Source organism: Lissotriton helveticus, chromosome 2_2 (genome assembly GCF_964261635.1).
Source record: "Lissotriton helveticus chromosome 2_2, aLisHel1.1, whole genome shotgun sequence".
NCBI classification, from domain to species: domain Eukaryota; kingdom Metazoa; phylum Chordata; class Amphibia; order Caudata; family Salamandridae; genus Lissotriton; species Lissotriton helveticus.
Window position 1 is genome coordinate 500590847 of NC_136060.1, and position 130126 is coordinate 500720972.

Here is a 130126-nt window from a genome sequence, read left to right on the forward strand (position 1 = left end):
CTGTTGCCCCTCCTTCTTGCTGTGCACTGGCCTCACTGCTGTTTTCCCCTGCTCTGGCCTGACGCCCACTCTGGCGCCTTTCAGCAGGAATTGGAGGAGTTGGGGTGCTCCTGCTGGACTGGCCATCAGTGTGCAAGCTGCCTGGTGTCCCAATGCCACCGGTGAATACAGCACGCAGTTGATCAAGCGCATGCATTACCTGCACCAGACCCCTAGCCACATCCTGGCAGCAGTGTGCCATTTCACGTTGCATGCTAACGCATCTTTGAGATAGCATGGAGATTGCGGTAGATTGGAGGGTCACAGCCTTAGTGAAGAGGTCCAGGCGGGTGTTTAGGCAATGTTGTTGCCTGCGCCTGGCCAGCCTGTCTCTTCTGTTCTCCCTTACATGAGCCTCCAAAGCTGTAGACATGGTAGTCACACCAAGCCTCAACTCTGACATGTGGCGGTTAAGTGTGGCTAGTTGGAGCTGAATTGACAAAATTCCTTTGCCTGGCAGGCACTGTGCACACAACATGCTGCCCTCCAGGCCTGCAAACACCAAGTCTGTTTCCGAGGAGGCATTGCTAGTGGTGGCCTGTGCCCTGTGTCTTGCACCACTGCCGTTTGTGGTTTGTGCGCTGGAATGGGGTGTGTTCTGCCTTAGGACTTGGGTTGGACCTGCCTGGGAGTCCTCATCGGCATCCGTTGACTCTGATGCCATCGGTTGCAGTGGTGGAACAATTTTGCGCGGTTTGGGTAGTGCTGGTTGTGTTTCCCTTGTTGCACCCTGCTCCTCCTGCCCTGTCACGTCCACATCTGTAGCTGTCTCCACCCCTTCAGCCACATTATCCTGTGTTGTTAGTTGTGCTGTAAAATTAAATGCACACATTAGTTGTGTGTCATGTTTATTTTTTTCCAGCATTAAAGTTCTTTATAGAACTAATAACATGACTACTACTTGTCTATTTTGCACATTGCAAGTATGACTCTTCCCTATGTACCCTTTGTATGTGTCACAGGACCAAATATCAGTGCATGGGACTACATTTCCCATAATGCAATTTTAGATGGGCTTGTACACATGTACTGGATTTCTAATCAGGCATGGGTGTTTGGGGCTGTGAGTGGGATGGGTATGTTTTGGGGATATTGGCATGCATCTTACCTTGTCTGGTGTCTGTATTTTCTGAGCTGTCCAGATCAGCCACGCCCGTCACAGACTCAGGCATGAGTGTGCACTCCACCAACTCCTCCAGGGGCGTCGGCTCTGGTGCAGTTGAGGTCCCACCTCCAGTCGCTTTTGCCTCTGCTAATCTGATGACCACCCTCTCCTTGGATCTTTGCCTCATATCATACCACCGCTTGCATAAGTCCTCAATTGAGCGGTGGGTTACGCCAATCACATTTACTTTTTCTTGTATGTCATTCCAGATTTTCCTCTTCCTGGCCTCTGGAACACAGAGTGAGCTCTTACCAAACAGGAGGTCATGTTGCCTCACAACCTCCTCTGTCAGCACCTCATGCTCCCTCTCAGAGAACTTTTGTTTTCTCTTTCTGCTGTGTTCCTCTGGCTGCTTGTCACCCCCTGGGGGGGAGGGGGAGCAAGCAATTCAATTCCAATTCCAATTCCAATTCCAATTCAGCTCCTTGGAGAAGCAGAGTCAAAAGCACACTCCCTCCTCACAGTCTCTCGGGCAGCAAATGAGTCAGAAACAGGTGCAGGCAATCAGGTGCAGCATGGGCAGTCACACTTCCTGGCTGTGATGTCATCATTCTACACCTGAATTGCTATTTTCCGTTTTTGCGATTCCTTATTAGCGATTTTGCTATTAAGAAATCGCTGTTTGAGTAATCGCTTTTTAATTCTGTGAATTTTTGGTAATCGCTATTTTTTAGCGATTTTTTACCTACATCGCGTTTTGCGATTCAGAAATTGCGATCCGCAGGAAATAGCATTTTCAGAATCGCAAAACTGATTTTACCTACATATGCCCCATGGTGGCCATGGCAAAGAGCAGATAGTCTTTGGGTCAAATATTTATGCAATGCCAAAACAATAATATAAAACACCAGGCAACAAAAATCCAAAACTGAATTACACATATAGAGAACATTTTGATGAACAAAATGACATAAAAACAACAATATTCCAAAAAAGGAAGCTGGAGATATGATTTTTTAAAGTTTGGGGTAGAAATATCACCTAAATGTAGAAGGGACCGAGATATGGTTAGAGGCTGACCACATAGGAGCACAAGCCGAATACTACAATTGGATTGGTCTCTGAAGCAAAAGTTTCAAATAGTTTCCAATCTTTTTCATTGTACCCAAGCAGACATAGGAGTACGCTTCTCCACCCAGGACCGCAGGGGTGGTGGCATTTAGACATTTCTTGGTGCCAAGCAGACACAACCATCAAAGCCACCGGTCATCTGGGAATTGTAGGGAAAAAAGTCTCTTGCAGCTTGTACCCAGGATAAGAAGTGGACACCAAGGGTCAGATGGCTGACTTACTGGGTGGCTCCAGAGAAACAAACAACTCTGATTTTCATGTCAGAGATTAAGTCAAAAGGTAAAATCTTTACCCAGTAAGAATCTGCTTTGTGTTTGCGAACTGTGCTCCATCATGTTCATCCTAAAATTATGCAAAGTTTCTCCTCAACTACGACAAATGATTTCTGATTGGCCTTGACGTATTCTTGTTGCTTTTGGTTCCCCATATTAGATTATTGTTATTTTGGGAGTCATTTTACTCATTGAATGTTCCTCTATTTTTTTAAGTTGGTTGTGAGATTTTTCTTTTGCAGTGTTTTGACTTTTTATTTACTTTGTTACTCCTAAATACTATAGTAGTATCCTGAATTGAGCTTGTCTGCTCTGTGCAATAGCTGCCAGAAGGTTGGAGTCAGGTTATAATGATTGAAACTGTGTTTTACCTTGACAGGTTTATGACCACATTCCTTGTAATAGATGCCTATTCACACCAATTCATAATCCACTTTTGCACATATAAAACATTAAGGATGACTCGCATGAATATTTCTTCACAAAATTTCAATCCAAGGCTATTTGGCTATCATTAAAAAACATAAAATAACTTTAAGTAATAAATAAACAAGGAGGGCCCAGGAGCAAAAAAGGACAAGCGCACGTGCCCCAAGATATACACTGTGAAACAAGAGCTGTGCTGTGCCCAAAGAGGAAAAGGAGGGGAGGTCCTAACAGGGGGGTGTGCTCCCATAAGGAGCAAGGCCTTCACACACCCCAAGGGATGTTGTGATTCATCATCGGGCAGCTCCTTGTTGGGCCGGCGCTGCAATGCCCAACGGGCCCTACAGGGGGAGTCTTTGCCGGAGATCTTTTACCTGTGATCTTGGCTGATGATGAAGTAGGTGTGTGTGGTCTGTGAGGTGTATATACAAAGGTGAGTAGAGTGTGGGGAGGATGTGAGTTAAAAATAGCTTTGAAAACCAGCTGAACCAACTTTAGTTAGCGGGTTCTATGTCATGATTAAAAACTTACAATATTTGCTAGAGGAGGATCTAGTAATCTTATCAAGCATTAAGTAAGGATGTGGGTCAACAGGTTTCATGCCCTCTAGTGCCTGTAAGATTGTGGCATTTCTTCAGGACCTAAAAACCCTGCTAACTACTAACTGAGGATCAGTTCATATCTGTGTGTAGAATTCAGTAACCATACCCTCACCAAATTACACCAACCATAACGGTGTCCTGCAGGGTAAGGACCTAAACGAGAATGGGGTCAAAAATGGGAGTTGAGGGGGATAAAATGATACGATCAAGAAAAGCATAAAAAACCAACGTCATTCCATGTTGGTGGTTGAGGTGTCTAGACACACCGTCATCTTAGTCCAGCTGTGCACTTGTCACTTGGTGCACAGTGAAATACGTAAAAAAACATCTATGTTGTGGTGAGGGTAAACAAGTAACTCAATATTCATCCTCATCAACCGTGCTTCATAGAGAGTGTGGTATACAGGTGACTGACAAAAACACAGTAGCCCCAAGAATTGGAAACAGCTACTCATGTTGCCCCCCCCCCCCCATGTGGTCAGCTGTCCCCCGCAACGGCATAGACTATTGTCAAGGATGCATCATTGGGTAATTTCCAGGACAGAACTAGCAGAAGGTTTTTTTTGTGGTGACTGAAAAGAATTGGTGTGATTAAAGTCACTGGCCCAAGTGGTACAATCCCAGAGGGGTGATGGAGAAAGGTAACCTACCCGAAATAGGCGGGGACACGGAGCCAAACACTCCGGTATGGCGTTGTGTCCGACTCCTAAAAAATCAAAGGAGAAGGAGCAGTGAGATTGCTGCGCGGCAGTTAACAAAAACAGAGGGATGATGGGGCGAGTACTTACATATGTCAGTTGTGCAAGTAGCAACTGACCTACCCTCCATGCAATCCGGAGCGTAGGAGGAACCGCTAAGGCCAGATGGATAAATCTGCCTGTTCCGGAAAGGTTCCGGGTTGAAGTGTGTCACTGGATGTGTGTTAGAGCGTCTGCTAGCGAGGACATGGTCCCTGGCCTGGGGGAGCGCGGACACCATCTTGGAGGGGAGGCAAGACTAAAAAAGGCTAAGACAGGGGCTCCTGAGAGGTGGTATAAGAAAAGAACCACACACAATGTAAGGCGATGAGATAATGCAGCCAAAGTGCAGCCAACTCGTTTCGCCCTGAATAGGGCTTCCTCAGGGCTGCAAGCATAACATAAGTACAATCAATCATTTGGTAACAAGATATACACATGTCGTAGACATTAACAGAAACAATTTTTTTTGAAACATGCCATGATTCTCATTGTTACCAAAAGTGGAATTCCTGTCTCCATGTAAAAAATTAAACAGTGATTTTTGAGTATGCCTGTAGCGTACTCTAGCCTAGATGCAATACTCAAATTTGTCTATAAGTGACAAGAGCGGGAAGGAAAAAGGAGAAGGTTCACAGATGCCCAGTGAAGTCTTGAAAGAATTCAAGATAAAAGCCCGACAAAAAAAACAGTGTCATACAAGATCCTCAATTCAAACCCTCTAATAAAGATCAGAAATGAAACACACAAATTAGGTGTAAATATAAAAGAGATAAAAGAGATGGAAACAAGTACGCATACAGATGTTGTGCATCCACTACTGTCCACCAATTAAATCAGAAACCACAACTCAGAATAATCCTCACCAGTAGTCAAAGTACTCAAATCTAGAAGGTTATCGGGAATGTACCCAGATTGTTAAAACTTACATTTGTGTGTGTTAATTTCTGATCTATATTAGATGGTTTGACGGAGAAGTGTGGCTCACTGGTTAGAAGCGGCAGACCCTGAAGCAGAGGTTGGCCCAGGACCAGGGTTCAATTCCCGACGCGGCAGGGTCTTGGGTCAATGTCCGCGGACTGAATAATTCTCACCGAGGAGCCTACGCTAACCATGGGTCCCACTCTGCAACTCTGGGCAACAGCTTGCTTAATCTCCACAACGGCCCCATGAACGCCGGGGATGCCTGGCTTCACCTTGTGGGTGCCCAGGAGGGACCATCTCACAGGGAAAGCCAGGACGGGTTCACCAGCGGTATACACCGCCAGGACACCCTGAGATGGGTTAACAGTGCGCTTTACAAGTATACTTACTTTACTTTACTTGTATGACCAGTGTAATAGAAGAACCTCAATTGAAACCATCTAATAAAGATCGGATATTAACACACACGAATTAGGTGTTAATATAAAAGAGATAAAAAAGATGGACACAAATATGTATACGGATGTTGTGCATCCACTAGTCCACCAATTAAATCAGAAACCACAACTGGATCTGGAACCTTGAGGGAGGCACTATTGATGGAGCAAGGATTCGCATGTAATGCAACTTGCTTGTACTCAACCCTCTCAACATAACGTTAATATATTAATCAACATGTTCGTATTACTAATATTGCATTACACTACATTTTGGGTATCTAAATGAAGCTTGCATATGTGCTTTTACTAACCGTAATCCACTTGCATTAATATGGCCGCTGCTCCACGCTATTTTCCACTGCGCATGCGTCAGTCATACTCACGTGACATGACGTACTCTTTGCTTTGGAGGGAATCTTTTGCTTCTGCACACTAGAATTAACATTGCTGCTATGTGTTACAGCATGCATGAAGCTTGCACTGCTGCTTTTGCTAAGCTGTTCGTTCTGCTTAACCTTAACACAATAGTTAAAAATAAATAAATGGGAATAGAGTAGAGATAAGTGGTATACAGTGCATTCATATATTCTGTGTTCTCAAACTGTTTCTTTTCTATTTTTTATATGAATGAGTTTTGGGCCTGACACTTGTCGCTGAACTCCATATTGAAACCTTTGAGCCTGTGCACAAGACACTGAAAATTCATCGAGTCATGGCATTGAATGAGTGCCAGGGACAGTCTTGACCAAGATGCGCCTGAAAACCTCACCTCCTGAACTTTACAGGGGAAACAAAATTCTAATATGAACAAAAATGTAACAAATGATAGAACATTCATTGTTGGGTGGAATAAAGATGTCATGAGAAAATAAAATTGATGGGTGGGGATGAAAATTTAAATATGAGATGCAGAAAGTGTCATTTTGGTATGGTTTGACGACCTCTCCTCATTCCTTGTCCAATCAAAATTGGGGATCCTTACACTTGCAACATTTGAGGGTGGTACACTGACCTGAAAAATAGTATAACTAGCGTAGGTTTAGCTAGAGAAATTGTCCGACTCGTCCGAATAGCTGACCTGTCACTGACCCAACGCACTCAATAGGTGATCAAGAGCAGAGGGCTGAGGAGCACTCTGTCAGAAGAATCGATAACCCAATCGGGGTTCTGGGAAGCTGAAGTGCTGGCGAAGCACTTTGTCGAGGAAATCGATAACCCAGTTGGGGTTCTGGCTGTTAGCTGCAGAGTTGGAGTAGCGCAGGCGTTGCAACTTAACTGCGGGTGACAGTCTTAACCTTTGGTGGTCTTGTCCTGATCCAATTTGGCTTTACCTGTCCTGATTCTAATCTGCACCTGCTAGCCTACTGGCGACAGCAACTTTCGGGGTTCTGTCCTTCAAACTGACCCGTGGCCAGGGTTAGTTCTTCACACCATTCCTAGGTAAATATAAATTTATGTGGGTTTGTCATCAACTTGTTTCATTCGCTTCCACTCCTTAAATGTTACATATATGATAATAGTGCTTGCATATGGATGTTCCTTTTCTCTTTACCCTTCCTACTGTTAAAATTTGACATGTTCCCTTTTTTACCCTCCCTTTTGTTAAATGCTTAAACGTTTTGATCGTATTTTATGTTCCCTTTCTTTACCTTCCCTATTGCTAAATGATCGAAATTAGTTTAATACATTTTCTGCATAGTTACATTGTGATTCTGAAATAAATAATTGAAAGTCTTTTGGTGTTTAATCTTTGGATCGTGACCATTTAAGAATCTTAGATAAAGAATGTAAAACTTCCCGAGTTTGTGGTTATTATATGAGTGCAAATGTTATTATTCCTATTATGCTAACACCTTTGATCCCTTAGGACTTTAGGTACCGGTGACGTGGATTGGTCAGTCAAGGTGTAGATAGGTCAAAAGTCCCAATGAATATAATACACTGGTAGTAGAGCGAAGGTTACCTGCATAATTTGTGAGATTTTATTTGATGATGGGCCCAGGCGAATATTGATAAAAGACTAGTCGGGTGAGCTGCGCGCTCTATCAGTATATTCTTTTGGTAGCCGCAGTATAGTTAGGGTTTAGTTAAGATATGTAGGTAGTTAGTTGGTTAAGAAAAATATTTTTGCATATTCAAAATGTATTATTGATTGTGTTGATTTTATGAATTAACCAAAATTGTTCGTACCTGTTATATGTTTTGTCTAGAATCCCCGGGGGCAGAATAGCGGGTGGTAAATGGAAGCCACACTGCAGTGAGGTCACTTACCTGTAGGAAATTAGTGCATGGTTAGGTAGAACCGGAAGCACTATTTAGGGATTTTTCTGTATGAATGTATGAATAAATGATAGCAAAGAGTTCGCTGGCAAAACTTTTGGTGTGATATCACCTAGAAAGGGTCACGCTTGAGTGATAGACAAGGGGTTTGTTGGTGAAACTTTGGTCTTAGTATATTCCAGTAAGGGATGAGTCTAAAGAAGTAGCAGGTTCTCCAATGCTTGTGTGAAAGGTAGACGGAAGGGATCTACTCGTAGTATATGAAGAGTAAGTGGAAGGGATTTACTCGCAGTGAAATATATCTTTCCTTTTTAGTCACTCAGGTACAGTGGCAAATGTTTTTATATTGTTAATTAATAAAATTTGCACTTTAAAATAAAAAGAATTAGGCTTTTGTATTACCTTGCGAAGGAGGGAGTCAGTTGCGGAGCTGCGCTGACGTCACTCAGACCCGCGCTGGTATCGGTTGAAACAGCGGGTGTGTAGCTGAGGTAATAATTGTAAAGGAGGGGTGAGTACAGGAGCGTGAGAACTAGTCTCGCGAAGAGAAGCCGCGCAACTTTGGGTTGGATTTATTTGAATTCAAAAATTTGATTGGTCACTGGAAAATAAAAGAGGCACTGGTATTGGAAGCATTTTTGTAAAGAAAATCGAGTGTTAAGGTACAGGTTTAAATTTCCAAAATATATGTGGTATTTAAATCCAGGAATTACAGAAAACCGACCTGATAGAAGATACTTAGGTTTTGCTGTAGAACAGATGATAAGGGGCAGACCTTACATTATGTACGGAGGTGAAAGAAAAATGTAATTCGTTAAGAGAGTTAAACATTTCTTTAAGAAATATAAACCGATTAAAACCAGAGAAGGAATTATTATTCCACCACCAAATACGCCTGGAGAAACAATGGAGACAGACCATGATGGTGGAAGGATTGTATCCTGTATTTACACAAAGAAAAACCGTCAGGAAGTAAAAAAATACAGACAAGACAGGAAACCCAATGATTAATGATAACCCAGAAGATGATTATTTGGAGGATTTGTTAATGAGAAATCCACCACTGTATAATGATGAGCCAAGCACGAGTAATCCTAGTGCTCCGTTTCTGAAACAACCTCTGATTCCTCAAGTGGTACATGAGACTTCGTTAGAAAAAGTACTGCAAGACAGGGAAAGAGAAGCATTAAATAAACAAAGAAGTGAGTTGATTCAGAAAATTTCCCAATTGAATACAAGTCCTAAAGCCCTAACAATTCCGGTGACTATTGGCCCAGTTGTTCCTTTGTACGGAGATAAGCAAGCTAGTCCTAAAACTCCTGTTATGACTATACCTGTAGTTCAGCCAAGAAAAGAACCTTTAATAGTTGATGATCAGGCAGGTGAATGTGAATCAGTGATTTCCCTATTGGGCTTACCAATAAGGGAACCAGTGAGTGACTCGGCTAGGAAAACTACCCCTATAAATTCTAGAGAGGTACAAATTGAGACATCCTCAGGTACAAGAAGTGCCACAGTAGTAACTCCAGAAGAAATAGAGAGATGGTCACGAGAAATAGAGAAACCCAAGTCACAGCCAAAAGTATTGGATATATATAAACTAAGGATCGAATTAGAAGAATTGATAGCTGGGAATGTGGTTAAATACACTCAGTGAAGACGAATTGTTATTCATATGTAAGAGCATTACTAGAAATACCAGAGTGTTGCACGAAAAACTAACAGATATGGCTGCTAGTATGGGAATTGACATTGGCAAGTGTGAAGTGTTACAGAAACCATATTGAGCTGAATTTTCTGATAAAGATTTGGAAAACATGAATGTGTCAGGAAGAAAGGTACAAATTAGGGAACTGTTGACCTTATTGCAAAAATGGGGTGATATAGAAAAATGGAGAACTAGATGGGCAAAGAAAAAAGAAGAGGCTCGATCAAAAGTTGCATCTGAATATGTTTTAAAAGAAAACAGAAAAGGTGGAAAGGTTGTGTCCCATGAGAGAATAACCAGGTGGAGGCTATGTACATGTCCCATGGTCCCGACAGGAAATGTTGTCATTTACCAATGATTTTCCAAAACTTAGAGAAAAACCTGTAGAATGGTACAGACAAGTCGAGAGATTTGTGAAGGTTTCAAAATGTCTATTGAAGGACTTAGATGGATTATTTGACATTGTAGTACCCGTAGATCTGTGGACAGAATGCAAAATAGCTATTGATTGGCCTAGTGATGAATACCCTAGAGACCCAAAGACAGGGCGCCATCTGATGAGGTTATGAAGAAGCATAACCAAGTTATACTCTACCTCAAAGGGAAGGTGCCTGCTAAGGAAACTGACTGGACTAGAATAGATAGAACCATTCAGAATAAAGATGAATCCGTACATGCGTATTATGAATGTTTATTACAGGTTTTTTAAGCAGTACAGTGGATTGGACATGAAGGATATGACGCATTTTATCTATCGGTTGGTGACAGGTTTAAGGCCAGACATCTCACAATGGATAAAGGACCATAAGATTTGCTGGCAGGCCAAACCGATCAATTAAATCCTTAAATACGCAAAGTATTGTGAGGACAAACTTGACAATAAACGAAAAGAGCTAAAAGAAAAAGTAATGTGGGCACAAGTGAAATTAGCAGAGCAACAAGAGCTTCAATTGAGTCAAATAAACAATAATCAGAATCAAAGTGATGGAAGTGGGGGTAAGACCAGGGGAAAATTCAATAGAGAGGAAGCAAAAAAGAAGTTTCCTTGTCATGGGTGTGTAGTTTGGAAAGGCCTATAACTAGACATACAAATCAGTTAGGTATATATATATCTAATAGCCCACTACGCACAGACTGTCACCAACTACATAAGTAAATATTTTTTCAGAATTTATTTTTTTGACAAATATAATTTTTGGGGTTATTATAAATAGATATTTTTTAGATACATTTCAATACTTTTCATGATAAATTGATATTATTTTTGGAGTTTCTCATTCAAATATACAAAGACATACACATAATTAAATATAAAAAAAGAGAGAGAGAGACATGATGCAGGCAAAGCGGTAGATGAACTACGAGCGTTTCGGCTTGGGAGCCTTCGTCAGGTGACCCGTCTTTGACACTATAATTTAAAACATAAATGACAGTCAAATATACAAAAATGGGAAACAATTGAGCAATAGTGGGCACATATATATATCCTTATTACAGTTGATATTTTTTTGAAAAAGAACATTCTATTCTCTTTTGTTTATATACAATTAAAAATTACTACTATATTCTGTACATGTCCTAACATTTCATTATCTTACGTATAGCCACATCTGGGTGCTGTACATTTCATAAAGTTGATAATATTTACCTCCATACATGGATGTTATGGCCTATATAGACAGATCATAGATATATTCATCTTCTTATCACAGAGAGATAAGTATATAGAATTTCAGTTATATATCTTGAGCCTTGGTAGAGTAATACATGTATTATACAGAATGTCTTAGATTTAATAGCTTTGAACAGTAATTAAAAAACATTATATCAGTAATGGCCATTGAATGTTATATTGAGAAAGCCAGAACAAATAGTTATGAGCATTTCAAACAGATAAAGGCACATAAACACCATCAGGTTCTATATATTAAATCTAGTTGTTGAGGTTCTATATATACATAGGGATTTCTCGGTACTTACTAAAGCAGCTCAAGATGTGGAGATGCTGATTAAAAACATACATATGAAGTCCTTCAGTCCCTTGTGTACCTGGGTACGATAAGAAATGGATAAGTGTTGTGGAGAACGGCGAACTCTACATAAGAGATAGGTAGAGTGTTAGATACTGAAATAAGATTGGGTGACTCATCCTATTAGTTTAGATCAGCCAATAACTAGTGACTAGTCGAATATAGTGAAAGGCATAGCCATAAACTGTATCGACCAAAAGGTGCATAAGATAGAGAAGCCATAGTGATGGTTCTAAGATGGTACTTACAGAGCTTACCAAACGTCGTTATAATTTATGAATAGATTCAAATTTTGATAGAAATTTAGTGCCCTAAAAAAGCAAAGAAATAACAATATGGATGTATACTTAATAACGCTACATGTTCCTCAAGGTAGCTATAATTATCTAAAATACTGATGTACCTTCAACACCATAGATGGTGAGCGGAAAATGCTTCTGAATAGTAGGGTTGGATATATCTGGTAATGATAGTCGGATAACCACAGGAATATCAGCGATATGAACAATTACTCTAAAATATAAAGAGCATGGTTTATAATCGCCTACTAATATATGTCCAAAAAGAGATGAGAAATAGTACATAGCCAGAGAAAGTAAGTACCTGAGGGTAAGAGCATCTGAGGATGTTTAAGGGCCAGAATGTTGTTCACAAGGATTTTTGCGATAGTTCTGAAAATATGAATATATACATAAATGTATAGCTAGAGATTGATACATGTAGAGTTATGTAGGCAGGATTTGGCAATACTGCGAAGCAATTACCCTGCAACAGCAGAACTGTGGTATTGGTTTTAGCTAACATAATATTGGTTCGCGCCAACGATCGCTTCTATTTACATATTGATATTTTAATGTGAGACAGTTTAATCATAATCTCATTAGGCATTAGCATGTGTCTATATGGTGCCCATAGATCGGATAAGTTTAAGATAAACCGTGAGATCTTAGATAAAATTGTTATACAAGAACCGGCGTCTCGATGCAAGACCTTCTAGATTGACTATCTCAAATGAAGCTTCCGTATTCAGGGATGTTACGATACATCAAGCATTTACTAATGCGGTCTACATCATGCTAGAATAAGCACGAACTATCTAGCCAACTTGCCTGATTAGGTTCAGCCTCTGGTAGCGTCTGGCCCTTCCGGCGTCTGGTGTAACCGACATCTCGTGTCAGAAAACAACAACGAGTGTAGAAAGGCGCCATATTTAAAGGGGCGTCCTTGTTAATTTTGTTTGCCAAAATGAAAGGCGGACTAGTATTGTGTGATACGGGTCACAAAAACAAAAAACGGACAACAACGGTATCACAAATGAGAATTCGAGTCCAGATAGTAAACAACACATATATCGATTTGATATTCTAGATGAAATGGGAAGTTAAATTGCCGTTTTCTTCATACACACGCAAGGAGCATGTATCTAAGGGTACCATTTGTGTTATATAAGATGTACACGGAAATTTATATAATTCACCATATATGAACTATGAGGCACGAATAGCGAAGAGTGATATAGGATGAATAAATGTGACAGACTTAAGGAATAAGGAAGACAAAGGGTAATTCCCAGATACAAATAATAAAGGGTATATAACTAAAAATTACTAAGTAATATAAAAGATCGTGTATAACTTTCCAATCGCATATATTACCTATAATATGACTTATATGCAGATATGCATAACCAATATAGGCACATATGATCATATGCTTACTCTAAATAAGACGACATGAAAAAATCAAGCAAAGATACATATTCCTAAAATTATCGTAACACGCCTAAATACGGAAGCTTCATTTGAGATAGTCAATCTAGAAGGTCTTGCATCGAGACGCCGTTCTTGTATAACAATTTTATCTAAGATCTCACGGTTTATCTTAAACTTATCCGATCTATGGGCACCATATAGACACATGCTAATGCCTAATGAGATTATGATTATACTGTCTCACATTAAAATATCAATATGTAAATAGAAGCGATCGTTGGCGCGAGCCAGTATTATGTTAGCTAAAACCAATACCACAGCTCTGCTGTTGCAGGGTAATTGCTTCGCCGTATTGCCAAATCCTGCCTACATAACTCTATATGTATCAATCTCTAGCTATAAATTTATGTATATATTCATATTTTCAGAACTATCGCAACAATCCTTGTGAACAACATTCTGGCCCTTAATCATCCTCAGGCGCTCTTAACCTCAGGTACTTACTTTCTCTGGCTATGTACTATTTCTCATCTCTTTTTGGACATATATTAGTAGGCGATTATAAACCATGCTCTTTATATTTTAGAGTAATTGTTCATATCGCTGATATTCCTGTGGTTATCCGACTATCATTAACAGATATATCCAACCCTACTATTCAGAAGCATTTTCGGCTCACCATCTATGGTGTTGAAGGTACATCAGTATTTTAGATAATTATAGCTACCTTGAGGAACATGTAGCATTATTAAGTATACATCCATATTGTTATTTCTTTGTTTTTTAGGGCACTAAATTTCTATCAAAATTTGAATCTATTCATAAATTATAACGACGTTTGGTAAGCTCTCTAAGTACCATCTTAGAACCATCACTATGGCTTCTCTATCTTATGCACCTTTCGGTCTATACAGTTTATGGCTATGCCTTTCACTATATTCGACTAGTCACTAGTTATTGGCTTTTCTAAACTAATAGGATGAGTCACCCAATCTTATTTCAGTATCTAACACTCTACTTATCTCTTATGTGGAGTTCGCCGTTCTCCACAACACTTATCCATTTCTTATAGTACCCAGGTACACAAGGGACTGAAGGACTTCATATGTATGTTTTTTAATCAGCATCTCCACATCTTGAGCTGCTTTAGTAAGTACCGAGAAATACCTATGTATATATAGAACTTCAACAACTAGATTTAATATATAGAACCTGATGGTGTTTATGTGCCTTTATCTGTTTGAAATGCTCATAACTATTTGTTCTGGCTTTCTCTATATAACATTCAATGGCCATTACTGATATAATGTTTTTTAATTACTGTTCAAAGCTATTAAATCTAAGACATTCTGTATAATACATGTATTACTCTACCAAGGCTCAAGATATATAACTGAAATTCTATATACTTGTCTCTCTGTGATAAGAAGATGAATATATCTATGATCTGTCTATATAGGCCATAACATCCATGTATGGAGGTAAAAATTATCAACTTTATGAAATGTACAGCACCCAGATGTGGCTATACGTAAGATAATGAAATGTTAAGACACGTACAGAATATAGTAGTAATTTTTAATTGTATATAAACAAAAGAGAATAGAATGATCTTTTTCAAAAAAATATCAACATATATTTTATTTATTTATTTATTATTTATTTATTTTATTTTAAAACTTTTATAGCGCGCTCTATTACCACAGGGTATCCTGGCGCGGTGAGTAGTGAGACCTCATGAGTGAACAAATCTGAATCAAGTCTGTTATAGCGGGGCATTAAAAAGATGGGTCTTGAGATCTTTCTTGAAGACAGTGATGGTTGGAGAAGCTCTAAGGTGGAGAGGAAGGGCATTCCAAGCATGAGCTGCCTTAACTGAGATAGATTGGCCTACCAGGCGAACATATCTATATCTGGGAACAATCAGTTGGCATTGGTTGGCCGAACGCAGAGCACGATTGGGGATATAAAATGAGAATCGTCTCTGCAAATACATCGGACCTTGACCATGAGCTGCTCTAAAGGCCAGCACAAGAATTTTAAACAAAATGCGGTGAGGTACCGGGAGCCAATGCAGGCTGCGCAAGTGGCTCCGCACGCTCGTCCTCCTAGGGAGCGAGAAAAGCAGACGTACTGCAGCATTTTGTATCACCTGAAGGCGATGAATCATATACCCAGGCAGGCCGCTAAATAGGGCGTTAGCATAATCGAGCCGAGACAAAATCAGGGCTCGAAGAACAGTTTCCTTAGCAGCCCTGGGAAGGAGAGGGAAAAATCTTCTCAGGGCTTTCAAGGTGCCAAAGCAGATGCCGGTTAATTTTTTTACATGGTCCGAAAACTTCAGGTCCTGGCCGAACCAGACCCCCAAGTTCTTAGCCGGGCCTCCCATTGCACTAGGGCAGGGTAGGTCAGGGGGCCAGATCTGATCCTTGAAGTTAACAGGGAAAGTGCCAAAGAACAAAACCTCCGACTTGTCTTCATTGCACTTAAGCTGGACTTGTGCAAGCCACCGAAAGACTTCTGACAAACAAAGCTGGATAGCTGATGGATCCAACACACCCTTAGGCCAGGTGAAAAGTAGCTGTGTGTCGTCAGCATAGGCCATTATTTTGGCTCCCAGCTGTTCCGCCAAAAAAAGTAGGGGGGTCATATAAACGTTAAACAATAAAGGGCTCAACGTAGACCCCTGCGGGACTCCAGTTGTCAGTCTCTTTGGGGCTGAAGAATGAGGAGGCATCCAGACCTGCTGAGTTCTATCGCTCAAAAACGATATAAGCCAATCGAGGGCCAGTCCAGAAATGCCGACGGCTCCCAGTCTCGCAATAAGCAAGGCATGGGGCACCGTATCGAAGGCAGCAGAGAGGTCCAGTAAAATCAGGACCGCTCTGCCGCCCCCGTCCAAGCACTCCCGAACTGCCTCTGAGACCTCGACCAGTGCCGTCTCGGTACTGTAAGCTTCCCTGAACCCCGACTGAGCAGGATGTAGGGCATGAGAGGACTCGATAAAACTATCCAACTGTTTGAAAGCCACCTTCTCACATACTTTAGCCAAAGCAGGCAGCAGTGAGATAGGCCGGTAGCTCGATGGAGTTGGTGGGTCTAAACCAGCCTTTTTTAACAGCGGGAGCAGCTTTGCCTCCTTCCAGCTTCGCGGAATCAAGGCAGTGGAAAGGGAGAGGTTGACAATCTGGGTCACCTCTTGAGCAATGGTATCCACTATCCCTCCCAAAATCCTGGCAGGACAGGGGTCCGAGGGAGATCCGGACTTTAAAGCCACCAGGATTTGCCGTATGTCAGATTCCGATGCTAGCTGGAAGGCAGCAAACTGGGCCTCTGTACATCGTCTATCAGGTGGAGGGGAAGCAGACGAGGTCAAAAAGGTCTTTTGAGCCGCTTCCAGGTCCAGCTGAATTTTTTTTATTTTGTCCGTAAAATAACAGGACAGTTCTTCACACCAAGGTGCAGATGAAGGAAGCAGAGATTGGGCGGCGCAAGGCGATAAAAAATTTTGGACAATCGAGAAGATCTCTTTACTGTTGTTATCCGCCTTCTCGATTCTGTCCGAGTAATACCTACTTTTAGCCGCCTTAATCACAGCATAATAGTCCTTTTGTGCTACCCGTAAAGTCTTCTTATCGGCCGGCAAATAGGCATGTCTCCATGCTCTCTCTAGTTTCTTACAGACCGACTTCTGTTCCCGCAGAGCATGTGTGAACCACGGCTGAGAGGGTCTTGATCGCATCCGACATTAGTGGAGGCTGCGGAGCCGTTCGCAATCCAAAGATTGAATCCGTCAACCGCCGCCTCTATTTCCGTAGTCGGATCCGGGCGGGTGCGAGAGAGGGACTCAGTTAGTGACCCCAAGTTAATTCGTGGCCTATGTACCAGAGAAGGAGTTTTTTTCAAGTCCTTATCTAGCTGCCAAGTGAACTTAATCAAACAATGATCGGACCACGGCATATATATGTGCCCACTATTGCTCAATTGTTTCCCATTTTTGTTTATTTGACTGTCATTTATGTTTTAAATTATAGTGTCAAAGACGGGTCACCTGATGAAGGCTCCCAAGCCGAAATGCGCGTAGTGCATCTACCGCTTTGCCTGCATCATGTCTCTCTCGCTCTTTTTTTATATTTAATTATGTGTATGTCTTTGTATATTTGAATGAGAAACTCCAAAAATAATACAAATTTATCATGAAAAGTATTGAAATGTATCTAAAAAATATCTATTTATAATAACCCAAAAAATTATATTTTTCAACAAAAAAGAATTCTGAAAAAATATGTACTTGTGTAGTTGTTGACAGTCTGTGCGTAGTGGGCTATTAGATATATATATATATATACCTAACTGATTTGTATGTCTAGTTATAGGCCTTTCCAAACTAGATTCTTTTCCCTATGTATAACTAGCAATTGTTTCTATATAGGGGTACCCCACTTTCTAAATCACTTGTCATGGGTGTGGCAAGTTGGGGCACTGGAAGAACGAGTGTAAGGCTGTGCAAAATAGTAATATGCAAACTAATGATTTTAATCCACAGACGCAGAATGAGGTGCCACGGAGCCACAGCAGCAGGTAATACAAAACCAGTTACCCCTAGCACCTATGCCAAATTATAGGAGCAAAGCACAACAGAGTGTAGACACCACAAATTGGGAGGGAAGTGAAAAGAGAGACATAGCGACAGAAACCGGTCCAGGGAAGGCGTGGGTTGGCAGTTCGGGCTGGACTGTTCCCATGATTTGCATATGGCCATGTCTGAATTGGGGTGGCAGAGTGGGCTAATGAACGGTGATGGTTTAAACCCAGATCTGTTGACTGAGTGTGAGTGTTTGATTGGTTCAGATGCTCCGTCCATCACCACCCCCTTTTGTATCGTTTGTTCGCCATAAGTTGGCAGGGTATGCACAGACGTGAGTCCCTTGCTCACTTTGCCACTGCATTCAAGCAAAGCCTGGCTGAAGACTGCTATAATGCCAGAAACTGGTCCTAGGAAGTTGGTTTCCGGTCCAGGGATGGCATGGCTTGGCAGTTCGGGGTGGACTGTTCCCATGAGGCACAGGGTCAGACTGATTTGCATATGGCCATGTCTGAACTGGGGTGGCAGAGTGGGCTAAAGAACGGTGATGGATTAAACCCAGATCTGTTGACTGGGTGTGAGTGTTTGATTGGTTCAGATGCTCCGTCCATCACCACCCCCTTTTGTACTGCTTTGTTTGCCATAAGTTCCCAGGGTATGTTCAGACGTGAGTCCCTAGCTCACTTTGCCACTGGATTCAAGCAAGCTTGGCTGAAGATGGCTGTAATGCCAGAAACCGGTCCTAGGAAGCTTGTTTCCGGTCCAGGGAAGGCATGGCTTGGCAGTTCGGGCTGGACTGTTCCCATGAGGCACAGGGTCAGACTGATTTGCATATCGCCATGTCTGAACTGGGGTGGCAGAGTGGGCTAAAGAACGGTGATGGATTAAACCCAGATCTGTTGACTGGGTGTGAGTGTTTGATTGGTTCAGATGCTCCGTCCATCACCACCCCCTTTTGTACCGCTTTGTTCGCCATAACTTGGCAGGGTATGCTCAGACATGAGTCCCTTGCTCACTTTGCCACTGGATTCAAGCAAGCCGGGCTGAAGACGGCTGAAATGCCAGAAACCGGTCCTCGGAAGTTTGTTTCCGGTCCAGGGAAGGCGTGGCTTGGCAGTTCGGGCTGGACTGTTCCTATGAGGCACAGGGTCAGAATGATTTGCATATGGCCATGTCTGAACTGGGGTGGCAGAGTGGGCTAAAGAACGGTGATGGATTAAACCCAGATCTGTTGACTAGGTGTGAGTGTTTGATTGGTTCAGATGCTCCGTCCATCACCACCCCCTTTTGTACTGCTATATAATATTTGAGGCAGGGGCATGTGATCATAGATATACATTTCTTTGTACTGGGGCTCAACTGAATTTCTTTGGAAGGTTTTGTCATGTGGCACACACTACATGACCCACACGGAAAGTGTACCTTGACAGGAGGTTGCGCCCAGAGAGTATTGTGGGATGCCCTGTTGAGGTTTTTAGCTCTGGTGTGCACAATGTTGTCTCTGAGGTTAGTGGTGTACTTGGAGGCAAAGCATGGCACTGCCGGAGATAAACTACCTGTGTGTAGTATGGACCAGTGTTTTTTTTAATGTTTCGTTTAATCTAGGTGGAGATAGGAGTGAAGGATGGGACACATGTCAGAACTTTATTCTCTGGGTGGTTCCTGGTCTCTAGGCGGCCCTTCCTATTGGTATTTCTGGCTCCTTTGCACGCCAACTCAACCACCTTGGTTTCCGACTGAACAAGTTAGTGGTGAGGGTTGCTGCCTGTTCTGTGTAATCTTGGATGTTGCTACAGTTACAGCAGAGCTGTTAAACTGTCCAAACAGTAGGTTTTCCCTGAGATGTTTTGGATGGTGTCTATCGTATCTCAGTAAACTGTTGCAGTTGTGCAGTTTTCTGTTTGTGGTAGTGTGTGGTCTCCCATCCTTTGGTGATAGTTGGTGAATCTCAGATATGGATTGGGTGTTTTTACCAAATCACAGAATCTTTAGCACGTGTCCAAAGCGCCTCGCCGCAGAATGAGAATATCATCAATGTAGCGTTGCCAAATAATGATGTTGGCAGAGAACGCATTGTCATCTGTCGGATGTAGAGTATCTCAAAATTCCCAAATATACACAGGCCAGACTCGGGACAAAGGTGCTGCACATTGATGTGCCCTGGTTTTGGTGGTACAGTTGTTCTTGAAATTGAAAAAAGCTTTCTTTCAGTGCTAGGGTAGCATATTCCATGATGAAACTGACGGGGCTTAGGGACGTCCAAGTCTCTAATAACAGTGTCCATTCAGTTCCATCTACGGTCACGTCTTTAGGGATGTTGGTGTGGAGGGCTTCTACGTCTAGGGTGACTAGTAGGTCAATAGATACATCCAGCTCAAGGTTCTCTATCAAGTTTAATACATCTTTTGTGTCTTGCAGAAAACTGTGATGGGGTTCTAGCAGAGAGCCTATTCCTGATACTATAAGACTACAAGGTGGAGGCGATGTCCCTTCGTGTATTTATGCCAGTGTGTAGAAATATGGGATATTAGTGTGTTCTTTGACCAAGAACTCCGACTGCTTTTTACTAATCCAACCCTGAGTCTCCGCAGAGACGACCAAGGATCCTATATAGGTCTTCAGCTTCTTGAGGTCAGCTGTGATGGGTGTATAGTATGAGGTATTGGCTCGTTGATGTAAGCATTTTGTTACGTAATCCTCAGCATTCATGATAACAATTGCTCCTCCCTTGTCTGCCGGTTTTGAGGTGATGGAGGTGTTGTTTCCCAGGGTTTTCATGTCCATGGACTCAAGTTTGGACATGTTGTTGAAGTGTGTTTTGTTAGGGGAGTTGTTGATGTCCTTCAAGACTGCTTGTTCGAAAGTGACCACTTCATGGGGGACCATTCCTGATGTCGGTGTGAATGTGGACAGGTTGTGTAAACCTGAGTCCAGCATGCGCATGTCTGGTTTGCCCTGAAAAAACACATGCAGACGTATCTTCCGGAAGAAGCTGTGCAATTCTTGTGTGGTGCAGAATAGGTCGTCTCTGTGGGTTGGAATAAAGCCTAACCCTTTCTCTATGACTTTGATTACTGTTGAGGTTAATGTTCTCTTTGAAAGATTAACTATTAGTCTTTCTTGGTCTGACTCCGTGTTTGTCGTGATGTTTCTGCTGTTGTTTCCTGCCACTTCACATGTTTGTTTTGGTGACTTCTTCTTCTTTTTCCCACCTTGCCGCCAAAACCTAGAACACCCTGCCCACCCCCCTTCGGCAGACTCAAGACCTGCTGACCTTCAGAAGACTCCTGAAGACCTGGCTCTTCGAGCAGTAGCAGCACCCCCACCCCCAGCGCCTTGAGAACCTCATGGGTATGTAGTGCGCTTTACAAATGATATGATTGATTGATTGATTGATTGATTTATCCTCCTCTCGCAAATATTGTAGGTTTTTAATCATGACATAGAACCTGCTAATTAAAGTTGGTTCAGCTGGTTCTCATAGTTATTTTTAACATACATCCTCCCCACACTCTACCCACCTTTGTATATACACCTCACAGACCACACATACCCACTTCAGCATCGGCCAAGATCACAGGTAAAAGATCTCCGGCTAAGAGCCCCCCTGCAGCACCGACTCAACCAGGAGCTGCCCGATGATGAAGCATGACATCCCTTGGGGTGTGTGACGGCCTCGCTCCTTATAGGAGCACACCCCGAGTTCGGACCCCACCTCCTTTTCCTCTTTAGGAGCAGCACACCTCTTGCTTTCACAATAACTTTGAGTAATCAGAAATCAATTTATGAAAACATTTTCTTTTTCAGAAGCCGCCTCAGTAGCATTATTTAAAAAATACAGATTCTTGGAAGGAAGAAGACAACGTCTTAAGATGCGAAGAAGTCAGAGAATGTATGGTTGCCACTGATGCTTAACTGTTTCCTGTTTTCAAAAAATTCCCAGAAATTATTTCTGTCCATAAAGATATTTAAATATCGGGAAAGACACTAGTCTGCGGAATTGAAGATATGTCAGGAACATGATGGGTTGTACTCACCTGTATACTTGTGAAGCCCCTCTGATTTCAGGAATTCTGGAGTTCGTGCTGTTGCAGGGCTCGAATTCCTTAATAAAAACAGAAGACAAGAGGCGTTTGGTAAAACAGGAACAGTTTGTTTAAATAACAGTTCAGCCAGGTGAAGAGTTACAGGCACAAGGTCTGATGCCTGTCTCAATTTACATTGGGTCTTTGTTCTCTTAATTAATAAAAAATTACAACAAGCAATAAAAGTTTCCAGCGTACCAAATATGGCAAGGAATGTTTGTTGCTGCTTGAGAGTCATAAATTGACTCAACCTTGCGTGGACACGGTGTCACCAGTGGTGAATGTGTCCAGATGGCGAGCGCATGATCACTACGTGTACCAGGTCCTGATTGTTTATGTGTTCCTAACTCATGTGGTATCTGACTTTTATGGTGTTTTAGGAGCAGGTGTTCCTCTCCCGGCATGTGTGCTTTATTGAGGCAATCTTCTTTGACTATTGTAGTGTCGATGCGCTGATCCGTCGGATTGATTAAAGAGTTTCCTGCCCGAGCGTTTGCCTGCGAGCTGCGCACCCTCCCACTCGTGGCACATCAATCAGTAATCCTGGGCCTAGTTTGCAGGGCCTGCCTGACCACATACTTGCGTGTTGAGGTAGATGTGGAGTTCAGAACAGGTGATTCCATTAAAAAGGACGATAGTTCATTTATATCAATAAATGAATGGATATCCATTTTACAGTGCTATCTGTGGATTGTGTCCAGTGTCACAGGGACACAGTCATATTTCTCGGACTTCATGATAGAAACTTGCTATCGGCTGGACCTGAAGACTGTTGCGAGTGGCGACTGGGCATGCGAAGGAGAGTGAAGTCACAGGGTAACATAATCAGCACTTCTGGAAAGACCCAGAACATTCTGAAGACCTGGAACATTTTGGAAAAGCCAGAACATTCTGGAAAGAGCCAGAGGATTCCAGACACTTCCGGGTCAGTTAGAGCTGAGAGGATCTAGGTACTAGTTACAGTACTACACTTTTAATGCAAAGAGAGTACAAAGTTCCCCGGGAAGAGTGTAGGAGTAGAGGTGTGTGTGCTAGGAAGTGGGGGGAATCCCCTAGTTGGGACTAGAACCCTCACACACCCAGCAAGCTAGGTGTCATGCTTCATCATATGGGTTCTGCTCCTCGTCAGACTGGCGCTGCAATGTCTGACGGGCTCCTGAAACCGGGGCTCTTTATCGGAGATCTTTTGTCCCGGCCATATGGTGCATGCGTGTGAGAGGGTGGGGGAGTATGGTCGTGAAGTGAATGGTAAAGTTAAAAAAGGTAAATCAGTCCACAACCTATTTTATTCTTGTGGTAGATTTCCTTGGTTAAAAGGGGGTGGGAAGGGAGCTAAATGCCCTGGAGCTATCCTAGCAAGTTAGCTACTACCCTCTTGTATGGTCGGCATGTTTCTTGCCGTAATGGCAATTCCTCAGGACCTCGGTGTAGTGTACCACACAGTGAAAAGATATTAATTAAAGAAGTGATAAAAGTTGGAAACTTGCAATATGGTATACAACCTTCTGTGGGCGGTAATACCGAAGTGAAGTCCGATTGGTCCTGCTCAAGTTTCTAGACCCCAGGAGGTTCCCTGAAGTGCTTCTCAATCTGCTTCTGATGAACCGGTGGGAAAAAGGGTATGGTACCTTCTGCGGCCCACGGTCCAAGCCGTTGCACCTACCCCCCAGACAGCGTCTCGATCGAGGCGATCAGCAGCCGGTTCATCGGAATTGCCATTACGGCAAGAAACATGTCGACCATATAAGAGGGTAGGGAGGGGGGCGGGGCTAGGGAGAACATGGCGGCTAGCTAGAGAGACTGGTCGGGAGTGCCGGTCTTAGGCGGCGTGCTACAGCGGGTGAAAGACTGGTATAGCGGCGGAATACCGAGCAATGGCGATGGGCTGCGGTGGTTTTTAAGTACGCTAACTCGCGTAAGTTAAAGTGTGCAAAGGTGCGAAGGTTTTTGAGAGCAGCGCCGGCATAGCGACGCCGTGGGGCTTGAGTTGTGAGAGGAGCAAGAGGAGTAAGAGGCCGGCAAGTGGAGATTGCAGCGGCGGTGGCGGCGGTCTATGGAGAACGCGGAAAGGGGCAGTACAAGCTGCACTGCACTAGTGGCAGTGGACACAGCTGAGAAGGGAGCTGAGAAGGGAGCAGCAGGAACACTGACGGAGTTGCCCTCGCCGAAGGGTTTTGAGCGCTGGAGCTGCGCAGCTCTAGAGAGAGGCAGAGGTAGGCGGGCGGCTGCAAGGCTTCAGTTCTCCGCAGGTGGGGCTGTGGGGAGAGGGACAGCACAGGAGGGGAGTCATTCTCAGGTAAATCCTTCCTCACCCCTAAAAAACAGGGACCACCCCCGCTCTGTAAATACATCACAGGATTCAGCTGGGGGATTAAAACATTGTAAGGGGAAGGATACACGGCCGAAGGAGAAAGGAAAAAGCCCACAAAAATTTAGTTCAGGTTACGCATTGAGGAGCACTGGGAAGCCTGCAGGGGGGGTTGGACCCCTCATAACACACAGCAGAAGAGTAAGACTTCCTTCAAGCTGAACGTAAATTTAAAAAAAACGCAAACAAGCAGGCCAGGAATCCTTGGGAAGAAAATCTCCATTAATCCATCTTTAAACTCTTACTTTAAACCCGTTCCAAAGACATTGGTTCTCGCTAGAGGATGCAAGCAAGGAGATTTAATAACTGAGGACTGGGCGGAACACTTGAGTCCAAATCGCTACAAAATTTTGGAGGTGGAGGAGGCTGCTGACGTAGTAGCAGGAGAGATGGAGCCCGAGGTTGGCAGTTTGCCAGAAACTCTAGTAGAAGGGGGCCCATTTAAAAGCCCGATAGAATCAGGAAATTATATGGAAGTGAGAGCAAATGAGAACGAGGGTGAGATTGATGGGGTTGAAGAGGAGGGTGCTGCAGCAGGAGATGGAGTGATACACTCAGATAGTATGGTTATTGCCCTCTTGCGAAAATTAGATTTAGATGTTCATCGGGGGTTTGAGGAATCTAAAAGCAAGCAGGATGGTATCAGGGAGGCAGTGGGCTTACTGGAGGCTACGTTCGACGAGTTAAATACACGGACAGGGAAACTTGAACAGGAGGTCAAGGAGATGCAGGCGGCAGTAGAAGACAATTGTAAGGAGCTTGATGAGGTTAGAAGCAGAGAGAGGGCCTACGAGGAGCGGTTAGAGAGGTTGGAAAACATGCAGCGAAGAAATAATCTGAAAGTTTTGAAGCTGCCAGAGGGAAAGGAGGGAGAGGATTTAAAAGGTTTTGTAGTCCATTTATTAAAATCTGAGCTGCAGATAGAAGAGTCTGAAGAGGAGATTGCTGCTGACATACAGAGGATTCATCGCGATCCCTTCAGACTGAAGCCAAATCGGTCCAAGCCTAGAAGGGTCTTGATTAACTTTCTCACATACAGCCTAAAAGAAAAGATCCTTGCTATGGCATTGAAGAAGGGCTCCCTTATGGTGGGGGAAGTAAAAGTCGAGATCAGATCCGACCTCTCGGTAGTTACCGCAAACAGGCAGTGGGAGCTGGGGAAGCGAATTGAGCCCCTAAGGAAACTGGGGGCGACGTTGCAGTTAAAATTCCCAGCTTTCTTAAAAGTGATGTGGAACAATAAAATGTACTCCTTTAGATTTGTGGATGATGTGGACAGCTTTTTGGAGCACTGCCAAGGTGGTGGTGCATAGTTAACTGATGTAGTTCGAACTTACGGGTTGCGTAATTTGTAAATAGAATAAAAAAATAAATAAAAAAAACAGGTTATGTATAGAAGCTAGGGTAGCACGTCTGTTGGTGACCGGCACTCAAAGGGCCTAGGCTTGGACCTTAGGAAATGGAAGGGTTTTCCCAGGGAGGGAGAGGGGAATGGGGAGGGGGGAGATGGTTAGGGTATAGATGTGGGGGGGGGGTGGGATAGGTAGAGGGGGGGTGAAAAACAAAAATTTTCTCATGTGCTAGGGACCACCTTGAGGATAAGAATTTTGATACTAGTACATGATGGTGGAGGATAAGAGTACGAGGGGAAAAACACAAATGGTAAGATGGGTGTCATGGAATGTTAATGGTAGGATTTTAAAGTACTTAAGAGATACTTCAGCTAACATAATGATCCTTCAAGAGACTCACTTAACCGAGGAGGAATGTAACCAATTCCTGGGTCGACTTCGGTGGATAAGGCATTTCTATAGTTCACCACAAACAAGGGTTACTAGAGGAATACTGGTGATAATCAGAAATGGGTTAGACTGCCAGGTAGAGAATAGTATAGCGGATGAGAAAGGCCGGTGGTTGATTGTGACCTTAAAGATAGTGGGAATACTATACAATATCATTGGCTATTACGGCCCTAATCAGGACGATGTCACCCCGTTGCTAGAGCTAACACAAGAGATGACTGGGTTGTCAGGTTACTTAGTTCTTGCAGGGGACTTTAATACCGTACTAGATGTCAAGCTTGATAGATCCGCGAATAGTAGAGCTTTGGGAAACTGTAAAATGGCGGCCAGTGTCAAAAACTTAATAGAGCAGTTTGGTCTTTGTGATATTTGGAGGAGGATCGCCGGGACTGGGCTTGGATATACATACTACAACAAAAAATATAGTCACAGGTCTAGAATAGACTTCTTTTTATTAGATGTAAGATTAATGGATAAAGTGAAAGAGGTTGCACATGTAGGGGTTCATTTGTCAGACCATTCGGCGGTCTCCCTAGAACTGAAAATTGGGTCCTGCGTCGTGGATTCAGTCTGGAGGCTAGACCGTACAGTTCTGTATGATCAGGAAGCAATGCAGTCCCTTCAACAGGAGCTTGAGGTTTTTATCGAACAGAATATAGGATCGACTAGATTAGATATTGTTTGGGAGGCCACAAAGGCTTTCCTCCGAGGGCGACTGGGAACCCTGGCGGCTAAGAGAAGGAGAGCATATTACCAGGAAGTACGGAGTTTGGAACAGGATATCCGAAATTGTGAAAATATTATTATAAATTCTGGGGGAGATCCTGGGGAGGAGACTCTTCAAGAGCTGGAAGGGATAAAGGAACAACTCACTGCCGTGATTAACAAAAGGGTGAAAGAGAGATGGGTGGCCTCTAGGCAGGATCATTTCGAATACGGGGAAAATTCGGGCAAACTTCTAGCATGGAAGGTTAGGAAAGACCGGGTTAGAAACATGATAAAAGAGATAAAGGTTGGTGTAGAAGAAAAATCAGCCTCAAACACAAATGAGATTGTGGAAGCATTCTATAACTATTTTTTGGAAGTGTATAGTGAAGAAATACATCCAGACAAGCAGGAGATGGAGGAGTGGGTCAGAGTTCTAAAGCCCTCTACGGAAGAACACCGAAGAGTTTTGAATAGAGAGATCAGGCAGGAAGAGGTAGAGGAAGGTATTAGGAAGGCAAAAAAAGGTAAAGCACCTGGCCCTGATGGCCTTCCTGTAGAAGTTTATAAGAGCTTGATGCAGGGGCTGGCACCATTACTAACAAAGGTGTTAAATGAGGTGTTTTCTGGAAATATGGAGATTCCGGCATCATGGGACCAGGCAAATATAATCATCATACATAAAGCTGGTAAATCTCCGAAACATATGGATTCATACAGACCCATTTCACTTTTAAATTGTGATTACAAGTTGTTCGCCAAGATTTTGGCAGATAGGCTGGGCAAAGTGATTCCGTATTTTATTCACGAAGACCAAAAGGGATTTGTGAAAGGCAGGCACCTAAACGAATTAACGTTTTCCCTGATAGGCAGCATAGATGTTGCTGTTGAGCAAAAGCTTCCCCTGGCGGTGGTGGCTCTAGATGCTGCCAAAGCTTTTGACCGTGTAAATTCGGAGTTTTTGAAAATTTTATTAGAGCATCTTCAGCTAGGGGAAAACTTTCTTCAAGGGGTGTCACAATTATATCATACGCCAAACTCTAAGGTTTTGGTTAATGGAGTTCTCACAAAATCTATCAGGATTATGCGAGGAACCAGGCAGGGGTGCCCCCTGTCCCCGCTCCTATTTGACCTTTTTATTGAACCATTGGCCTGCAAAATAAGAGAGACAGAGAATATTTCTGCTTTCACGTTTCAAGGTTGGTCAAGGAAGATAGGGCTTTACGCGGACGACATTGTGGTTTTAACATCGAACTTGACAAAATCACTGGTTGAAATTGAAAGTATTACAAAGAAGTTTGGCGAAGTCTCAGGATATCGATTAAATTCTGATAAAACTGAAATTATGGCTTGGAATATCGCGGTGGAGCCTGGAATCTCAAAAAAACAGATCAGATATCTGGGGATACAAATCACTCAAGATATAAAACAGCTAACATTGGCAAATCTGGCCAAAGCAAGGAAAGACATTACAGTATTATTGAGAAATTGGAGTTCAATACCACTAACTATGATTGGTCGGGTAAATTTAGTTAAGATGATGGTACTTCCTAAGTTGACCTTTTTATTTGATTCTGTTCCCCTTATGTTTGAGAAAGAAGGGGTAGCTAAACTACAGAGCGAAATTGGTTCATTTATCTGGGGCTCCAAGGGGTCAAGGTTATCTTGGAAAAAAATTCGGAGAAAATACTCTAAGGGAGGTTTAGCAGCCCCAGACTTTCAATTTTATTCTTGGGCCTTTTTGCTTAAGAACTGTAGAATGCTTCTTGGAACCCCCAAAAATTCATCAATAGGGGACCTTTTTGCTGCCATGTTGAAAGTAGAAAAATGCCACATGCGGGGTTTCTTATATAAATTTGCAGATCCAAAATACTTTAAAAAAGTTAGATTGAAGGTTTTAAGAGACCTAGCCACGGTGTGGTACCGTATCAGGCGAGTGACAAAAATTCCATACTTTAGCGTGGCTGCACCAATCTGGGAGGCTCCGGGGGCTCCAAGTTGGACGGAAGATGTATTAGGCAGGGCTTTAAAAACAGAGGGCCCACAGCTCTGGGGTGATCTGTTTTGTGAAGGAGTCTTGTTACCGTGGGCGGTTTGCGAGCAACTCTGGGGTCGAAATTTTGCCAAATTTAAGTACTTGCAGATACAAAGCTGGGCGGTAGGTAAGGGAAAGTTAATTGGACGACACAACGAGTTCGAAGAGAAGCTGGTTTCAAATATTCGGATAAAAAAAGAAGTGGCAATGTGGTATTGGGAAATAGTCGAAATGGAGGATGGCCCTTTCCTACTTCCAGAGTTCCTGTGGGGAGAGCGCTTGCCGAGGATCGCAACAGCAGAACAATGGCAAGTAGATATGTTGATTCTTTATAAAGTGGTAAAACCTGCAAATTTCAGGAGGAATCACTTGTTCACTCTCTACAGAGCATATTGGACCCCAAAGAGGCTTGCTAAATTTAAAGATGGGGGCCTGGTGTTATGCCCAAAGTGCAAAAGTCCAAATAAAGATGACATTCATATGTTTGTGACATGCCCAGAGATTCAGGACTTTTGGGCAGCTGTAAGTACAACGTTATCAAAAATGATGGAGGTAAATATCACGGTAAGCCCTGAACAGATCATCTCGGGCAGATTGGACATACAAGGTAAGGGCCTTGAGGATAACTCTAAGTTGTTTTTTTATGCCATTTTGATCGCTCGAAGAGAAATATGTAAACTATGGGTATCGTCAGAGCCTCCGACAGATTTAATGTGGATTAGAGCTATGAGAGCCATAGCTAAGTTGGACATGGCTGGGCAAAATAATAGGAAGCACCAGTTTTGGAATCTTTTCTTAAATCACTATGGGTGAGGGAAACGGGAATCCAATATCTTTCTGATTTTAATGATGTGAGAAGAATAACGGTCCGATGATTAAGTCACTTTGGATACTCTTGGAGGTCAATCTAGCCTTTATGCTTTCCTGCACCAGGTATGGCTGTGGTATCTCCCATCTCCGTTTAAGCCTACAGGCCTGCAGTATAAGCAGTAGGAAAGAACCTCTCATAGTTGAGTTTGAAAACCACCCAAGGGCGTCACAAGATATGGAGAGGTGGGAAGTGGCGTATGAGGACAAAAAAAAAATTAAAGAAAAAGGGAACTCAAAGAGTCCGCCTGCGAGGCGTTATTAAAAGCTAGCACTTTAAAGGATAGTACGGCTTTTTGGAGGGAAGTGAACGCACCTTTTTTTAAGGAGAGGTCGACAGACCTCCTAGAAATTGCCATAACAGAGGATGTCTGGATCAATCACTTTACAGAGCTATATAAAATAGATGAGTTGGTTGAACCACATATCCTCGATCCTTGGACGTTACAAGAGAATGACCAACAGAGACCCCCGGCAGATACATTCCCTCTACAAATACATTTTACACTCCCAGAAATAGAACAGGCCATATTGGAAAGTGCAAATTCTAAAGCTTCCGGGCCTGACGGAATCCCAATCGACATATTTAAAGATAATATGTCTTTATGGGCCCCCCTTCTTACAAATGTTCTTAATTCTTACACTCTAGAAGGTTTCCCCACAACTTGGCAAGAAGCCATTATAATTCCAATCTTCAAAAAAGGAGATAGAATGGACCCAAAATGTTACAGGCCAATTTCCTTGCTTGATTCAATGATGAAGGTAGCTGGAAGAGTATTGCTGAATCAATTACAAGCCTGGGCCACAGAAAATGGAATCCTCCCAAAATTTCAATATGGATTTGTTTCTGGCCTAGGCACGGTAGAGCAATGTCTCAATCTGGCCTTGATTACAAATAAATACGTTGTGGTAAAGAAGACTAATCTATACATGACTTTTGTTGACTTAAGCTCAGCATTCGATTGCCTCAACCACAGCGTACTTTGGAGCACCCTCATAGAGTTAGGAATCAATGTAAACATACTTGCATTTATAAAGGAATTATACCGAGGGGCGGGGGCAATGGTTCGTTATGGAAAAAATGGAAAATGCACCAAAAATGTCCCTATAAAAAAAGGTGTCCACCAGGGATGCATCCTTGCCCCGTTTAATTTATATATAAATAGTGTGGCAGACTACCTGGCCAAGCTGGAAGTAGATTATCCCAAAATCAATGGCATGGCAGTTCCAATATTACTTTATGCAGACGATGCTGTCATAATGTCCAGAACACAATTAGGTCTGCAGAAAGCACTGACTGGTTTTTCCTCATTCATGGGCTTGAGAAGACTCAGGATAAACGTGGGCAAAACCTTTACTATGTGCTGCACCTTAAAATACAAAGTAGATTGCAATACTTTTTTTAATTTTACAAAGATAAGCTTAACGAAATCCTTTACCTACTTGGGTATTGTTTTTAACAGCAGGGGATCATGGAATACAGCCATCAACACACGCAACCTGGCCTTTAGCCGAGAAATAGGTGCTTTAAATAAGTTTGCCAAAAAATTGGGCGGTAAGCCGGTCCAGATCCTGCTCAATATTTACGCAGCAAAATGTGTTTCCACTGCGACCTATGGCGCAGGAATCTGGGGCTTGGCGGATTGCCGTGAGATCCAAATCAGTGAGAATGCCTTTCTCAGATACTTGTTAGCAGTACCTAGATCTATCTCTACTACTATTTGCCACAATGAACTTGCTCGGGTCCACATCACCGACATAATTAAGATAAGTCCAATATTGCTGTGGCACAAGATTTGGACCTCCAATGAAACCGATTTTAGCAAGGATGTCATCAGAGATTGTATGGGTCTAGCTGCTTCACGGAAAATACCGTGGCTTTCTTATGTCAGTAAATTTTTAAATTCCATAGGGCATTTTGATCTGTTTGAGAACCCCACGTCATGCACTTTAATTACGAAAAAGGCCCTTAAAGAATGTTGCCTAGGCTTACTTGAAGATAGGCGCACCTATTTAGAGGGAAATAAGCCAACCATTGCCCATCATCACCTCTTGTTGCACGGAGCTGGCATTCCACTTTATCTATCTCCTCTATACTCCGTCTATACGAGACTATTATTAACACGGATGAGGACCGACTGCTTTTTCAGGCTGATAACATTTCCTACTGTAAATGATTGGTCTCCTAACTTGTTTAATTGCCCTTGTGACAATATTTCAAAGCAATCAAATATCCATTGCATATTATTTTGTAAATATTATGATTGGGGAAGAAAAAGGCATTTGGTTCCGTTGCTAAAATTTTGGGGCCTCAGGCAATGCAGACCTAAACTGACTAAATTATATATGCTTCAGGATGAAATTATCGTGGCTGCAGTAGCTAAGTTTCTGAAATACGCAGTAAAATGTAGAGCGTCGATGAACTGAAAACATTTTATAAGCTTTAATATAATATTTTCTGGAAACAGGTTTTCTTTAATTATATAAATTTTAACCTTGCGTACAATGTATTAAATGACCGGAAATGTTTTTTATTTAAATGTGCTTTTATGGTTTTTTATCTTCAAAAATCGAATAAAGCATCTTTGAATTGAATTGACAACTCAAAATATAGCGTACAACAGTAATCAGTGGGACGCATGCTCCGATGTTTAATTAGCACTAATACAGCAGCACATACATGTGAGTGGAGTCATTAGGATACAAGTCACTTGTAGAATTAACAGGCATTGTTCGCCGAGTGCTTGTTGAGACACAAGGTGGGCAGATAAACTATCAATATATATAATTGTGCGGGAGGGAGGAGCTGGATGAAGAGAAACAAAAAGAAATTTAAGGGGTTAGGGGAAGAAACAATCAAATAACATGAGAGCATAGCATGTTAAGTCGGTACAGATTCAAACCATTATTACATGAATGAGTAAGTAGTGCCACAGACCAGTGTGGGTATGTGTTACCATTGGGGAGGATTAAGTGTGTGAGTCTGAGGCTCTGTGGGACAGCAGGGGGGGCAGAGAGTGAATGATTGATTGAGCTGCTGGTGTGAGTGTGTATAAGTGAGCATTTGTGCGTAGGGAAGGGGGGAACCCTTCCTAGGGGCATAGCCATGAGTGAGGGGCAGGGGTGGGTAGTGGTGGGTGCAAAAGGAGGTGGTGACCTGAGCCTCATGGCGTCGTCTGTAAATGCATCATGGGTGAGCGCACCCATTGTTTTGTGCACTCACGGTGGGCGGTCGTCAGTTTTGGCTAAAACTGCTAGCAAATATGTCTCCCACTCCTCGCCACCCATGTGGAAGTGTGTGTCTGAGTCCTGGTCAATCTCATCAGTACTTGAAGACAGCCCAGAATCGCCAGTGGAGCGGGGGTCGTCCAGGCCATGGCAATGCTATGTTTAAAGAGATCAAAGGCCAGGTCAATGACTCAGTGCAGGTGTTTGTGGCCCTTCCCTCAGGGACATGGTCCCAACAAGCACGATTCGGTGGGGGTGAGGGGGTGTGATGATAGTTCCACTACCAGAGAGGTAACCTCCTGCCATGTTTGCGATAATGGCGTGTACACCCATATCATGTGCATGAGGTCTGCGTTCGGTAGGTTGCACTGGGGACATGCTGAGGAGAGTGCGGGGAACATGCACTGGATAGGGGCTGGGGAGAGGTAGGTATGGTGAATGTAGTTAAACTGGGTGAAACGAAACCTAGGGCTGCATAAGATATTCTGGGTCATCTGCAGGGTGCGAGCCCGGGCTGCATCACTGAGTGGGTGTGGTAGTACTGTAGCCCATTTGACACGTATCCTTGAAGCCTAGGTGGATGGGGTAGTATTACAAGCGGAGTACAGAGATGTGAGGGCATGGCGTGCGGTGTCAGAAGTTAACAGTATATTCACTGCCTGTAACATGTTTGGCTCGGTCTCCCCAGTGCCCCAAGTGTCACGGGCCACCGATTGCACAGTGCTGTATGTTAAGAACTGGCCACTACTCAGCCCATATGGCTCAACCATTATTTGGAATGACATGACCTCCCCTTCGTTATAAAGGTCGCCCGCTTGTGTAATTGTGACTTTGGTCCACGGTGTTGGATTAATGCGACTTGGAGACCGTTGTAATAACAGTAGTTCCAGAGCGGGATTGAAAGGGGAGTACGGGAGGCATGAGCCCTTGGGATGTAAACACCGATGCCATCATAGGCAGGCCACAGACATTTGTCGGTATTCACGTGCGGACCGGTTCTTTGAATCGGAGAGCCAAGTGGAGGTAGCCGTTGGAGGTAGCCGTGCGCTCTACAAGCTGCAATAATAATAATAAGTGTAGATCCTAATGTCCCACAGTGTTACATGCACCAGTAGGGACTCGGGATTGGCCCGTATGCACAACCAAGCCAGAGGCCACTGCAGCTGTGCCGCGGCATAATACAACTCGAAACTGGGTACTCCCAACCCACCCTCAAGAAGCGGGTGCAGCAAAAACAGGCAGCGCAACTCTGCGGCGGCCCGTTCCCCAAATCAGTTCAGGTAACAACCGATGAAGGTCCCGGAAAAAGCCTTTGGGGAGCACAATGGGAAGGACTGAAAAATATTACAACAAGCGGGGGAGTACCAACATTCGGAGATAGCAACCCGACCTAGCAGGGATAGTGGAAGAGAGCACCAAAAGTAAAGAGATCAACGAATAAACCCAACCGTCTTATCAAGGTTGCCCTCCTTGAGGTCCCATTCAGAGTGATATATCTGTACGCCTTAGTACTTAAAAGTGTCGTAGCGCCATTGCAGACGTGAGCCTGGACATACCACGTGATCCTTGGGCAGCGCACATACCAGGGGGAACATGCATGATTTAGACCAGTTCACCTGTAGGCCAGAGATTGTGCCAAAGTTGTCTGAAATTTGCATCAGGTCTGGCAGAGATGCGCTCACATCCCGCAGAAAGATCAGGGCATCATCAGCATATAGTGAAATGTGGTGCATATCACACTCATGTATGCCCCATTCGTCAGCTCGGTGGTGGAGCTGACAGGCCAGGGGTTGCATGACGAGGGGAAAATGAGAGAGGACGGGGGCAGCCTGGCTCGTACCTATACATATAGGGAATTTGTCAGAGATCACCTGTCCTGTTTTAACACGTGCCTCAGGCTTGGCATAAAGTGTGCACACCCAGCTGAGGAATACCGGACCAAACCCCATATTAGCAGGGGCTTAAATTAAATACTTCCCAGCCTAGGTGTCGAAAGCTTTCTCTATGTCCAGCGACACTGCAATCCGGTCTGGGTCGTCTTCTGGTGTGCTGGGCAGGGGGGCCGGTGGAGAGGCGCAAAGGAGCAACAACGGCCTCCACTCTAGTACGGCAAGAGCCATGCCATTGGGTTACAATGTGTGGGAATGTCTAGTTTGCTCCTACAGAACCCCTCCCCATGCTGGGATTCAAATGCAGGACGACAGTGCTGAGCCATGTCTAGTGTCACGGTCGAGGGCTGAGTCAGGGGGGGTGCACCTAAGTGATTCCACATTGAAGGCATGCCCGGTGAAAAGCGACCAAAGTGTCATCCCAGGTCTGTGCTATGGAGTATGCGCGGAGTCCTGCCGTTTCTTACCTGTGCAAGGCAATGCTTTCTGCTTTTGCCCAATTATCAAAAGAGCCGTGCCTGTGGGGGTTCACTGTTCTTCCAACGTTTGGTGATTAGTCTTTTCGCCGTTATCAAACCAAGGTCCCAAAATCTAGTGGGAACTTTTGTCAGCTTCGTCGGTTTGTAGAGACCTAGTATACACGTCTCCCATGTGTGTTGCAGCTCCCTGCCCACACCCGCGGCCAGGGAGGCCGACACCGCGTGCCAGTAATCGTGTAGTGAGGGGCAGGACCAGAGCATGTGCAAAAAGTCTGCATCCACTAGCCCACATCGCGGGCATGCAGATGTGGTAAGTCCGAAGTAGCGATTGATCTTGTCCGGGGACAAGTATGCACCGTGTAAGATGTAGAATTGGATGATTTTAAAGCGGGAGTTGCGTGGTATATTTGTTGCGCCAGCCAATACCACCGGCCATTCCTTGTCAGTCCATTCCCGTTCCCTATCCTCCGCCCACCTGTCCCGCAAGCGCTGGGAAGAAAATTGTGTGTGGATGTGGAGGGCCTGTGCTAGCCAGTGCACCACATGGGACCCGTTCCCCATTACATGCAAGTATTGTACCAGCAAATGGGCTGGCAGCTCTTCAGAAAGGTCGCCCCAGGCCTGTGTCAGTGTGCGTATGAGTGTTGTGTGTAACAGAAACTGTCCTGCCGGGAGGCCCCTGTCAGCAGTCAGCGTTTCAAACGGGACCAATACCCCCTCGGCATATAGATCTCCTACGGTGTCCACCCCAGCTTGAGCCCAACTACTCAGTGACACCTCTGTGACCACACCATTGTCCCTGGGCATCCCTAACAGTGGTAGGTTCGGAGCGCACGGCTTCGTGGAGCTAGTGAGCTTCAAAATTCTCATATAGCACTTACGCGCTACTGCTAAGTGCAACTGTGTTGGGCAGCGGGTTTTGGCCAAAGGGTGGAACAGTGTGTGTACTTGTGTGAGCGTCATGATAGTGGTGTCTGTGGCCGTGTCTCCCAGGTTTTTCCCGCTCAACCAGCTGGTTGCCCACTGCAGCTGTGCTGCTAGGTAATAAAGCTCCTGATTGGGGACCGCCAGGCCCCAAGCCTCCGTAGAAGTATAAAGCGTCTTTAAAGCCACTCATGGCCTTCCCGCGTTCCAGATCAGGTTCCGGATTGAGGTCTCTAGTTCGCAAAATATAAGCATGGAGACATAGACCGGGAGGTTAGCATAGAAATACAGTAATTTGGACAGTGCTATCATCTTCGTTAAAGTGACCCGGTGACCAGGAAGAGTCTTCCAGAAAGACATCTGTGCCTGCACGGAGGAGATTGCCCGTATTAGATTACCCTCCAACACATCTGTGAGGTTACGATACACATATATCCCAAGGTAGCGGAACGTGGTTGGATACCAGTTAAGCCTTTCGCCCTGGACAGTGATTGCACATTCTGGTGTAGCAGCATCAAAGGAATACACGCCAGACTTAGCCCAATTGACCTTGAGCCCCGACATCGCCCGAAGGTGCGGAAGATGGTAGTGAGCGCTAATGGGAAGCGAGTCAAGTCCCTGATATAAAGCAATAGATCGTCAGCATACAGCGATTCTTCGTGTACGCCATCGGCTAGGGAGATACCCCAATCTGCGCCAGAGGCTCGCAACTGTGCCGCCAGAGGCTCCATTACCAGTGATAAAATTAAAGGGGACATGGGGCATCCCTGCCGGGTCCCTCTGCGCACTCGAATAGTGTCTGAGAACAGCTTATCCGTGCGGACCCGTACAGTGGGCCGCTGGTACAGAAGCTCCACCATGTGGATATAATCATCGCCCAAGCCACACTTCTGCAACACCGACACCAGATAAGGCCATTCTACTGAATCAAATGCCTTTTCAAGGTCGAGAACCAGACATTCCGAATGGGGTCATCTATTTGTGGCGAAACTCTGCACCCTAAACAATCATCGGATGTTGTGCGAGGTGCTACGGGCTGGTACGAAACCATTTTGGTCGGTGTGGACAAGATTAGGCACTAGGGGAGCAAAACGTTGGGCTAGCGTGGAGGCCAGGATCTTGTAATCGTGTTGAGGAGGGCTAGTGGGCGGTACGATCCCAGTTGGGCCCCGTCTCTGCCAGGCTTCAGGAGAGAGATCAAGTTTGCTTCGTTCAGTGTGGGCGGGCGAGCAGAGTCAGCAATTGCCTCCTCATATATCCACAATAGTTCCGGAATCAAAATGATAGAGTAAGCTTTGTAAAACTCGGCGGGTAGCCCATCGGGCCCTGGGGATTTACCATTAGAGAGGGAAAAAATGGCTACTCGCAGTTCCTCGGACGTTAGCGACGCGCCCAGTTTGTCACGTTGCGCATCGTCTATCTCAGGCAAGGGAAGAGCAGACAGATATTCTGTTATATTAGCAATTGAAGCCTGCAGGCGGGACTGATAAAGGTCTGTGTAATGATCCACAAAGGCGTCATGAATGGCTCTCTGTGTGTACACAGTGGTACCTTGTTTAGTGCAAATTGATGTCACTGGAGTGGTCCGGGCGTCTTGCCTGATCAGCCACGTCAACAGTTTGCCTGGCTTGTCCCCAAGGTGATGGGTGCGTGCCGAATGGGCTACATAGTTCAAATTCTTTAGCCTGTCGAGCAGTCGCGCGTGTGTCTCTCTGGCCACTAATAGCAGCCCCTCATCACCATCGCTTCTCGTTCTTCCCGCAGTAGATAATGATGATAATTACGCACTTGTATAGCGCATGACTACCCGTAGGCATCTCGGCGCTTGTACGATTAACGCTGAGGAACCCTTCCTGGCTTTTTCCCTGTGAGGTGACCCACTCCTGGGCACCCCCAAGGTGAAGTCAGGCATCCTCAGCGTTGTTGGGGCCGTTGTGGAGATTAAGCAACCTATTGCCCAGAGGTGCAGAGTGGGACTCATGATTAGAATAGGCACCGAGGTGAGAATTATCAGGTCCGAGGAAATTTGAGCCCAAGACCCGCCGAGGCGGGAATTGAACCCTGGTCCCGGGCCAGACTTCTGCATCAGGGTCTGCCGCTCTAACCATTGAGCCACACTTCTCCACTCAGATCAGACTCAATACGCGTCAACTCTCTGTCAATCTGCTTCTGCATGCCCGCTTGTGTGCCCAGACAGTGGCCCCTCGTGAGAACCTTGAATGCTTCCCATTCGAGTTGTGGGGTGGAGGCAGTGTGGTTGTTTTCCTCAAAATATTGCAAAAGTCGCACGGAGAGCGCGTCACGGAATGGGGCATCCAAGAGCAAATCAGGTTGGAGCCTCCAGGTGGGCACTGGCAGGTGTGGGTGCTCCCATGCCAGTTCTAGAGTATGAGGGTTATGGTCGGAGTGGGTGCGACCCATGTAATAAGTGTCAGTGACATGGGGAGCATGTCACTCGTCAGCATGTATCTGTCCAGCCTAACATGTAGTGTGTGTGCGCCTGAGTAATAAGAGTATATCTTAGTGTGTGGGTTACGACACCGCCAGGCATCATGTAGATCCCATTGTAGCGCCCAGTTCGTGAGTGCCCTCATAGCCCCAGTTACCGCTGCGCTGCCTGGGGGGGGGAAGGAGCGATCGAGGACAACGTCTAGGACACAGTTAAAGTCGCCTCCCAGCACCAAGGGAACACCGTGCCAGGGTGCCAGGGCGCCAGCACCGTCGACAGCCGTGTAAAGAAATCTCCCTGCTCGGTGTTAGGGGCGTAAAGGGATGCAAGGACGATCAATTGGCCATCTAGCTGGCCGTGGATGACCATATACCTACCCTCCGTGTCTACCCTGTAATCGGGCATAGGCAGAATACCCAGTGGTGTACAACTGCCCCCGCCATCTACGGTGTAGCGCCTGTGTTTCCGGGCCAGTTAAATGAGTTTGCTGCAAGAGGGCTATGTGTACGTGGTGTCGTTTAAGGTACGAGTAAATTTGATAACGGGGCGACGGCGTGTGCATGCCGCGCACGTTCCATGTGCATATTTTAACCACCGACATAATACAACCAGGCATTCCCCATCACCCCGCCCCTCCACCCACCCCCCACCGACGGCCAACACAGCGCCCCACCAAGCGACACACCCACAGCCACCATCAGATAATTAGCGTGCACACTCTGAGTGTGCGTGGGAGAAGTAAAAAGGAGAAACAAATCAACCAGCACTGAAAACAGAGAAAACAAAAGAACAGTGCCAAAAGGTCGACAGCAGAACATGTTGTCGTCCAAACTCTCTAATGAGCCAATAAAGTCTTAAGTTCAGGGGGGTCGCTGAGTACTCGGCGTGACTGTCACAGGAGCGTGTGACAAGCCAGTAGAGGATGCCTCTCCCTACACAGGCGTCTCATGTCAGTCGGCTCAGTCAAAACAGGCTCACAGACGATCAGGGGGCTAGGACCCCTTAGGTGCAGTACTCCGCAGCCAAGTATTGCCTGAGGGCAGGTCATGCCTCATCCCCCACTCCCAAAGTCAGGGCCATCTCCATCTCCTGACTCCCCAACCACCAAACTGATCCAGAATTTTCCCAGTGTCTCAGCATCCAGAACAGTACTCACTGCGTCAGACAAGCAAGGCACCCCGGACAGTCTGCCTCACCATCAGTGGATTAGGTCAGCAGTCTGTGGGGTGACATCCGGTAGTTCCGTCGACACTTGTGAGTACGGCAGCCCATAAATGTTTTCGTCGTCGCTGGGCATCTCGCGTGGACTGGCATCCACGGCGGCGTCTGTGTCCAGGGAGTCGCTGATCTCCGCCACCATCTGAAGGGCCTCCTGTTGCTCACTATGAACGAGATCAGCGGGGGGGCCAACCTCCGTCACCACGTGCAGCTGCCGTGTCGGCGAGGACCTGCGGCGGCACCGAGACCCACGGAAGTGCGGCAGGGGCGATGCCGATGGCGCTGCGTGCGGATCCACACCTGTCCCAGAGGCCAGCCACACCTCGACCGCGTCAGGGGTGTTGAAGAAGTGAGTCTTGTCCTGGGCCACCACTCGCAGCTGCGCCGGGAAAAGGAGGGAATACTCTAAGGCCTGCTGACGGAGCCGTTGTTTCACCGCTAAGAAGGAATGTCTCTGGCGCTGTACCTGGATTGTGTAATCAGGGAAGAGCGTGATCTTAGCATTTTCAATCCGTATCTCCTGCAGCTTCCTGGATTCCCGCAAGATGGCATCGCGGTCACGATAATTCAGGATACGGATGAGCATGGGCCTGGGGCTGGATCCCATGGGGGGCGGCCGAGTTGGCACTCGGTGTGCCCGCTCCACCACGAAATGTTGTGAGAGTGGGCCATCCGGCAGCAGGCTCCGCAGCCAGCGTTCCATGTGTGCCTCGGGTTCCCTACCTTTCCATTGTTCCAGCAGCCCTATAATGCGGACATTATTTCTCCTCGCCCTCCCTTCCGCATCCTCTGCGCGATCTTCTAGGAATTCTACGCAGTTGAGGAGGTCCTGCACGTGCCTGTCCGTTTGTGCGACCTTGGGCGCAATATAGTTCGCGGTGGCCTCCAGGGTGGTGGTGCGGTCCGACAGTTTTCTGTGGTCGGCCCGCAGGTGCGTGAGATCTATGGCGACGCTATCAATCTTAGTCTCCAGGGTGGTGCGGGTCAGTTGCATCGACTCCTCCAGCCGCTCCATCGCCGCCAGCATCGTGTCCAATTTAGAGGCGGTCTGATCCAGGTCAGTCGATTTTGCCGCCTTCTCCATTTTCCCCTTTACCTGTGTACCACCAGCACCGGTCCTCGCCCTAGTTCCCCCAGACATGGGCAATGCGGCGTGCATCGTGGTGCGAACGCGCACTGCGGCCTCTTCGGGCCTTGGGGGGGCCGATCCGCCCCGGGGTCAGGAGTACCAGGGCACTCAGCTAGCGCAGGACAATGTCACCGCCAAACCGGGCAGGCAGGCCCTGTCCCGTGTCACGTCAAAAGACAGGAATGAGGTGGGAGCGGAGGTGGGATGGCGGGCGCCCTCTCCGGTAGGTCCGGGCAGCTGTCCCCCGCTGTCAGCCCCGGGGGCAGGAGCGTGAAGTGGCAGGTAGATGTCCCCCATCCCAGCCGGCAGCCTCCTGGCCGCCCGCAGTTGCAGGGGCCCCCGGTCCGCCCCAGCCGATCCGCTACGGCGAATGCCAACTGCGTCCAGGCCCCCCAGCGCAGAGCGCGGCTCTCCTGCTCCGGGAAACGTCCGCTGTAAGCTCCAGGATATGAGCCCCTATCTCAGCAGGAGGAAGGATGCAGGGCTCGGGACACCGTTCCCCCTTCCTGGGGAGGCGCCGTTCGCAGGTGCCGAGAGGCGGGCCCGCTCCGCACCAGGGCAAAGAATGCGGGGCCCGGACTGCAGCACCCCCCTCCCCGGTGGACGTCCGCCGCAAATAACAGGAGGTGGGCTCTCATTAGAGCAGGGTAAAGGATGTCTGCTCAGTGGGTCTGTGTTAGGCTCTGTAAATCCGCCCCAGGGGCTTTCAGGCGTGGGCCTCGGCGTTAGGGCCCCGCGGCTACAGTCCGTCCCGGGCCTCGCGTAGGTGTGCGCGCCGGCCGGGGAACCAGCGAGGAAGGCCGCCAACCCACATCGCGGTTGAAGCGGCCAGAAACGGTTCCACTGCCCCAGATTTGGCAGGGCAGCAGAGATCGCCCCCACGCAGCTCCGCTGCTATTTTGGGCCGGTTCCGGAGAAGTGAGCCGGAGTATTGGCCTGTGGAAGGGTAGCTCAGCCCGGAGCTCTACCAAGGCACGTCCTCCGCCATTGCGTGCTTAGCCACGCCCCCCCGAAAGGCTCCATTGACGTCCAGTTGTGTGGTCACAGAGCACCGTTAGGCAAGTGTATTGCACCAATGGGTATGCTCTGCTGATCATCGCTGTAGTTGCTCAATGTGGCTTGCTGGATGGCAGCCCGAATCTCTAAAGAACAGAGGTCACGTATAATGGCCAGAAGGTCTTCTTTGAGCCTCGTGCATACCCCTCAGGAGGTCAATAAGCAATAGCCATGCACCACCACTTTGTGAGCGTTGCCTGTGTTAAGCATAAAATAGTTGTCTGTGCATTGAAAGGAGGTTGTCAGTGCCTCCGCTTGGATGCGCCATGTGGGTATGAGTGGTCATGAGCATCCCCATCCGACAGTCAACGTCACTGGGGAATGGTCAGAGAAGGTGCGTGCTAAGTATTCCACCCCATTAACTTTGAGCAAAGATGTGGTGTGAAAAGTAATAGGTCAATTCTGGTGTGGATGTCATGCACTGGAGAATAGAAGGAGTATGCGCGACCTGCCCAATGTGTGCGTCACCAAGCGTCATGAATATGCATGTGGTTCAACCATTGGCGGGAGCAGTGCGGACAGCTGATGCTGTCCGAGGAGGGGGCACAGAGCGATCTAATACCACATCAGGGACGCAATTCAAGTCACCGTCCCATAGAGAGGGGGAAGTTGGGTTGTTAAATAGTGCTGAGGTGAGGGTGTCAAGGAATTCACACTTGTGGGTGTTTGGAGCATATACTGCCACCAGCAGCAGAGGCGAACCGTCAAGCAGACCCTCTAATGCCAGAAATCTGCCCCCCCGGGTCTATCCTCAGAGAGGACACCACATACGGTGTTCCAGGAGCGAGCCACATTAGAACCGCTCAGGGAAAGGAGGAGACAACAGTGCCATAGGGCAGTGAGGTGAGTTTCTTGGAGCATTGCTATGTGGACATGACATCTCTTAAGATAAGTGTAGATTCGGTAGTGCTTCGATGGTGAAGCCATGCCTCGCATACTCCATGATATATCATGGTGTAATTGGGATACGCTGTTATCTGAACTTTCTCTTAAGATCATGTGCCTTTGGTGCGAAATCGGTGCAGGTGCAGGTCGCAGTCACGGTAGTTGAGGAGACGTGCTATGATGGGGCATGGAGTAGCTCCCTGGCAGTGGGGTGGCCAGAGTACGGTGTGCCCTCTCAATCGAGAAGCGGTTCAGGGCTTTTCCATCGAGGACGTTCTGGAGAAGCCAGTCCTCTAAGAACAGTTCCACGTTCGGGCCCTCTGAACATTCAAGGAAGCCCATCAGGTGGATGTTGTTGCACCTGGATCTGCCCTCAGCATCCTCCGCCCTACGGTGCAGGATGGCGACCTCTGACTCCACTCTTTTCAAAGACTTTGAAAGTCTTTGATTGCGGGGTGTAAGTCTGCCAATGCGTATTCGGTTTCATCCACCTGATCCAACCAACTTGCGACGATAGGCGAGCAGTAAGTTGACTTCTACTGAGACTGAGTCAATCAAGACTTCCAGAGAAGTTTTAGTGTCTAAGATGGCTTGGAGTACTTTGTCAAACTGCACTAAATGCAATTGGAGGGTCTCTTCCAGGTGTTGCTGGCTGTTGAGAGTTTTGTCTCCATGTGTTAAGGCGAGTTCAGGGGCGCCACCGCTTGTGTGCTGCATTTTGGGGCCCTTGGACTTCATTTTGTCTTTGAGCCAGTCCAGGCCACCCAATGAAGCCTCGGAGGATTTTACCCACTATGGTGGAGCAGCCGGTGTCTTGGGGGGCGAGGGGAGTAGGAAGAAAGCCCGGCCAGCGGGTGAGGATGAGAACCAGGATGAACCAACCCATGTGCAGGCTGTGTGGTCTTCCCCTTGTGTGTGCTCGTCAAGCGGGCCGGTGTCCCCCTTCCGTGGTTGTCCCAACCGCAACGCATCCACAGGTTTGGTTCACCTGTTGCACCGCATCCGCAGAGCCCCGCAGGACAGTAGAGAGGTTGAGGTAGCACCTAAAGGTACATCTACACCTCAGGAGCAGCACTGCGGGGGCAGTATCTCAGTGGGCTAGTGCCCAGGTGCATTGTGTCAGGTAGCGGGGGCAAGGTCACTCGCTGCGCTCAGGTGCGGAGTTGGCCTCAGGTCGCAGAGGAGGGAAGGAGCCCCCCTCGGTAGTGGAGCAGCTGGCCCAATGCAGAGAATGGGCCGGGGTGAGGCCAAAATCAGGGCGCGTGCAGCAGCTAGGGTCGGAAGCATTGCTCTTGAGGGCCATGTGAGCAGTGCAGTTCCTCCAGTGTTGTGGCCAGAGAAAGTGAAGCTTTCACATATCACATAAAGGCCCCTGGACGGGTCGTCCAGGGGCCTTTATGTGATAACCCTCGGCAAAGGAGGTGGGAGTCACCCTGGCCAGCCCCCCTCAGCAGCTCCAAGTGGGAGGGAGGAGCAGCCGGCCCTCCGCAGATTCCAGAGTTTTGCGCAGCGGCCATGGGCCAGCCAAGGCAGGTGCCCGCAGCCCACAAGCTGTCCCCCAGATGTAGTGCTGACTCGCATCTGGGGGTCACCACAGCAGCGCTCAGGAAGCAGCAGGGGGGAAGGCTCAGGACAAATCGGGAATCGGAGGGGTCCGCTGGTCATGGGCGCCCAAAGGGGATCTAGGTCGCAACGTGGGGAAGGGTGCCAGCGGCAGGCACCAGTCCTCAGTGCCGTCTGAGGGGCAGGCACCTTAATATTTCTGCTGCCGGGCGCCAAGTGGGGGTGGCTGCAGAAATAAGCCTCCATGCTCCGTGCACCCTTGCCAGGCCTCCCACGCAGTGAGCAGCAACTCTGCTGGCACTCTGAGGGTGCCCTCAATGGGCTGTCTGGGCATCAGCACACAGCGTGTCGCATCTCAATCCCTCAGCTGAGGCTGCAGGGGGTAGTCAGTGCATCCGCCAGCAAAGGAAAGCTGTGTTGGTTGTCGAAGAGGAGGATGTATGCCGAATAATTTGAGGGCCCACTCCAGAGCTCCCAGCTAAGCATCAGACCTTGCCGCCATCTTGACCATGCCCCCATGCAAATCTGTTTTGACCCTGTTCCTCATGGGAACAGTCCAGCCCGAGCTGCTAGGCCTGATCCTCCCTTGCCCGGAAACAAGCATCCTGGGACTGGTTTCCAGGTATTACTCCTCATCAGCCAGGCTAGCTAGAATTCAGTCGCACAGTGAACAAGAGACCCATGTCGTGGCATACCTTTGGCCACTTAGGGTGAACATAGCAAACACAACAAGATGATAGAAGGAGTGCTGAAAATGTTCAACCACTCACCCCTAGTCACAGATCTGGGTTCAATCCATCCTTCTTTTGATAACTGTGCCACCCCAGCTTGGACCCAGCCATATGCAAATCAGTCTTGACCCTATTCCTCAAGGGAACAGTCCAGCCTGAACTGCCAGGCCACGTCCTCCCTGCACCGGAAACAAGCATCCTGGGACCGGTTTTGTGGTATTACCACTCAGCAGCCAAGCTTGCTTGAATCCAGTGGCACAGTGAGCAAGAGACCAACATCTGGGCATACCCTTGGGGCGAACATAGCAAACACAACAAGATGATGGACGGAGTGCAGGAAAATTTCAACCACTCACCCCCAGTCACAGATCTGGGTTTAATCCATTGTTCCTTTGCTCCCCTAGGGTGGCACAATGCATGCTGCAGCCCTTAGGGACCCTCTTTGGTACTTCTAGTCCTAGGAACCAGGGGTACCATGTACTGAGGACTTCCAATGGGAGCTAAAGGTTCTGCCCCTTGGGATACAATTGCACAGTTTTAGGGAAAGATATCTGGTACTGGGGACCTGGTAAGCAGGAACCCAGTGCACTTCCAGTCCAAATTGCATCAAATACCAGGAAAAAAGTGGGGTGGGCATGTCAAAAAGGGCCACTTTTTTACATTCTAGACCTCAGTATCTGCAAACACCTCTATCCTCTCCTCGCACTTTGCCCTTGAGCAATCAATCCCTTTATATAGTTGCCAGAGTCAGACGCACCTGAATGTGTGGCCTCTCCTTTTTCCTTCCTGGGCCTCAAACCATATTACACCCTCCCTGGGAAGCTGTGCTTCCGTAACTACCATCCGTATAGAATTGAAATTTTGGCTCGCATGTCAAAGTTGCCCCACTTGCTCTCAAAGCGCTGGGAAACCCCTGAGGGGAGTTACACGCTGTGCGAGAATTCAATAATAATAATAATAATATGTTGGGGCGAAGATGGAGCAGTCTCCCCTGTCAGCATACTAAAGGTGTACCCGACTCTGCATCAAGTGGGCAGACCTTCAGTTTGGTGCCAGTCTCTAAATCAGACCCTTAGTTCTTTAAGTCGCAAGCCATTGCAGGAGCTCAATTATAAGGTCCCCTAGCACCTCGGAGGAGGCTCTTAGAAACTCACTGGGTGTCACGCAGAATCCAACAGCAGGGTCTAGCTGCCACTAATCAGCTGGGCAGTTGCAAGTATGGCCTCTTGTAGGTTTTTATAATTATGTTGCTTGAAGAGGAGGTCAACCTCCACGTCTTTGTCCTGGGTACTGTCGTGTATTTTCCACTAATCAGCAGGAACCGCACATTTGTGGAAGAGATAAACTTAGGATGGTGCCAGACTGATTCTGTGCTTCCTCGCAGGATATGTTGTCCTTTGGACCAGCTAGCTCAGTGTCACCATTAGCCCCCCTAAACTGAGGCAGGGAGAGACCAGTTCTGGCAACCACTGAACATGACGACTCGGTCCCTCAGGACTCATGGTGACTAATCTAGAACTTTTTGTTCAGTCGCTCCTGCTGTCTTTTTCTCAGAGAATTATACAAAGAATACACAAAGGGATGTTTTCAATATTTATTAAACCAAAATGATTCTCTGTATAATCTGTATTTTCTTGTTGCAGCTTTAGCTTAATCCTAAAAAGCCCACATTCTATTCTCCCAAAGCAAAATGTTGTGCAATATCTGTATTATTTAAGTGCCCAGGCTTTTCAATATTGTCTGGTGGACGATGTTCATAGTGGTTTTGCCAGTTCCTATTTGTTTTTAAAGGACGCATTATGTGCCGAACATTTCAAATGGAGCACAGTGGCTGCTTGGGTGAGGACCATGTGCTTGTGGTCCCGCGGGATGGGTGGAATATTCCATTTCACCCGTGGAACTGGCAGATTTGGTTACTCTTGTAACCTAGAGTTCCTGCCAAATTCCTTCAATTTCCAGATGGCTGATTTTTTTCTTGAGTGAGACTCCGGAAAAATGGGATGGGGAGCACGAGCGAGATTAGGGATCCGGTAGCGCGATTTCCAGTCATTAGGAGGACATCCACTGAGATTTTTCTATCGCAGGTAGTCACAGATGGTGGCAAGTGTTTGCGGCCAGGATGCTGCCGCTCAAGTAAAAAATCTACTATAGTTGCTGCGCCCTATGGGGAACCACATGGTGCTTTTCACACTGAAAAATGTTTCAATGTGAATTGTGCTACCAGCGCTAAATCACAATGGGAGCAGTGCAACCTGCCCATTTGCGCCCATTGGCAGAACTCCGTGGAATCTTGCAGAGTTTTTGTATAACTCCACAAGAATCCACTGAGTAAAATTCAGCAAGTTCCGCCCACCCCTAAGTTCTAGGATTCCTGTAAACTTTATCCACCAGTTCGTAGAGCCTGGAGGATGTAGTCTAAAACAAAAACTGTAGGGTACAGTGATGTACAGCTCACGAGGGCCTTATCCGTTGCCGGGTAACATTGGCAGTCGAGGAGTTGTGGAGAGATGGGACAGCAGTGGAAGCATATAATGGGTGCTACCAGCTCCTCGATGGTTTCTCAGCATGTTGGATTTATTAGGAAAAATTGTACTATCTGCGATTAGCTGAGTCTTGTACCTGTGACCTCTTCTGTGGTTATCTATAGTAGCATCCTTTAGTCTTTGCTAATAAAATATGGGTTTTCTAAGGTGGATAGGGATGCAACGTCCTGATTTTATTTTAAAATCCAGATGTATTATACTTTCTCTTACCATAATTAATCTTTCTTAGGAATGAGCAGGATGAAGAATAACAAAATACAGTACAATCAAGGAACAACAAAGAGGGCAGGCTGAACTTGGAATTCACCTGAGTTTGTTCATGGCTTTGGGGAAACAGGACACAGTGGATGTAAAACAAGCCATATGAGAAAATCCCAAGGGCACCTAACCTAAGTCAAGACAACCAACCAAGGGTATCATGAATTGTGCCTTTTAAAGTGGCACTGCAGAAGCTTCTATTATGTAGGGTAATTGGTGGGAATATATTTTAGGGGGGCACCGAACATTCAGAAGGGACCATAACCAAATATGGGACACTCACCAATAACGCTGGTAATGCAGAATCAGCGGTGTTGTAAGGGGCCCCTAAAGCATGCAAGGAAAGTGGTCCCCATCCCCTGGTTTCATAGTAAAAAGAATACACTAAATAGGACCAAAAGGGTCCCTCAGACACCTAGGCCCTGATGCCATTGCATCTGCTTCACTATTAATAGCTGTGCAGCAGAAGGCCAAGAGTGGGTTTGGGACAGAGAAAAAATAATGTTGTAGGGAAGCTGGTGGTGCGAAAGATATTCAGGTTATGTGTGTCCTTTTGTATGGTAAAGGGGTATAATATGTAAAGTAGGGTCGGAGGAAATTGAAAGAACAAATCTATGGCCGCTATACTGTGAAGTGTACAGTGAAAATGAAATACAGGAGGTAGTGTGGACTCTCCTATAATGATGTGGAGATAGTGGCCAGGGTTGAGAGGCATCAGATGAAGTAATTTGTTGACTATCCTGGTGGAATTAGGATGCATAACGCTTCAACCTGGATTGATAGTGATGCATATAGGGGCATCGATGAAAGGCAAACATAGTGCTTAGGTAGGAAACAGTGCACTGTTCATTGCTAGGCAACAAAGCACACTTGATGGAGGCAGTAGATAAATGTATTAAAAGCAAAGATGAAAGGAAGAACAGAGGTATTAGGAAGGGTTATCGGGTGATAAGCAAGACTCTTTCATCGACCAGGCAGCCCTGGCGTGTTTGTGTAAGGATGGGCTCAGATATGGCAGTGTATAAATACAGTAATTTCAGACACTCTGGCATCAGCTTTTCTTGAAGACACAGAAGGAGTGGGTGAGTAATGCTCTCTGTAGTGAAAGAAGTCTTTGATAAGGTGTGAGTGAGTTCCACTCTCTGTGGTTAAAGAAGTCATTGTTAAGGTGTGAGTGAGTACCTCTCTCTGTAGTGAAAGAAGTCTTTGTAAAGGTGTGGGTGAGTACCGCTCTCTGTAGTGAAAGAAGTCTTTGTTAAGGTGTGTGTGAGTACCCCTCTCTGTAGTGAAAGAAGTCTTTGTTAAGCTGTGGGTGAGTACCGCTCTCGGTGGTAAAATAAGTCTTTGTTAAGGTGTGGGTGAGTACAGCTTTCTGTGGTAAAAGAAGTCTTTGTTAAGGAGTGGGTGAGTACCTCTCTCTGTGGTGAAATGCGAGCAATTGAGCTCTGGGTGAGTACCCCTCCCTGAGGTAAAAGGGGTCTTTTTGAAGGTGCAGGTAAGTACCACTCTCTGTAGTAAAAGAAGTATTTGTTAATGTGTGGGCGAGTACCGCTGTGTGTGGTAAAATAAGTCTTTGTTAAGGTGTTAGTGAGCACCGCTCCCTGTGGTAAAAGAGTCTTTTGTAAGGTGTCGGTGAGTACCGCTCTCTGTTGTTAAAGAGGTATTTGAAAAGGTGTGGGTGAGTAACACTCTCTGTGGTAAAATACGTCTTTGTTAAGGTGTGGGCGAGTAGCGCTCTCTGTTGTAAAATAAGTCTTTGTTAAGGTGTTGGTGAGCACCGCTCCCTGTGGTAAAATACTCTTTTGTGAGGTGTGGTGAGTACCGCTCTCTGTTGTAAAAGAAGTATTTGATAAGGTGTGGGTGAGTACTGCTCTCTGTAGTGAAAGAAGTCTTTGTTAAGGTGTGGGTGAGTACCACTCTCTGTGGTGAAAGAAGTCTTTGTTAAGGTGTGGGTGAGTACCACTCTCTGTGGTGAAAGAAGTCTTTGTTAAGGTGTGGGTGAGTACCACTCTCTCTGGTGAAAGAAGTCTTTGTTAAGGTGTGGGTGAGTACCACTCTCTGTGGTGAAAGAAGTCTTTGTTAAGGTGTGGGTGAGTACCACTCTCTGTGGTGAAAGAAGTCTTTGTTAAGGTGTGGGTGAGTACCACTCTCTGTAGTGAAAGAAGTCTTTGATAAGGTGTGAGTGAGTACCTTTCTCTGTGGTAAAAGAAGTCTTTGTTAAGGTGTGGGTGAGTACCTCTCTCTGTGGTAAAAGAAGTCTTTGATAAGGTGTGGGTGAGTACAGCTTTCTGTGGTAAAAGAAGTCTTTGTTAAGGTGTGGGTGAGTACCTCTCTCTGTGGTGAAAGAAGTCTTTGATAAGGTGTGGGTGAATACCGCTCTCTGTAGAGAAAGAAGTCTTTGTTAAGGTGTGGGTGAATACCGCTCTCTGTGGTAAAAGAAGTCTTTGTTAAGGTGTGGGTGAATACCGCTCTCTGTGGTAAAAGAAGTCTTTGTTAAGGTGTGGGTGAATACCGCTCTCTGTGGTAAAAGAAGTCTTTGTTAAGGTGTGGGTGAGTTCCCCTCTCTGTAGTGAAAGAAGTCTTTGTTAAGGTGTGGGTGAGTACCGCTCTCTGTAGTGAAATACATCTTTGTGAAGGTGTTGTTGAGCACAGCTCCCTGTGGTAAAAGAGTCTTTTGTAAGGTGTCGGGGAGTACTGCTCTCTGTTGTAAAAGAAGTATTTGATAAGTTGCGGGTGGTAACACTCTCTGTGGTAAAATAAGTCTTTGTTAAAGTGTGGGTGAGCACCGCTCCCTGTGGTAAAAGAGTCTTTTGTGAGGTGTGGGTGAGTACCGCTCTCTGTGGTAAAAGACCTCTTTGATAAGGTGTTGGGTGAGTACTGTTCTCTGTAGTGAAATAAGTCTTTGTTAAGCTGTGGGGGAGTACAGCTCTCTGTGGTGAAAGAAGCCTTTGTTAAGGTGTGGGTGAGTACCGCTCTCTGTGGTGAAAGAAGTCCTTGTTAAGGTGTAGGTGAGTACCGCTCTCTGTGGTAAAAGAAATCCATGTGAAGGTGTGGGTGAGTACCGCTTTCTGTGATAAAACAAGTTTTTGTTAAGGTGTGGGTGAGTTCCTCTCTCTGTAGTGCAAGAAGTCTTTGTTAAGGTGTGGGTGAGTACCACTCTCGGTAGTGAAAGAAGTCTTTGTTAGGGTGAGGGTGAGTACCTCTCTCTGTAGTGAAATACATATTTGTTAAGGTGTTTGTGAGTACTGCTCTCTGTGGTAAAAGAAGTCCATGTGAAGGTGTGGGTGAGTACCGCTCTCTGTGATAAAAGAAGTCTTTGTTAAGGTGTGGTTGAGTACAGCTCTCTGTGGTAAAAGAAGTCCATGTTAAGGTGTTGGTGAGTACCACTCTCTGTGACAAAAGAAATATTTGTTAATGTGTGGGTGAGTACCGCTCTCTGTGGTAAAATAAGTCTTTGATAAGGTGTGTGTGAGTACCACTCCCTGTGGTACAAGAAGTCCTCAACTTGGTGCTATTCACATGAACTGGAAGATGTTGGGGAGGTGGGGTTGGATGGGGCGATATGGTTGGCAGCGCTGGTGATCGAGGCGTTAAAATTCTTTACTGATTGGTCCAGGGTTTGCCGTGATGTTGGGCTGTATGGTGCTGAGGGCGTCTGTCTATTGTTGCTGGGTTCCTGTGGTCCAGCTGGGGTGGGAAGCGCTGTCTCAGATGTGGGTGGTGTGCAGAGGGCAGACAAGGGTGAAGTGTATGATGATATAGTCCGTCCAGGTGAGTTCTGAAGTGTGGATGTATTTGTTTCTGTGGCTAGACCTGAAGATGGTGTACAACGTGTGTCCACCTCTGTGCATGGGGTCTCTGATGATCTGCTTGAGGCTGATGTTGTCTAGTCTTTCCAGCAGGTCAGTGGTGTTGGTGTCAGTGGGGTCGTCTAGGTGAAAGTTGAGGTGTAGTGTTGGTATTAGAAGGCAAGGGGGTGATGAGTTCTGGAATGATGTGGCTGATGCTGGTTCGTGGTCCTGTTGGTCTGTGAGTCATGCTTCCTCTGATAGCGGTTCTGGGGTCTGAGTGGAGCTGGAAATTCATGTGTTCCATGATGGGCGTGTGGTCATCGTTGGTGATGGAGTCAGTGATGAATTCCTTCTGTATGATGGTGATGCCTACGCTGTGTTTGTTGGTACAGTCTCTGTGTTTCTTTTTTTAGCTGAAGAAGGTTGCAAAGGCGATGTTGGGGGCTGATGTGGGGGAGAGCCATGTCTCGGTGATGAATGTGACATCTGGGGTGAGGGTGGAGATGGTGTCCCAGACGGTGTTTGCAGAGTGATCTGGCGTTGATCAGGAGACAGTTGAGTTGAACTGTGGGCAGTCGTCGTCGGTGGTGGGCATGGTGTAGTTCAGCTAGGGGATGATTGTGCAGAAGCGGCAGTGGATGCAGATGAAAGATCCTGCTGTGATGCATGGTGAGATGATGCAGCAGTTGTTGTTGTGTGAAGAGTCCAGGTTCCAGAGCTCTGTGGTTGAGTACCTGTACAATATTGGAGGACCAGAGTTTGTGGCTGTGGGCGCGGTCCAAGAACGGATGGGCGCAGACAGTTTCTCCTATGGCATGTCTTTGGCGCGCCAGCAGCATGCCCGCTGCGCAGCCACGCTGCGGCCTCCATTAGAGTGCCCTGGGAGGCGCTGTGGGGGGTTCTGTGGCAAAGGACGGGCGAGCACACAAATCAGGCACACCCAACAAACTTTAAGGGGAACAGAAACAAATGGGGACGCACAACTATATTACGAAAATGGTGAACAACAGCTAATTTACGGGGTACGGACAATTGCTAGGTCAGTTGCGGGGGCTCAAACTGGGGCCAAGTAAATGGAGGGCCAGGACAGCACCACCAGGCTAATGCGGCAGGCACAGGTGCAGCGACCATGTCCAGGGGTAGAAGTATGCTCTGCGAAGTGTGTAATTAAAGTGCGTGCCATATGGTAAACTTTCCACATTTGATTAGGCCATCGGCTGTTTTCAAGCCACTCAGGACATCATGTTTCCTGTTAAGAGGTTCAGGTTTGCAAGCGAATTGTAAACATTCCACCACACCTGAGTTTTTTCTCTGACCTCAGCTGCAGCCTGTGTTTGGTACATTTTCCCACAATTAGAACTCTGCTTGAAGCAACTCTTTTCCAGTGGTTGTTGTCCTTGGTCATCAATAATTCCAAGTTTCAGGATTTAAATTAATAAGTTTACTTATTAACCATTGACTGTCAGGCAATAACTGCTGTTAATACACCATTCCCTTATACACCCCAGCCACTGGCAGGAGTCCATAATCGCATTGCTGGGAATTAACAGCTATTAATAGTCTGGGTAGGATCTTGTGACTGCCTTCATGTAGAGACGCACTGAGGATGCTTGCATCCTTGAGTGACAGATGCAGCTGTTTCCGCTCCAAGCATCTCCTATCGTGATATTAATGCCGGCCCGGTTTCCCTGCACGTTTCCCCTATAGAGGAGCTCACAGAGTCTCCCACTGTTATTGTTCCTTTTTATGCTATGGGTTACCGCTGCTCCTGGTTGCATCTTTGGGATTTCAGTGTAGCTCCTCCTGGCTATGGCTGCTCCTGGTTCTGTCAGCAGTGTAGCTCCCAGTGTCTATGGCTGCATCTGTGTTGGAGATGCTACTATAATGTAGCTCCCCCTGGCTGTGTTTGCTCTTGTTTCTGGCATTCTGCTGCTGAGTAGATCCTCGTACTGTGCTCCTGTTTCTGTCATTTGCTGCAGTGTAGCTCCTTGTGGCTATGTCTGCTACTTTTTCTGTCATTCTGCTGCAGTATAGCTCCTACTGGCTATTTCTTCTTCTGTTTCTAGCTCCTCGTGACTATGTCTACTTCTGCCATTCTGCTGCAGAGTAGTTTCTCGTGGCTGTGTCTGCTCCTGTTTCTGTCGTTCTACTGCAGTGTAGCTCCTCGTGGCTATATCTGCTCTGGTATCTGTCATTCTGCGGCAGTGTAGCTCCTCGTGGCTATATCTAATACTGTTTCAGTCATTCTGCTGTAGTATAGCTCCTCGAGTGTCTGCGCCTGTTTCTCTCAGCAGTTTAGCTCCTTGTGGTTGTGTCTGCTCCTGTTTCTCTCTGCAGTTTAGCTCCTCGTGTGTCTGCGCCTGTTTCTCTCAGCAGTATAGCTCCTCCTGCAAGACTGTGAGGATTTTATGCATGAAACACCAAAATGTGCAAATTGTTCCCCCAAAACTAGATACTATGATGCCATTTGATGAAAGTGACGCACATCATGTAAGGCAACACACGTGACTGAAGCCATATCACGCGCGGCCATCAGTACTCTCCACGGGGGGTGCCCCAGTGACACCTCCTCACAGGACCCCATCATTGGACTCCTGTGTGTTGACGTCAGTGAGTGACTGACATTTCTCTGCCCTTTTCCCCACAGGAAGAAGACGCGACAGCAGAGCACCCCAGAGCATCATGGGGTTCAGGGCACTACTTCTCACCCTTGGCATCGTGGTCGCCATCTTGGAAAGCGCCAGTTCCAGCCGCAGTAAGTGACCTGCTACAGAGGCCAACAGGGGGGCATGATCCGGGGGGGGGCCATGGTGGGGGCTGCTGATCAGCACATTTGTGATGTAGTGTCACTGTGGGGAGCAGTGGGAGACCCCTACATAACAGGAGAAGTGCTGGATGGATTAAGAGACATATCTGAATGAAATCCCTCTATTAAATGCAGTCATGCCAATATATGGACCCAGAGCCCTTAATGCCCCTGGGGATGCTGCCCTGAATAGACACAAGAAACAACAAAGGGTTTGGCTAAAGCGCAGTAAGGCTGCGCCGTGTATAATTCTCAACAAAACAAGATGCCAGTACTGCTTTTTGATTTAACACATTTAAATGCACAATGACTTAAACAATTGTAGCATTACCACACAACAAATTGTGACTGTCTTAATCTTTTTTTATTTTTATATATTTTCAAATATTCAAAAACACATTATTTCAAAAATTCCAGAGAAACTTCAAAGGGAAGAGGGAATATTAAAAGTTGAATGTGAAAAAGTGAAATTTGGACACACAAGAAACAAAAATATATTTAAGAATGATTGAGCTACAGTCACACATCACATTCGCCATCTGCCATTTAGTCTATACAACTGTCATACACATACATCTCGCAGTCATGAAAGAAGTATAAATCGGGGTGAACACAAAATTCAGACGCATAAATGGGACAAATCAACAAAAGGAAAAAAGAAGAAAACGTGAATGACCTCACCGGGGTTCAAAGCAACCTCTTATTAATATATGCGGTGGGGTACTATTTTTGTTTTATATTATTTCTAATGACAACATCATAATCATCTGCTGCTGGCGGTAGCCACCGGCAATCCGCCCGACATCCTCACTCGTTTTCCCCCTGCCATATTAGTATGGCGGGGGGGACCTCGGCGGACGGAAAGACCGTCTTGCGGCCGGGGCGGAAAAGGAATAATATGGTGGCAGTGTCTATCCGACACCGCCAGCCATATTACAATGGGCATTTTACAATGCCTTTCTGTGGCGGCAATGCCGCCACGGAAAGGCATACGGTCTTCACTCTGGGGGCCCCCGGCGGGCCCCCAGAGTGAAGGAGGGGTGGAGGCTGCACACGGGGGGTACCTGTAGTACTCCTCCACATTTGCATGAACAAAGCGGCAGGCAACGCGCGGTGCCTGCCGCTTTGTTTATGCAAATGCTGAAATGCATTTCTAGCATTGTGGCGGGCGGTGCTGTGAGCACCGCCCGCCACAATGATAGAAATGCAGGATGTGCCCGCCACTGTGGTGGGCACATCCTAATGCCCCCCCACGCGACCCCCGCCCTTATGGCGGGCGGTCCCAATCCCCGTCAGGATGGTGGGAAGGCAAAGTCCGCCCGCCATCCTAATGACCCCCATAGTGCTTTCCCTGTGACTTCAGGGTTTGGCAACACACGCCTAATAACTTAACTTTTTTTGCATCACGGAAAACCCAGAAAAAGATAGGATAGGATCATATTGTGTATGAAGATTCGTACAGGAGGAAGATTCTGTCTTAAAAAACCTCTTCGCTCACTCTCATTGTTATTTTTGCCTTCTCAAATCCACCTCAATGAGCCTGTCATCCTTCAAACTTTTTTCCCCAGCCAACCACACCAGTTGAGCAGGCTCTTCAAACTTTGGACATCAAGCTGTGTCTCAAATTATACCTTCACAGAACTAAGCACTTTCGCAAGACCTACCAGCTACTTGGAGCTATGACCAAGGTCCTCAAGGCAGCGTACTGACAAAACCTAAGATTGCAAGATGGATTTCGGTGACACTTCAGTTTTGCCATTCGAATGCGGACAAACCCCTAACAAGAAGAGCTAAAGTTAATGTGCCAAGAGCAGTGTCCACTTAGGGTACTCTGTTTGCAGGCATTCCGCCGGAGCAAATATGTTGTGCTGCAACATGGACGAGCAAGCCACGTTCACGAGGCACTACTGCCTGGAATCGGCACACTGAAGCGACGTAGTCGTAGGCCAGGCGGTGTTAAGCCATTTATTCTATTAAGGTTAGCCTTGTTAAATAGAGGAGTTAGTTAATGTTCAAGTCAAATGTTCCAGACTATGGTATATTGATACTTCATTGTTCTATTTACATTCCTTATCAAAAGGTTACACACATAAATACTTATATTCTCAATATATCTGTTTGTGTATAATATATATATATATATATATATATATATATATATATATATATATATATATATATATATATATATTCTTTCATGCCAAACTTCGATCAAAGAAGGCGCTGACTCCGTGAATCTGAATCCAAACTTTATTCCTTAAATCAGTTGCTGCTTAGACGCGTTTCGGCGTTACCGCCTTGTTCACTACATCTGCCATTCTGGTAAGGACTTACTTATAGGTACATGCACATGGGTGTGTCTCTTAATTAGTTTAACAGGTTTAGACTGGGTGTTGCCATGGTTACATTGTGGCAAGCCTGTCTTACACATTCTCTTAACACATTAAGGTACACATAACGATCATTTGTTTAGGGAACAGTTTTTGCATATTTTTTAAATAAAAAACACCAATAACTTGTAAATTATACCCTTCTCGCCATTCAGTATGTTAAACTAGTGACATCTGAATTGAGGTTTACAGTGAAATTTTGAAAAAAGATAATTTTTTTGAAAAGTGCAAAAAAACGGGTAAAACGAAATTAAGTTAACACATTGTGCTACAGGAATTTGAAGGTCCCTGCCATCGAAGTTCCAAAATAAAGGTCCTGCACTAGTAGCCCATCTGGTTTGCCTGTTGTCTATTCACTCGGCAGCGCCATGTAGACGCCCAGGACGCGCACAAGGAAAGTTCCCCTGCGACGCTCCACCGAGGAAGGCTCCTGCAGCTCCCGGCCACCCACCATTACTTTTTTTCCTCTCTTCAAGGTAAGGTTACTAGAGAGTACCTTGTGAAGGTAGAGCTTTATTTAAACAGTAATTAATATATAATCATATTGACAAAACCTGTTTAAGTCCACAGTGGTTCTGCAGGTTACGCTCGCGGCCGTGTGCTGGCTACGATCCCCGTTTATTTGATGTAGGGTTTATCAATCAATCATTTGCGTGTTTAGTCACATTTATGTCACACAATTCGGGGCTAGAATTGGCACGGGATAGCACATTGGTTACCGAACCGACATGAAAATGACAGGCAATATCAAGGAGGCCCTCTAAATGAAAACGCATATGTGGTTTAACTCTAAATAGAGTGCGTGGCTTGGGGGACACTGTGCAGATATGTGCAGCTGTGTTACTCACTCTCTTAAACTCAAATGTTGGCATAGTGATGTAAACTACTGACATAGTCATGACTGTAGTGTGTTATAAGTGCCCATGTGAAAACCCGTGATTGTTGTGGTTCGTGAACAGCAGATGTTTTTACGAATGGTTCTCAGGGAGGAGAGGAGACATAGGTTTCTTCAGAGATGGACGCTTAAGGCTTCGTCCGCATTCAAACCGAATGGGATCTTGGAGTTTAACAGTATAATATACCTTGACTCCAAACGGCGTAGCGCCAGTAGGCGGTTGCCACCTCTGATGCTTTTTGGAATGCTATCAATCACAAAATATCGGATGTTACTAGCATTCCCTTCGTGTGCCTCGTGGATGTGCCTGGCTACTGGGTATGCCGGATCATTATTCGAGATGGCTCGCAAGTGCTGTAGAATCCGCACATGTACTGGATGGATTGTTGATCCTACGTATCTCTTACCGCATGTACATTCCAATACGTATATTGCAAAATCTGTTTTGCAAGAAAACGCGTCCCTTAGTGTGTATGGATATTTTCTAAATGGAACGTGAACTGAGGTGGTGTTCACGCCATGAGTGCACGCCTTACACTTAATGCATTTTTTAAAACCTTTTTGGGAATTTAGCCAATTTTTGGTCTTTTTGAGCATTGGGGCGTTGCAGACAAGTTCATTCCTCATGGATTTTGCCTTCCTGAATGTGATCAAAGGGTGTCTTCCCACAGTTTCCCCTATGCTTGCGTCCCCCCGGACCAAAGGCCAGTGTCTTCTCAGAATTTTCCGAAGGTTATTGTGATATCGGTTATACCCAGTTATCAATCTTGGTGGTGTTTTTTCATTGGTTTTTTTTATCTTTCACCACCTTTTTGGGGAAAATTAGATCTTTCCTGTTTTTAGCACTGCATTTTGCTTCAGCTTTCTGGCACGTGGTTTCAGTGTATCCCCTATTCCCGAGTCTTTTAAATAAATCTTGTTTGGCACTAGTGAGTCCTTCAGAGGTGCTGCAATTACGTGTCATTCTAAGGCACTCTGCATATGGAATTGACTGTTTTAGAGGTGTAGGGTGGAAACTGTGGGCATGGAGAAGGGCATTGCCTGCAGTTGGTTTTCTGAATGTGCGGGTCTGTATCTTGTTATTCTGTACATATAGCTCAAGATCAAGGAATTGGATATTCACAGCGCTAATGTTACATGTAAATTTTAAATTAAGCATGTTATCATTTAGAGCTAGTACAAAATTCTCTGCATCTCTATCATTACCCTGCCACAGGATAAAGATGTCGTCGATATACCTCTTGTACATCACGACGTTGTTTTGCATGATCTCAGAGTACTGGACTTTGAGTACTTGCTCCTCCCACCAGCCCATATGCAGATTCGCATAGCTGGGGGAGAAGCAAGTTCCCATTGCCGATCCCTGCAGCTGTTTGTAATGTAATCTGTCAAAGATAAACGTATTATTTACAAGACACCACTCTACCATTTCTAATAACATTTTCGTGTGGTTGTATAGTTCAATAGGTCTTTTTGCCAAGTAGTATTGCATGGCTTTCAATCCATCCTGGTGTCTGATACTGGTATATAGGGATTGTACATCTAATGTCATAAAGTGATAATTTTCTTGCCATTTTATGTCGAAGATTTTTGACAAAAAATCCCCAGTGTCCTTAATGTATGCCGGGAGTTTTTTAACTTCAGGTTGCAAGAAAGAGTCAATGTAAATACTTGTTTTTTCAAAAAGGCTACCAATTGCCGATATTATTGGCCTTCCAGGTGGTGTTTCTGCATTTTTGTGCACCTTAGGTATCAGATATAGTTGAGGTGTTACCGGGTAGTCATTCTTGAGATAGTTGAATTCATCTTTGTTGATGAGGCCCATTCCTTTCCATCTATAAAGCTCATTGTGATACTTCTCTTGGATTCGCACATTGTGTGTTGGGCTTATTCTCATGTAGCAGTCTTTGTCTTGAAGTTGAGTGCAAGCCTCCTTGTTATACATGTGTAAGGGCCACAGCACAACGTTGCCCCCTTTGTCCGACCACCTTACCACGATGTCCGATCTTGATTTTATTTCTGTCATTAGGTTATTGTATTTTCTTCTGTGGTCATCATTTTCTTTCCAATGTTCTTTTGTACTTTGAGAGGACAGTTCCTTTAGGTCTTTGATGACATTGTCTGAGAATAGATCTAGATTGTCTTTGGGCATCATCGGCATGAATACTGACTTTGGTTTGAAATCCGTTGTTACAGTTTCATAGATATTTAGTTCAGATGCGATTGCTGCTCCACTGGGTGATATCCCATCACCTCCTATATCTTGTTCCAAGTCAATCAAGTTTCGCAGAGCCTCCATGTTGGCCACTGTCAGACTCTGACTGTTGTTCTCCATCTGCATAGTTGTTGTTGGACGTTTGCTGATATTTGTGAAATACTTTTGTAATTTTAGTTTTCGAATATATTGAAACAGATCTATGCGTGTTTGGGCATAATCAAAGTTTGTATTCGTGCAATATGTCAAACCAAGGGTTAAAATTTCAAGTTCTTGTGTATTCAGCTCCATATCTGTTAGGTTGATGACTGTGTTATCACTTTTATTTTGTACTTCCATTATCGGCGTTTGTGGCGTCTGTTTTGTGGTTTGTTCTGTTGTTGATTTTGGCCTCGTTTTTCTCCACCGTCTGTTTTTTCTCCTACGGCTTTTTGTTGCTGTTTTTGGTTTTTGTTGTGGTTCTTGCCTCGGCCAGCCCCCCCATTTTGTTTCGAAGGGAACCGTGGCCTCAGTGTCCTGAGGCGCTGCATTCTTAAAAAAGCCAGTTCTTGAGCCGGAGTCGGTGGTGGGCCTACTCTGCCAGTGCTATGATTACTTTCAGCATCGGTTTCGTATTCTGAGCTGATTTCGTTGTCGCTTGGTTCCACTGTTGTGTTTCCCCCACTTGGTTGTGTGTTGGGAGATTGCCTTCGTATTTGGTCGTACTTTTTTGCAAAGGTATAAATCCTTCCGCTCATATAGTCATTGCGGTCCCGCTGAAATTTTATTGCCTTCCGTTCCTTGATTTCTGCTTCACGTTTGAGTACTCTTTCTCTTATTTCATTCAAGCTCTTGGTGATTTCATCCTGATTTGATTTTTGTTCAAGTAATTGCATTATTTCATTAATACGAAGTATCATTTTCTGTCTGTCACTTATTGCAAACTCTATCAAAATTTTTAGCATGTTTTCAGACGATTTGGCGCTGTTTTCAGCCCACCTCTGTAACATTGCAGGGTCTGGGTCTTCATACGTGGGGGCCACTAGGATTCTGAGCCCTCTTGGAATTCTACCTACTTCCAGATACCTTGTGAGGGATTTCACTTCCCACCATTTTCCTGTCTCTTTTTTGCGGAGTTTTTCTAATTCTTGTAGTAGGTTCTTTGTTTCATCCAGTACTACGGGTTCAGCTTGGGCGCTTACAGGGTTTGTGCCGCTTTTGCCTGTGTCAGTGTCCGTGAATACATCCAAAGCTGCCTCCTCTCTCTCCCTGTCCCATTCGGCAGACATACTGATAGTGCTTAGTTACTGATATCGGTTTGTATAGATTCACTGCCCGTGTGTATTTTACTCAGACACCGGGTCTCCCTCTCCCACGAACCAAACAATTTTTGCCCGCTTCCCGTTACTTCCAGCTAACAGCCGGCTTACCTAGAAATCTCCGACTACTCTCCAGCCGTCGTGGATCTCCAGGCTGTCGGCGTTCCACTGTTTTGGCAGGTTACTCGGGTCTTTGTCTTTATAGGTTCTGGGGGGCTCTGTGTGTCTTTTCTTGAAGAGATACCAAACGATGTCCTTCCATACACAGAGCAGCCAAAACGAGTAGGGTCAGCGTTGGGTTCCAAGGACTTGAACCCTATTTATTCTTTCATGCCAAACTTCGATCAAAGAAGGCGCTGACTCCGTGAATCTGAATCCAAACTTTATTCCTTAAATCAGTTGCTGCTTAGACGCGTTTCGGCGTTTCCATATATATATATGGAATATTTGTATCAGGGATACAATGCCACAAAATATCCAAAAAAAAGAAGCAGAGGACACTGGGTAGTTTCCAAATTTAGGTGGAGAGCAGCTGCTGTATAGAGCACCCCACAACACCAGCAACACTCTGAATTAACTCACCTTAATGTCTGCTTGCATGGCCAATTGCGTCGCTCTTGCACCACACAATATGGTGCAAGAGTAGCGTGGCTCAGAAATGAGATGTATGAAGCCCCGTAAGGACACCTTGCATGGCCCTGAGTAGCTTCATGAATCTTGAGTGAAGCATTGCAGAGCAAATAGCCGTGTTGCCTTGCTCTGCACTAGGGAGGCGTTCCATCGGCCTTTGCGTGGGTATACTCATGCATCTCCCATAATGTTTTACGCATTTCCAAAATTTACCAGAACTGTTAAACCTGGGAATGCGCCAAAAAGATACGCCTTCTCAGGAAAGGCTTAACAAGGAGAAATATCTGTATTTCTCCTCGTTACTTCCTCTTTCAATGTGTGCTGTATTCTGCAGCACACATAGATGGAGGAATATGTCTCTGAGGGTTGTTTTTGTGAAGACAGGTGCCCCTTTCTGCACAAAAACAATCCTCGATGCAACACAGGCACTGATGTACCATGGTGCAAGGGTGCATGTGTTGATACTGTGCAGCCAGCAAAGAGGAAAAGGCATTTATGCGCCACCTTCTTTTAAATACGGTGTATTTCTGTCACACAGTGCAGCACGGCACAGCACAGCAAGGTGATTTGCTGAGCTGCACGACAATGTCATAAATATGTTCCAAGACTCATGAAGCCACTCAGGGCCATGCAAGTTGGCCTTGCGTGGCTTCATAAATCTCATTCCTGAGTTGCATTGCTCTTGCGCCACATTGCGCTGCGTATGAGTGACACAACAGGGTTTGTAATTATGCCCCTCATATGCATACATACAGAATATGCATGCATGCATACGTACATGCATATATGCATACCTACAGACATACATGCATACATCCATAAATATGTACATACATGCACGCATACATACACATATACCCACCTACATAGTGCCACATGGACCATTGGGATATTGTTGTCTTCTCTAAGGAGCAGATTACGATGGCGGACGGACTGGAGTCCGTCCACCAGCCTGGTGGAGACCGCGACCGTCCGCAATACATGTCACGGTTCCGCACACCAAATCAGGATGCAACCGCCACCATGGCGGTTGCATTTTGTATTTTAACATTGCAGCAAGTGCAGCTGACGACAGCATCCACCGCAAAGTTAAAATGGCATTTTGTGCATTTCACTGCAATGTGTGGCAGGTACCACACGGTGCCTGCCACCTGGTGCAGTGAAATGAAGGGGGGTACCATGGGTACATCCCTAGTGCACACACACCTCCTCCAACACAAGGGGGGGCCCGCAACTGGCCCCCAAAATCAATCTCCAACAGCCTTTCAATGGCGGTTTACCCACCACGGAAAGGCTGGCTGGAGACAGTATTGTGATCTGGCGGACGGTGCCTGCTAGGCACTGCCACCATTTCAGTGATGCAAACTGCTCCACCAGGCAATCGCAACGATTGCCTGTGGCGGTTCTGTGGTGGAGGGTGTTTGCGTCTGCCGTGGTCTGAACATGATTCCCTCTGCCATCCTAATGTGGTGGGGGAAAATCGCGGTCCAGTTACGGAAGGAACGCCACTGCATGGCTGGCGTTGATGGGCCTTCAGCAATCGTAATTGGCTCCTAAGTTAGCATGAGCTCGCTGCGGACAGGACATTGCTTTGCAGACGTTACTACATGACTTTATTTTTGCAAATGTCTCTTTTGCCTTTTTCACATGAGATCCTATCACTGTGTTCACACTCTGCGGGTTCCTAGGATTGGATCACTGACAGAATATCGATGTACAAAATAGAGAAGTAAAAAATATAGATGAAAAACTATAGAATGCAAAAATATTGACTCCCTTATACTTAAAGAGCTAACTACAAAAATATAAAAAAAAATATTGATGTAAAAAATGTAGTTGTACAAAATATCGATTGTGATATATATGTTCAAAAGAGTGTCCCTCTGCGAGAACGCAATTAACAAGCAGGTGAATCATGTATTTTCAAAATGTGTAAATTTTTGTATAATTTAAAAATGATAAAATAAATAAAAATGAATAGTTTATGATTTCTTTGAAAGTAAATATATATTAATTATTATGTGTGTGTGTTTAACCTTTTTTAATTACGTTTATTAATCATATTTGTTAAAATGTATATTAACTCTACTTTATTTTTGTATATTTATTTTAATATTTAACATATTTAGTATGTATTATTGTATTATATGTATATATAAACTATATATATATAAACTATTTACACAACTTCCATAATCACTTTTCAATCAATTAATATAAATTAACTATTAATTAATCACAAATTACTTCCCAACCTTTACCTCTATAAACCCCTCAATCTGCACCTATACCAAATTACACAATTAACATAATTAATTACTAATTAAATAATTAATTTTTATTCATTCAATCAATCATAGCATTTGTAAAGCGCACTACCTACCCGTGAGGGTCTCACGCCGCTAAGGGGGGGGAAGCTGCTACTGTTCGAAGAGCCAGACTTCCCACACTTAGGGCCCTATTATGACCCCTGCGTAAGAGGGACCGTCCGCATGGGCAGCGGCGGTCCCACCACGGCAATTAGGATGTGACCGCCATCCTGTATTTTTTACATTGCGGCGGGTGCTGCTTGAAGCCGCAAGCGCCGCAATGTAAAAAATGAAAGAAGTGCATTTGCATGCACAAAGCGGCAGGCACCGCGCGGTGCCCGCCGCTTGGTGCACGCAAAGGTGTGCACCCCCACCCCCCTTCACCCAGGGGGCCCGCTACGGGCCCCCGAGGTGAAGAGCCACATGCTTTTCCTCGGCGGAGAATCCGCAGCGGAAAAGCATGTTTGCACAGCCATCCTAATATGTCTGGCGGTGTCTGAGAGACACCGCGACCATATTAGGCCTTTTCCGCCGCGGTTGTAAGCCAACCGCGGCGGAAAAGCGGCGGACAGAAACCAGGACCCACCAGCCATCCTAATGTGGCGGTGGGTCTTTGGTGGGTCCGCAGAGGATTTTCCGCATCCTCCGGGCCGGCGGTGGCTTCCGCCGGCCCAGAGGATGCGGAAAATCCTCCATCGTATTGTGCCCCAAAATACTATGAAATCTCGATTAATTAAATATTAATAAACAAAAAATAATCATGAATTTATTAAGAATAAATTACTTCCCACCCTATTCAACTATGAACCCACAACCCACTACGGAACTGAAAACACAAAATTTACTTAAAATAAAATTGATGACTACTAGAAATGTAACATATATATTAAAAACGTAAACGATACTTATACAAAAACATACATCACATACATTTAAAATATAAACTAAAATGCAAAATACTAATTAATCGATATTTTAAAAAACGATACTTTTGAAAACGATATTAATGACTTCTTTATTTTTTTTTAACGATATTTCTTACCTTAAATTTGATATTCTTGACCACGACATTCTTTCTGTCTATATTTCTATACCTATGATGTAGATCTATCATCTATAGGCTAAGGTATGGGGTCTGCAGATAAAGCCCAGAGATCTTCTAATCTATAATATTAGAGCTTCTAAGCAAAGGAAGGGAGGTTAGGCTATATTGTCTTTTCATAATGACATCCACTTTCATGATTTACGGACTAATTGCAATGCTGACCATATTTGTATTATGCATTTTTCCGCTTGTTGTGGCACATATACTGCATACTAGAGCAAGTAAGTTAAAATAAATATTTTAAACTTGTACGTATCTCTATCAGATCTTATTGTGGCGAAGTACAAGTGTGTGAGCAAAAGGGTGTGTCTTGCAACCGCAATTCCTGAGAGAGTCGGGAGTGTTGTGTTCTGGGTTGTCTAATCATTTGTTTCTCTGTGAGTGAGTAGGAGAGCAAGTGAGACACTATAGCTAGTTGGTCCTGTGCTCACGGGTACTAGGGTGGTAGGATGGTCCAGTCCCTATGCACTAAGGTCCCATAATTCTGTGCATAGTTCTGTGTTTGTGAAGAATCCCTGCAACAATAGGTGAACAGGTGTTCCGAAAACGCTCCTTCGTAACTGGAACATATGTGAGGTTGGACAGCTCTTTGTGTTTACCATCAGTACAAATAAAAGCACATGGACTTGTTACTTGTTACTTGTTACAGGTTCACAGCTATATGGCCATTATACACCATCGACATACATACATACATACATGCATATTTATATACATACATGTATGCTAGTATAAATACATGCAAAATATACATATATGCATGCATTTATAAATACATGCATAATATACATATATGCATACATATATAAATACATGTACACATGCGTATTTACATCAATACATACTTATATGAATACATACATAAATGGATGCCTGCATACGTACATGCATACTTACATGCACGGATACATGCAAAGATACATACATATATATATATACATACATGCATACATACATACTAGCATACATACATACAATCAAGCATACCCACATGCATACATATATGCATACATACATACATATGTAAATAGGATTCTTAAGAAGACGCTTCTCTGAAGCTGGTGTACACGGGAAGTTGGGCAGATCTTTGTGTTTCTCATCACTACAGATAAAACCACATACACTTCTTACCATACCAGGTTCACAGCTGAATGGTCATTACATGCATGCATACATACATGACTACTTGGGGGGATGATAATTCCTAACCTCATTACAATTTTCTGCTGCAGATCCTAACCATATCCTGCATACGTATTTGGAGCTCATGTGGCTTATTTATGAACTAATCATGCAGTGCGGTCCCCTTGCTGCGCTGCATGATAGGGAACGGGCAGGAATGCGACGTATTTAACATAATATAGAGCATTTCTGTCTTTTCCCAGCGCAGGAGCACAATGTGCTGCCTAGCACCAACGCAGGCGCCCTTGTACGATGATGCAAGGTGGCCCTCGTTGTAAGCAGGGTTTATTGGTGCAGAAATGGATATCTTCCTGTACAAAAACTATCCTGAGGGGCATTTTCCTCATTCTATGTGTGTTGCAGAATGCAGCAAACATAGAAAGAGGAAGTAACAAGGAGAAATAAAGATAGTTCTTGCTACGCCTCGCGTGGGATTGTGTAGCACTTTGATGTATTTACAGGTCTACCAGTATTGGTAAGTCTGGGAATGTGCCACAATCCGCGGGTGGATGCGTGGAAACAGCCGTGCTCCACCCATGGAACGCCTCTCTGGGGTGTAATGCAACGCAGCGATTTGCGCTCTGTTGCGTTTCTCCAGATTCATCAAGCCATGCAGAGCCATGCAAGGGGACCCTGCGTGGCTTGATGAATCAACTTAAGAGTTGTGTCGCTCTTGCGCCCTGTTGCATTTCTCCAGATTCATCAAGCCATGCAGAGCCATGCAAGGGGACCCTGCGTGGCTTGATGAATCAAACTAAACTTAAGAGTTGTGTCGCTCTTGAGCCCTGTTGCGTTTCTCCAGATTCATCAAGCCATGCAGAGCCATGCAAGGGGACCCTGCGTGGCTTGATGAATCAACTTAAGAGTTGTGTCGCTCTTGCGCCCTGTTGCATTTCTCCAGATTCATCAAGCCATGCAGAGCCATGCAAGGGGACCCTGCGTGGCTTGATGAATCAAACTAAACTTAAGAGTTGTGTCGTTCTTGAGCCCTGTTGCGTTTCTCCAGATTCATCAAGCCATGCAGAGCCATCCAAGGGGACCCTGAGTGGCTTCATGAATCAACTTAAGAGTTGTGTCGCTCTTGCGCCCTGTTGCGTTTCTCCAGATTCATCAAGCCATGCAGAGCCATGCAAGGGGACCCTGCGTGGCTTGATGAATCAACTTAAGAGTTGTGTTGCTCTTGCGCCCTGTTGCGTTTCTCCAGATTCATCAAGCCATGCAGAGCCATGCAACGGGACCCTGCGTGGCTTGATGAATCAACTTAAGAGTTGTGTGGCTCTTGCGCCCTGTTGCGTTTCTCCAGATTCATCAAGCCATGCAGAGCCATGCAAGGGGACCCTGCGTGGCTTGATGAATCAACTTAAGAGTTGTGTGGCTCTTGCGCCCTGTTGCGTTTCTCCAGATTCATCAAGCCATGCAGAGCCATGCAAGAGGACCCTGCGTGGCTTGATGAATCAACTTAAGAGTTGTGTGGCTCTTGCGCCCTGTTGCGTTTCTCAAGATTCATCAAGCCATGCAGAGCCATGCAAGGGGACCCTGCGTGGCTTGATGAATCAACTTAAGAGTTGTGTCGCTCTTGCGCCCTGTTGCATTTCTCCAGATTCATCAAGCCATGCAGAGCCATGCAAGGGGACCCTGCGTGGCTTGATGAATCAAACTAAACTTAAGAGTTGTGTCGCTCTTGAGCCCTGTTGCGTTTCTCCAGATTCATCAAGCCATGCAGAGCCATGCAAGGGGACCCTGCGTGGCTTGATGAATCAACTTAAGAGTTGTGTCGCTCTTGCGCCCTGTTGCATTTCTCCAGATTCATCAAGCCATGCAGAGCCATGCAAGGGGACCCTGCGTGGCTTGATGAATCAAACTAAACTTAAGAGTTGTGTCGCTCTTGAGCCCTGTTGCGTTTCTCCAGATTCATCAAGCCATGCAGAGCCATCCAAGGGGACCCTGAGTGGCTTGATGAATCAACTTAAGAGTTGTGTCGCTCTTGAGCCCTGTTGCGTTTCTCCAGATTCATCAAGCCATGCAGAGCCATGCAAGGGGACCCTGCGTGGCTTGATGAATCAACTTAAGAGTTGTGTTGCTCTTGCGCCCTGTTGCGTTTCTCCAGATTCATCAAGCCATGCAGAGCCATGCAACGGGACCCTGCGTGGCTTGATGAATCAACTTAAGAGTTGTGTGGCTCTTGCGCCCTGTTGCGTTTCTCCAGATTCATCAAGCCATGCAGAGCCATGCAAGGGGACCCTGCGTGGCTTGATGAATCAACTTAAGAGTTGTGTGGCTCTTGCGCCCTGTTGCGTTTCTCCAGATTCATCAAGCCATGCAGAGCCATGCAAGGGGACCCTGCGTGGCTTGATGAATCAACTTAAGAGTTGTGTGGCTCTTGCGCCCTGTTGCGTTTCTCAAGATTCATCAAGCCATGCAGAGCCATGCAAGGGGACCCTGCGTTGCTTGATGAATCAACTTAAGAGTTGTGTCGCTCTTGAGCCCTGTTGCGTTTCTCCAGATTCATCAAGCCATGCAGAGCCATGCAAGGGGACCCTGCGTGGCTTGATGAATCAACTTAAGAGTTGTGTCGCTCTTGCGCCCTGTTGCATTTCTCCAGATTCATCAAGCCATGCAGAGCCATGCAAGGGGACCCTGCGTGGCTTGATGAATCAAACTAAACTTAAGAGTTGTGTCGCTCTTGAGCCCTGTTGCGTTTCTCCAGATTCATCAAGCCATGCAGAGCCATCCAAGGGGACCCTGAGTGGCTTGATGAATCAACTTAAGAGTTGTGTCGCTCTTGAGCCCTGTTGCGTTTCTCCAGATTCATCAAGCCATGCAGAGCCATGCAAGGGGACCCTGCGTGGCTTGATGAATCAACTTAAGAGTTGTGTTGCTCTTGCGCCCTGTTGCGTTTCTCCAGATTCATCAAGCCATGCAGAGCCATGCAACGGGACCCTGCGTGGCTTGATGAATCAACTTAAGAGTTGTGTGGCTCTTGCGCCCTGTTGCGTTTCTCCAGATTCATCAAGCCATGCAGAGCCATGCAAGGGGACCCTGCGTGGCTTGATGAATCAACTTAAGAGTTGTGTGGCTCTTGCGCCCTGTTGCGTTTCTCCAGATTCATCAAGCCATGCAGAGCCATGCAAGGGGACCCTGCGTGGCTTGATGAATCAACTTAAGAGTTGTGTGGCTCTTGCGCCCTGTTGCGTTTCTCAAGATTCATCAAGCCATGCAGAGCCATGCAAGGGGACCCTGCGTGGCTTGATGAATCAACTTAAGAGTTGTGTCGCTCTTGCGCCCTGTTGCATTACTCCAGATTTATCAAGCCATGCAGAGCCATGCAAGGGGACCCTGCGTGGCTTGATGAATCAAAGTTAAGAGTTGTGTCGCTCTTGCACCCCGGTGCGTGTCGCAGGGGCAATGCCTCTCTTTTATAAATATGCCCCATGTTTCCAATCGCAGCTCTGCACGATCACAAAAACAAACGACACCTCAAACATGTGTGAGAGCTACTGTCTTTAACCCCTTGGCCGTGGCGGTAATTCCGCCGCGGCGCTCGGGGTAGGGTGGCCGTGCGGAGCCGCCATGCTCGTGACAAAACCACTCCGTCACGAGCCACGGTCGCGCTGTGCTTGTGACGGAGTGGTTCCGTCACGGCCCCGCCCGCTCAATAGAACGCGCCGTGCAGGCGCAAAATTGATGCCGCGCAGGAGTGGCGGCCGGGCCGTGACGGAACCACTCCGTCACCAGCACAGCACGTCTGTGGCTGGTGACGGAGTTGTTTGGTCACCAGCACACAAAGGGTTAAAGAAGAATATATTCCTGCTCTACAATGTAGAACACATCTCTATGCATCCTCTTAACTTTTTTGTTTTCTGTTGAGAGAGAAAAATACGCCTTTTCTCTAGTAAGTTGATCCATTTCAGGAGAACCAAGGGGTAAGGCATGGGTTTAACCTGCCACCCTTGTGACGTGCAGTTGCCATCTATGACGCAATACTGTCGAGAGTATACTGTGCTTACTTGTTATCCTTCTGAGAACACCTATCAGGTGCAAATGACTCTCTCTCTCTGTTGCTTTTCAGGTGTGACCTTGTTCACTGTGGACAATCAGGGCGTCATCAGGGCGGGCCAGCCCCCACCTGCTTACAACTACGACTTCATATCCAGAGCTCGTGTTCTGGGGAAGCTGAGCGGTGTAAGCCATGTGCTCTTCAGCCCACGGGGTCTTCTGTATGTCGTGAAGGGCTATGAGCTATATAGCGGTCCCATGCCTTCAAACCCATCCAGGAACTGGTTCCAAAGTCCTGGAAGGCGCATAGGGAAAGGAGGCTGGGCAGGATTCAAGCACTTTTTCTTCCACCCCAAAGGAGACCTTTATGCCGTCACTAATGCGGGTGAGCTCTACGCAGGCCCCCCGCCGACCAATGAAAATCAGAACTGGTTGGGCACACGAGGTATCAAAATTGGTGGTGGCGGATGGGGTCAATTTTCCGCCCTCTTCTTTGACCCCCGGGGGATCCTGTACGCAGTGACCGGAGGTAAGCTTTTAAAGGCAAGACCTCCAGTGAGTACAGCTGACAACTGGATTGGAAGAAGCCAGACCATCGGAGGAGGTGGATGGAGCGATTTAAGCCACTTCATGTCTTTTACTCCTGACGGCAACCTTTGGTGTGTCTCCAAGTCCGATGGGAAGATCTACAGAGCCTCTCCGCCAACCAGCGTGAATGACGTCTGGATTGGAAGAGCCCGAAATCTGGGTCACAGTTACTTCTTTAAATTCATGGCCTTCACAACTCAGTAAAGAGAAGAAGAACCCAACACCCTTGTCTACGTAAGTATGACGTCAATTCCTCGCCCATCTCTAATACACTTTCCACAATAGCTCTTAGTTAAACTTTGCCTTTGAGTTTTTAAGTCAGCTTTCCTGCAGGGAGTTTTCAAAATGCCACAGTCTTTTTTTGATTTTCAGAAATAAAACACCAAAATAGGTCTACTTTTGAAACACTAGTCAATAATGTCCTGGATGTGTTGGGGTTTCCTGCAGGGGTCCTGTTTGCTACCAGTAAGCCTTACATGATTGACACATAAGGCACAATCATGGGTGGAAGAACCTCTCTAAGTTTGGAGGAGCCGGTCTTCTAGGAGCTAAAAAAACTAGCGCAAGATTTGCAACAACGGAGCCAGTAATGGCTGCGCTGCCAGAAACTGAGCAGCCTTCTAGGTGAAAAACCATGAGTGGGACTTTCCGTTACCACCCCACTGCAAATAAAGCCCTTTGTTTTGAGTGGAAACACCCAACCCCCTATGTTAAAATATCAAGTTTAAATACTCTCCGTTACCATTGCTGCGGTCAGCACAACACTTAGGGGCATATTTAACAAATAATCACTAAGCGCAGCGCAGCAAGTCCCCCTCTCCTCTAGAAATAATAGGGCTTATTTACAAGCCCCTTGCGCCGCCGGTGCTTCACTTTTTATATAGGAAAAAGTGACGCACCGACGCTGCAAGAGGCTTGTAAATAAGCCCCAATAGCTTCTTTCTCCCCACTCTCTCAGAGCTGCTGCTCAGCTTCATCACTTCTATTAAATTGGGCCCCCCCTTTGGACCCATGCCCTCCACAAATACAGCTGGGTCCTGATGTGCAATGCATTTTTCCGGTCGCAAACTGCCCGACTGGTAAAATGCACTTTCCTATGTACCAACCTTATTTTGTTAGTTGATACGAATTACCCACTCGCAAAATAGAGTTTGCGAGATGCTATTTGGATGGGGCATGTAAAGGGTGACCCTTCCTAGTAGAGAGTCGCACTGGTATATATGAATATTTTGCGGCCGACAATGTGGTCATAAAACATTTGCCAATTACCAGTAATTTCAAATTGGTGTTATTCAATACGCAAAAAGGGAAGAGGTTCCCAAGGTACACCTTCCCCTTTGTGAATGGGTGGGAATCACAAACGGTGTCTGAGACACTGTTGTACATCAGGTTTTGCAACTTGCAAATTGTAAATCACTAAAAATCGCAATTAGCGAAACGCAGAAAACCTGATGGTCGTACATGTGACCCCTGGTTCCTAAAACTATATCGGTGCATCTGGCCGATATCTTTAATGGAATTTTCAGCTCTGGCTACTTCCCAAAGGCATTGAAAAAGCTTCAATTGTGCTTCTAATAAAAAAGTCCAATCCTACCCTTACGGACTCTAGCAACCATCCGCCCATATCACGCCGGCCTTTCCCTTCCAAGATAGTTCAAAAAGCCATGCATCAGGAGCTGGCCTCTTTCATAAACACCAATAACTTTCTCGACCCAACTCAGCTCGGGTTTAGGAGCGTTCAAAGCACCAAAATGGCCCTGATTGTGGCATCTGAGGACATTAGATCTACCCTAGACAAAGAACAATTCATCGCAGATGGAACCAGCACTGTCTGGATGGCCAAAGGGCTGTCCCTGCCAGGCAGAAGTCACCGCTTCCATTAAGGGCAGGCGATTATACACACTGCACAACCCATGCTCGCCCTTGAGTAGCTTGGCACTGAGCAGTCAGGGTCCTTCAGAAGCAATGTGTAAAGCAAGAGCACAGCACGCGCACACAATAAATGTTTCACACAACCCAAAAGAGAGACTTCACACTTGGCATCGAGAAATGCTGTTTATATTCAACACACGTTAAACGATACAACATGAATATCATGGAATCTGGGGCATAAATCACACTTGGCAATATTACTAGCAGCACCAGGCCTAGTTCGGGTTGATCAGATCTCGATAGTATGCACACATGAGAAAAGCCCTATTCTAATTCCCAACTGCACACGTATGCGATGCGACACGTTGTCAGCCCCTGGCCCAACCCTCACAATCCTAATAATGTAATTTCACACAGCTATAGGGTCCACCATTGGCTATAACAATATCAGTAATATGTACATACACAGAATTATAAAACTTTTAGCAGCAATGCCTGACGAGGCCACGCAGGGAAACCCAATGTTGAGAGGTAAAGTGTTTTTGGCACGAGAACCATGTACAAATCTACACCACCGACTTGAGTTATGAAGCACAGGCAGGTCACAGACGGTCACTCACACACACTGACGCTCAGTTGCGCCGCTACGCAATGCAACAGGTACCAGCCTGGTCCGTATGGGCACTTTCACTCACATACGCACCGGACACCCTAATGCGGTGCCACTGATACCAAGCAGGTCAATAGATAGCACTCTGCAAACGCTGTTGCTCCAAGTCTCCTGCCACCCTCCAGTTCACCCTCAATGTCACCAACACCCTGGATGGAAGTTCACCAGCCCCTCCCTCCAAACACAAGGCAACTCCGGGCTGAGGTCATCCCTCGTCTGTGTCTCCGGAAAGCAGGTGGGGATAGACAGTAAGCATTAACAAGAAGTAGATGCAAACAAAGGGGGTTTTGGCACCACTCAGGCAGCTCACCAACATGTTGTGAAGCAGAAACAGGCTAAGAACAAAAGTCAGTTACACACGGGGTCCAGCAGGTCCTTCTGGTACAAGCCCAGTGCTATGAAGCATAGAGGGGGTCATGCAGTCTCTTGACCTGCTCCCGAACCTTCTCGGAAGTGTCCCTTTGCCTAGTAAATTCCCTTCTCTCCTACCTTGTGCCATGAAGTCTTCAAATGGGCCAGATGGGGAGAGGGCTGTTGGGCCACGTGATGGGGCCAGTGAGACAGCAAGCAGTGAATGAGGAACAACACAAAGGGAAGCCTCTCGGCTTGAGGAGGCTTCGCTGTGTGTCACTTACAAGTTGATTTGGGCTATGCCCTGGCAATCTGGACACAGAGTCTGGCACATGCTGAGATGAGTCGCACCAGAGACTTCAGATTAGACAAAATAGAGTTGCAATTCCGTTCCTCCCTGGAAATGAAGCACTACGCCTGGCACACCTTGATGTCGGTTGCACCAGCTGATTCCAGTCACAGACATAGGCGTAAGTTGCGCAAAGCCTCACAAGGTAGAATGAGACTGTGCAATGGGTGTATTTGCCACCTACGAGGATCGCAACATGTGAATAAGACACCTCACGCTGTGAGTATGCAGTTGATGATGTGCTGCCGAGAAATGCAGCACAGTCGACGAAGTGGGCCACTTTGGCTCCCACAACCAGTGATTCCACTCGCCAACAACAAGACACTGATGCGTGCCGAGGTCCCTGCAGTACAGGAACCACTTTGCTGCAAATGTAGGCAACTTCTTGAGTTCAGCACTGGGCACTCCGGACTCCAGGTGTTGCAGGGATTCTGCACATACACAGAACTATGTGCCGGAATATGGGACCTCGGTGCTTAGGGGCTATGCCTTCCTACCACCTTAGTGCACATGAGCCCAGGACCCACTAGCTATAGTGTCTCATTCGTTCCCCTCCTCACATATGGAGAAACCAATGATTAGACACCCCAGAACTCAACTCTCCCAGATCTCTCTGGAATCGCGGTAACAAGGCACACCTTTTCGCTCACACTCTCGTACCTGTCCACAACAAGATCTAACAGAGTCACGAAGATAGTTTAAAATATTTATGTTAACTAATGTGCTCTAAAATACAGTATCCGTGCCACAACAAGCGTAAAAATGCATAACACAAATACAGTTAGCATTGCAGCAATGCCATACATGATAATGGAGACATCATTATACAAAGACTTTGGATAAAGGACTACAATGCCTAGGCTCCCTCCCCTTGGTTAGAATGAGTATTATTACATAACAGAAGATCTCTGGTCTTTGTCAGCAGACCCCATACCTTAGTACATAGATTGTATTTCTACATCATAGGTGCGTGTTGCTCGTCTCCTTGGAAAGGTCCCTCCCCAAGTGTGTGTTACGTAAGCATTCATCCCCATAATATCAAAGCACAAGTCTCCAGAAAAAACAGCTGCATTGGTATGTTTTGTCTAGGTGCAAGGGCCTGCCCGATAGAATAACAAGGGGCATTGTTTATCTACTTTGCTCACAATGTTCAGACTAAACTCCAGGAACAGGCAGAGAATGAGCACAGCCGAGAGTTCTCATGTGAAAGGCATAAACAGAGTCTTGCAAAAATGAAGGCTTGCAGTAACGTGCACAAAAGCAGGATCAAAACTTACAGGCTCATGCTAACTTAACGAGGCCTACAATGTCCCTAGCAGCCATGTGACACAGACATGATTCTGTAGTTACAAGCACACACCGTGCTGTCCAGTTTCACTAGACGTTGTTGGCACTTAGAGGGCCCTGCTCTTCAGATGTCACCGGTTGTTAGTGTGGGCCTCTCATAGGACATCTTTGATATCCCTGAGACCTCCAAGAGAACACAACACCAGCCAACTGGTACTTGGGCCACTTCAGGGTGCCAAATATCAGCAGGTCATTAGACCATGCCAGCCACTTTTCAGAAAGGCATGCAGTTCTTTCCACGGGGCAGTTATCCTCCATATGCACAACAGAGTCCTATGGCAATGTGCAGCACACAGACTAGGTTCTCCGGCCCTGCGTCCCCACAAGCGGATCTCCCTCTATGTCGGGTGGCACTGGGTAGTTATACCCTATTGGGCCTTAGAAGTTGGTGGGAAGTTCAAAGGGTATTCCATTGAACCACAGATGTGTTCCCTAATTTTCCATCATGTCTGCCATGTGGCTGCAGAATGCAGATCTCTATCTTTATGGGGTTGTCCTCTGGCCCCAGAGGCCAGGTGTCACAATCTCTGCCCCAATTTATTCCGCCAGACCCATAAATGGGAGAGGTTGACTATCTCAATCGCCTGCCGAATGGTTTATGACTGTTGCTGGGGAATGCCCAGATGTGCTCCCCCGGCCTTCAGTGTTGACCGGTGCCAAGCACCATGGCACACAAAGAGTTTGATGCATAAAGTGTCCACTTTCCATAAGTGGCATTCACATGTGAGATATGTCAAGCCCACCATTACCATTAGAATGGGATTGCCCCAATCTAGTGGCGCTTATACACAAAGGAGCTACAGGGGTAGAAAACAGGTCCTCCCCCACTTATATACTCATACACAATAAAGGACCTGTTCACACGGTGAATCTCATCCTCAGATCCTCACCAATCTATTGTGATTTCCAATGGGACAGCAGTTACTCTTATACCGTCTGTACTTTATGGATCTGGTTCACCACTTTAGCAGGGAAAAAAGTTAACATTTTTAACTGTTGCGTTGGTTCCACCCAGTGTTGCCCCCAATCAATCCCCTCCCCTCATGTGAAGGGTGTACTTCAGGTGAGCGAGAAAAGTTTAAGAGTGAGAAAAATTTGAGAAAGGGTTGGTGGTGCCTCACGGAAGTAACACCATGGGAGTGAGCAGGAAGGTACTCGCCTGCTTCCTCAGGTTCTCATCCTCAGCAACCACCAATCCCAAACAGAAATGTGTGTAAAGTGAATAGAAAGAAAAAGTGAACACTGATGCTAGGATGTCAAATGCTGCCTGTACATCAGTCAGGTATCCCAAAGTACCGCAGGCTCACCCCAACAATGAGGACTACGGGGGCTGGACCATGGCACGGCCTGTCCCAATTAAAACTGAGCTAGATTACACTGGCTATTAAACTTTTATTCAGTGCTGTGTGTCTGCTCATTTAAAAGCCGACATGTTTCATTGCCAGGGGGAAACTCACGGCAATTTCTTCAGGGCGTGGGTCAGTCACTGCACCCTGCACCAATTGTTATCTATTTTTAGTGTTCCGGGATCTGGCCCTTCATGGGCATACCTGTTCCCTCATGCACGTGTGAGTATGTGCATAGTCACTGTCTCACTAGTTATCACGTTCACTGCCACCGTCAGTCGCGTAGGAGTGTAGCATTATCTCAGCACAAAAGACCTCCTCTGGATGGACCATTTTCGCTACGTGCCAGCGATGTATGTGCACACGTTATGTGTGCATGTGCGCTCTCACAGACCTGCTGTGGCAGGTCAGAGACATGTTTAACTGCGTAGTCCGTGCATGTGTGCACACCGGCTTTCAACAGCAGGTCAGACATGTAGGTAAACCACCCCAGCCCTGTAAGTGTACACCCAGGCTTCAAATGGCAGGTCTGACCTATGTTTACAAACATCATGTCCGCACCACTTCCTGTCATGCATCGGAAGGGTGAACACACTTTCACACTGCAGTACAGTGGAAAAGGGCCCAGAGCCCTAGGGCTCCACCTGGTAGCCAACAAAACATAAAAGGAAAAAGCTAAAAGTTTAGGGAAACAATAACTGACAAGTATCAGGTCCAACAGTCGCTTTGGATGAATTTCTGTCTCATCCTTTTTACCTTCCATGTGGAGGGCTGCAGGGGTCTTCCCTGAGTCCCACGGTTTTTAGCTTATATTTCACTCTTTTGGCCAGTCTTCTAAAATCTTTTGTTTTCTCGGTAATATCGTATGCTGATGACACCCAAATCGTTGTATCAGTGTCCAGTGATCGTGATCATACCGCACCCAGATTCCAAGACCGCATGCTGCACAAAGGCAACTGGGTGAGCAGTGTTGGACCTGATACTCGTCATTTAGTGTTTCTCTAAACTTCATTTAGTGCTTCCCTAAACTTTTTGCTTTTTCTGCCTGTGTTTTGCTGATTCTTTTGTTTAGCCTCTGGGCATTTTCCCACTGTAAATACAGTATGCGAGTCCACGTGCCCTTCCTACTCCTGTTAGGAAGTGGCACTGACTCAATGTTCTGAAATATGGGCTGGTCTGCCATCGCAGACCAGTGTGTGTGCACTGGCACCTACGGGGATTGAACTCATGAGCAGCCTGCCATTGCAGGCCGTTGTATGTGTGCACCCACACCTACGATGCCTGTGATTGCATTTGCAGCCTGCCATCAGAGGACTGTTCATGCGCACAGACACCCGTATTAATAAGCCTATGTGCAGTCTCCCGCTGCAGACTCAGGTGGGCACACTTGCACCCCTGGTGCTTGGGACTATGTGTTCAACCTACCCTCGCAGGTCTGTGTGCACACTAGCACATGTGCGCCCAGGTAGTGAGGAACACCTATGTGTGTTTTCACTAAGCCTGGGAGGTGAACTCCACTCCGCTCTGGGAGTTTGCAGAGTTTTACGCACTCCGCGTTTCGCGGAGCTCTGAGCAGAGTGTTTTTCCTCGCTAGCAATCTTGCTTTGCACATGGTGCCATTCACAACAATTTTCCAGCACGGGACAAACACCTGGCACTGAAAATCACAGTTAACGGCATGATCCTAACGCTGGGTGGAACTCCAAGTAGTGCGGTGGAGTTTTTTTGTTACTTCGCTGAACTTCGCAGAGTGGAAGCCTACGAACCATGGACAGATTCATTTTCACTACCTGTGAGGCTTGCTATTCCCATAGGTTAACATGGGAAAGTGGTTGGCATTATTTCAGCTGCAATAGTGGATTCCAAGGGAGCAACCTTGTTTTGTTTCCTATCATTGGACTTACCATGCCAAACCCTTTCCAGTGGTGGTTTTGGCATAACTCACGTAGAAATGCCACTTATAGAATATGGACATTTCTATGCACCAAGAGGGTTGTGCGCCGTGGTGGCTGCTCCAATGGACACACGGATCAGGGGAGCACTTTTGTTTATTCCCCAGTGACCGTCCTAACCCATGGTGTAGGAAACCCACCTCTCTATATAGTGCACCACAATGGGGTACACTGTGCAGAGAGCTCAGAGAGACCCTTATAGGTTTACATAGGCAAAAGTTTATAATAGTAGTGCTTTATTTGTGGCAGTGTGGGTGAGCAGTTAGGCTTATCAGAGGGTAGTGCTAAGCATTTGTTGTACTCACAGAGGCAATAAATTAGAACATACACTCAAGAATAAAGTCGAGACCAGTGTATTTAAAAAAAATAGCAAGTCTATGTATATTTTGAACCAAGAGCTTTAGTTACAGGTAAGCATGTAATATGTTTCAGGAAAAAGCAAGGTATATTCAGATAATATACAGTTGTGTGCTATTATGCAAAATGATATCCTATGGAGAAAAACATAGAATGCAATAAATACCCGTGCAGCTGGACTTGGGGGTTCACCTTCTAGAATTCGAATGCTACAGAGCCTGGATCTAAACTTCTGCCAGCAATTTCTGAGGAGCGTCCCGGATTCAGCTGGGAGCAGGGTGCTGAGAGTAAGTAGCTGGTGCGCTATGAAGAAGGAGGCCATCTAAAAACAGGCTGCACAGGGGGACTTGTAGGCACGTCCAGAGGCACTCTAAAGAGTGAAGAGGTCACAAGGGTCTGAGGACCATGGAGCACAAAGGTTTTGAAGATTTCCCAGTGGGGCTGAGTACAGATGATCAGAGTTCTGATGCGCGAAGTGCACCTTGTTGGTCAGGGGCAAACACCTCAGCGGGGCTGTTGCAGGATGGCCGGGACACTCAGAGAGTGGGTCCCAGATCTGCTGACATCCCTCAATGGGTACTAGGTCCTCAGGCGGTTGGAATCCAGCTTGGACTCTTGTAATCGGTGTTGGGTTGCAGGGCATCCAGTACCCTGGGGTTGGTGCTGGTTAGCTCTGGAGGATTCTGCTGCCTCCAAACTTGGTTAGGAAGCAGATTTGATCCTTCGGAGCTCTGGTACCCTCTCTTGTGTAGTTGCAGCTTCATCGGGGCCAGGGAACTGCAAGTCAGGAGTTCGGACTCTGTGCTTTCAGTGCTTGCATTCAGAGGAGAAACTCCTCTACTCCAAGGGAGTTCTTAGGCAATTTGGTAAAGTACTGGTGGGCCCCTGTTTTTTTTAGAAGTAGGACAATACAGGGTTCTGCGATTGTCAAGTCTTTGGGCTGCCGGCAGGGTTTCATGCCAAAATTCAGTTCAGGCTCTCTGACCTCGATGCCAGCTGATCTTCTTTGTCCTTGATCTTCTTGTATCCATCGAATCTGAATCTCAGGGTTCAGGGGTGCCACCTAAATACTAAATTTAAGGGTGTTAAAGGGAGTGACAGGTGGTGGTGGCCTATGGGCCACCTACCTTTAGGGTGACTACACCCTCTAAATGCTCAGCCTACGTGGGGAGTGGGCATGACCCTGACCCTGATAGGCTATTATCCCCATCTTCAAGATGGTGGAAAGTGAGCTTGGGGTCCACGTTGCCTGCCCCACCTTAGGTATGGTGCAGGTTGACTGGGGACTCCTCCTCATCTAAATAATTTTCCTACAAAAAGTAGGGTCAGAACAGGGGGTTGCCATCTGCTGCTAGCAGGAGAATGTGGAGAGGAGTTAAAAGGTGGCATCGCCTTTAAAGCCTTCCGCCCTGGAAAGCTGTTCCTGCCTGGAGGAGGAGGTGAAGCACCCTCGCCCAGGGCAGGCATTTTTTCTGGCCCCTGAGAGTAAAGGTTCTCACCCCATGGGTCCAGAAACATGTCTACTAGCAGCAGAATGGTGCAGACCAGTCAGGAAGACACTAGAAGTCAGTCGGCTTCCTGAACCCTTCTAAAGGGTCTTCTGGGTTTAATTATTATTACATATGACACTGGAACCAGTGCAGGTTTATTAAGAGGAGATGTTTGGAACCAAGCATCCCATAACACAGTGAAGCCATCATAGAGTAGAGCTGGGTAACTTGTAATGATGGGTTTACAGCCCATGTACTCTGTATGGCTTCCCAATATTCAACATGGATACAGCAGGGGCCTATCTGTTCATGCTGATATGTCCTCACAGGGATATAGTGCACCCTGCTAGAGAGGTGACTTACCAATATCCCATGCAGTGTTTGTGAGCGTGGCACACAGGGGTGAGTGCCATGTCAGCTCTTCAGTTTTGTCTGCACCAAGGCATGCAGTCTGAAATGGAAGCATGTGTATCCTTGGTGAGGGGACCCTCGGGTGGCACAATTTGTGCTGCTACCCTTGGGGTCCCTCTTCAGTGCTAATGTCCTAGGTACTAGGGGTACTATTTACTGGGGACTTAAAAGCGGCACTGAAGTGGTGCCAATTGGGAAACAAAAGGTACAGTTTAAGGAAGGAGCTCAGGCACAGGGGTGCTGGTTGGCAGAGACCATATGCAGTTCTAGTGGAAATCACATCATTTTCCAGGTAAAAAGTGGGGGCTGACCATGTCCAAAAAAGGCACTTTCCTACACATGGGCATGCCACTAGAATGACAGACCTCTGCCATTTGGAGGCCAGATGTGATAGAAAGGAGAGAGAGGTTTTGATACTTGGATTCTAGGGTCCGGATCATGGCCCCACTAAAGATTAATATCTGCATTCCACGGCCGCATGGCAGACAGGCCTACAATTCAGAGAAGAGATCTGTGGTTCAAAGGGAAACCCCTTAAACCACCTCTAACTTCAAAGATTCATGACAGTATAACTGCTGGTGCCATCCTCCAGCAAAGGGTGAGATTCGCTTGTGGGGACGTGGGACCGGAGACCCTGGACTGCGTGGTACACATTGCCAGAGGACTGTGTAGTGCACAGGGAGAATTACTGCCCTTGAAGGGGACCGTGCCCTTTATGAAGAGTGGCAGGCCTGGACCGCAGACCTGCTGAAGTGTGGCACCCTGAAGTGTGCTCTCCAAGGGCTTGTCAGCGGGCCTCCTGTTCTCTTGTAGATCTGAGGGACATGAAAGATCTTCCGCGAGGGACCTACACCATCTACCTGTGGCATCTGGAGTGGGGTGCCCTCTCAAGTGCTAGCATTGGCTACTGAATCCCAATGGATAGCGCGGTGTGAGCGTGGAACTAAGACTTGTGCCTGGAGACTGGATTGTTTAGTTACAGAGCGCCAAAAATCTTGCCCGCATCTAAGGCAGGTGGTTCTTGTACCACAGGGACCCTGACACTCATAGGCATCTAGTTGGCAGTGACCATATTCACCGGTTGCGGGACCCCAGGTGGCCCGTTTTGTCAATCGTGTCACATCTCTATCATGTGTCATGCCGACTGCATGTTCATTGCTTGCGGTCTCCGATTCACAGGGTGCGACCCTCAGAAGTGGGGGTGTTCCCGTAGTAGTGCCTCATTCTACCTCATTAGGCTCGGCTGAACTTTCGCCTGTGTGTGTGACAAGGTTGATCTGGTGCAACCTGTATCATTGTACACCAGACGCTGTGCCTCATTTCCAGGGAGATATGAAATTTGCAACTCTTTGTGATTGAGACCTGAAGTGTCTGGTGTGACCCGTACCAACGCGCACCTCACGATGTGCCTGGATTGCCCTCTCCACCCCTGGCCCTTCCCAAAGACATCTTGGTGCCAGGTAGTTGTGAGAGAGATTGACTGGGTTGAAGGAACAATTCCGTGACAGTCGGAAGTGGGTCAAGAGACTGTGTGACTCCACTGTGTTTTGAGACCTATGGGTGAACTTTCAGAGTGGCTGCTAAACTCCCCTTGTTTACATCTATCTTCTAATTAAGACTTGTTACATATCGACATGTTTCCTGAGGCCCTAAGTGTGACTTTGGTCGTGTGCGGCCCATAATATGGGAAGAAGGGCTGGTATCTTCCATCCGGGGTAGAGGAAAATTGGGGTTAACAAGAGGGTGGAGAGAGGATGGGACCACAGAGCCCGCAGGGTGCCATTCATTGACCTGCTGGGTACCAGTTGCACCGCATTAGTGTGCTGAGTGTGTATGTCTGCTAGAGTGTTTCGTGCAGAGTGGGCTGATACTGTCACACCATATAGTGATGTAGAGTGCATGTGTGTGAGTGGGAATGATAGTCTGCGGACCGCCTGTAATTTAAAACACTGGCCAGCGGTGCCATTTTATATGTTGATTTCATGCCAAAATCACAATACGTTTGACATTGGGATTATCTGCTTGGCTCCAGCTCATCGTTCTGTTAAAAAGTGTTCTTGTTCCTCGTATGTACATATTTTTGATAGTTGTGACGAGGGGTGGACCATATAAATATGTGGGACTGTATTATAAGAATTGCTAGGTTGGGCCTGGGGCGGACAGCGTCTCGCACCGCACATCATAAGCGTGCTCTCTCTTTCTCTGGGTAAGGGGGTGGATTAGGGATTGTCCACGATGTGAATACTATTGATATCATAACAATACAAGTGGTCCTAGTACTGCTAGTAATATTTTCACACATGTTTTATGCCCAAAAGTACCTGATGTTTATGTAATAGTGATTGAATATGTGTGTTGAATGCAAATGTCGTATACATACATCCGGTATGAAGTCTCTTTTGTGGAGCTAAGTGTATTTTCGTGAATGACTACTGTGCCTTTGATTTACACATTGCCTCCGAGATAAGACTGACTGCTCAAAACCAAGCTAAACAAGGATGAGCACAGGTTATATAGCAAGTGTAAGCAGAGCCACAGGTTCTGCCTCACTGGGGGTATCCCTTCAGCCAACCGGAAAGCACCAGTTCTAGCAAACAGCAACAAAATTATGCTCGGGAAAAACTGAAGTGCTCCTGTTTGGCAATAACACCTCCTTTTGGTTCCCCAGCTAGTGGCCTCAAGAAATGAGAATGCTGCCAACACTGGTCAAAAAAGTGAGGAATTTAGGGATTCTTTTCGACAGCAGGTTGACCTTTTAAAGTCAAGTTACCACTGTGACATCATCTGCTGCTTATGTCTTGAAGATGCTCAGAAAAATACTTCTATTTATTCCCAAGGAGCTGCAGAAGACAGTTGTCACTGCCCTTGTGCTAGCCAAATTGGATTATTGCAATGCACTCTACACCAATGTGCAGAAAAGACTGGAGATCCTGCAGAATGTGGCAGCTTGACTACTGCTAGGGATTCTCAGGCATCAGTCGGCATCACAGGCCATCACAGAGCTGCACTGGTTGCCAATTAAGAGCTGTTGTCTGTGGGCAGTGAATCTTATTGTGGGTGTCCATCTTAGTTGTTGCCTGTGGGCGGTGAGTCATATATTGTGTGTTGATCTCAGTTGTTGCTGTGGGCGGTGAGTCCTATTGTAGGTATAGACCTCAGTTGCTGCCTGTGGGCGGGGAGTCCTATTGAGGGTGTCGTTCTCAGCTGTTGCCTGGGGATGGTGAGTCCTATTGAGGGTGTCCTTCTCAGCTGTTGCCTGGGGATGGTGAGTCCTATTGAGGGTGTCATTCTCAGCTGTTGCCTGGGGATGGTGAGTCCTATTGAAGGTGTTGTTCTCAGCTGTTGCCTGAGGATGGTGAGTCTTATTGTGGGTGTCCATCTCTGTTATTGCCTGTGGGTGATGAGTCTTATTGAGGTTGTGGATCTCAGCTGTTGCCTGTGGACGGTGAGTCCTATTGAGGTTGTCGATCTCAGCTGTTGCCTGTGGGCGGTGAGTCCTATTGTGGGTGTTCATCTCTGTTATTGCCTGTGGGCCATGAGTTTTATTGTGGGTGTCTATCTCAGTTGTTGGTGGATGGTGAGTCCTATTCTGGGTGCTGATCTCTGTTATTGACTGTGGGTGATGAGTCTTATTGTGGGTCAGGGGCGGTGGGTGACATTTTAAAGTTGTGGGTCGCAAAGTGATTTGCATACAGCACGTAGCGAGCGTGCGCAACGAGCGAGCCTGAACCCCAAAAGGGGTGTTTGGGGGGATAACCCCCCCCAAGAAAATTTTGAAAAAAAAGAAGAAAAATTGTGCATTTTCAAGCAAATTTGAGAAAGCAGGAAGGTTAATAAAGCAATTGTGAAAGTGCAGTTATTACATTAATAGATGGCATAACATAGGTAGCTGCTTATTCAGTATAACCACAGAGCTTCATACATTCCGTCCTATTACGCTCAGGTGCTGAATTCAGACTATATGACTTTCATGAAAATCTCAGCTCTAAGAGTAGAAGAATTTGTTGTGGGTGATGACACAAGGAAAGATCAAATCATTGCAATTGGTGGCACTGACAGAGTGAAGTTATTCTAAGATGGACTCAGCAACCATGGATAAGGCAGCATGATGGAAGGATGGCAGCCATATCAAGATCCTGCCCTACAACATTGGTACTGACTGTTACCCCATTACCAATAAACAGTTTTTGATGTGGAGTAAATAGATTCCTTGTGTTTTCACAGCTTTAAATCAGAATATTTAGCAACTAGAATGGGATGTCAATGACCCATGACTGATGCCAAGCAAGCAACAATGGTATATGCAGAGGAGTAAAATGTATTGAACCGTTCTCAGACCATCCCCAAGGATCGCTTATAGACTAGCATCTGTCCCACCTATTAGTCATGAAAATGCACATGAGCTACCCAATTATAAAACTTTGCCCACAACCACAACAGGAGGTGCCACTGATGTTAGTAGTAAAGGCTAAATTTAAGGTGAGCATTACATAACAGACACATTTCAGACTCAGATACTGCTGGAAGGGGATCCAGTTGTCTTTTGGCTGGGAAGTCACTGGGAAAGCAATGAGGAATATATGTGTGACAGATTAATTACAAATCACTTAATCAGGATATTCCCAAAACACTCTGAGTGAAAGCGACAAAACGGGAGAGATGAGCCTTGTAATTCAAACGCACCAGCAGAAAAGATGTGACTGGTTTCCTAGCCATCAACATACAATAAGCCTTTTTTTTAATGCACAAACTCGACCCAAAGGTATTGGAGCACTTTACATGAGCACCGGTTATGTTACACAGGGACACATTCAGGCAAAGGGAGATTAAGTGATTTGCCCAGAATCACAGTCCTTTTAAACCCATAAGTAATTTAAACCGTGCCCCCAACCAAGGTCCGCAACAGATGCTGCTGCACCCGTCTGACCGCCCTAAAGCCGGCTCTGTATGTACTCCTCCAGGTGCTCGGAGGCCAATGTTGGGCGATTAGCAGTGGCTTACACGCACATCAAAAATAAAAGATGTGATGGATAAAGAACAAGTTGTGTTTTACTCCCACCACACATACAGCTGAAGAAGAACTGGTCCTTCGAATAACTCTCCCTAGGTCCTCTAGGCGTGGCTGAACCCGTACACAGCGCCTGGATACCCTCGTGGGCGGCGGAGCGCTCTACAAATACACATAACCTACCCTTAAACATGAATAAAGGTGATGGGGCAGTCGACATGTGGTGTACTGTGAGAAACCACCATGTGCTGCAAACATTAATGGGTACTCGAGCCTTCAGATCAGCAAGTTAACAGCTAACACTGAAAGCCTATCAGAAGCCAGACTTGGGCCAAGACAGAAAAACAGAAAGAAAACACTGACAAACGACACCATAGGGCCAACAGTCAGGGCGTAGGCTAAAAACAAATCAATAAAAAACCAGCCCGTGAATTCACCACTATCATTTTTCAGACTATCATTTGTTTAGCGACTATTAGTCATCATCCTCAAGTTTTTTTCAAAAATCCTTAACACCACATACAGTACAGTTTCATAATTCATCAAAACAATTAAAACATTGTTAAAATAGCAACATGATTAAAAGCAGAAGGGAATAGCAACTACACTGCCTTTGTGAATGATACAGGCTAAACAATATTTCATTAGATAAAAACTACTCTTACAAATGTGTGTAAAGAGTTCACGACACGCAGCACCAATGTATGATAAAGTGTGTGGTTCTTTTTATTTTAAATTGGGCAATTAATATTGAAACCATCACCTGCAGGAACAGAAATCGTAGCCCCGGCCCTGTAAAAGAAGTGCTGGTGCTGGGCACCTGAAAGCACCTGCTCAAATTGAGCACTGGTGATAAAGGTATTCACACAACAGGCACATTCATCCTTGGCCTCTCTGCGAGCATCTTGAAAATGATAGTGTGCCAATTGTGAGCTCGCATATAAAGGGGGTCACACTACTGTCAAATATGTACCCAAAGAAAGGAAACGAGGATGCAGTGCTCACGGGTGAGTGGAGGGGCATGTTCTGTGCGCATGGGACATGGAAAGGTAGAGGAAATGAAAGGAATTATGCACAAAAAGGAGAGAATGGAAACTGTTGGAGAGGAGAACGACTGCTTGAGAGGCATGCAGGTGCAAGATTCCAGGAATACATGGGGAGGAACATGGGAGCATGTTTCAAAGAGAGAAAGAGTGCAGAGGAAAATGGTGTGAAAAAGAAAGCGAGAGAGAGTGAGACACACTGAAGACCTTACCACATACACAGAGCTTAGTTATTTAATTCAAAGTGCTTCACTCCTTTCAGAGAACCCCACAGCTTTCACACCAATAAAAGTCACTTTCATTTTCAGTTGTTTGTTGCTTAGCGTGAATTAATTTGACAAGAAATGTGGTCATTTTTTTTGTTTTCTAATAAAGGTGCCAGGAAGCCCCTCTGTGCTCCATGTAACGATACATAAATGTAATAAAACAATTGTGTTTGATAATAAACCTTATCACAAAATTTGAATAAATACCCTGTTGCCGGTCAGTTTAAAATCATTTAATCCATCTTAATCAAAGGCCCATTGAGAAAAAAACTTGACTTTGAAACAAATAAGTGAATCAGAGCTATTGCGGACCAACAATCTGCCGAACTAAACAACTGAATTTCCAGCGTCTTTTAGAGAGGGACAGACAGAGGGACGAATATAGGGTGGCAACAAACATTACCCGGGGCTTCACTGGTACCCACTACCCAGTAAACAAAGGGGTCAAAGGTTTACATACTTTAGTACAACACACGCACTGCAGTAAAAAACGAAAGGATGTTTAAACATTTAGGGGGTACAATTAAAAAGACCTTTGAATATAGCTGCAGTGACACCTTGCACTTTCAAAACGTGCAGTTCACAATTGATATTGTAACAAGTCACCGCAGCATATACTGTTCCCCTGCACTGGGGCGTGAATGAGCTTCTGGAGTTCAGTGCCCCTCTGCCTGACAAAAGCCTGCCCCTTACTCCATCCAGCTCAGAGCCGAAGATGAAATAAAACCCACACACCACGTGCACACACACACACACACACACACACAACACCCTGCGAGCACCCAGAGCTTTAAGCAAACGTGCTAATAAAAATAGACACAACTGAATTGGACCTACCAAAAGAATAGCGAAGTGTTCTCACTCGCTGACTTTTCTTGTTTCCCAGAATAAAGTGGAGCCACGTGAGAGACTGAGTTCAGGCTCCCTTCTCCGTTTAAGTGGCTGCAAAAGAAATAGTAAGAGGGAAATAGTGCGGTGTTTTCCTCGAACAGATTGGGCCATAATAGATTCGAGAGACTCAAAAGACCCACTCTACTCCACTAAATACTGCAATCGCACAGTCTACGTTGCTGGCAGGAATTGATTTGAAAATAAAGTTACCTTAGATTAGAGGAGTGAGTCCCAGATCATAGTTCCCATACTTTTTTACGCACATCAACTCTGTAGAACTGCGCTGCAAGGACAAAACCATCCGTGCTGACAGGCTGCTCCCTCTCACTGCTGCTGTGAGCGCGCTTCCGACTCCAGCAGAGGCACGGAAAAGGGCTGGGATTAGGCGAGGTGTGGAGAAGAGTGGTCGGGAAGGTGTCAGTAGGCCTGGTATTTTTATTTAATATGTTGATTTGAGCAGTCACCTCGGGGTTTTCAGTGGCTTCATAGACATCTCGAGTTTCGCTCTCCTTGCCTCTTTCATGACATTCAGAAACCCCGCAGTGAAAAACGTCTCTGTTATTCACCGTTACAATAACCACTTGTGCCAATCTGCCCGTTAATACCATGGCACCGATACCAAGCAAAGTATGGCCGGATGTGGTTTCAGATGGCTGCCTCTCATTGAATGCACCATGGTACCTAAACAACCTCTAGCCCATCACCTGCTCTTAGCTCGAGGCACTCAGCACCGACCTTGGAGAGAGTGAACATTCCGGCAACTCCGGGGCACAGCATTGGAATTATCAGCGCCGAGTCAGACACGAAATACCCATAGCTGCCAAGGTTTCAGAATGCTTATGTGTGACATTTTCATCATTTCAGTGTATTTATGAGTGACACTCAACGAATATGAGTGACACTTTCTCACGAGCAAAATCAAGCAATGAAGATGAAGGTGAGGGAAACATAAATATCAGAAATTACTCATTTGAGCAACGAGAAATACTAAGAATATCTTAAAACAGCGCAAAGCGCCAGAAACAGAAGTGCACTAACCTAGTGCCAGGTTTATTTTGGCTCAAGATCATGAGGCACTAAAAGTGAAAGTAAATTAAATAAGGATTTGAGAAGGTACTATTAGCACTTACTAGTCTGTAGTGAGCAGCACCTGACTGGACAGACAATAAACCAATCAAATACTGCAGTGAGTGTTTAATTCTTATGACCAGCATAGGTGGCAAGTTTTCAGACTGCTTATGCGTGACATTCTTGTGCTTTCAGTGTGTGTATGAGTGACTTTCTACTGCCAAACGAGTGACTCTTCCTGCAAGTAAATTAAAGCAGTAACTCATATTTTTGTGCTCGTCTGTGAAGTTTTGATTAATATGCAAGATAAAAACCCAGCTTCAGTAGTTATCCAGTGAAACCAGCCAAGGCCATGCAAATGGAAAACCTAGCAGTACGAGCAACTCCTCAACGTGTCCCAGATGGCAAATTCATTAAGATATAACGAAGGCAAGCATGTGTTCCAACATTTGCTGCAACTGAATTAGCCTTCCCGTAAAATGCCCCTAGGTTACATAGTTTAATCACCAGAAAGACCCAGAAATTTGTTGCACCTTAAAAAAAACTAAAGGGTCCGTTCTGCTGACAACAAAACTGTCCACCCAAACTACCAGCTGAGATGCGCCCCCGCAGATCTCAGCTGCTATTATCAATCAATACAGACAGTGGAGTATCAGCTGAGCCAAGCCCGCCGGGGCGCCACCACCGTCTGAGGTGAGCAGTGAACCACAGGCTGAGGCTCATGCTGTAAATCATTATCAATCATAAGTAAATATACAACAAGCACACAGACCTGAGTGAGGCAAGCTGGCCGGTACAGAATCTTGCAGCACGCTGGCACACCAGGGTGTGACATTCGGGTCAACTTAATGTGCTGCAGCCTCTGGGATAGCTCTGGTCACCAAGTGAATGAATGTTCGCAGAAGAGGCTGGCACTGTGGCACCAATTAAACTGGCGTACTGGGCGCAGGCAGCGGTCTGGGCACTCGGCTGCAACAAAATATGAAACATAACTGCCGCCCGATTATCTGCCTACAGGCTGTCAGTAATCGAACACAAGAAATGGGTGATTATCGGCTACATGACGACATGCCACGTGAATGCTGCCGGCCCAAAGAAGTCTCAGCAACAGTATTATGCGAGGTATTACTGAACTGTTTGATTTATGCTGCCAGCGCAGCTCAGACCCAGGATAGCGCGAGCCTCGGTGAGTCTGCAGACCAGTGACCGAAGTCTGTCCTGGGCGGCCGATGCTAGATCGGTCACCGGCTCCGTGACCTGAGGCTTGGCAATAATTATATTTCACATCAATCACATGGCGATTTTTGACGGCCCACCACATGTTGCTGCAGTCACGCCGCTCTGATGCGCTCCACATCCTGTTAGCTCCTCAGCTTGCGGCTGCCACGTCACAACAAAACCAGCCAATTCCAAATACCCCACACGCGCGGCATCCAATGATGGAAGCTGCGGGGCTGACAAGCCAATCCTGGCACTGCCTGCAGAGCCAGGATTGGCTAGAGGGGCATTTTTGCTGCTCGCCCTGTCGCCCTTTGTGAACCCGGGCTGTGGCAGGCGAACAGCACCCCTGGGTCCCGATGGGGACCTTACAGTGCGCATGCTTGAGGAAGTATCCCACTTTCCCAAGCATGCGCACTGTAAATTCCCCATCGGGATTGCACAACTATCGGGATTGCGCAACTGCAGCAGGCCACCTGGCGGCTGATTGTTGCAATGAATGTATTGCAATGCATTTATTTTATTTAGAGAAGGATTGCGGCCGGCGGCAGCGATGCGGGTCCATGTGGTGGCTGGGGGGGCTACGCCCCTACGCCCCAATGGACGCACCGCTGCTGTTGTGGGTGTCGATCTCAGCTGTTGCCTGTGGATGGTGAGTTCTATTGTGGGTGTCTGTCTCAGCTGTTGCCTGTGGGCGGTGACTCCTATTTTGGTTGTCGGTCCCAGCTATTGCCTGTGGGCGGGTAGTCTCTCCATAGGAGCCGACTCTGCAGATATGCTACATCTTGCAATGCATGGATTTGTAAAGCATGACCGTGGCCACAAAGCAATGAGGCGCTGTGCAGTAAGGGGTACAGCATTGTGGGCTATGGATCCGAGGAGAGAGCATACCGGCGGTAACTGTGTTGGCAGTTGGGCCATTGAAGATGATTCGCATCTGTCCTGTGAGAACTGCAATTTTAGATTGTACACTAAAGGGGCTAATTCCACATTACAAGGTCCTCATACTTCTGACACTATTAGAGGCCGCACCATTCAGTCTGCATTAATTAATGCTTGCTCCTTGGCCAAAGACTCCCAGGAAATCTATGAACTGCTCTCTGATGAACAATTGGATTTATTTTTCATTACAGAAACCTGGCTCAATGAGTTCTCTAATCCTGCAACTGAATTCGCCATTCTAAAGGGGTATAGGATCTCCAGGACTGATCAGAAAATGGGAAGGGAGGGTGTAGCGGTAGTGATTAGAGACAAATGGACCGTCCAACGTGGCAAGATCTCCACAGTTGGAGAAGGAGAGGCTATTGACTTCTCTATTATTATCTCTCCGCATTTTACGTTGGGTGGCATGGTGGTCTTGTCGGAGGGACGGTCAAAAACAGAAGCGAGGAGGCCGTAGGGGTTGAATATTGTAGGGTTTTTATTGATGGGAAACAACCCTGTAGCAGGGGAAAAGAATAGAGTCTATGAAAAAAATTGTCCTGGAGTGTAGGAATGATGGTTGTTCTCGGGTGGTATTCCTTCACAGGGGTTGTCAGGTGCTCCATAGGTCGCCTGGTCCTCTCGTGGATATGGCTTCCCCCGGGGTTTATATCAAAATGAAAAGAAAACAGGGCCACTGCCCATATCCTGCTATGTTTATGATATTACCGCCACCACACTGGGCAAAGTTTTAGTTCAAAGAAAGAAAAGGTGAGGGTGTTTTTCTGCTTGTATGCTGAGCTTACTATGGCCGGTGAGATTGGTTTGGGTTGGGAGAAAACAGTGAGGGTAAGCAAGTAAAGGCTTCTCTACAGGCGTTTTGAGTACTAATCATGCAGGAACAAAGTAGACTTCAGGGGTGCGGGAAGACCAGTAAACCTAAAAGGGATTCAGAGCAGTGCCCACTTAGTTTCACAACCTCCTCCCTCCCCTCCCACACTGTTCCCGCGGTACCCGTTTACATACCGCTGTCTGCCACAACTCTCCTGAGTTGTGGCGGCTCGTGCGTGTCCCCCGGGCTCCACCAATCTTCTGTCCAGACGTCGGGTTCCTCTGGGCTTTCGGTTGTAGTCACCTTGGACTGCTCTACATGCGTCGCGGCGTCCTGGTCTCTGTCGGCGTCTTCCTCGTTACTCCTTCCAGCTGGCGCGCTGAGTGTTTCCCGGCTTTTTCTGCCACTCGTGACCTGCTAGGCTGCTTCCTGATTGGTCCGGGCTTGGCGTTCTGATTCTTCCGGGACAAGCTACTTCTGGGTCATTTTGATCGCACTGTGGGGTGGGGGAAAGAGTCTACGTTACCGGACTATCTAGGACCCTGTCTTCCTCGTCAATAACATGCGGCAGGTAAGGAATCCACTTGGTTGGGCAGTTATCCTGAACCACCTCACATCTCTATAGACCCCCAGGCCCTACTGGAGCTTTCTTAAAAGCACTTGATGAAATTATTGTTCCTCGAGCACTGCAATTTTCAAATGTTTTCCTTCTTGGGGATTTTAACATCCATATTGATTGTGTAGAGGGGCAGGACACCTGGGAGCTCTATGATTCTCTGACCCCCGCCCAATTTACTCAATGGGTTAATGCCCCTACGCATCAGGGAGGGCATACTTTAGATCTGGTTTGTTGTAATTTTCCCTTATGCGTTAATGAGCCCCTCCAAGTAACATGTCTGACCACTTTTTGATAAATTTTTCATGGACCATTCAGGCGCCCCATGTTCCAAGTATGCAGGTCCAGGGGAGACCCATACATAAAATTGATCCCTCGGCCTTAAGCTCAACCTTGATAAATTCCCGTCCTCCTTCTTCTACCAGCTTGAAGGGAGCAGTGAAACATTTTGAGAGCTGGATTTCACAGGCGGTGGAACAGCTAGCTCTGCCTGGCTCTTCGAAGCTGGTCAGAATCTCTCCATCCAAACTTTGCTTCTCAAGGGAGCTTAAAGAGCAAAAAAGATACTGCAATAAATTGGAACATAATTGGAGAGTGGCCTACTGTCCTCTTGCCAAAATAGCACTTAGAAAGGCCCAGAAAGGATATTTTGCTTCTAAAAGCCTTGCTAAAAGTCAACACTATGCAGAGCGCATTGCTCAGTCGTGAATTAATGCCAAGGAAATTTTCTCCATGGTTCAAAGCTTTGTGACCCCTAGGGCAGAGGATTTAGCCCTACCTTTATCAGTCATATGGTGTGAGAAACTTTCGAGCTTTTTCATTGATAAAATTCAGTTGATACAAGCTGGTTTCGAGGTTGGTAACTCTGACCAGGAACTGCCTATCCTGCAGAATACTGCCAGTCCTGGCCACAATGTCTCCAGCTCGTCCCTCTTCTTGTCTTAATTTTCTGCGGTTACTCCCCAAGATACACTGAGTATTTTGAAATCACTGAAATCTGGCTCCCCAACTGATCCCTGTCGGACCCGGTTGCTGGCTGCTGTGGCAGAAGTGGTCAATCCAGAAGTTAATTCCCTAATCAATTTGTCCGTCCAATCGGTCACGGTTCTGCCTGAATGGAAGCAAGCCAAACTTCTTCCTTTGCCTAAAAAGCCCTCCTTAGACCCGGTCAACCCTGCCAACTATCGCCCTATTTCCCTCCTTCCAGCTGTGGCTATGGTATGTGAAAAGGCGGTCTTTAAGCAGTTGGCCAATTTTGTAGAAACCTCTGAAACATTACATCCTGCGCAATCAGGGTTCAGAGCAACCTATAGCACGGAGATGGCACTCGTGAAAATATCAGAAGCTATCAGAGAGTGCCTGGATGGGGGCGGGAGAGTGGCACTGATTTTATTGGACCTCTCTGCTGCCTTCGATACGGTGCCACACTCTCTGCTATTAGCTCGCCTTGCAAACATGGGAGTTGTGGGCCTAGCGTGGGACTGGATTAAATTATTTTTGGAAGATAGATCACAACAAGTGTGGCTACCCCCTTTTTCATCTGTGCCACAAAAGGTGACTACTGGGGTACCTCAGGGTTCTACCCTAAGTCCCCTCCTTTTTAATTTATATATCACCCCTCTGGCCTACCTTGCTGAGGAGCTGGGAGCAAAGATCATCGCTTACGCAGATGATACCCAGCTCCTCTTTACAAGGAAGGACTCTGATACATCTCCAAGTCAAGCTAAAAACTGTCTAACAGCCGTATTCAAATAGCTTGCAGCTGCTCAGGTAAAGTGTAATGAGTATAAGTCCGAAATCCTCTTATACGGATCCTTTCCCCCACAGTTTAGGGAAGCCCAATGGCCGTCAGAATACCCCCTTCCCAGCTTTACGGGACAGGCAGTTAAGATCCTGGGTGTCTGGTTCGAGGAGGATCTTAGGTTCTCTACGCAAGTAAATATATTGGCAGGCCAATGCTTTGGCACACTGAAGTCCCTTAGAAGCTTCTACCTCTATTACCTAGGACTGTTAAGAAGATGGTCACGCATGCTTTGATCCTCAGCTGCCTCGACTATGCTGATGCACTTTATATTGGCCTACCAGGATACCAGCTCAAGAAACTTCAGGTAATACAGAATGCTGCGGCCAGAGCTCTGATGGGCATTCCAGGCAGGTCCAGCGTAAAACATCATTTCCAGGATCTGCACTGGCTCCCAGTGGCTCATAGAGTCAAATTTAAGGGTCTCATGATGGCCCACTCAGCCCTCTATGGATCAGCGCCCCTCTACTTGAGGAAACAGTTTAGTTTTTATGCCCCTCGAAGACATCTGCTCTCCGCCTCATAGTGTCTGGCATCGATCACTCGCTTTCGGCTGGTTAGAATTGTAGGTAGTTCTCTATCTTTCAAAGCGGCCGAAGCTTGGACTTCTCTCCCTCTTAAACTGTGCAGCACTCATGACCCTGCCTGTTCAAAAAAAGACTAAAAAACCCTGCTGTTTATTTAATCGGTAATCTCTCTCAGTTCCCTACAGTTTTCCATTTAGGCTCTCGTGCCGGGGTACTCATGTATAGCCGTGCATGCTATAAATCACTGTAACATAACATAACATAACATATGCAAGTTTGAGAAGGAAGAGGAAAGGGGTGGTGGCACAGAGAATAGACCCCGACTGCACTCTCTAGTGGCTGGTTCTATAAAGGTAAACTCAACAGAGTGGCCTCAGAAAGGACGGCAAAGTAAAATGTATTTTGTTTGCAGCTAAAGCACATATTTTCCACCACAAACCCTTAGGTTGACTATCCTATTTCTCTGGAAACCTTCCTTCCTCATGATGCACAGAGGGCAGAGGGGTTTGCAAGCACCTGAGACCAGTCACCATTCAGTAAAGCAAATCTAGGTTCAGTTCAGTCCATATTGCTGCTGTCAGAGTGCTGCTCCACCTCAGTGAGCGTGCAGGCAGATGTAGGTGAACATATACATTTTGCATTGGTTTTCAAATTTTCGGAATCCCCAAATAACCCCAGGAAATATGATTAAATCTGTAGTTTTAGTAAAGCCTCCATGTCATTTTGGCCCAGGAATGTCTGAATGCAGACTGTTGCTATCTCATGCTATGAAACAAGACATCTGCATTTTACTGTGTCATGTGAAATACATTTACTTTGTAGCCTTTATTTCCACACCACAAACATTGAATTTGTGCAGCCGCAGCCCCATTACCACACCCAGTTCAACACTTGTGCCTACTCGAGAAGTGCAATACAGTTAGGGCCTTGACAAATGTTTGTCTGTCTCAGTCCAATGCAACTCCAGTGACACTCACATGGGAACCTACATTGCACCCCCCTCAGGAAAAAAGGGAAAAGATTCCTGCTGGCCCATGTTACCAGAGTAATTAAGTTTACCTAGCCCATGCGCATGTAGCTAATCCAGTACATATATTTTCTTTGCATTCTGGGACTTGTAGTCCTTTAGATATTAGCCGCAAGTAGTAGTAATAAATATAGAAATGTGATTAAATTAAGTGTATGAAAGCAAGGCAGCACCTTTCTTTGAAGGCACAACTGCTGCTCGCAAAAGCCACCATTGATACGGTAACTCGCCATACATGGAAACTAGGCGAGGATATAATTACATGGAAACATACACATGAACAAATCCATAAGGGCACCACATAATACCAAACACAATTGTCATTAAATTGACAATTTCGTAAAGAAAACTACAATCAATGGCAAGCAGCTTTTAAACGGAATACAAATCCCTGACTTCATCCCTTACCACAATGGACACCTTACCCGCAGCATTAACTATAAACTTATCATACCCTACCCACATCCCTCACCTTGAGAAAATGTGGTTCTCTCGTAGAGAATTTCCATTTCTAGTCATTGGCACTGATTAGTCCCACCTACTTACGGGGACCCCGGAGCACTTTTTCATACTATATCTTCTTAAGTGCAGATGTTCACATTTTTTCAGCACAGTTACTTAAGAAAGACAAATATTATGCAACCTGTAGGACTCGGCCACAATGGCCCAGTTCTTGATCTTGTCCTTAAGAAAGGGGCAGGAGAAGAATTAAATATGTGTATAATTACATGATGTTTTAATACAACAGCATGAATCTCTTTCACAATCCTTTTTTGATAGAGCATAGAGATGAAGGAAAGCAGGACACTGTAGCCCATAGGCTATCATTATATGAATTAAAAATAGAGGCTGTGCCTTTAAGAACCCGGAGACCCCCAGTATCCCATCATGCTCAGCAGGTGGCAGTTGCTTCAGGAATGTCTCGGGGATCAGTGGGACCAACTGGCAGACAACTGGAAAGACAGGACACAACTAACCCTTCATGCAAAGCCGTCCCTGAAATGGTAGTGCTCTCCAACCAGCCTCCCTCGAGGTACCCCATTTCATCAGGAGATTCCGCCTCTAGCCATTTTTATTTATTTATCAGAGCGCTGAACAAAGTGGTGAAAGCAAGAATAAAACAACACAATGGGACAAGTGAGGTAGGTAAATAATCACACGGTCAAACAAAAGGGGAACAATCAAGGTCAAGAGGCAGGAGAGTCAGCCAGACTGGAGGGAGCAATACAGGTTCAGAAGGTCCATGGAACGAGATAACAAGTGAACAGAAAGCATAAAATTAAAACAAACGGTAGGAAAGAAGTATCAAATCCGTATAGTGAGGAGTCTAGGGAAGGTAGACCTGGTTAATGCTGTTGATGTTCACTCAAAATGTAGCCATTTGACATGTTTCTTGAAAGATGCTGTGGATGGGTTGGATATGATCTCGGGGGGAAGAGCGTTCAAAATTCTTGGACCAAGACCAATGAAGGCACAATTGTAAGTTATTTTCTTTTTGAATTTGGGAGGTTTCAAAAGTAGGGTGGACGAACTTCTTAAGTTCCGACTCAAGCTAGATAGTTCAAGCTTTGTAGCGAAGTAAAACAGGGTGTTGTAATGAGTAGCTTAATGCATCAAGCAAGCTATCTTGAAATGTATCCTAGCTTCTATGAACAGCCAAATTAGTTGAATTTGGTCTGGCGTGATGTGGCCATGCTTTCTGGAGCCTGTGATGAGCCTGGCCGATGCATTCATAGTGGCTCTGAAAGGAGCCAAACTAGCTTTAGGTAGTCCAGCAAGGGTCACCAAACCATATTCCAGTTGAGAGATCACCAGGGATTGTACTGCAGGAGGAATGTCCTTGGGCGGAAGGAAAGGCTTGATATTCTTAAAGGTGCTCAGCTGAAGATTAGCTCCACTAATAGTTGCACTGATGTGAGCTTGCATATTTAGGTATTTGTTCAAGGTAATGCCTAACGATTTAGCAGAGTCAACAACATGGGGGTGCAGTTAAGAGCAGTGAGTTCTTTAAGCCAGTCCAGTGTAGGTGCAGAATGGATGCGGGGGGGAAGTCATAAGGAATTCTGTTTTGAGAGTATTTAACAACAGATGGTTCTGGGTTAGGCATTGTTGAGTTATAAGAGTGCATCATTTAGGTTTCAATGTCCTTTAGAGAGAAGTTCAGTTGCGTGTCGTCAGCATACATGTGGTAATGAATGTTAGAACGGTTCAGAATATCGGAGCGAGGTTGCATAAAAAGATTGAAAAGAGTGTGCGAAAGTGTGGCGCTTTGAGGAACTCCAATGGTGACTGGGGTACTGTGAAAGAGGCAAATCAATTTAAGCCATGGCCGGAAAGCCCCATCCAGTGTTGAAGAAGAGCAATCAGGTTTTCCTGTTTGATGGTGTCAAAGGCTGAGGACCGGTCAAGAAGGATCACAAAATAAGGGGAAACATCCTTTACAACGAAACTTTTACAACGCAGGTTTTACAACGAAAACCATAACAACACATTGCACTGGGGGGCGCTCTAGGATAGGGAATAGATTTAATTTACTATCCAACACCTTCCCTACTATCCAAGGGGACTGGAGTTGGAATAGTAAATTAAACTATTCACTATCCAGCACCCCAAAGCGCTATGCGTTGTAACAGCATGCGTTGTAAAAACTGCGTTGTAACAGCATGCGTGGTAAAAGCATGCGTTGTAGTGTCATACATCCCAAAATAAGGGACATTATGATCAAGGGATCGCAGGGTGTCATCAACAATGTGAGCTAGTGCTGTTTCAGCACTGTGCCCTGCTCTGAAACCCGTCTTGTAATGGTCAAGGAGTTGACATTTCTCTATGTTGTTACGGAGCTGCGTGTGGACGCATTTCTTGAGCAAGTCAGCTAGAGTCATGATATTGGTGAAAGGCCGTAAGTTGTTAGGATCAGCTAGATCGGTGTTAGGCTTCTTAGGGATGGGAGTGACTTGACCCCTCTTGAGGAAGTCAGGGATTCTCCCCTGCAAGTGAGGTTCACGAATGCTCCTGAACCAAAGAGGGAGAATGGCCGAATTGTGATCGTTAAAGAACTTAGCAGGTAGTGGATCGCTGAAGTGATTGGAAGGTTTTAAGGACGCCATAGAGTGGAGCAGCTCTGTGTCATCTGAAAGAAGAAAAGAAATCCAAGAGGTGTTGATTTTAGGAGCACAACCTGTGTGGAAAGACTGTGAAGACCCTACTGATGATTCTGTAGATTCACCCGATGATGCAGAGGAGTTCAGAGGCAGCAAAATTGGAACGGCAGGTTGCAGCACCAGTTCAGTTTTTCTTGCCTTTTCAGAGAAATATGCTGAGAAGACCTCCCCACTAGGAAGGGAGGTCATGGGTGTCGAGATATGGTTGGAAGAGTGGTTAGTTTGTTGCTTGATCATTTCAAAGAGCTTCTTGGGTCTATTTTTAGTGCCGTCAAGCTGAGCCCTGAAATGGTCGGTTTTAGCATTGCAAATGTGTTTGTTGTAGGTGCTTCTAATCTTCCTTAACTGTATGAGGCTTGAATTGGAGGGAGAATTTCTCCAAAGCCTCTCTGAAAGCCTACGTTTGCGATGTTCATCATTTAGGGGACCATTAAACCGAGGTTTGGATTGTTTGAATGGAATCCGTTTGAGTTGCTTTGGCACAATAGTGTCGAAAATATTATCCAAAGCGCTAATGTAGTGATCAGAAAGATCGTACAGGTTGGTCATGTTAGGGGGTTGCCCAAGCCTGTTCTACGTGATGGATGTTAGAACATTAATGTTGATGCCTCTCAGATTGCAAGTTGGTTCTTTAGCTTTAAGAGGTTGGCTCTGTCTGCGCGTGATCTTTTCCAGGATGTGGAAGGACATTTGATGATGATCTGACCAGTCACAGGGTAGGATGTCAGCCAAGTGTATGATATTGTCTTTAGCTATGACAAGGTCGAGGGTGGCGCCCTTGTTGTGGGTGGGTCCCTTACAACCCTGTGTGAGATCGGAGAGGAAAGCCTTAAAGGAGCATACTAAAGGGTCATATGTGTCATTCCAATAAATGTTAAAGATATGGCTGGGATGGTCCGAACAAGTGCTAATGGACACCATGTTTTGCTCAATGCAGAAAAGATTAGCTGGATGATTAATCTTGTAGAGCACACAGACAGTCTTGCAATTATTCAAGATTTCAGTGACTAGTTACTCACAAGTCGACAACAAAACATTTTTTAATGTTTTATAGTGAGGCTGGAACGATATATGCAAGCATTGCCCCGCCCCTGTTTTAACAAGTCAATCGCATCTGATAATGGCATAATCTGTAGGGATTATGATGTCAAGAACAGGGGAGGAGGCATCATGAAGCCATGTTTCAGTGAGAATCAAGAGGTCTACATTTTACGAAATGATAAGTTCAGAAATATCAGCTGCATGTTTCACTGCAGATCTACAGTTGAGAGGGTTGGAAGTGACCACTTCATGGTGAGAAGTGGTTATTTGAAGTAAGTTTTTCTTATTGCCCGATCTGAAGTTGACCCTAGCTTCTCTGTCAGGGTCAGAGGTAATAGTAGGGATGTTGATTGTTGAGTTCAAAGTCATAGTCATGGATGCTTCCCTACTGGGATGGGGAGCCCACATGGATCATCAACAGATCCAGGGAAAGTGGTCAGAGAAGGAATCAACATACTGTATCAAACTCCTCGAGCTGCGTGCAGTCCATCTGGAACAGAAGGCATTTCATCTGTCGTTCAAATCCCATTCTCGCTTGTGCAGGCAGACAATACGACAACCATGTTCTACCTCAACAAGCACGGAGGGACCAGGTCCAGGCCCTTGTCAGACGAGGCCTTGAGGATCTGGAAATGGCTTCTAGTCAGGGGCCCTACGATCACGACGACTCACCTCACCGGTGTCTGAAATGCTCAAGCAGACGCCCGCTGCAGACTGCTGCAAAATAAAAATAAAACATGAGTAGGTCTTAAATGACGACATCGTCCAAAACATCTTTCAATGGTGGGGAACTACGGCCATTGACTTGTTCGCCACCACAGAAAACAAAAATTGCCAAAGCTTCGCCTTGAGGTACTTCCAGCCAGGGACGCCGGGGAATACTTTATGGATCAATTGGTCTGGAAAATTTCTCTACGCTTTTCCCCTGATTCCACTGATCCCAACAGTCATCATCAAGTTGTCCCAATCGAGAACCAAAATGATCCTCATAGCTTCGGAGTAGCCACGCCAATGGTGATTCATGAACTTCCTTCACCGGTCCGTCCATTCACATCTCAAGCTGCCATGCAGACCAGACCTGCTGACAAAGTCCAGAGTCCAGATGGTACACCCCAATTTCTCCTCTTTGAATTTGGCGACATACCTGCAGAGCTAGTACAGTATGGACACTCGAATCTGCCACAAGACTGCATGGGCATCCTGATAGAGGCTAAGAAAGTGGACCCTACTTGCCAGGAAGATGTCATTCTTCCATACCTACTCCATTTGACAAAATCTTACTTGTAATTCTCTTCTATAAAGGTTCAGCTGGCAGCTCTTATTGCCAACAAAAAATACCCTTCCCAAATCTTTTTTTTTTTTTAGAAATCCCCATCATCAAGGATTTTCAAGAAGGGTTGAAGAAGGTTTTACCTCCAATTATGCATCCTTAACCTCCCTTAGAGCTTAAAATAGTACTTTCATGTCTTGTGCAAGACCCCTTTGAGCCGATCAACAAAGCCTCCCTGCAACACCTTTCTTGGAAGACAGCTTTCCTTTTAGCAATGACATCGGCTTGCAGGGTTAGCGAGATCCAAGCGAGTTGCTCTCACGAACCATATGCAGTCTTCTACTCTAGCAAATTGGTCATGAGAACTCACCTAAAATTCCTCCTCAAAGTTATTTCGGACTTTCATTTTAATCAAACCTGCGCCTTACCAACATTCTTTCAGAATCCCTCTCCTCCAGCTGAAAGATCTCTTTCTTCTCTGGATCTGAGGACAGTTTCGAAATTCTGCCTTGATAAGGCAAGGGACAACAGCAGATGGAACCAATTGTTTATCAACAATGGTCTGGTCCATGCGGGTTAATCCACTTCCAAACATTCCATCTCCCGATGGATAGTTTCCTGCATCTTTTTGTGCTACCAAAAAGCTGACAAGACGCTAGCAGCTGAACCTAAAGCACTTTCCACTAGAGGTAAAGTGGCTGCTTCTGTTTGCATGAGGAATATCCCTATTCGGGATATTTGGAAAGCAGCCACGTGGAGATCTGCCCATACATTTACCAAACATTATTGCCTAGACTCAGATGTTCAAGTAGAACAGGCCTGTCTCAGAAATCCATCTCCTTAAATGGCTACCTTAGTTCACTCAATCTTCTCCACCGTGTGCTGTGGGGATGGGCTTGCTACTCTATTCAGTGCTTATGACTATAAAAGGAAATCTAATACCAGAGAAGGAATAATTTTGTACCTGTAACTCCAGTTCTCTTGGAGGGTAACTTCCATTATAGTCATAAGCAACACTCCCTCCTCCATGCTTGAGTAGACAGAGGTAACCGGGGGACCTAAATATCATCACCCATCGACTCAAAAAAGAACTGAACAACTGCCACCTGCTGAGCATGATGGGATACGGGTGGTCTCTGGGTTCTGTAAGGCGTAGCATCTATTTTTAATTCATATAATGACAGCCTAGGAGACTACACTGTCATGCTCTCCTTCATCTCTATGTTCTATCAAAAAAGGGTTTGTGAAAGAGATAAATGCTGTTGTATTAAAACATCCTGGAATTATACGCATATATAATTCTCCTGGCTCCTTTTTAAAGTACAAGATGAAGAATTGGGCCAGTGTGGCCTAGTCCTACAGGCTGCATAATATTTTTCTTTCTTAAGTGACTCTGCTGGCCTTCCTGAAGAAAGGCAAACATTGACACTTGAGAAGATATATTGTGAAAAAATGCTCAGGGGTCCCCGCTTGTGGGCAGGACTATTCAGGGCTTATGACTATAAATGGAAATTCCCCCACAAGAGAACTGGAGTTACAGGTAAGAAACTATTCCTTCAAGATTGTCCCTTTGTATGATGATATCAGCTAGGGTTTTGAGACATCATTCTCTGGGTCACCTCTTTTATTTATTTAGGCGTCTCAGGATTCGTGTTAAGGATTAAACATGGTTCAGTGTTAGAGCTCTGTTGTATTTTTTATTTATTTATTTATTAATGTAAGTGTAGTCATTCACTGTACCTTTAAGCATGCTGTGTTTGTTACCTGGCAACTTGGAATGTTTTCTATTGAAGCCTCTGTGGACAGTTGGAGACAGCAGGCTGATTTAGACAGACACTCTGTTAGCTGAGGAGCGCTGTATCTTTTTGAGAATAAACTTATTTTAATTCTCATTTGAATCTGGATTCTTCTTCCTGGGATGCAACAAGCTCCCATTGTTTAAAAGGGACTATCCTGTGAATACAGGTCAACCCAAAATCCCAGGTGATGTCATCAAGCAAACATTCATTCATGTCTCTTCTTGGTCATTGTTTGAGATGGGGGACTGAGCAAAGAGAACTCTTTTCTTCCTCTTCTCTGGATGACTCTTTTATTAACAACAAAATGACTTTATATTAGGTTTCTTTGTTATTACTCCATGTAAGACGTCTTCATAACCAGAGCTCAGCTCAGGGGGAGCAGCTGAGTAGTTTATATATGTTGCATGTTTCACTTTGGGAAGGTCAATGAAATATAAAAATGTGTTTTTGTATTTTGGTTTGTTGTATCTGCTGACTTACTAGGGGGGGTAATGTTAATTTACTGCTTACACATGTTTCTTTTATTAATTTTACTAGAATGACACAACAATAAGAAAGATGTTTAAAGGGTCTGGATGAAAGCCACGCCTCAGGAAGTTCAACGCTGGACACCCCTCTATCCTGAAATGTTACAGACCATCTAAGACATTCAGTTCCTGATTGGATGACTGATTTTAACAAACCGGCTGAGACCCTCTGGGAGAAAGATCATGTTGTTCTTTTGCTCTCTGTAGACGCATGAATATTCTGCAGCTGTACAACCTATGCATACCCTCCTTATGTTTTTTTCCCATTTCAAATAAAGGGTGATTGAAGAGTCAACCTTTGCCCTCTCCGACTCTTTCTTATTTGTGTTCGGTCTTGAAAGTGCAGCTGTCACCAGACAATTATGTGCGCATCACTAGAGGGTTTTTTTGGGCTCCGCCCACATGTTGTGAACCAGGAGTGCATGTTTTCATTGGGCAGAAGTTGTGTGCTTCCACAAAAAAGTGCTTGCCACCCACGCAGCTGTGATCATTTTGTTTATGTATCCAGCTGCCTGAGCTTGAACTTTAACGCATACACACATGACACTAGAACGTTATGAAAGTATTAAATAACTAAAATAATTGATATTGTTTTTCTCTGGCAGCGGCACAGATGGGAGGGGGCAGTAATTAAGCTACTTGGATTTTTAGGTCTGGCTTGACACTGCAACTGTCTTTGCTTCCACACACATACATTTCGATCTCTGGTCTACTTACTAGTGGTGCTTCATATAACCGTACAACATTCCTTTAAACCCAGACCTACTGGAATTACCACTGCTTGATCACATTTTACCCCAGTGCTTAGCATGTCCTGTAGCCTGTATAACACGTGCTTGCTAAAGATTCCAGGGCACAGTCTCTGCCATGGACATGTGTATCTGAAGGGCAGCACTCTGTTTCTGATCACAGCCAGTTTAAACCCTGCAATATCACGAGCTGCACATTTCATCTCAGCTAGTTTTATATCCACAATTCAAACCGAGGAAATACTGCACTAACTGGGCGGAATCCCTGATCTCTCACAAAACACGGTTTGTGCAGGGTTCGGAGTAATGAATGGTGGGGTGTCTACTGCACTCTGTGATTACTCGCACCCTCATTTATACTCCGCTGAAGTGCAGACAAAACCGAAATTATGGGTAAAAGGGGTATATTTACTAGGAAGTGGCGGAGCGTGGCATTAGCCTCCTTGGCTTAATGGCGCACTCCGCCACTTCCAAAGCGCAGGGCTGCACCGTATTTACAAGGATATAGTGCAGGCCTTCATTTTCCCGTGCGCTGGAGCTAACTAAAGCTGCCTAGTGCCAATGCAGGCACTCTTGCACCGTAGTGCAAGGGTGCCTGCGTTGTCCCTTCCTACACATAAATAATCTGAAATGGCATTTTGAAACTTCTATGTGTGCTGCTTCATGCAGGACACATAGAAGTTGCAAAACTTTATTTATATTATTGATCGTTTATGTGCAGGAGGGTCACCTTCCAGCCATAAACAACCAATGGCATTTTGCTGTTTCTATGTGTGATGCACAACGCAGCACACATAGAAACAGGAAAACGAGGAGAAAGGAAACATTTCTCCTTGTTGCGCCTGTTTAAGACCAGGTTAGCCCTGGTCTTAATTTTGGAGCTGCCCCTTATTTGCGCTGACCTTGTAAATATGGGGCAGCATCTAAATCAATGGGTGCTGCTGTGCAACGCTCACCGTAACACCATTTCCACCCCTCTCACGTTAAGTATAGTGTGTAATGGAGGCCTTAACACCACTACAATGTCAGAAAAAGTGACATGGTGGTTGCGATAGGGGCTTGTAAATATGCCCCAAAGTGCGTTCAGGCTCTGCATTTTATCTTTTTATTCAAATGTTTTTGCCCGGGGCCCATGCAACCTCACTACAATAAAAGTATCTGGAGATTCCTTTGAGTTACCAAGAGCACCAGGATCGGTTTGCTGTTGAGTTTCCACAAACACGCTGAAAAGTTAGATTGCAGCCCCTCAGTAATTTATTTATTTTATTTATTTTAGGTTCTTTTATAGCGCTGAAACTCGATCTCCAGAAAGATATCTCCGTGCTTTGTTCTATCCGATGATAAAGCTAGACAGTAGAATCTGGATGGGAGCTGATTGGCAGTGAGGCGTGGTTAAATAGCCCCAAAGCCGGTGACGACTAGAGCGCTGACCTCCGCTCTAGCGGAAGTGGAATTATGGTATGCCTGGCTCTTACCTGTCCGCCCTCCGCTCTACGGCTATAATTGTCGAGTCGGACCGGGGCGGGCAGGCTACAATATCGAGCCCAGTCGGTGCGGGGGAGAGTGATAGGAAATTGTGTGCAAATAAGTGCAATTTATAAATGAGGATTATCAGATCAATCCTAATATAATATAAAACAATTCTAAAATCAATCGCCAATATTCTAAAAATGCCAAAGGTTTAAAAAGTATTTCCTAGCTCCTCGCAGCCCTCGCAGTCAAAGCAAACAGACAGTCTAGCGTCTTACTTTCTTATCAGGCGAACAGCGGGTCTGGGAGACACTGCCACCGCCTCCCTACCGCAGCCACTCGATGTTCAATTCAATCTAAATAGCCCCAAAGCCGGTGACGACTAGAGCGCCGACCTCCACTCTAGCGGAAGTGGAATTATGGTATGCCTGGCTCTTACTAATGAGGGGGCTACATGACCAGTACTAGCTGGAGATACACTCTTCCCTCGTCGTAAGACCCTAACACTCACTGATGTCGTAGGGATCTTAAATTACACAGTCTCCTTATACTGGAAATTCATTCACTATATGCTACAAACCATGGACATAAGAGCAGGCCTAGCAACACCAGAAGTACATATATTATATATATATATATATGTATATATATATATATACAAATACTGCTGTCCAGTCGGTCAATCCACAGACGATAAACACTATTATGAGAAAGATGCCCAAGACGTGTGATGAAATTACCTTCTGGATTGACCCCAAAACTTACCAGTTGGAAGGGGTTTACCCTCACACAACACTCCAAGACAAACATAGAACACTCACTATGTGCCGGATTTAGATCTTATAATAATAATAGCGGCATTTGCAAAGCACAACAGCTACCTCAAGCGGAGGTGTCCCGGCGCTGAGCGGAGTCAGGTAGGGAAACTGAGCCAGGAGTTATCCGTGGCTAAAGAGCAAGGTCTTCAGATCTTCCTGAACTCAAGTTCTGTTTCCACCAAACGCATAAGCGATGGCAAAGAATTCCAAAGCCTGGCGGTCCTTACTGTAAAGAATCTTCCTCCCATTCGGGACTTAGCATAGTGAGGTGCACAAAGCAGGTGTTTCTGGTTGGTGTAGGCACAGCCTATGTCTGAGATAACTAGGTCCTTTGTTACATAGGGCATGAAAGGCTAGGGTCAAGGACTTGAACTCAATCTTTTTGGCAACTGGGAACCGGTGCATTTGCCAAATGTTGTGGGGTGACGGAACGGCATCCGTCTGATGAGTCTCGCTGCTGCGTTTTGTACCATTTGAAGTCTGTGGATCAGATATGAAGGTAGCCCAAGGTACAAACTATTCGCATAGTCCAGCTGAGCGGTCACGGTAGCATGGACTACGACCCTGTGGCTTTCCTCCTATAGGTGGTGCAGGAATTTCCTTAAGCTTCTTAGTTTCCCGAAGCAGGATGAAGTGATGTACCAGACTTGCGTTACAAAGAATAGGTCAGAGTCCCACTTAATACCCAAATTCCTTCTGGAATTTGCTGGAATTGGGGATACTAGAGCCATCCCTCTGTGGCGATGGTTTCAAGTACTCCATCGAGTTGACAGAGTCCCGCCCGTTGTATTTAAATGTCTGCTGGCTGAACCACTGTCCACATTGACAGACTGTTTACTGTTGCACAAGACGTACACCTCCTACGATGCGGCGGTCTCGTCTGGTGGCTAACAGTACTCTGTCACCGTCAGGCCAGCGGTATTGCGCCGAGCCTAATTATATGTCCAAGTTGTGCTGCCATTGTCCTAGCGGCAGTATGCGCCCCCTGGTGGAGTAATACTTATTGATGTGTCAATAGACAAGTCTTGTGTTTGCTTGAAAAAACATATGTAAGTAATGTGTTATGCCCCATGCCAGCACAACAAAACCTCCTAAGGCAGACCCAGGACCTGCTGACCTTCAGAAGACTCCCCAAAACCTGGCTATTCGAGCAGTAGCAGCACCCCCCCCCCCCCCCCCCCCCCATCCCAGCACTGGGAGACCCTCACGGGTAAGTAGTGCGCTTTACAAATGTTCTGATTGATTGATTGAGTGTGAAAACACCCATACCGGGACAGAGGAGGTTCTACACCGACTGCTGGCCAATAGTGAAAATGAAAGACAAACATTAATGGACAGTGAGATTGCTGCGTATATGTGTCAATTATGAAGTGCTAAACATGGCACCAGTAGTAGCTTTTCCTCAACTCTTTGCAAAGTTCATCTCCAAGGCCATAATATACTATTGTCTGGACTTAAGAAATTGGTTTTGGAGATGTACCTTCATGGAAAGTAGCAGAGAGTATACCTCTTTCCATGTCTGAGGAAATCTGCATCTTTATTGTGTTTCCCCAGGGTATGAAATGTCATTAACCAATTTCCACAGGATGAGAGCAGACTTTCTTGCAAATACAAACCTGCCATGAAAAGGTCATACAATAAATGGATGGCATGCTCATTACCATTGAAAATGAAGCGCAAACCCTGTATGAAGTTCCCGAGGCATACCAGCCGTCACAGGAGGGTGGGCTGATGAATAAGGACAACTTGACACCTGCAAGCCCCTCAGTAAAGTATCTAGGTCTCATGACACACCTGAAAGAGAGATCCTTGCTCAAGATTGGTAGCAGGCTCGAATGATGCTGCCCCTACCCACATCAAGTCAAGTCAAAAATACTTTTATTTGATTCATTAAAAAAATCATAAAAGGATGGGCAACCATCATAAAACGCAGTGCTGTAGAATATACATTTTTTTAAAACCTAAAAAGACATAAGGTCGATGTCAGAATAAGGAGATGCTTATTATTTTTAAAAATAATGACGAATACAACAATGCATTTGGGAAAAATCTGCTAATTAGTTGGCTGCTTGGCGGAGTCGCATTTTGCCAGTTCTTTTGCTGCGATTTTCCATAGTATTATGGCTCTACATGACAGGGGAATTGACGACCCTCCGAGACATTTAATGACCGCTGCTCTACATGTTCTTGTTTGTTCCTTCCTTAGAGCCTCCCGGAGGATGGATTTTCGGGCTTCCAATAAAAAAGAGCAAGTACATAGGAAATGTAGTAGTGACTCTTCCCCTTGACCACTAAGACGACACTCCTTGGATGGCCATATTTGTTTCCATTTTGGGGTCAAATCCTTTGAGGGGAAAGACCCCATGCGTATCAAAGTCAGATAATGCTTTTTCTGATGGGAGAATTGTTCCAACAGGTATTGTTGCGGCTTCAGCCTCTGGTAATCCTTTATCACAGCCCAGGCATGATGTTTTTTTCCAAAGGACGTTTTGTCAATTAATAAAGAGGTCCGTTTGATAGAGTTATTGACTACGATTTTAAATACGGAGTACGTTGTGAGGGTGAGCCAAGCATCCTCTAACTGTAATGCCGACAGGGATTCCTTCAGGGCTGCTGTGGTTGAGTTGGCTAGGCTCTTTTGGTTTTCAATCTCGACCCAACAATAGTGGGCTAGGGTGTTATCTTCCGCCTTCATCATCCTCCAGTAGTATTTTACTAGGGTGCCTTGTCTGGCCATAATCTGATTTTTTAGACCATATTCTAGGCGGATTTGTGCCTGCGAAGTGGGTAGCAGAATTGAGAACAGTCTCTTAAATAGTGTAGATTGTGCTGTATTTAGGACTGTGGCATCTTTAGTATTCAGAATTTCTGGCCATATGAAATGGAAGGTAAAAATTTAGCAGCAATCACTTTAAGCAGGTGGGCGGTGGAGCATCCTATAAGTTTTTTCCTCAGAGTTTTAAAAGCGAACAACAGTTGTTTGGCTTTCATGCGACCTTGGTCCAAGTGTGATTTGAAGTTAAGCTTACAATCTAGCTGGAAGCCCAGGTATTTATAGCATGTGACCCTTGTCAATTGATGCTCACCCAAATTCCAGGAAAAAGTTTGACTTTTCGATGTTTTAATAGATTTCGAGAAACACATAACTTTTGTTTTTTTATGGTTAATCGTGAGTTGGTTCGAGGTGGCATAGTCTCCCAGTTCTGTAATCAGTTTCTGTAGGCCTATGGGAGTTTGTGCTAGCAGGACGTGTTAGTGGTCGGTAGTCCCTAGTAGGAATATTGGGGTTTCCAAGAACATTCACAACTTTGTTTGCACACTATGATGAAACCTTGTATGACCCATATGTGCCAAAACATGGGTGTGAATAGAAGGACATACTGCTGCAGATGCAACATTCAAATGCTGTTTACAGGATGGACCAGTGTTAGTCGGCAGAGCCCAGTACTCTCCTATAATGTATGGTCCAGTCCAACAACTAACACTTTGGTGGTGGCGAGTTCAGTGTAGGTGGGAGACAAACATGTTACCTTTGGGTTTGCTTCTCAAATGCTATCTCAGGTAGAACCATGCTAGCCCACCTGTGAGCGGAATGTTTTAACAGTGTTGGGCACTGGCCAAGAACCACAACATTATTGGCCACCAAACAACCACATTTTACCCTCAAAGATCAGAGAAGTTGTATCTAGGGAATGTCAGAAACCAAATAAAAAATTCAAAATGTTATGAGAGCAGCAGAGCAAAGATAGTGACATCACAAACATTCCAGGGGAGGACATGCAGCATGTGCAGGACAACAGAGAAACTGTTTCCCCTGTAGCTGGGTGTTGAGGCAGGTGCATTGAACCACGTTCACTCGTGTCACCCTTGGGTGTGAAAACAAACCTTGTAGAGCTACGGCAGAGATGTAGTTTACACAACAGTGCTACTGAAAATTCTGCAAGAACTGCACAGACAAAAGCACTCACATACAGGTGTGAGGCCATATGAAGCACGGTTTGGAAGTACAATGCCAGAGTGGGATTGTTGGCAGATGCCACACAACAACACCGCAAAAAAGCAGTTTGAGCAAATTATTTGCCGGTTTATCTATTTATTTATCTACCAATATTATCCGACATTATTATTATTTATTTACCTATTACTTATCTATTCTTTTATCTATCTATTTGTCTATGAACTATTTGTCTATTTATCTAACTATTGTCAATTTATCTATTTGATTATCTATTTTAAAACTCACTAAAAAAATTGCCCTTTTGAGGACCACTTCTATTTGGCTGAAGGAGCATCATTGTGAGCACATGTGGGACAATTCTCATTAAACATGCTGTGACTCCCACAACTCATGAAAAGTTCTTGTTTCAAGAGCTCCCTCATCCTCTCTGACCCCTCTCAGGGATAGATCAAGTGTTAACCCGAACAAAAGCACAGCAGCCGAGTTCATTACAAAAATACGCAACTTTTAAAATGATAGGTGCAATACTTTGATTGGAATAGGATCCCCCATCAAGTCAACCCTCTGCAGCATCTTTGCTTCAATATTGTGTAAAAACCAAGATATGTATGAAAAGAATAGTTGCGGTTATAAAACTTCACAATTTGTAATTCAATTATTTGCATACAATAGGCTGAATTGCCAGTATATTTTGAACAGAATTTTTTTTTTACCATAAGATACCAACACATGTTCTGTGACTAAAAACAATAGGACAAACAGGTGTAAAAGGATATCCTAATTTTAGTAATAAACGAATAAATCGATTGCCAAATAAAACAAAGAACCAACAATTTGGAAAGGCAAAATTTTAAAAAATCGAAGTAATGAAGATACCAAAGGATAGAAGGGAAATAAACACAAATTAAAAAATTGATTCAGGTATATAGTCATTGTCATAGTAAAAGTGAGGAACAATTAAAATAAATTTACTGATGTAAGGGCTTGGACATTTAAACAAAGACACTGGACTACCATTCCCATTTTCTATGTGAGGTGAATGCCTGTTTAAATCAATTTTAAACGCTGTGTTTTTTGATATACATGAAAATTGGGTTTTTGTAAACTCAGGATAATTTAAAACATGTTGTCTTACCGTATTTATTGAAGCTTGCCCCAAAATACCATAACTTTTAGTATCTACTTGCTTTTAGAAGAACATCCTAGACTAGTGTCTGGCGGGTTATGGACTAATGCATCCACTGTAGGGGCCTGTGTTTGAGCTTATGATAATAATAAAAATAATACAAATTCTCCTTCTTCTTATTATTATATTAGTATTTGACCTCAGGGTCAAAGGTTCAAATCCCGCCCGGTCCACTCAGCCTTTCATCCTTCTGGGGTTGATAAAATGAGTATCATTGAGTTTGGTAACAACAAACACCTGATATTCAGTACCAAAATACCTTTGGGTGAACGTGTGCTTTACAAATATGCATGTTATGTTAAAACTAAAGTAGGTAATTCAACCAAACCCACCAATGCTATTCTATTTAGAGTAAACTTTAATTTAGGAATAATACCTTAATATACAGTGTAACTATTATTTAGATATGTGTTGGGTTGATCACACTTTATATACTCAACTATTGCAAGAAGGATAGAAACATAATTTATCACGAATTAAAGTAATAAGTAAAAATCAACGTACTCATACCTAATACAACCATATTGCTATGTTTGAAGTGTTGTCTATGTGTTTTTTTCTTAATTTAGAATTTATGATTTCAGGAAACATATGCCTTGTTTGCATGTTTTCAGCCCTGAAGAAGTCCTAAATGAAATAGATTGAAACATGATGGATAAAGAAGGAATTTGTAATATAGTGTACTTTGTACAAAAAGAAGATAACACTAAATGCACAGATCTTATCACAAATTACTGGTTCTAGCTTTATTTGGGGTATGGATCAAGCAAATAATTCTGTTCAGAAAGCAAACTCTTGTAATTACTTTTTTCTTCAGCACTGGGAAAGCCAATATGGGAGGCTATGATGCAATAAAGCACATTTGTGAGTAAAATGAACGCAAACAGCATTTGTAAATCTCTGTGTTTATATGTGTTGGCACATTAAAGTCAGACCTATTGCCTTTGCCAATGCTTGTTGTATAGGAAGTATAAATGGTTCTGACCCACAGTCTTGGAATAGATCCTGATTTATAACAATAATGAATTAAAGGGGTCACCAAAACAATTCCCCAAAAATCATGATCCTGTTCCAGGACCGATATTGAGGTCGGATTGCACTCCCATCACACCCAAATACCTAGGACCCTTGAGTAGGGAGGCCTTTGGGCCTTTGTGGTTTGCTGTCAGGAAGGTTACTGTGCGAACCAGTTGAGGAATACTTCTCTGTTAAATAGCAAGATAGTGTTTCTGTGTGCGTTAGGGCCGGAATGTTGTCTGTATGGTGAACCAGTGTGAGCCACGCATGGAATAAGTGTCTGCTTGTGAAACTGGTATCCTGACATTATGCTGATCTAGTGAGTGTGCAGAGGTCTAGGCCTGTCCTTGGCACTGTGTCCTGGAGCCTGCTCTGTGAGTGGGAGAGGTGTCCAAAGCTCGCCCTCATAGTGGGCCTTGGCCTGCGGTCCAATCCCTGGGAGAATCGCTTTACGCCGTGGCGGTAGAGTGCCAAGATCCTGTGGCTCATGTGAGTGACCAGAGGGGAGTCTGCAGACTCCTCTCAGGCACAGTTCCACGGTTATGTCAATCTCATACCCTAGCTCTGACGGTCTCTGAGTGTCAAGTGTGTGCACGTGTGCAGTGAGTGTTTAGCATTGTATGGCAGTGGACTCTGTGTGTGGAGGGTCTGAGTGCTGGGACTGTGGGATCCATTCTGGAGGACCCCTGGTCAGCATTCCTGCAGGTTGAGGGTGGAGGTTAAACAGTGGAGTGAGAGAACATGGACCCAGAGTTCCTCTTACAAATTCAATGAGGACCTCCTTACTACACGGCTGCTGATTAGCTCTTCCTGGGCACCAACATTTGGCAGTCGGTGAAGTGAGAAGTAGGACTGCAGTTTCTATTGTTCTAGGCAAGGTCTGTGCCTGATTACAGCTCCAGCAAGCCCTGTGCAGAGATCTCACACTCCATTCGCCCTTATTTTGAATACTCCTATTAGGAGCCACTTTCACTGCCACCTTCTTTGAGAGTCATCTCCTTGCAGAAAGGCCGAGGAACATCCAGAAAATGACATTTGAAAGAGAAACAGGCCAAGCCAGTTCTGAAATCTTAGAAAGTGTATCCACCACCTGGAAATGTGTTTAAAAACGACTCCACTTACAAGTGCTTCATGCCCAAGAACAGGAGTGCTGCACACATTCTCAGAAGGGCTGCTGAGTGGCAGCAGGTGCCTGGAGGGCAGCCAGTCTCCCAGAGCTGAGGCGACATTCCATGGAGTTTGCACTTTTTGCTCGAGGATCTGAGGGTCTCAATAGGACCTAGAGCCTGTCTGCCTGCTTGCTAAGGGAGGGCATGAGTAGGCCTGTCCCTACAGGAGAAAACACTTTACAGAAAGAGAATCCCAGGATGTTCCTGGTGTGAGGAATAACGAAAGACAGCAATAGAGTGCAAGGCAGAGTAGCCATGAGTGATCAATCTATGGAAGGAATCTACTGGTTTACCTCAATGGTTCTGATTGTAAGCCAGCTTAAGGCTTCTAGGAGCTCTAATCTGCCTCCCACTCTGTGCTGTGACCTTTGTCTACTCCCGGCTGTAGCGTGCCATGTGTGGAAACCCTGCCCGCCGTGCACCAAGGCACCCACCTGCAGAGCCACCTGGACGTCAGGGCAAGCGGAGTGGACCGGTGTGGTCTGCCGGCAGCTCCCCATGTGCACCTCAGTGCTCCAAGGTAGCCTTGCCTCACAGAAGGACCTCAGGAGCTTCTCCCAGTGACCTCATTGCTCAGAGCCACCTGGTGGACACTTGCAGGTATTGCCACAGCCTACACTACTTTAATTCACAAGGAAGGTTCCCCTCACAACTACAACCATATTGCCACCTGGTGGCCTCCTACAGGGACTGCCCTTGCTGCCTGAATCCTCTACTACTGCAGCACGAGGCCCAGCCTAAGGCCATCCAGAACCATTCTTGGCCCCTAGACAGGTCTGGGACACATGGCCTTGCCTCCCAGCTCTACCAAGTCCGGTGCACCACGCTCTTTGCCAAATACACCACTATTTCACCTGGTGATCCCTGGAGCAGCTCTCCTAAGTGCACACATCATGGCGACCAATCAGAATGCAACAGTTGCGGTCCCACCGCTGCCGCAAAGCCACAGCTCACGTACCGCCTGACAGGGCTACCACCCTCCAGCAACCAGGCTGAACCAACCACAGCAGACCCACATTGGCACACTTAGATCAGCCGGCTAAACTATTTCTGTACGGCGTGGAAACCCAACGGCACTGTGAAATGGAAGCTCTTCGTGACCCTGCCACAGAAGGAGCCAGGCCATGAATACGATGCAGCGGTGCAGGACTTGAAGACATACTTTGATACAAAACTCAATCCGAACTTGAAAGGTTCAAGCTACGTTAAGCCCACCAGAAAGAGGATGAAAACATCAACCCCTTTCATGCCGCACTGCGACAACTCGCCCGCAGGTGCATGGATGATGATTAGCCCAATGAAATGCACGCGCGGCTCCTACAGAGCTGCAGGTCCTCTCCCCTGAGGCACCTCCTCCCCTGACAGCCCGACATGCCCTGCAACGGAATCCTTGTGCCAGCCTGCTCACGCAAACTTTCAAACTGCTGAGTGGAAGAGATAGAGCTAGCCCCCACCAGACTCTCTAAAGCAACCAGAGATAGTGACGTCACAGCCACACGGATCAAGGAAGAGAGAGTTATCGCAGTCTACTTACAAACAGGCCGGCCACAGACAACAGCACAGGCCAACCAACTTCATCCATGTGAACCAGAGCCACACCAAGGGGACACTTGCCAAGCCACAGCCAAGACTTCACCTTCACTCATATCTGCAGGTGCACAGAAAAAGGGAAAAACCTCAAGGAAGACCGAGACCATCAGCCTCAATAAAGCACCTCAAGATGGGCGAAAGGACCTCAGATTACGTAGGTATGACCACGCGCTCAGTCAGGAGCATACCGACAGTGAGGAAAAAGATGTCTTCACCATCTTCATGGAGCACCCAGGAAGTGGCAGGAGAAAGAGGCCCCTGTGTGCACCTTAATGGCAGGAGATTTACCTGTGCCTGCCCTGACAGACATGGGGGTGTCAGTGAACATTATGGGCCTTGACCAGTTCAAGAAGCTGCATCATCACCCACAGCTGGAACCCACAAAATCCAAGATTTTCGCATGCTAGCAGCTCCCCGCTGCCGTTACCTGGAGTCATCAAACTTGTAGGGGGAACAGTGACCATTGGATACCGACACGCTTCCATGTCACAAAGGAAGGGATGGGCAGTTGCCACAACGCGGAAGATCTAGGCCTGGTATTCTTTGCCCAGCATATCCATGACAACCATGCAGGAGACATCCTGAAGTACTTTCCAAGCCTTTTTCAGGGCCTTGACTGACTAAAAGACAGACAACTTAAGCTACAAATAGATTAAAAAGACTACCCCGTGGCACTGCGTAACTGACCTGCCCCTTGCGCCCTGATGCCCCTAAAAAGAAAGAGCTATGAATACTGGAACAACTTGGTGTAGTAGTAAAGCTATCTGGACCTACCCTGTGGGTGCCCTGCCCGACCCACGACAACCTGCAGCCATTCGACTCTGTGTGGATATGCGTTTTCCAATCTGCCATGAATTTCATCTCCCGCCCCTCTAGAACCTAATGGAGGGTTACACCAGCTTGAACTAGTTTGCACCTTCCGGTACATAACCGCCTCTTCTACTCATTTGGACCTCAGGAGGTACAAGCACCTCGACTTTGGCATTTCATCCGCAGCCAAAGTTTTCCTTAATACGATCAGGAAAATGCTGACCATTCCAGCTGGTGTCCGCTCATCGGCGATGATATCCTGATATACTCCACAACCAGACTTAGGGTGGGCAGGGTTTTCCTACCCTGCCCCTATGTGTTTTCTTTTACTTTTATTTCAGGACAGGGGCTGAGTCCCCAAGTCCATAAATGGATGCAGCTACATCTTTGTTGTTGTGGTGACAGCCTATCTTTAGATCTGTCATATCTGCAAATCCTTCACAGTGTTTTACACACATACATTTTGAACCTCAATTTCTCAAAAAAACCACTGAATGGATTTAAACTAATTTAAAAAAAGCCCACTTTCTGTACCAGGATCGATCTTTCGGCGAAATTTGGTGCAATTCCGTTCAGCCATTTTGTTCGGTAGCTGTGTCTAATTTTCCTAAGGAAATTGCAAATGGAGACACATTTTGGGGCCACCCCTTTCTCTCAACCCCAGCTTAATCACCCTGAACCTTTCCAAGCAGAAGCTGAGGTGAATGAAACAGTTTTGGGAAAGTTTTGTGAAGATTTGCATAATGGCATCAAGTTATAAGTGAACCAAAAAATCCACACACACGCACATGCGCACAGACACACACACACACACACGCACATGCACACAGACACACACACAACCACATGCACACAGACACACACACAACCACACGCACATGCACACACACACACACACACATACACCCACACACACACACACGCATGCACAGGCACACATGTTTCTCTTTTTTGCCAAGGTTGTGCATGGAAAGTTTTGAGGTGATCCATCAAGCGGGGGGACGAGAAAAAAAGGGGGCTTCCAAAACAGGAAATCCTCATGCAGTTTCCATTGACTTCTTTTAACCGCATGCACGCTAGCGGTTTTCCCGCTGCGCGCTGCGTTTAAAAAAAACTCGTCATCCGCGTAGCGCAGGTTACGCCCATGACGAGCTGAGCTCGTCATCAGCCCCGAAGGGGTTAAGAAGCGCTACTGCAAAAATTGTGCAAGGAAATTACACCAAATTTGGCAGGAAGCCTGATCTTGGACCAGAAAGCATAATTTTTTAGATTTAGTGTAATCTGTTCAGGTGTTTTAAGAAAATTAAGTTGAAAATATGCATATCTGGATGGTTGGGTTTGATGGGCTCTTGTAGGAGTTCCTAGAAATCTATTTTTAAAAAACTAGAGCCTTCTGATTGGCGTAGGCGTTTTTTTCCTTTCGGACAATTTGCTCCTGTGGCAGTCACGCCCACGGAAGCGAGTGATCTTATTGGCTGCCAGCAACATGAAAAATATGTTGCTGGTAGCCATTACAGGGCTCGGATTTGGTCCCCTGTCCTGCAATTATTTAAAGAAAATAATATAAGGGAGTATAGTAAGAGTACCCTGCACCCCAACGCCCTGGGGAAAGGGACCCAGGGGACAACCCCCAGGCTAAACTTTTTTTAAAAATCTTGTGTTTTTGCCACAATCCTATAGGATTCCCACAGGATTGCGGCAAAAAGAAAATGGCAGCTTGCCATATTTTTATAAATATTTGGGGAGGGTGCGTGACTAGACACCAAGCTCCAGAAGCAGGGATCTTAATTAAGGGAAGGAGGGCACTTGTCCCACCTCCCTTAGCTGATGACAGCTCCGGGGACCCCGTTCCCCGGGGCTGATTTTAGGATAAAAGGGGAGGGGCCACACTGCCCCCCTCCATGAGACATGATGGGCCCCAAGAACCCAATCCCTGGGCCGAATTCTTAAAAAAGGGGAGGGAGGTCTTGGGGCCTCGCTCCATGAGACTTAAAAGACCCCAGGGACCCCATCCCCAGGGCCGGCTCAGTGACTCTGTCCCGGGAAGTCCACCTATTGCACACAGTGATTTCACTGTCTGTATCAGTGTGGCAAGGGAAACATATGTTTGCTCCCGCCTGGCGGGAGTGTTTTTAAATCTCCTGCCAGACGGGAGCAAACATGCCTTCCGTACCCCCTGCTGGGTGGAAGCAGGCTTCTGTTTTCCTGCCCGCACTCCTGTGGGCAAGGAAACAGACATTGCTTGGGCCCTGAGGGAGCCCAGCTCGTTAAACCGCAGCAGGTTTGTGCTGCCATTGCTTACTCCACACAAACATATCAGAATCATAACCTTCAAAATTAGCTGAAATTCTTCGAGCATAAAAATTGCCCCGTCAGCAGCTGAGCAAAGAGCAGTTCACCTCGGTGCAGCCTCTGCCTTGTGCGCGCCTGGGTGAAAGAAAACACTGGATGTAAGAAAGCACTGAATGTATGTGAGCAATGAATGTATGTGAGCAATGAATGTATGTGAGCACTGAATGTATGTGAGCAATGAATGTATGTGAGCACTGAATGTAATTTGAGCACTGAATGTATGTGAGCACTGAATGTATGTGAGCAATGAATGTATGTGAGCAATGAATGTATGTGAGCAATGAATGTATGTGAGCAATGAATGTATGTGAGCACTGAATGTATGTGAGCAATGAATGTATGTGAGCACTGAATGTATGTGAGCACTGAATGTATGTGAGCAATGACTGTATGTGAGCAATGAATGTATGTGAGCACCACTGAATGTATGTGAGCAATGAATGTATGTGAGCACTGAATGTATGTGAGCAATGAATGCATGTGAGCACTGAATGTATGTGAGCAATGAATGTATGTGAGCAATGAATGTATGTGAGCAATGAATGTATGTGAGCACTGAATGGGCCGGCTCAGTGACTATGTCCCGGGAAGTCCACCTATTGCACACAGTGATTTCCCTGTCTGTATCAGTGTGGTAAGGGAAACATATGTTTGCTCCCGCCTGGCGGGAGTGTTTTTAAATCTCCTGCCAGACGGGAGCAAACATGCCTTCCGTACCCCCTGCTGGGTGGAAGCAGGCTTCTGTTTTCCTGCCCGCACTCCTGTGGGCAAGGAAACAGACATTGCTTGGGCCCTGAGGGAGCCCAGCTCGTTAAACCGCAGCAGGTTTGTGCTGACATTGCTTACTCCACACAAACATATCAGAATCATAACCTTCAAAATTAGCTGAAATTCTTCGAGCATAAAAATTGCCCCGTCAGCAGCTGAGCAAAGAGCAGTTCACCTCGGTGCAGCCTCTGCCTTGTGCGCGCCTGGGTGAAAGAAAACACTGGATGTAAGAAAGCACTGAATGTATGTGAGCAATGAATGTATGTGAGCACTGAATGTATGTGAGCAATGAATGTATGAGAGCACTGAATGTATGTGAGCACTGAATGTATGTGAGCACTGAATGTATGTGAGCAATGAATGTATGTGAGCAATGAATGTATGTGAGCACTGAATGTATGTGAGCACTGAATGTATGTGAGCACTGAATGTATGTGAGCACTGAATGTATGTGAGCAATGAATGTATGTGAGCAATGAATGTATGTGAGCAATGAATGTATGTGAGCACTGAATGTATGTGAGCAATGAATGTATGTGAGCACTGAATGTATGTGAGCACTGAATGTATGTGAGCAATGACTGTATGTGAGCAATGAATGTATGTGAGCACCACTGAATGTATGTGAGCAATGAATGTATGTGAGCACTGAATGTATGTGAGCAATGAATGCATGTGAGCACTGAATGTATGTGAGCACTGAATGTATGTGAGCAATGAATGTATGTGAGCACTGAATGTATGTGAGCACTGAATGTATGTGAGCAATGAATGTATGTGAGCACTGAATGTATGTGAGCACTGAATGTATGTGAGCAATGAATGTATGTGAGCACTGAATGTATGTGAGCACTGAATGTATGTGAGCACTGAATGTATGTGAGCACTGAATGTATGTGAGCAATGAATGCATGTGAGCACTGAATGTATGTGAGCAATGAATGCATGTGAGCACTGAATGTATGTGAGCACTGAATGCATGTGAGCACTGAATGTATGTGAGCACTGAATGTATGTGAGCAATGAATGTATGTGAGCACTGAATGTATGTGAGCACTGATTGTATGTGAGCACTGAATGTATGTGAGCAATGAATGCATGTGAGCACTGAATGTATGTGAGCAATGAATGCATGTGAGCACTGAATGTATGTGAGCAATGAATGCATGTGAGCACTGAATGTATGTGAGCACTGAATGCATGTGAGCACTGAATGTATGTGAGCAATGAATGTATGTGAGCACTGAATGTATGTGAGCACTGAATGTATGTAAGCACTGAATGTATGTGAGCAATGAATGTATGTGAGCAATGAATGTATGTGAGCAATGAATGTATGTGAGCAATGAATGTATGTGAGCACTGAATGTATGTGAGCACTGAATGGGCCGGCTCAGTGACTATGTCCCGGGAAGTCCACCTATTGCACACAGTGATTTCCCTGTCTGTATCAGTGTGGTAAGGGAAACATATGTTTGCTCCCGCCTGGCGGGAGTGTTTTTAAATCTCCTGCCAGACGGGAGCAAACATGCCTTCCGTACCCCCTGCTGGGTGGAAGCAGGCTTCTGTTTTCCTGCCCGCACTCCTGTGGGCAAGGAAACAGACATTGCTTGGGCCCTGAGGGAGCCCAGCTCGTTAAACCACAGCAGGTTTGTGCTGACATTGCTTACTCCACACAAACATATCAGAATCATAACCTTCAAAATTAGCTGAAATTCTTCGAGCATAAAAATTGCCCCGTCAGCAGCTGAGCAAAGAGCAGTTCACCTCGGTGCAGCCTCTGCCTTGTGCGCGCCTGGGTGAAAGAAAACACTGGATGTAAGAAAGCACTGAATGTATGTGAGCAATGAATGTATGTGAGCACTGAATGTATGTGAGCAATGAATGTATGAGAGCACTGAATGTATGTGAGCACTGAATGTATGTGAGCACTGAATGTATGTGAGCACTGAATGTATGTGAGCAATGAATGTATGTGAGCAATGAATGTATGTGAGCACTGAATGTATGTGAGCACTGAATGTATGTGAGCACTGAATGTATGTGAGCACTGAATGTATGTGAGCAATGAATGTATGTGAGCAATGAATGTATGTGAGCAATGAATGTATGTGAGCACTGAATGTATGTGAGCAATGAATGTATGTGAGCACTGAATGTATGTGAGCACTGAATGTATGTGAGCAATGACTGTATGTGAGCAATGAATGTATGTGAGCACCACTGAATGTATGTGAGCAATGAATGTATGTGAGCACTGAATGTATGTGAGCACTGAATGTATGTGAGCACTGAATGTATGTAAGCACTGAATGTATGTGAGCACTGAATGTATGTGAGCACTGAATGTATGTGAGCACTGAATGTATGTGAGCACTGAATGTATGTGAGCAATGAATGTATGTGAGCACTGAATGTATGTGAGCACTGAATGTATGTGAGCAATGAATGTATGTGAGCAATGAATGTATGTGAGCAATGAATGTATGTGAGCACTGAATGTATGTGAGCAATGAATGTATGTGAGCACTGAATGTATGTGAGCAATGAATGTATGTGAGCACTGAATGTATGTGAGCACTGAATGTATGTGAGCAATGACTGTATGTGAGCAATAAATGTATGTGAGCACCACTGAATGTATGTGAGCACTGAATGTATGTGAGCAATGAATGTATGTGAGCACTGAATGTATGTGAGCACTGAATGTATGTGAGCACTGAATGTATGTGAGCAATGAATGTATGTGAGCACTGAATGTATGTGAGCACTGAATGTATGTGAGCAATGAATGTATGTGAGCACTGAATGTATGTGAGCAATGAATGTATGTGAGCACTGAATGTATGTGAGCAATGAATGCATGAGAGCACTGAATGTATGTGAGCAATGAATGTATGTGAGCACTGAATGTATGTGAACAATGAATGTATGTGAGCACTGAATGTATGTGAGCACTGAATGTATGTGAGCACTGAATGTATGTGAGCAATGAATGTATGTGAGCAATGAATGTATGTGAGCACTGAATGTATGTGAGCAATGAATGTATGTGAACACTGAATGTATGTGAGCACTGATTGTATGTGAGCACTGAATGTATGTGAGCAATGAATGTATGTGAGCAATGAATGTATGTGAGCACTGAATGTATGTGAGCAATGAATGTATGAGAGCACTGAATGTATGTGAGCACTGAATGTATGTGAGCACTGAATGTATGTGAGCACTGAATGTATGTGAGCAATGAATGTATGTGAGCAATGAATGTATGTGAGCACTGAATGTATGTGAGCACTGAATGTATGTGAGCAATGAATGTATGTGAGCAATGAATGTATGTGAGCAATGAATGTATGTGAGCACTGAATGGGCCGGCTCAGTGACTATGTCCCGGGAAGTCCACCTATTGCACACAGTGATTTCCCTGTCTGTATCAGTGTGGTAAGGGAAACATATGTTTGCTCCCGCCTGGCGGGAGTGTTTTTAAATCTCCTGCCAGACGGGAGCAAACATGCCTTCCGTACCCCCTGCTGGGTGGAAGCAGGCTTCTGTTTTCCTGCCCGCACTCCTGTGGGCAAGGAAACAGACATTGCTTGGGCCCTGAGGGAGCCCAGCTCGTTAAACCGCAGCAGGTTTGTGCTGACATTGCTTACTCCACACAAACATATCAGAATCATAACCTTCAAAATTAGCTGAAATTCTTCGAGCATAAAAATTGCCCCGTCAGCAGCTGAGCAAAGAGCAGTTCACCTCGGTGCAGCCTCTGCCTTGTGCGCGCCTGGGTGAAAGAAAACACTGGATGTAAGAAAGCACTGAATGTATGTGAGCAATGAATGTATGTGAGCACTGAATGTATGTGAGCAATGAATGTATGAGAGCACTGAATGTATGTGAGCACTGAATGTATGTGAGCACTGAATGTATGTGAGCAATGAATGTATGTGAGCAATGAATGTATGTGAGCACTGAATGTATGTGAGCACTGAATGTATGTGAGCACTGAATGTATGTGAGCACTGAATGTATGTGAGCAATGAATGTATGTGAGCAATGAATGTATGTGAGCAATGAATGTATGTGAGCACTGAATGTATGTGAGCAATGAATGTATGTGAGCACTGAATGTATGTGAGCACTGAATGTATGTGAGCAATGACTGTATGTGAGCAATGAATGTATGTGAGCACCACTGAATGTATGTGAGCAATGAATGTATGTGAGCACTGAATGTATGTGAGCAATGAATGCATGTGAGCACTGAATGTATGTGAGCACTGAATGTATGTGAGCAATGAATGTATGTGAGCACTGAATGTATGTGAGCACTGAATGTATGTGAGCAATGAATGTATGTGAGCACTGAATGTATGTGAGCACTGAATGTATGTGAGCAATGAATGTATGTGAGCACTGAATGTATGTGAGCACTGAATGTATGTGAGCACTGAATGTATGTGAGCACTGAATGTATGTGAGCAATGAATGCATGTGAGCACTGAATGTATGTGAGCAATGAATGCATGTGAGCACTGAATGTATGTGAGCAATGAATGCATGTGAGCACTGAATGTATGTGAGCACTGAATGTATGTGAGCACTGAATGTATGTGAGCACTGAATGTATGTGAGCAATGAATGTATGTGAGCACTGAATGTATGTGAGCACTGATTGTATGTGAGCACTGAATGTATGTGAGCAATGAATGCATGTGAGCACTGAATGTATGTGAGCAATGAATGCATGTGAGCACTGAATGTATGTGAGCAATGAATGCATGTGAGCACTGAAGGTATGTGAGCACTGAATGCATGTGAGCACTGAATGTATGTGAGCAATGAATGTATGTGAGCACTGAATGTATGTGAGCACTGAATGTATGTAAGCACTGAATGTATGTGAGCAATGAATGTATGTGAGCAATGAATGTATGTGAGCAATGAATGTATGTGAGCAATGAATGTATGTGAGCACTGAATGTATGTGAGCACTGAATGGGCCGGCTCAGTGACTATGTCCCGGGAAGTCCACCTATTGCACACAGTGATTTCCCTGTCTGTATCAGTGTGGTAAGGGAAACATATGTTTGCTCCCGCCTGGCGGGAGTGTTTTTAAATCTCCTGCCAGACGGGAGCAAACATGCCTTCCGTACCCCCTGCTGGGTGGAAGCAGGCTTCTGTTTTCCTGCCCGCACTCCTGTGGGCAAGGAAACAGACATTGCTTGGGCCCTGAGGGAGCCCAGCTCGTTAAACCACAGCAGGTTTGTGCTGACATTGCTTACTCCACACAAACATATCAGAATCATAACCTTCAAAATTAGCTGAAATTCTTCGAGCATAAAAATTGCCCCGTCAGCAGCTGAGCAAAGAGCAGTTCACCTCGGTGCAGCCTCTGCCTTGTGCGCGCCTGGGTGAAAGAAAACACTGGATGTAAGAAAGCACTGAATGTATGTGAGCAATGAATGTATGTGAGCACTGAATGTATGTGAGCAATGAATGTATGAGAGCACTGAATGTATGTGAGCACTGAATGTATGTGAGCACTGAATGTATGTGAGCACTGAATGTATGTGAGCAATGAATGTATGTGAGCAATGAATGTATGTGAGCACTGAATGTATGTGAGCACTGAATGTATGTGAGCACTGAATGTATGTGAGCACTGAATGTATGTGAGCAATGAATGTATGTGAGCAATGAATGTATGTGAGCAATGAATGTATGTGAGCACTGAATGTATGTGAGCAATGAATGTATGTGAGCACTGAATGTATGTGAGCACTGAATGTATGTGAGCAATGACTGTATGTGAGCAATGAATGTATGTGAGCACCACTGAATGTATGTGAGCAATGAATGTATGTGAGCACTGAATGTATGTGAGCACTGAATGTATGTGAGCACTGAATGTATGTAAGCACTGAATGTATGTGAGCACTGAATGTATGTGAGCACTGAATGTATGTGAGCACTGAATGTATGTGAGCACTGAATGTATGTGAGCAATGAATGTATGTGAGCACTGAATGTATGTGAGCACTGAATGTATGTGAGCAATGAATGTATGTGAGCAATGAATGTATGCGAGCAATGAATGTATGTGAGCACTGAATGTATGTGAGCAATGAATGTATGTGAGCACTGAATGTATGTGAGCAATGAATGTATGTGAGCACTGAATGTATGTGAGCACTGAATGTATGTGAGCAATGACTGTATGTGAGCAATAAATGTATGTGAGCACCACTGAATGTATGTGAGCACTGAATGTATGTGAGCAATGAATGTATGTGAGCACTGAATGTATGTGAGCACTGAATGTATGTGAGCACTGAATGTATGTGAGCAATGAATGTATGTGAGCACTGAATGTATGTGAGCACTGAATGTATGTGAGCAATGAATGTATGTGAGCACTGAATGTATGTGAGCAATGAATGTATGTGAGCACTGAATGTATGTGAGCAATGAATGCATGAGAGCACTGAATGTATGTGAGCAATGAATGTATGTGAGCACTGAATGTATGTGAACAATGAATGTATGTGAGCACTGAATGTATGTGAGCACTGAATGTATGTGAGCACTGAATGTATGTGAGCAATGAATGTATGTGAGCAATGAATGTATGTGAGCACTGAATGTATGTGAGCAATGAATGTATGTGAACACTGAATGTATGTGAGCACTGATTGTATGTGAGCACTGAATGTATGTGAGCAATGAATGTATGTGAGCACTGAATGTATGTGAGCACTGAATGTATGTGAGCACTGAATGTATGTGAGCAATGAATGCATGTGAGCACTGAATGTATGTGAGCAATGAATGTATGTGAGCACTGAATGTATGTGAGCAATGAATGTATGTGAGCACTGAATGTATGTGAGCACTGAATGTATGTGAGCACTGAATGTATGTGAGCAATGAATGTATGTGAGCACTGAATGTATGTGAGCACTGAATGTATGTGAGCACTGAATGTATGTGAGCACTGAATGTATGTAAGCACTGAATGTATGTGAGCAATGAATGTATGTGAGCAATGAATGTATGTGAGCAATGAATGTATGTGAGCAATGAATGTATGTGAGCACTGAATGTATGTGAGCACTGAATGGGCCGGCTCAGTGACTATGTCCCGGGAAGTCCACCTATTGCACACAGTGATTTCCCTGTCTGTATCAGTGTGGTAAGGGAAACATATGTTTGCTCCCGCCTGGCGGGAGTGTTTTTAAATCTCCTGCCAGACGGGAGCAAACATGCCTTCCGTACCCCCTGCTGGGTGGAAGCAGGCTTCTGTTTTCCTGCCCGCACTCCTGTGGGCAAGGAAACAGACATTGCTTGGGCCCTGAGGGAGCCCAGCTCGTTAAACCACAGCAGGTTTGTGCTGACATTGCTTACTCCACACAAACATATCAGAATCATAACCTTCAAAATTAGCTGAAATTCTTCGAGCATAAAAATTGCCCCGTCAGCAGCTGAGCAAAGAGCAGTTCACCTCGGTGCAGCCTCTGCCTTGTGCGCGCCTGGGTGAAAGAAAACACTGGATGTAAGAAAGCACTGAATGTATGTGAGCAATGAATGTATGTGAGCACTGAATGTATGTGAGCAATGAATGTATGAGAGCACTGAATGTATGTGAGCACTGAATGTATGTGAGCACTGAATGTATGTGAGCAATGAATGTATGTGAGCACTGAATGTATGTGAGCACTGAATGTATGTGAGCACTGAATGTATGTGAGCACTGAATGTATGTGAGCAATGAATGTATGTGAGCAATGAATGTATGTGAGCAATGAATGTATGTGAGCAATGAATGTATGTGAGCACTGAATGTATGTGAGCACTGAATGTATGTGAGCAATGAATGTATGTGAGCACTGAATGTATGTGAGCACTGAATGTATGAGAGCACTGAATGTATGTGAGCAATGAATGTATGTGAGCACTGAATGTATGTGAGCAATGAATGTATGTGAGCACTGAATGTATGTGAGCACTGAATGTATGTGAGCAATGAATGTATGTGAGCACTGAATGTATGTGAGCACTGAATGTATGTGAGCAATGAATGTATGTGAGCACTGAATGTATGTGAGCAATGAATGTATGTGAGCAATGAATGTATGTGAGCACTGAATGTATGTGAGCACTGAATGTATGTGAGCAATGAATGTATGTGAGCACTGAATGTATGTGAGCACTGAATGTATGTGAGCAATGAATGTATGTGAGCAATGAATGTATGTGAGAACTGAATGTATGTGAGCAATGAATGTATGTGAGCACTGAATGTATGTGAGCAATGAATGTATGAGAGCACTGAATGTATGTGAGCACTGAATGTATGTGAGCACTGAATGTATGTGAGCACTGAATGTATGTGAGCAATGAATGTATGTGAGCAATGAATGTATGTGAGCAATGAATGTATGTGAGCAATGAATGTATGTGAGGACTGAATGTATGTGAGCACTGAATGTATGTGAGGACTGAATGTATGTGAGCACTGAATGTATGTGAGCACTGAATGTATGTGAGCAATGAATGTATGTGAGCACTGAATGTATGTGAGCAATGAATGTATGTGAGCACTGAATGTATGTGAGCAATGAATGTATGTGAGCACTGAATGTATGTGAGCAATGAATGTATGTGAGCACTGAATGTATATGAGCACTGAATGTATGTGAGCAATGAATGTATGTGAGCAATGAATGTATGTGAGCACTGAATGTATGTGAGGACTGAATGTATGTGAGCACTGAATGTATGTGAGCAATGAATGTATGTGAGCACTGAATGTATGTGAGCAATGAATGTATGTGAGCAATGAATGTATGTGAGCACTGAATGTATGTGAGCAATGAATGTATGTGAGCAATGAATGTATGTGAGCACTGAATGGGCCGGCTCAGTGACTATGTCCCGGGAAGTCCACCTATTGCACACAGTGATTTCCCTGTCTGTATCAGTGTGGTAAGGGAAACATATGTTTGCTCCCGCCTGGCGGGAGTGTTTTTAAATCTCCTGCCAGACGGGAGCAAACATGCCTTCCGTACCCCCTGCTGGGCAGAAGCAGGCTTCTGTTTTCCTGCCCGCACTCCTGTGGGCAAGGAAACAGACATTGCTTGGGCCCTGAGGGAGCCCAGCTCGTTAAACCACAGCAGGTTTGTGCTGACATTGCTTACTCCACACAAACATATCAGAATCATAACCTTCAAAATTAGCTGAAATTCTTCGAGCATAAAAATTGCCCCGTCAGCAGCTGAGCAAAGAGCAGTTCACCTCGGTGCAGCCTCTGCCTTGTGCGCGCCTGGGTGAAAGAAAACACTGGATGTAAGAAAGCACTGAATGTATGTGAGCAATGAATGTATGTGAGCACTGAATGTATGTGAGCAATGAATGTATGAGAGCACTGAATGTATGTGAGCACTGAATGTATGTGAGCACTGAATGTATGTGAGCACTGAATGTATGTGAGCAATGAATGTATGTGAGCAATGAATGTATGTGAGCACTGAATGTATGTGAGCACTGAATGTATGTGAGCACTGAATGTATGTGAGCACTGAATGTATGTGAGCAATGAATGTATGTGAGCAATGAATGTATGTGAGCAATGAATGTATGTGAGCAATGAATGTATGTGAGCACTGAAT

General features: G+C 45.6%; 1 protein-coding gene across 1 annotated transcript; it reads left to right on the top strand.

Annotated features, from left to right (window-relative positions):
• Positions 1–49261: 49261 nt before the first annotated feature.
• LOC144821916 (uncharacterized) lies at positions 49262–104726 on the top strand. The gene is made up of 4 exons (XM_078679065.1): positions 49262–49287; positions 54644–54751; positions 70896–71644; positions 104582–104726. Exons 2-3 carry the CDS (start codon positions 54679–54681, stop codon positions 71612–71614), a joined length of 792 nt encoding a protein of 263 aa, XP_078535191.1. The 5' UTR covers positions 49262–49287; positions 54644–54678; the 3' UTR covers positions 71615–71644; positions 104582–104726.
• The last annotated feature ends 25400 nt before the right edge of the window (positions 104727–130126 follow it).

Excerpts from the sequence above, each read along its gene's own strand:
- LOC144821916 (XM_078679065.1), top strand. The coding sequence starts at position 54,679 with ATGGGGTTCAGGGCACTACTTCTCACCCTTGGCATCGTGGTCGCCATC. Across the intron at positions 54,752-70,895 it reads AAGCGCCAGTTCCAGCCGCA|GTGTGACCTTGTTCACTGTG; the intron begins GTAAGTGACCTG and ends GTTGCTTTTCAG.